Source organism: Arabidopsis lyrata (assembly GCF_000004255.2).
Source record: "Arabidopsis lyrata subsp. lyrata unplaced genomic scaffold ARALYscaffold_5, whole genome shotgun sequence".
NCBI lineage: Eukaryota > Viridiplantae > Streptophyta > Magnoliopsida > Brassicales > Brassicaceae > Arabidopsis > Arabidopsis lyrata.
Window position 1 is genome coordinate 9,397,634 of NW_003302551.1, and position 126,390 is coordinate 9,524,023.

Below are 126,390 nucleotides of genomic sequence, written 5' to 3' on the forward strand. Positions count from 1 at the left end.
CCATATGAGTTTTTTTGTATTCCATTTACGCTACTTTAGCAATCAGGATCCGGGTTGCATTTCTCTTTCTTATACTCAGTCATACACACCAATCTTGTCATATTGGACTCCAAGAACCCTACACAAGCTTATTATGGCATCCCCAAGTTTTGTAAGGGAGGACGAAGTCCCTACGAGTGTTTTTGTATTCCATCTATGCTACTTTAGCAATAAGGATCCGGGTTGCATTTCTCTTTCTTATACTCAGTCATACACACCAATCTTGTCATATTGGACTTCAAAAACCCTAAACAAGCTTATTATGCCTTCCCCAAGTTTTGTAAGGGAGGACGAAGTCCCTATGAGTGTTCTTGTATTCCATCTACGCTACTTTAGCAATCAGGATCCGGGTTGCATTTCTATTTCTTATACTCAGTCATACACACCAATCTTGTCATATTGGACTTCAAGAACCCTACACAAGCTTATTATGGCTTCCCCAAGTTTTGTAAGGGAGGACGAAGTCCCTGTGAGTTTTTTTGTATTCCATCTACGCTACTTTAGCAATCAGTATCCGGGTTGCATTTCTCTTTCTTATACTCAGTCATGTAAGAATGTGGAGATTAGGTTGCGAGAATGGGACTAAGAGTTGCGGAAATGAGTGTGAGAGATTAGAGAGGAAAAGATTTGATGATGAGAAAGAGAGAGATTATCTCTTCTTACTTAATTTTGCAAATACAAAGGTTCCCTTTAAAGGGCTATACAAAACAAATATTCTAGAAGGATATGCTACTTTTCAACCATGTACAACGGTCTTATCCAAAAGCAAACCACGTGATAAAGGGGTTCTTGCCTTCTTCCTTCCTTGAACGAGCAACGGCTATAAGAGAAGGATCGGGAGACTTCTAGAAGCTTTGAGAGGCTTTGGATAAGCCTAAGAGGCTTATGAAGATCCCAATGGGCCGAGCACAACTTCGTACGGACGGCCTCTCCTCATTTTGTACGGACGGCCTTGTACGGACAGTCTTGGCTTCATGTGTACGGATGGTCTTGTCTTTTCATCAAGCCCGGTTCTCCTTTGTGTCAAGTCTAGATAGAACACTTCCATCTTGATCCTTCTTGACCCGGAAGTCTTCTACTTCATCATTTGGTTCAATACTCCCCCTCAAGCTAACTGTGGATGTATCAAGGTTAAGCTTGGATCCAAATTCAACCACCTCATTAAAAACCTTGGTGTAGAAAACGACATGGGATAAAACTACACTCAAGGGAAAAAGAGTATGGGATATTTGGCTAAGAGGATCATGACCGAGAGAGGTCAACGAGGCCAAGTTTGTGATGAATATACTCACAAACTTTGGTGCTAGCTCCTTTGGTGAAGATGTCGGCCAATTGTTCTTCAGTTTCGGTGTAGTAAGGTAGGATTACTCCAAGTTGGACTTGTTCTCGGACCTTGTGACAATCCACCTCAATGTGCTTCGTTCTTTCATGGAACACTGAATTGGAGGTGATGTGAATGGCGGCTTGATTGTCGCAATGCATGGTGATTGGCTTTGGTGTGTCAATTTCGAAGTCTTTGAGGAGAGCTTTCAACCACATAAGTTCAGTTGTGAGCTTTCTCATGGCCCGGTACTCGGCTTCAGCACTTGAAAGGTCCCACTTCCCAATATTCTCGAGGCTGTTTTCCATCATACTTTAGGGTTCTAAGAGGTAAAATCACTTTTCCATCTTATCTTCTTTACCTAGAAAACTTTCATTCTTATTACAGAAGTCATTGTTTCCTTTCGGTAAAAAATCCTTTTTGTAAAATGTCGAACCTTTCTTCCGAATTTCGCGAGTATGAAGTTGATGACCTCGAAGCTCTCATGGGTGAAGGATCCGAACCTCAAATCCATACTGGAGATGAGTTTGATCTTCACCCTCAGAGTGAATCGACTGTCAATTCTCTCGACGATCTTCGTAGACTATGTCACATCCCTCCTGAGGTGGAGATGATAGTTCCAGAGCCCTTCGAGTCTCCTGAGTCGGGACGAGATGGTTACTGCTGCGCCTATGAAATTTATTTCAAAGGGTGCGGCTTATTCTTTCCCCTTCCCGAGATACTTCTTACTTACCTCAACCATCTGGGAATTGCCTTCTCTCAGATGTCACCCAACATGCTTCGGTATCTTTTGTGTACCTTTACTGTTGCGGCGGAGGCTGGCTATTCGTTGGGACTTTGCGAACTCTTGGAACTTTTCCAGGCTCGCGAATCCCGAACTTCTGGGTATTATGCCCTTTATCTGATCGCGGATCGGAATCTTATTGACAGCCTGCCCTTAAAGGACAACGCCTGGAGGAAGTTTTGGTTCTTCTTCCGTATAAATAACTTTTCTATTCAGAGCTCTTCTGAACTCCTTCGAGTCCACTGGTCATTGAATTTAGGTAGAAACTAGGACTTAACTGAATAAATTTCCTATGTTATTTCAAACTGCGTTTTAACATTTCCATGTTTTCTCGCAGGTCCCTAAATTCGACCAGTCCCATCCATCGATTTTCTCAACTTCTACAAGGCCGTCTTGGAGAGGCCAGTTAATTGGAATTCCTTTAATTTGGAAAGGATTCACGGTGCCGGATTTTCTGTTAGAATGGGCCTTACTAACCCCGTCGACCCTCCTCCTGCTGGGATTGATCTCTCGAGTTTGAATGCCCGAGATAGGAGAAAGATCAAAGAAGCAAACAAGAAGCTCAAAGATCAGATTTCTCTAGTTGGGAAAGACAAGAAAAATGCAACTTCCACCAGAGACGACAAGGTCTACCGGAAAACTCTCCTGGTTGACGATGGATCTCTCGAAGGTTCAAAGTCAATGGCAGTTGCTGTGAACTATGCTTCTCCCTCCATCCCAGCAGCAGACAACATGGTCGCTGCCATCGTTGAGGAGGAAGGCCTTGCAAGTGACACCTCTCTTATGAAGAAGAGGAAGGCCGAGGAACTTGGACCCCTGCCCCAGGGACGTCCCAAGAGCACAAGGAAGGGCAGAGCCGCTCCTTCGAATCTTCCAGTTCCTGAACCTGCTGAAGCTCAGGATGCAAATCCTGATTCAGGAACTGCTTTGAAGGAACCGCTGGGTTCAGGGATGTTACCCCCTAGACGCCCCCGGGGCAATACCTCTAGGGTTCGATCATCTCCGAACTCAGGACTGGTTGCCAGAGATTCGTCTCAAGCCGGTAACCTTTAACTATCATTTTGTTGTTTGAGATTAATAGATTCTTTCTTCAAAGAAAACTCAATTCTCACACAACTAACTTTATTCCAGATAAAGAGAAGATCGGGAATATGTTTAGGTGCTTCCACACCCGTGTTGGGAAGAAGCTTCCATCCTTTGATTGGTGGAAGCCTGATATCAAGAAGATGTACATCAGTCATTCATTTCATTCTTCCCAGGTTTGACTGTTTGCATCCTTAAACAGCCGATTTTGAAAGAAAACATATATATATATATATATATATATATATATATATATATATATATATATATATATATATATATATTTTTTAAAGATGAAACTTCTTTTATTAGGCAACTTTGGATGTGAATGGCATTGTGAACTTTTACGAAGAGGAGCTCGCCAAAGTTTCCAAGAAAGTTGCTGCCGCTGAAGGAGAGATTGAAAAACTGCAATCTTCCAGTCGGCTTGTGCAAGAATCTGCTGGCCTTGACTCGGCTCGCCAGGAAGAGATCGAGAGACTCGAAAGATCCGGTGAGGAGAAAAGGAGGACTTTGATTGAGACAAAGCAAAAGCTAGAGACTGCCCTTGCTGATCATAACTTCGCAAAAGGCGAGATTGAGCTACTGAGATCAGAGCTTAACAAGATTAAAGTAGCTGCTAAGGAGCTCGAACGCAAAAATGAGTCTCTTTCCGAACTGAAAGATCGCGATGTTCGCAAAATATCTCACGATGCTCGGAAGGAGGTTAAGGGAGCTGGGCAAAAGTTTCTTCTTGCTGTACAGGAATTTATCGCTGCAGACAAAGCTTGGAACAAGCTTAACTCCGAACGCAATGAAATGAAAACCAATCTCGATTTGATCAAAGAGATAGAGGACGGAAAAGTCAATTTGGCTGAAGAGAGAGAGACGGTTGGTGCTGAGCTAGCTGAGACTGTAGCTAAGCTAAATACCGCTCCTCAGCCATATTTGAATTTGCAGCAGTTTGCTTCTGAATTCGCTGATTCCCCTCCATTGACCGAACCAAACATTGGTTCGTCCTTGGACGAGATGGTGTTAACCGGTTCTCCTCGTGCTCATTTTAATGAGTTCGGAACCAATGTTGACAGAATCTCCTCGGGACGAGCTCAGAGGCTCTCTGATCAGGGGCTTGTCATCTCCTCGATTATGGGAGACGATGTTGAATCGAGGAACGAGACTCCTCACGATGCTAGCTCGCTTAACCCTGAAGTGGTTCTCGCGACTCAAGACGATGACGTTGGGGGTGCTCTTGTCTCAAGTCAAGTAAGAGAAGAAAGCGGTTCGCCTGTGAATGAATGATGGTGATTGCATTCACCTTATGTGGGGATTGTCCCTTTAATTTAAAGACATGAAATTCGCTTTGTTGGCCATGGGGCCGTTTGTTTCTTTTCCAAATTTTATGCCTGAGGGGGCTTCTATTACTGTTTTGAATAATTTGCCCAAGGGGGTTTTCGATTAAAATTTCTTTAGGAATAAATATTTAATCTTGGTGGGAACCATCGATTTTACCTGGAGGGTTTGCAAAGTCCTCCTAATCGAAGTGGTTCAGGATTATAGGAGAGATAGGCTGATCAGACCTACTTGCCTTTTTTAAAGAAAAAACATTAGAATTTTTCCTCGGTCTCTCGGTTGCGAGGTTACAGCTCGGCTTACAAGAACACTTTGCAATGCTTCAAATGTGTTCGATTAGGGAAATCTCTAGTGAGAACTGTTTGCTTTCCCTAAGAGATAAAAAGGTGTGATACCATTTATTGATTGTCTTCGAATTTCGAGTTCAAAATTAAGTTCGCCTACTAAGTGTTAAGTGATACTTGAATAACCTATATTTCGTAGGTCTTATTTGTCCATGTACACGAGAATCGAGAGGTCATAACAGTCAGATCAATAGATTGACGTTTAACTTTCTTTTTCAATAAATACTCGAGTGAGTGTCCTTACATATTTTTTCTATAAAAGGAGAGTTGGATTTTGGAAATTTTCCAATATTTTTTTTATAAAGAACTTTGTAATTCTTCTTTTTTAGATCAAAGATGACTTCTCACCAAGGCGAACCTTCTGGTCCTAACTCACCACGATTCCCTTCAAGCGAATCTCTTTTCCCGTCGGGGGATGGATTCACTCCACAAGGGGTGGCTATTCCTTGTTTTCTTCCTTCCATGTCCCGGGAGGAACAGATCGAGTGCCATGAATTCATGGAGCAGGTTTGAACCTAGTACCAATAGTTTCAAGATTTTACTTAATAGATTTGTAATGTATCTGTTATTTACAGATCACGGAAAGATACGTTTTCCTCTGCTCTGAAAGGCAACGTCTCGGAGCGAAACGCCGTATCCTTGAGGATCGGATTGCTAGAGTAGAAAGGAAGATCCGACGTTTGGAGTCGGACGTTCACAACTGGGAGAGGAGGGGATTTGATTCTATCGCCCGCATTCCCGGCTGTCTTCGAGAACACATTAGGTTCCTGAAGAAGCATTGGGATATCTACCAAAGGAGCCTCGAACCCGGCGAACGCAAAGATGGTTCGCCATCAGACAAAGTTCCTCCTGCGAACCCCCCTCCTTCTTAGTTTTTTTTTTTATATTATGTAAAAAACTATTGGGCTAGAGGCCCAAAAATATTAATTACATTCCCCTTTTTACTTTAAATTCGCCGATTAACTTATCATATTTAATGCGTTTAATCTAGGGAATATAATTAGCAATTAACTCGATTACATTTGCCATGAAAATCGTAATTTCATATTTGGGAAATCGTCAATTAATCCTCTTAAATGCAATCGAATAATTTTTCGAGTATAAAGTGGGTGTAGTCTGTCATTGAATTTCAACAACAATTCTACAAAAATGTACAAGGGAGGTAATTCATCAGAGAATCCTTCAGATTTGTTCAAAGTGATGAGCGTTGATCCTTTGAGGACGTCGGACATCGAGCTTATAAAAGCAGGAGAGTCTGGCGAACCAAAAGATTCACAAATATTGAAGAAGGGAACTAGCATTCAGGTTCCGATCGTTCTAATCGAGAGATTGTTGCCTCAAGATCGTGTTAAGGCTGAGGAGTTTATCAATAAGGTATTTTTCATCCTAGTGATTAACTTCTTTTTGTTATTGCTAAACATAGCGTTTTATTTTCTTCAGCTTATCACTCGGCATGACGAGCTCGAAGATGAGAAGAAAAAGATTAGGAAATGGATAATGGAGCTAGAGAAACGTCGCCTCGATATATCTCGCGAGCTTCATCGCCTCGAAGCCCATCCTTCCGATTGGATCGAACTAGGACTTCAGGAGTACGGAAACATGCCATGTTGCATTACGAGCATCGTTGACTTCGCTGGTCAAGGAGCGGAGTTGTTTCGTAATTCAAGACCCTTCCAGATCTGGCCTTAGCTTAGCAAGAAATATTTATTTATACATTGTTTGCAACGTATCTTTATATTCATGCTCGAATATCGAATTTATAAAAACAGGATTCCATGACTGGAATAATATTTTTATTTTTATGTTATAGCTGGACTCGTGACTAACGAGCTGCCTACGTACCCAGAATAGGATCAAGCCAAATCGTAGTTCGAATGTGTTTGCTTTAGCAATAGAACTTCTTCAAGTTGATTATGTTCCAAGGCCTTTGAACGGGATTTCCATCAAGGTCTTGTAAACGGTATACACCGTTTCGGATTTTTTCAGTGATTTGATAAGGGCCTTCCCAGTTAATACCGAGTTTTACAGCTCCTTCTTCTTTTGTATTATCGAAAACTCGCCTTACAACAAAGTCTCCTACATTTAAAGGTCTGTTTTTCAACTATGAGTTATAGTATCGAGCGGTCAACTGTTGATAATTCTAAAACCATAAACTAATGAGAATGGAGTTTCACCCGTTGCTCGCCTCGGAGTTGTTCGATAAGCCCACAACACAGGTTGCAGCTCGTCATACCATCCACCTTTTTGAGCACTCAAGCATTTTTTAAGATTCCTGAGAATGGTTTTATTGGAGGCTTCCGCTTTTCCATTTCCTTGAGGATACCTCGGCGTTGAGTAGCTAAGTTTTATTCCCCAAGCGGAAAAAAAATCATCAAAATCATTTGAAATGAATTGAGGACCATTGTCCGTTACTATTTCGTAGGGAACTCCATAGCGACAAATAATGTGTTTCCACAAGAATGTCTTTACTACGGAATCTTGTATGCTTATATAACCTTCAGCTTCAATCCATCTGGAAAAATAGTCCGTTAGAACTAATAAGTATTGGACGCCTCGTGTTGAACGATGCATCGGACCGATTATATCCATCGACCACCTCATGAAAGGGTATGGAGCGGATATATGTGATAGAATTTCAGATGGCTGGTGAATAAAAGGAGCGTGCATCTGACACTTTTTACACCGTTTGGCGTAATCAATGCAGTCTAAAATCATAGTTGGCCAGAAATATCCTAACCGTTTGATTTTGAAAGCCATTGCTCGTCCCGAAGAATAACTACCACAAAGCCCTTCGTGGACCTCGCTTGTCACTATTTCAATTTCGGGTTCGAAAATACATAAAAGATAAGGATCACTAACGCCTCGCTTGTACAATGACTCTTTAACTATATAATACTTAGCGCTGATGATTCTTAATTTGCGAGCTTGCCATTTGTTAGATGGTAATTCTCCATTAAGAATGAAATTTTTGATGGGTACCCTCCAGTCAGCCCCCCAATCATTAGCGGAAGTATTATCCTTGAGTATAAACTTCCTTGGTTCGGGTTCGAAAGGAATATCAGGATCTTCAATTGACTCCTGAACCTCTACATCACCTGTAAGTGACTGTTCGGTTCGAGACGGTTCTTTAATGGGAACCCTTTGATCCTTTAACTTTCTTTTTGACTTTCTTTTAGGAAGTTCCATTGGTGGAGTAAGTTCGTCATCTTGAGACTTTACTCGTGACCTGATGATGACAAGTGAACTATTTCCGGAACTTTGTTTTGGAGTTTCGATGTATTCGGCCGCCGAAATGTTATCGTTTTCTGTTTCTTCAACCGAAATACTTCGCGAAGAAATACATTCAACGGGGATAACTCGTTTGAGTTCAGGATCTGAAGTAGAAGCTAGGGCAGCTAAAGCGTCTGCCGAAGTGTTTTCTCCTCTAGGTATTCGAACTAATTCGAATTCTTTGAATTTTCTGGCTAATTTTTTGACAGCCGAAAGATAAGCTTCCATTCGAGGAGCCTTAGCTTCGTAATCTCCAGCGAACTGGTTTACAACTAGCTGAGAATCGTAATAAGCTATTATTTTTTCTGCTCCAATCGCAAGAGCAAACCGAAATCCTGCTAAGAGAGCTTCGTATTCTGCTTCATTGTTCGAAGCTGGAAACATTAATCGAAATGATTGCTCGATTATTTCCTTTGTCGGAGTTTCGAGCCTAATGCCGATTCCGGATCCATGTTTAGAAGAAGATCCATCTACATGTAATTTCCATGTAGAGTCTGTTTCAACAAAGATTCCATCATCTAATGGTAGTTTGGTTAGAAAATCAGCCAGAACTTGTGCTTTTGTGCTAGTTCGACTTATGTATTCTATATCGTACTCACTGAGTTCGATTGCCCATTTTGCTAACCTACCAGACTGACTTGGCCCGTGAAGAATTGAGCGAAGCGGATGGGAAGTTAGTACTTCTATAGGATGGGATTGGAAATAAGGTCTGAGTTTTCTAGCAGATATGACCACTGCTAAAGCTAATTTCTCCATCATGGTATATCTCGTTTCTGGATTAGTAAGAGATTTACTTATGTAGAAAATTGGCTTTTGCTCACCTCGGTCCTCTCGAACTAAAACCCCACTTACGGAATGGTTAGAAACTGAAATGTAGAGATAAAGTTTCTCATCTAATTCAGGTTTTGAGAGAATCGGCGGTGTTGTCAGATAAGTTTTGAGTTGACCAAATGCTGCTTCGCATTGATCATCCCACCGAAATTTTTTGTTCCCTTTCAAAATTTGATAAAAGGGGAGACATCTATCGGTAGACTTTGATATGAAACGATTTAATGCAGCAATTCTGCCTGTCAATCGTTGGACCTCCTTTATGTTTCTTGGGGAAAGCGTTAATCTGATTAGGATTAGCTTCTATCCCTCTTTCTGTGACTATGTACCCCAGGAATTCTCCAGAAGGCACGGCAAAGGAACATTTAGCTGGATTTAATTTCATTCCGAACTTGTTTAAAATTTTGAAACATTGCTCGAGATGTGTGATGTGCTCGGATTTCTTAAGAGATTTCACGAGCATATCATCAATATATACTTCCATCGTTTTGCCCAAATGTTCTGAAAACATTTTGTTAACTAAACGTTGGTATGTTGCACTGACATTTTTTAGACCAAATGGCATAACTTTGTAACAATAGATTCCTCTATCTGTTATGAAAGATGTTTTCTCTTCATCTTCGGGATTCATCATGATCTGATTATATCCAGAGAATGCATCCATAAATGTTAAGAGTTCATTTCCAGTGGTTGACTCAACGAGCCGATCGATATGTGGGAGAGGAAAGCTATCTTTCGGGCAAGCTTTGTTAATGTCGGTGAAATCGACACATACTCTCCATTTTCCGTTTTTCTTTTTGACTACCACGGGGTTTGCTAACCAGTCCGGATATCTCACTTCTCTGATGGAACCAATTTTCAAAAGCTTATCAACTTCGTCATTGACCGCTTGAGCTCGGTCTGGACCAAGTTTTCTTCTTTTTTGCTTTATTGGTTTAAAACTAGGATCGACGTTTAAATCATGGGTAAATGATACTTTTGTCGATTCCAGGCATATCTTTCACCGACCAGGCAAAAGTATGTTTATTTTCTTTTAGAAATGTTACCAACTGATCTTTGATTTCTGAATCTAAAGTAGTACCGATTGTTACTTTTCGATCTGGAAATTCGGAATCAATTTCAATTTCTGTGGTAACTTCACTTGAACTGAGACCACTTGGGTAACGCGAAGTGATTTCTTGCTTAGCGTTTATCATTAATTGCTATTTAAGCTTTAAACGATGTCCCATGAGGTAGCAAGATCGCGACGTTTCCTAATCTCCACGAATGGTTCCGATTCCTGCAGGAGTTGGAAATTTCACACACTGGTGATAAGTTGAAGGTATAGCCCTCATTTGGTAAATCCACGGAGTTCCGAGAATTATGTTGTAAGCGGCCGGACGGTCGAAAACAATAAATTCTACAATTTCAGGAACCCCTGCAGCGAGTACTGGTAGTTTTATGTTCCCCAAGGACATAGATGTGTCACTCGTGAAAGCTACTAATGGTGCCGGTGGACCGATAATGTCAGCCTTACTGATTCCCATTCTTTGCAAAGTGCTTAGAAATATGAGATCTACCGAGCTTCCAGTATCAATTTTACTTCGAAGTTCGCAACATCTAAAGTTATCACAAGAGCATCGTCATAAGGTCCTGTTAATCCTTGAGTGTCCAAATTATCGAAAGAGATAGGAGGTGTTTGTTCATTTGACTGGAAACCCACAGCGGTTTGAATTGCTGCTGATTTCTTGTGTCTTTTGATTGATCTGATCGAATCTCGGCACAATTTGGATCCTCCCATTATAACATCGATCCTTTTCTTAGGAGTGTTCGGAGTTTTGGGCCCATTGGGCTTATATTTCTTTTCAGGAGGATTGGACGCTTCGGAATCTTTTTTTTCTTTATGATAAGATTCCACAAACTCTTCGATATTGAAGTTAGCGAGCTCTCTAGCCGCCCACAGTTCGGTGAGGTGCTTTTTGAGTACGCTGCAATCTTTGGTAGAATGCCCATTTACTCTATGAATATCGCAATAGGCACTCTCATCTCTAACCCAGGTATTAGAAGAATTGTATCTTCTTTTGTTCGGGGAGGGTTTTCCTACGGCATTAGTAGCAGGATTAACTCCGAACCGTTTTTGATCTTTTGGTTCGAATTTTTTAGTTGGATTTCCAACGACCAATTTTGCTGGCCGATGCTTTTTAGCGAGGCTAAGCTTTTCTTCTTCTTCCTCCATCCAATTAGTAGCTCTGAATAAAGCATCTTGGATAGTGCTCGGACGATTGACGATGATTTCTTCCTGAAATCGGGATTCATGCCAAAGTCCGTTCCTTAAAGCAGAAAGGGCAGCAGCGTGCGATACCCCAGGAATTTTGGCTATCACTTCTTTGAATTTAGCGATATATTTGCGAAGTGGTTCGTTCTGACCTTGGGTTAAATTCCATAGATCTGCATCAGAGGTTGCCTTTTCCATAAACATGGAATACTGTTTTAGGAATGCAGCGGACAATTCTTTAAAACTATCAATAGATTGAGGCTCCAACTGAGTGAACCATAATAAAGCCGATCCAGATAGATTCTCAGAGAATAGTTTGCAATATCCGGCATCTTCCTCGTCTGGTTCTAGATCAATTCTGCCAGCAGCGATCTGAAAAGCAGTGAGGTGATTTTTAGGATCACCTTTACCATCGTAAGTTGGTAGTTTGACCTTCCGAGAATCTTTGATCCGAAGGTTCGAGATTCTCGAAGTGAAGGGTGTTCGTCGAGTTTCTTCGATTACTCGATCGATCTCAGGTGCCGAACTGGTCGCCTGATGAAACTTAGAGTTCATCTCATCAAGCTCTTGACGAACTTTGACAAAATCATCGGAAAAGATGACATCAGGTTCTTCCATAAGGAGTCCTTTGTCAATAGCAGGATTGCCTTGATTTTGGGGATTTTCATCCCCGGTTGGATTGGACCCATCTCCTACAGTTGTCTGATTGCTAGTACTAGCAGGACGGCCCGTAGGAGGAGTTTGAGTGCTCCCGAATCTGTTTTATGTGGGAGTTTGGAATAGCCTGCGCTGATACGCTGTCGTTTGTACTGAGGACAAATTATCTAACCGGCTTGAAACAACGTTCTGCGTGTTTGACAAATTTGTTTGAGTATTTTGAACACTCGTTAAAGTTTGCTCGATTGAGTTTAACCTTTCACCAAAAGTGGCATTGGCACTAGCGAGTGTACCCATCTGATTGGTCAGATCGGTGGTTGACTGAGTAAGCGAGGCAATTGCATTGCTCAAAGCTTGCTGATCAGCATAGTTTCTTGGTTTGAAAAAGAGAGATTTTGAGATTAAAGAGTTTTGCGGTAAATCCCCACAGGCGGCGCCAAAATATGGATGTAGGATTCACACGCGATTGTCTTTAAGTATTTTTGTGGAGAAAAACTCTAAAATCAACAAATGAAAATAAGGATTTGAAAACAAAAGTAACCAAGAAACTAAATAAAGCGAAAGAACTTGGCAAGAATAAAATAGTAAAAAGCCTTGCAAAATTGTAAAAGAAAGAGTATGCTGTATTATTTGATCGTAAGAGGGAAAAAATTGTTCTCTTCTCAAACACATGCGTTTGAGGTTGTTTTTATAGAGAAAACATTATCAATGCGGTCATTTACTGCTCATAATTGCATTGATCCGCATTAATCATATAGGTTACAATTTGACCGAAACGGCTTGAATTTGAACTATCTTGGGCTTCGCGTGGATCTTCCGAACTCTTTCTTGTTGACTCCGAACTCTTGCGTCTTGACGCTGCCGCGAACCTCAAATAATATTCTCCTCGCTTCGGCCTTCTTTTATGCAAACAGTATGTTGAATAAGAGCGAACTCTGTACTGGGAAAGATCGAGCTCTTTAATAAACTGAATCGAACTCCCGACAGGTCGAGCTCAATCCCGGCAACAAAACATCTAGAAATCCAAGAGGATTATTATGTAATAATGACGTGGACAGATCCAAGTGGATCCTACCGAAGATGTGTGGGATCCGACCCCAACACCCACCAGCTCCGTATTTTTGTTGCATCCCATCCAAATGCCTTGACTCGGAGCTCCTTTGAGATATTTGAGGATGCGGTTCACCATGTTCCAATGATGTAGCGTGGGAGCTTGCATGTGTTGACTCACTACATTCACGGCAAAACAAATGTCAGGCCTAGTAATGGTTAAATAAATGAGCTTACCTACAAGTCTTCGATATTGTGTGATATCTTCGAAAGGCTTGTTGTCAAGCTCCCCCTTACGATTGGCCTTGTAGTCTTCTTCCAAGGGAGTTTTAGCTGGTTTTGCTCCAAGTTTACCTACTTGACTAAGAAGATCAAGGGTGTACTTCCTTTGAGATAAGAAGAGACCTTCCTTTGATCTACAAACTTCTATCCCAAGGAAGTACTTTAGTTCAACAAGGTCTTTTATATCAAACATACTCTTAAGAAAGGTTTTAGTCTCTTGAATCCCCACCTTGTCATTCCCGGAGATGATAATATCATCTACATACACGAGAATGACTACTATACCTTCCTTGCTTGGTAGAGTGAAGAGAGTGTTGTCGGCCTCCGATTTCTTGAATCCTCTATCCAACAAGGTTATGCTAAGCTTGTGGTACCAAGCTCTCGGGGATTGCTTCAAACCATAAATGGCCTTCTTGAGTTTAAAGACCTTCCCGGGAGCATTATGATCTTCAAGTTTTGTAAGGGATGACGAAGTCTCTATAAATAAGTCAATTGAACAGAAAACAACCACTACTATAGTTTCGTAGTTGACAAAATTTTATTAAATGCAAACCTTGAAAACTAAAAAAATTTATCTATCAATGAATTTCCAAATTCGTTGCATCTTTCCACATGTCTTCAACCATAGATTTTCTCCACATATTTGTGTTTTCTCTGTCCTGCTCTTGTGTCTCAAGAGGTTCTTCTCTATCAATTTCATTGTTATTCACTGCATTACCTTCATTGTTATCTGCATTGCCTTCATTTTCCACAGGAAAGTCGCCTTCATCTGATCGACATTCTCTGCGAAGAAAGTTATGCAACGCTGCACATGCTAGGACTAATCCAGCTTGTTTCGTGTAAGAAAAAGGAGGTGCTGATTTAAAAATAGTAAATCGAAATTTAAAGATTCCAAGTATCTCTTCGATCACGTTTCTCAAAGAAGCATGGCGAAGATTGAATAAATCATTTGGAGTTTCAGGATCACGTCCTTGACCAGCAAATTCCTGTAGATGATACTTAACACCACGGAATGGAGCTAAAAAAATTGAGACGATCTGCAAATCCACAATCAACTAGATATAATTTTCCTGAAAAGTTGGATTATATATGTTACTATAAGATATATGATCTATAAAAAAATTGTAACTGTTTTACTTCTGGTACATGGAAATTGTTTGTTCTTCTAGTTAATGAATCACTTAACACTCTTGAATCAAGAGCTGAACCCTCCCATCCACTCAGAACATAGATAAACTCCGGATCAAAGTTACATACAGCTAAAACATTTTGAGATATTGTTCCTTTTCGATTACGATAACTTGCCACGTCACGTCCAACTATAGTTGCTGGTATATGTGTGCCATCTATCACTCCAACACAATTTTGTAATAAATACAAATATATAATTAGTAAAATTTTGAAGAAAGAACAAAAAAGGTCAAATTGAACAAGGGATGAAGTAATACACCTTAAAATATGGATAAAATCGTGTGCTTTCTCTTATCTTCATTGGCAATAAGCCATCAGGTTTCACCATCTGACTTGGAGCTATTATAAGTTTATAACCAAAGCTCTTAAAATCTTATTAAAGCTTGTGCTCACTGCAAACTTGGACCTTTTAAATGTGTCTTTATTGTAGCAATATCTTGCATTTTGTCCAAAGATGAGCAAGAAGATAGCAAGCATATCTTCGACAGATATGTGGTGACAGGTGTGTGTTTTTCAAACCAGTTTTGTCTCTGATCACACCCGGAAATGTTGGGGATCTTCACTTAATACATTTCGTATATATTGTTCCCCAAGTTTTGTGACTGATCACCGAATCGGACGATCAATGTAATCATCACCCATGAGACGTCGTCGTGTGTTATGAATCTGAGCTCCTACCATCATCATTACCACCATTAGAAATATGGTCGCATCAAAATCATCATCATCTATTTGGTCGATATCGATATTTGTGTCTTCTACCTCTTTATATATATTATCATCCATCAGGAACTGAACGATCAAAACGAACAACAATAATTAATCTTTGAAAAATTGAAAAAAGCTCTACCTTGAAGAATGCAGAAATTATATTAAAGTAATTGAGAGAAACTTACGAAGGAGTGATAATGGTTTTTCTTTAAAAAGTGGTCGTTGTTATCTTTCTTTGAGAAGTGAAATATTTCAAGGTATTATATAGGAGAAGTAAGTTTAACAAATACTATCCTTTAGGGATTCTATGATATATTATCGATAGAGTTTTTTTTTTTTTTTTGACGTCTAGATTTATTATTTATTGCAAATTATGAGAACTGTTACATAGACGATTCTACAACGGACAATTCCTTCTGACCCTTATTAGATCCACGACAGATGACACTTTCTTCTTCATGCTCTTGACGGATACCTTCAATGATCCATGACCTGACGACACTTCTCTCGGCGTAGAATCCTGGCGAACGGCTATAATTGTACTTCGCTGGAGATCTCCTGCACATTTGTCTCCTTTAATCTGCAAATTTATTAATAAATCGCAATATCTGGGACTCGACCCCCAGACCTCTTGGTGTAGAAGCATTAATTAACCCTTGGTCAACCAATGGGCCAAGGGGGCTTCCACTATCGATAGAGTTTATGATAAACAATAATTTAAAATTTAAATTGTTTCAGAAATCTATTTTAAAAAATCATCTATAAGAATAATATGCGGTAACAAAACTTGTAATCTTTTAAATTATACAACGAATCATATTTTATTATCTTACCACAATAACTAGATTTTAACCCACGGTACACAGCAGGATTATTTAATTTTAAAGTTAGTATAAAAATATTTTGTAAATTGTATCTTCTTATAACATATTTATTTATATTATAGTTTACAATTGTTATTAAGTAACGGTATACCACGAGTCCACGAGACAATTAATAATAAACTGAGGATTTAACCCGTATTAAAGCGCTATATAAATATTGATTCAAATTCGTCCGCCATATAAATCCTTTCCGAAATATAACCCGTTCCGTAATTTCTTACCCGTACCGTGATTTGTTTCTATTTTAAAATTTAATAATTATTTATTATATTAAAAGTTTACAAATCATATCATTCTCTAAGACATTTATATTTTAATAAACTAAAGATTTAATATGTATTAAAGCGGCATGTTAATGATATTTTAAAATTTTATAAATATTGTTATTAAGTAACATTATACCACGGGACAAGTTTTGGTTTTATACATTCTTTTCTAAATGAGACTGATTTAATATCTCTAATATTGGTGGTATTGAAAAAAAGGATTTAATCCGTATTAAAGCGGCGGATTAATGATATTTTAATCTTTTTATTATTGCTGATTCAAAAACCCGTCCCGCCAAACCCGTCTAGCCAAAAAACTCATTTATTTTATTAATGTTGATCTTATTTATTATATGATTCTGAATTATTGTCTAAATATTTTAATCGATGTAGATAGTTGAACACACATTTTCGTCAATTGATAATATATGTCCGTTTTTAAAATTTTGAATCACAATATATGCAGAAAAAAAATTGATTTTTTTTACTTTATGTATTATATGATGATTCAAAACAGTTAAAAACAAATCAAACAAAGATGATAGGAGAATCATAAATCTAAATCTTAATCAAATCTTGTAAATATCTAAATTATTAAATACGAAATATCCGGTGTATGAGTTGGGTTAAATATAACCCGACCCAACAAATTTTTTGTAAAGGATTTTTTGAAACGGGTCGGATATCCCAAATAACCCGAGAACATTTTTACCCATCTGTCACCAAAGTGTTGCAAAAATACTAGTATAGATTTTTAAAACGTCATTTTGAAAAGGTAAGTAATACTTAAAACAAATTTATTAATGAATTTTTAATATTTGAGTGGTGTCGTCATTTCTTACGAGTATATAAGATAATAAAAATAATTAAAATTAAAGCATTTGACCAATATATAGAAGAACAAGAGACATATAATAAACTCAGCTAGACAGGGCTGTGCAAAATATCCGTTAGATTCGCTTCGATCCGTTATTTGATTCGATTCGATTTGAAAAATCCAGATATACGTAACTTTTCGAAGCAAATCAAATATTAAAAATAGATATTCGTAAAAATCGGAGCAAATATCAAATACTATAATTCAAATTAGCGGATATCCGATTCGATCCGGAATACATACATATATATAGATTATTATATATATAAATTATAATTTTATTATTCTTGTAAGCGTTTTATAATTTTTAATCTCTGAATTAATTATTTGAACTACTAGTTTGAACAATTAAAGGAGAAATATATATATTTTTGATAAAATATTACTATTTTTAATAAAATTTTACTATTTTTAATAAAATTTTACAATTTTTGTATTAGATTTTTTTATTAAATTTTTTTTTGTTTAATTTTAAACAAATACTTAACGGATCGAATATCCGGCAAATAGTTTGGATTTTAACGGATATTCGAACAGCCGGATATCCGGTCACTAACGAAGCAAATACGAATCGGAAAACTTAGTATTCGGAAAAAACAAATCAAATAACAAATACCACTAAAAGCCCGGATATCCGCTCCGTGCCCACCCCTACTAGACACCACTCATAGCCATTTGACCAAAGCAAAAACACGTATAGTAAGGATCTAAAGAAAGACAACTGAAACACTTTAGGAATACTTTAATGAAATAATAGTTATTAATAAAATGTATTATTTTAAATTCAAATAACAATTATTATTGTGAAATTAAAAAACAAAACTGATAGATTAAATTAAAACAAACTACTACTGGAGCACTTATTTTAAACAATTGTCTTATTAGATGCATTGGAAATAACAAGCTAACTGTTACAGCGAATCCAACCCAAGCGTTCTTCCACAGACATGCTCACAAATACATCTTTCATTTTCAACGTGTAGATCTTGTTCACTGCATTATATATTTTTTTTGAATGTAATATTAAATTATATTTAAAAGAGAAATAACGTTTTTACAACCAAATGCATCGTAATTTTGAAGAGTTTGAAAAATATTTAAAAGAGATTAGCCGAAGGAAACTTAGAGAAACACTTGATCTTAACCCCGAGCAATGAGCCATTGTTGGTACGCCTCATCGTACCGCCTGTCGCCCACTCTCCTTATCATCGAAATCTGATTTCTTATTTGCTTGTCTATCCATGCTGTGATGAGAGCTTCCGAGTGTGGTTGTTCCCCATGCCTGCGACCATTTCTCTCTTTCCAAATCATGTAGACAGAAACTTGAAAGACATACCTAGAGAGGAAACTCTCCACACGATTTTGATGGTTTTTTGGACATGTGGACGATGAGCTGAGCCCAATCTGTTGAGTAGTTAGCTTTGAGTATGCCTTTCGCAAGCGAAGCCCAAATCTCTGAAACGTAGCCGCAAAAGAAGAATAGGTGGTCTCTGGTCTCTATGCATGACTTACAGAACACATAGAGACCCGGGGTTCCTCCTTTCCATCTAAGCATGCGATCACCCGTAGAAAGCCGATCCTGAGCCTCTAACCATACACAAAAAGAATATATACTTAGGAGTAGCATGTGCAAACCAAACACCTTTGTGCCAGGTAATTGTGGTAGAGGTTGTTCTTATATGATTCCATGTGTCCTTTGTCGAAAACTTTGGACTGAAAACATCATTCTTTGATTTCCATAGCCCAATGTCATCTTTATCGGATCGTTGCTGCCACTTATCAAACAGAGCAGCCTCTGTCTCGTTTAGAAAAGGTGAGCGATGTCTTCTTCTTTGATGGTTAGACCAAGCTTGTGCCACTGTGCTTGTTCTATTAATCCCCAAGTCGATAATTCCCCTAGCACCCGCAGTGTCGTATAAGCAACCCAAGCTTGACCAGTGATCAAACCAGAACGATGTATTCTCTCCATTTCCCACTTCAACTTTGCAAAAGTTCTTTGCCACGTCCCTGTACTTGATTATTTTTTTCCATATCCAAGACCCCATACTCGTAGAGCTTTTTAGTGACCAGAAAGACGATTTTTTCAGGAGATTTTCTTTCACCCAAGAGACCCATAAAGAGTTTCCATGTGAAACTATTCTCCATACCAACTTCAAACAGCAAACATTATTCGCTTCCTTAAGTGATCTCAGACCAAGTCCTCCTTCATGCTTCGACGTACAAACTTTTTCCCAGGAGATTTTTGCTTTGTGTGTATTCAGTTCAGCTCCTGACCATAAAAATGCAGAGCAAAGTTTCTCAACTCTGTCAATACACTCTCGTGGTAAACGAAATGCTGCCAACCAAAAATTACAGATACTCCACAAGACAGAAGATATCAAATTCAAACGACCCGCGAAAGAGAAATATCGTACTGTCCAAGATTCAATACGCTTCTTGATCGGTTCTATTAGAGGAGCATAATCTGTTGTTGTAAATCTCTTTGTGACTAGGGGAGCATTATAGTGGATATGATCTTCCAGATCCGAGATCTCCTTGATGGCATCCCAACCATTATTCTTTTTTTTTCTGAGTTTCCCTAAACTCAACATCTCTTTGATATCTTTCTTCTCTTTGTTGAATAAGATTTATGATGTTAGTGCCAACTCCAATCATTTCAGTTAGCACATTCTCTGAAGACTCACCATGATTAATTGAATCTGATGGATCTCCATTACTATTTGGTTTAGATCTTTTCCTAGTAGGCAACTTTTCTTTGGGAAAAGTTTCATTTACCTCGTTGTCATTAATCTCCATATAGTTCACATCATCTCTTGCTTGAAGATCATCATCTTCTTCAAAAGTTTCAGCATTTGAATTAATCACCACCAAGTCCAAACGTGGTGTTTCCCTTTGTTATAGCACTTTCGAAAATCAGTTGCAAATCCTCAAAATCTTCGAAAGTGCTGGTCCTCATGTGATGATGATTTGGATGCCCCTGAGAAAATATTTTACATTTATTAATTATCAATATAACTAAAAATATTTATTAAATTTTGTGAAAGTTTCAAAAGAGAGTTACCATCAAATAGGCAGCCCACACATCATCTGGAGCTGTAATTGTTTTGTGATGGGAGCCCATCCAAAACCAGAACTAAACCGAAAAAGTTGAGAACACACAGAATACTCCTTTTTCATAGACTTCATTCGACTTAAGTAATTTATAGTGTAATTCTTTTAACTAGATTATGTACCCGCGCGTTGGGCGGAATTTTAGTTTAAATTTTTTATCATTGCGAATCTTTGAATTATTTGAATTTAAAAATATTTTACTTTACTCATTTTAATTATCTTTTCATAGTTGGTAAATATTTTTTCACACTTTTTACTACAAATTTTCTTGTTATCTTCTATGATTCACTCGTCGTCTCCCAACATTTACTCTCTTTTCACCTTATATTGACTCACATATAATATACTCAACTATGAATTAGTTCTCAAGATAGATCGTATATATTGTTTTATTCATATCTTTCAATACTCATATTTTTTTATAAGTTGCATGATCTTTTTATTAAAGTGAACATTAGAAAATCACGGGAGATATTTGTCATATAGTTTCTTTGATCATGTTTGGTGCATGTAAAATTGCTTTATAAACTATAAATCTCATACATGGACTCATTCATATTCACAAACATCAGATTTCAACATCAAATTTTGTATTTTATCTTGACCGTTTGAAAAAAAAAAAAAAAAAAAAACAAATTCACATATATAATTTGACGTATATTATGATTCTATATAATATTCTTAATATTGATTTTCATAATGTAACTTACGAACTCATATAAATCATTCTAATTTTAAAATATATTTTTAATCCTTAATTTTTACTTCTAATTAAAAACTCTTCAATATACCATTACTATTCTAATTTCCAAATAGCATTCGCAAATATTTCATTACACAGTTTCTTATTCGATTGGATTATTTTATTTTTATTTGTGATATTTAGGATAGTTTTTTTTTTATATTTCAATTCACCTTAAATTTTTTTATCTATGTTAAAATTTCATAAACACTGATTAATATTTAGTTTTTCGTTTGTTACTTATTCATTTGATTTAAAAAAAACACCACTTTTTAATTTAGAAAACATTGATAGTATAGAAAATTTTATTAATGTTACTATTTATATTATATTATAATTATAAATAAGAATATGTACTCAATCCTTCTTATTTTTAATCAGTATCATGAATTGATACTTTAACATTAAAGAAAAAATTATATTTTTTAAAATTTTAATGTGTAGTTTTCAGAAATGAATTACTTTTTATTTTTAGTAAAAACCTTTAAATTTAATATATTTTAAATTCTTATTTTTCTTTATTCTACTAAATAATTGTAACTTTTATAAATGATTGTTTTATCATTAAAATATATGTTAAGTTTCTTTTTCATATCTATATATACATTTTTGGAGTACATTTAATAAAGTAGAAATTATCTGAAATAGACCATTTTTCACTATTAATTAAAATACTGGTACCCGATAAAGGAAAATTGTAGAAATGGTATAATATTTTCTAAATACCAAAACTACTCTAAATTTAGTCCATGTGATCCTTTTTTTTTTTTTTTTCATCAGTCCATGTGATCCCATCGATTATTATTGTGGGCTTTAGTCCATGTGATCCTTTTTTTTTTTTCTCATCAGTCCATGTGATCCCATCGATTATTATTGTGGGCTTTTTTGGGTAACCATTGTTTCCTTCCTTTGTATGTAGCATGAGACAAAGAGATTGAAATTGGTAGGAAGCTGCAACAATGGCAGCATCGAAGCCGTCACCAACCGATACCTGGGATTCTACTCTCCCTGGTCCTCCCAGCCGTAACAACTTCGGATCCGCCGATCTCAGTCCCTCCGGTCTCTTCGCCTTCGCCTCTGGCTCCTCCGTCTCTGTCGTCGATTCTCGTTCTCTCCAGCTCGTTTCCACTATCCCTCTCCCTCCTCCTCCGGGTGCTCTCTCTCCCTTTGTTACTTCCGTCCGTTGGATTCCTCTCCCTCTTCCCCGCGATCTACTCTCCACCGAACCCTCCGCCTCTCACCTTCTCCTCGCCGTTGCAGATCGCCACGGCCGTGTCGCTCTCGTTGACTTCCATCTTCGCTCCGTCGTCCTCTGGCTTAATCCTTCCTCCGATCCCAACCTTGGGATTCAAGACCTTTGCTGGGTTCAAGCTCGCCAGGATTCTCATGTCCTCGCCGCCATTTCTGGATCTTCCTTTCTCTCGCTCTACACGAGCTCCGGTGGACTTTTCTGGAAGTACGATGCCGGTATGGAGATTCTCTCCTGTCTCCGCCGCGATCCCTATGATTCTCGCCATTTCTGTGTGCTTGGCCTCAAAGGATTCCTATTGTCAGTTAAGGTACTTGGAGATACTGAGAACGACGTTGTGATTCAGGAGATGCTGATAAAGACAGATTTCAGTGAGCTACTGAGGTTGGAAAGAGAGGCGGCTAGTAATGGCAATTCATCATCTTCTTCGTCTTCTTCGCCTGCTTCAGCCGCATTTCCGTTGTACTTCGCTAGATTTGCCTTCTCGCCACATTGGAAGAATATACTCTTTGTGACGTTTCCTAGGGAGCTATTGGTGTTTGACCTGCAATATGAGACACCCCTCTCCACTACGCCATTACCTCGTGGTTGCGCCAAGTTTCTTGATGTCTTGCCTGATCCAAACAAGGAGTTGCTTTATTGTGCTCATGTCGATGGTAGGCTCAGCATTTGGCGTCGGAAAGAGTAAGATATCTATGTCCCTTAAGGGTTATTGATGGTTCAGAGTTTTGTGTTCCCTGTCACCTTCATTTATAGATTAGCTATTCCTTGAATCAGATTGAGTTTCTAGTTAACCAGGAGATTCCTGAAGCAAATCACCCTTTACATGTTACAAGTATCATCTTGTAAAGAATCTACACTGATTTTCAGGAAATCTGGGAAAATATGGGAAGAATCTTTTAGGTATCAGATTTTAGGGTAATGATGCAATGCTAATAGCCGTGTGCTTCGTTTAATATAGTGTCTGAGATTCATGGTATAAAAGCGTCATATGAATATGACTTTGTATCTTGTTATGTTGAATAGACTTGGATACCCCTGTTCTGGTTGCATATCTAAACTACAGCTGGTTACATATCATTGCAGAGGAGAACAGTTGCATGTCATGTGTACCATGGAAGAGTTTATGCCATCTATTGGAATGTCCATCCCGTCTCCTTCCGCTCTGGCTGTTCTCCTCAGTCATTCAGACTCCACAATGCAAACCATTACAAAACTTCACTCGGATGGAACCTCTTCTATAGATTTTGATAACCCATTTGACTTTTATGACGAAAGTCTTCTTGTTTCGAAGACAACTTTTATCTCCCTATCTGATGACGGTAAAATATGGAAGTGGGTCTTAAGTGCTGAAGGTGTTGAAGATGCTCTGAAAAATGCATCAGACTTGGACATGGGTACTGGAGGCACTGAAGCAGCACTTCCTGGAGCTATTCAGGAAAATAATTCCTCAAGTCTGGATGATGAATTAGTTGTTGCACCTACAAATCGAAGCAGAGGTCACACATCAAGTTCCTCCATGGAAAAATCAGATCTATCATTTAAGGTTGGTGGCTGGAAGATTTTTGGGTTAACTAGTTCCTTATTCACTATATGACTATTCCGCCAGAGGGTAGAAGTTTGGTGTTACCTGTTTCCTCATCATAAGGGTTGTGTTTTCCACAGTATGTGTTTATTGGTCTTTTCATTATGTTCATACTTAACAGGGCTTATACTTGTTTACGTCGCTCAATGCAGATCAGCCTGAGTGGACAGCTTCAGCTTCTCTCTTCCACAGTCTCTACACTTGCTGTACCATCTCCGTCTCTTACAGCAACCCTAGCAAGTTCGTTTTGTTCTCCCTTGTATATGTAATACTAAAAGTGTTCATAAGAAAACTCAAATGATTGATTTACGGATTGATTTTAAATGAAGGAGGGGGTAACATTCCTGCGGCAGCTGTTCCGTTAGTTGCTTTGGGAACTCAGAGTGGGACAATCGATGTTGTTGATGTATCAACGAATGCTGTTGCTGCAAGCACTTCGGTTCATACTGGTGTTGTTAGGGGCCTTCGGTGGCTTGGAAATTCAAGATTAGTTTCATTTTCTTACAGTCAGGTGTGCAAATATATTTTAATAATGGAACATGTTACGTCTCATTGCTTTCTTCTATTTTTTCGTAGTGATTTTCAATCTATATTTGGTTTAAGAAGAGTATTAGGTTTAGTTTAATTTCCAGTTGCTTATTATAAAAAATAATAAGAATTGGGAAAGTGACATTCGGCATCATGCATCGGTTTGTGGTTTCAGGTGAATGACAAAAGCAGAGGCTACATAAATAAGCTTGTTGTTACCTGCCTTAGGAGTGGGTTGAATAAACCATTTCGTGATTTACAAAAGCCAGAGCGCACTCCCATAAGAGCTCTTAGAACTTCTTCTTCCGGAAGGTTTGATTTTATGTTTTTTATCCTGCTTGAGTATTTGATGCCTATAAATAATGTAACTAAATGCTTGTGCTCTTCAAGCTATCATCTTTTCACTAATAATTTAAGCTTAAGAACATCGTCTTTCGGTATTGAAATTATGTTCCTTTCTAAGATGACAAATGTCAATTCAGATCATAGAAGATACTTGTTCACTATTTCAAAGATGAGGAACTATTGTAAAATTGGAAGTTATTACTTTGGACCCGAGCTTCTAGACACCTCTTCTGATGCTGAGAATTCGTTTTTCCTGTCCTGTTGCAGGTATCTTTTAATTCTTTTCCGTGATGCTCCTGTAGAAGTTTGGGCAATGACCAAGCATCCAGTCATGGTAAGTGATCTCAAACCCCAAAGTATCTTTACTTTTTCTACTTGAATTAGTCTCGGTGAGTGGATGACAATAACTTTTTCTGTCTCTTATGTTTACAAGCTTATAATTTGCACTTTTACATTCTGTAATTTTATCCATATGACTTTTTTTCTTTAGATGTCCCATTCTATATGTCATACTTTCTCATCCCTGTGATACTTTCTTCGTATGGCCATTTACTTTCACGTAATATTGCCTTGCCCACCTTACACTTTTTGCATGTGAAAATTGAGTAAGAAGGGAAAATTTGGCACCAAATAATGACTGGGTCATGTTAGTTCTTGAACATCATAATGCCTAATAAGATCGATTATGCATGAAATTGATAAAGCTTGTCCCTTTAAAATTTTGAGGAGACTTAAAACAACATCCTCTATGTGGCTTCTTTTCTTGGCTCCCCCCTTTTGCAAGTGCTAACAAGTCTTTATTGCCATGCCAATGTCTATTCTTGTGAACTTTCAAGATGAAAGTAATGATGGTGTGGAGAATGGGTCAAAATGAGAACTAAAAGCGTTCTTAATATAAATATATACTCCTGCATCTTGTTTAAAGATGTCGTATCTAACTTGTGGAGTGTTTAGTATCTTTTTGAGGTTATGTATTCTAATCAATTATAATATGTTTCCTATTCCTCTTAATCTTGTAGCTTAGATCATTAGCTCTTCCTTTCACGGTAGTGGAATGGACGCTTCCAGCTGTTCCGCGCCCAGGTCAAGGCGGTCCTTCCAAACAATCGCTCTCAGCATCCGAAGGAGTAACTGCTTCAGCAAACTCTTGTGAGATGTTTATGACAATTCAAACTGTGTTATCCTGAATATACCCAAGTCTTTGATGCATTTTTTTCTAAGGGGCGGTAATTGACATATCTGCAGCATCGGTGGGCTCAGATGGATCGCAAGAAGAAACTGTAGAGAGTTTTGCATTTGCACTAGTAAACGGTGCTCTTGGAGTATTTGAAGTCCAAGGACGTCGAATTCGAGATTTCAGGTAAAACTGATGGTTCCATTGACTCAATTTTTTTTCAGAAATTCTTCTTTCCGTAGTAATCAATTATAGCTGCGTTTGTATTTTTATCACAATTCTGATCATAGTTAGTGCTTCTGAATATCTCTCTGTTTCTGAGAAGGTAATATGAAATAGTGATTGCACATTATTGCTTACCTGCGGTAGAGTTCTTTTTCACTTATTCCATTCTTGTTTTTTAATTTGTTTCTATGCCACCTGTCATTAAATTCTTCTTAAAAAAATTGCGAGATAGTGAGTAGATCTTTGTTCTCCAATTTCAGAAAGTGCAGAAAATTCACTACTTGATAGTTTTTATCAGCCGCTTTTACATGAATTAGCAATCACCTTCTTGAACCTTGATTGCTGTGTAATCTTCTTCCTATATTCACTGACGTATAGATGATCCCGCCTCTATTTCTAGACCTAAATGGCCATCTACTTCATTCGTTCCCTCAGATGGATTGGTTACAGCCATGGCATATCGCTTGCCTCATGTGGTTCGTTTCTTTTCACCTTCCACTTCTGTCTCTTATTTTTATGGAGATCATATCTTGCTCTCTCTTTTCAGGTTATGGGAGATAGATCAGGAAACATAAGATGGTGGGATGTAACAACAGGACAGTCATCTGCATTTAATAGTCACAGAGATGGGATAAGGAGGATCAAGTTTTCTCCTGTTGTTGCTGGAGATCGCAGCCGAGGGCGTGTAGCTGTGCTATTTAATGACAATACATTCTCTGTATTTGATCTTGTGAGTCTTAAGAGGATTCAGTATTTCCCTTCAATTTGTGCACATGTCTTGTGTTTTCAAAGGTGGTGTACTAATATTCTGTAATGTGAAGAGAAAACAAGAACAAGACTTGTTTTATTGATACTTGTTTGAAATTGTCTGTCAACTCAAAATAACTCTTTCTGACAGCTGCTGTTGAAAATTGCTGCAGGATTCACCAGATCCGTTAGCCCAGTCACTTCTCCAGCCTCAAATTCCTGGAACCCTTGTACTGGAACTTGATTGGCTGCCTCTGAGAACTGATAAAAATGATCCACTTGTTCTATGCATTGCTGGGGCTGATAGCACCTTCCGGCTCGTTGAGGTTACTGTGTATGTGTAAAACTTTATTCGTATGCAGAGTCCCATGAATGCTTTCAGATTAGGATTAGGTTTTTTCAGCATGTTGTTTCTCCCCGTATAACTTAACTGTATAGAATAGACATGTCTAGGTTTTTTTTTCTATTTTGCTCACCAGAGGACTGTGCACCCTCCAACACAAGGCCGTGTAGATGGTGTAGTGGGGTTGACAACTAGTCGCCCTTGCCCCCAGGTTAGGACTTAGGCATCCCTAGGTTAGGGCATATAAATAGTGTTTTTCTTCTGAGGGTCCATTATTATTGATCCAAGTTTGAATTGGCTACAATCACTTACTTCTGCGATCTTTTATTTCCAATTTTTTCTGCAGAAATGAAAAGAAAGCTGGCTTTGTGCCCCAGTCTAAATCAGTAAAGGAGAGGTTTCGTCCTATGCCTATGTACTCCCCTATCCTACTTCCTGTGCCACATGCGCTGGTAACTTTCTTTGCTTAGGAGTACTTCTTGATTCTGAAGTCAATCTTGGTTTAGTTCTGAAATCATGTAATCCAGAAGATACTAATTCATTGCATTATCTATATGTCCATATAATCTCCCAAGACAGGTTCTGGGAAATGAGATTCCGATTACTCTTGACAATGTGTCTAATTAATAATACATGCAGGCACTGCGGATGATTTTACAGTTAGGAGTGAAACCATCTTGGTTTAATACGTCTAGCACAACTTTGGAGAAGAGGCCTCATTTGATCCGTGGAATGGCTTCATCCTCTAAGGATCTACGGAGCTACATGATTCAGTTACCGCCTTTAGGAGACCCTGTAGTGCCAGAAATGCTGTTGAAGATACTAGAACCTTATCGGAAAGAAGGTTGTTTTCATTTGTTTAGTATAGTATCACCACAGACTAAACTCTCTCTGTCAAGATATCTGTTCAAGTATTCTATTTTCTTACCTTCTCTAATTTCTTTCATACTAGGTTGCTTGCTGGACGATGAAAGAGCAAAACTGTACGCTAATGTGGTCAAGAAAGGTTATGCTGCAAGATTTGCTTTTGCAGCTTCTGTTTTTGGTGAAACCTCAGAAGCACTTTTCTGGTTGCAACTGCCTCAAGCCATTCGCCATCTGATGAACAAGCTGACGAGAAAGTCTCCGCAGAAAATCCCTTCCCCTACTTTAGACTCAGGAGTTGATGAAGTAGCTATGCTGAGTAAAATACCATCTACTGGTATATCGACACCTGAAGCCAGGAAGATAGATTCTATGGTCAGTTTCAAAATAATGTTTATTTTCTTTCGAAAGATCATGCATTCTAGCCATTCCCTTCTACCAGGATACAGAGACAAGATTTATTTATTTTGGAATTGGAGCTCCTTCGCATTGTAATTTTCTGCTAGCTTAATGGAGCTTTCTTGTTTGTAGTCGGTCTGGATTATAATTTTTCATTTGCTTAGTGTTTGTTGGTGAGCTTATATTCTACATTTCTCGAACAGTGTGATGGTTCACTTAGATTGATGGCTTTTGAGCGAGAAGAATTACGGACACGTGCCAATGAACGTCTTCCTTGGCATGAAAAATTACACGGAGAAGATTGCATTCAGAAACAAGTACACGAGTTAGTATTTCACCTTTAGCTTGTCTTTGTTGTTTATCCTTTCAATTTATTACTTGAAATTACAGTTTTGTTTTAGTAGGAGCTCCTGTGTGAAATGGAAATTATATATAATTTAGAAGCATCTTAATTTCTAAATCTGAGTTCCACGCGTTAGGTTTTGCGGTGACGAGTGAATTCACTCGGTAACCTTTTTGACCAGGCTGATATCAGTTGGAAATTTGGAAGCTGCTGTTAGTTTGCTGCTTTCTTCAGCTCCAGATTCTCCATACTTCTATCCAAATGCTCTACGAGCTGTTGCACTCGCTTCTGCTGTGTCTAAATCTCTTCTCGACCTTGCACTAAAGGTATCTGTCTTTGTTATATTGGATAATCTTTTGTGTCCTTCGAAAAAAATCATTCCATCACTTTTGTTCCACACGTAGGTTGTTGCAGCCAACATGGTAAGAACCGACAATTCACTCACTGGTACTCATCTTTTATGTGCCGTTGGTAGGCACCAAGAAGCTTGTTCACAGGTTAGCTTTCTTGTTTCCTTGGTCATACTACATATTGCATATTCTTCGGAACTATGCTTCCACTGAAATTATCATTTTATTAGTTATTAAGGAATGTTTTTAGCCTAGTTTAATAATCGGCAATGTTTTAGACAGAGAATATTTTAGACCTTTTTAATATGCAGCTCCAAGATTCTGGACGATGGACCGATGCTGCTACCTTGGCTGCAACACATTTAGAAGGATCGGATTATGCCAGGTCTTTTCTTTTACGGTTTCACGTCTAGATCTAATTTTTATTTCCTATAAATTGGTTACTAATCGTTGTAACTACTCCATCTCTCTATCTACTCAGGGTATTGCAAAGGTGGGCTGATCATGTTCTCCATGCGGAGCACAATGTGTGGCGGTACTGTATCATACTCACATTCAATACAGTTTAAATTAGAAAATTTGTATGTGACATAAATTCCTCGAACAATTCAGATGATGAGAAAAGAATTTCGTTGTATTAATGCAGGGCCCTTATTTTATATGTGGCTGCTGGTTCCCTGCAAGAGGCGTTTGCAGCTCTCAGAGAGGTGCAACAGCCTGATACAGTAGCCATGTTTGTACTCGCGTGTCAGGAGATTCATTCAGAAATCATAACCGAGCTATCAACCCAAGACGAGGAATCTGAATCTGCTTCTGGTGAAGGCACAGCACCGTTGCCCGATCTGCCTGGTCTTGAATCAGGGAAGGAAGAAGTGACAGCGGTTTGCGAATACTTTCAACAGTACCAGAGAAAGCTAGTGCATTTGTGCATGGACTCTCAACCCTACACCGACTGATGAGGAACTACACAACCAAACTCTTTCGTTGGCTTTGCAAATTACGCACATGAAATCATCTTTGAAGAACAACAACAAACAAGTTTTGGCATTTAAATATCACTGTATTTCATAATGTTTCTGTATGTTGTACCCTAAACCCTTCTTCTGTCTAAAATTGATTTTAAGACCAGATAATTTTCTCCTGGTTGTTGTTTGGTGATTACTTAATCGAGTTGAAATTTTTCGAATTTCGGAAATATTAGAAGAAGAAAAAATACAATACATGCATGCATTACGATATTCGACACATAATGTGAAGAGTTACAACTTACAACCAACTCATTTGATATTACAACTTACAACCAACTCATTTGATATTGTTTTGGTTAGCCTCAATGAAAGAATCTTCTACGACACCGAGCTGATCCAAGCTCTTCGTACTCAGCCTTGGTGACACACATGGACTCAAAATCCGGGCTCGAAGCCAAAAGTGAACCACCTCTCCATACACCTAGTATTGGGCTGCAAATACAGAAGGAGTTAAAGTAACAAAGAAAGAGCTGCAAAAATAAGAGTAAAAAGAGGAAAGGATTGAGTTTGTTTACTCCTCCTGAGTTGTTATCTTCACATCAACGTGATCTGGGACAAGTGGTCGCAGCTCTCCTTCTCTGCAATAATATCTCAGACCATCAACTTCTCTAATAATAAAGCAGTACTAATGAATGATTCATCATATAAATTTAGCCTTACAGTCTCTCCTTAAGTTGTGGAAATAATGTGCTTCCACCAGTTAAGATGATGCTGCGGTAAAACATCAAACATTAGACATCAAAGCTCATTCAATAACAACTGAAGATTCAAAATAAGTATCCATTTTAAACCACCTTTGATACAAAACTGGTTGCAAGTAAGAATGGCATGAGTTTATAGCTCGGACAATGCATTCTGCAAGTCCCGCCTGATTCATCCCTGTCCCGGAACAAATAAAATACAATCATCATCTTCTATCTACAACGACAATCTAACATTCATCGACACAAACCTAAATCTGCAGGCTGGAATAACGTCTCAGGTACAAGAAAACGCTCATTCGTTAAGTCAATCTCCTGCAAAAAAAAACTTTTTGTCATTGAATCGAAATCCCTACCACCACAGAGTAAACTCGAAACAAAAGAATCGAAAAAAGTTTACGTTTTTGTTCATGTCAGCCTTCCTCCTCTCCCCAACCTTATCCATTAGCACATGCTCTTTCTCTGACAAACTAAGAAACCTCTTAGCAGCTTGAGGGTCTTTAACATAACCTTTGGTATGTGTAACACCATCAGGAAGAACATAAGTAGACTTGATAAGATTGTTTCCATTTCGAGCAAGGCGGAGATCGCGAAGAAGATCAAGTGAAACAAAACAAAGCTTCTCCTTAGCATCATCAACTAAAAACGTTTCATCCATAACATTGATAGATCTATAAGACACCAATTCCTTCAAGTAATTAGTAAAAGCTTTTCCTCCTAAATCAATCCTCTTAATGGCGTGATTAAGAGTGAAATTGTGAAGAACAGGAACAGCGTGAGTGAAGGAGAAACCACAATCAACAACGAGACTACACTGAGTCTTTGAGAGGATTGAATCAGGCTGACGACTAGCTTCATAGAGATGAACAAGAGATTGAGGATGAGCTACATAGAGAGAAGAGAATCCGAAATCTTCGAAGACGAGCTCGTCGGTGGTTCGTTGAACGGAAGGGATTGAGAGTGGTGCTTCGGTGAGGAGGAGAGAGGAGGAGGAAGGAGTGATGTGGAGGAGAGAAGTGAAGAGGTGTGACCAGATTTCGCGTTGTAAGTCGGAGTTTATGAGGTAGCCACGGTCGATTGGGCGGCGTACGGCGGCGGAGGTGAGGTCGATTTCGTCGGAGAGACTGGTGAGTGGTGATGGGTGGAGGAATTTCTTGGAGGAGAGAGGTTTGTAGAGACAGTTTGGGATTACGGTGGTGGGATCACGCTCGCCGCCTTGTCCGGCTTTGATTAGACCGCCGCCGTTGTCTAGAACCACGATGTTTGACATTGGTGACGATTACTCGCCGCCGGAGAAACAACTCTGCTAAGTCTGTGTTGTTTATATCAAATCGGTTTAGCTAGAACGATTTTAAGTAAAGACAATTAGAATCACCGGTTTAGAGATTTCAAACTGAGAGGAGAATGATTTTAAATTAAGGAAATTACTATAACCGGTCCGGTTGATTTCGTTAAAAGCTACTCCCTCCGTTTTCGAATAGTTGTCGTTTTAGAGCTTTTCTTTGTTTTAAATTAGTTGTCGTTTTAAGATAATAATGTAACTTATGCCAATAACTACCCAAATTACTCTCATTTAATTAAACACAAATTATTTGTAAATAATTACTTGTCATTTTTATGAGGTTAATATAGTCATTGTATACATTTTCTTAATTTGTCTAAATACAGTTAAAACGACAACTTTTAAAAAACAGAGGGAGTATAAATATTAGGATTAGTTTTGTAGTATAGTACGATTATTATTATTTTCTCAACTCACTACTGGAGTTGAATTAGTGCTAGACAAATCCTAATGGTAGGAGTCACAAAATTAGACAAATCCTAATGGTAGGAGTCACAAAATTAGACAAATCCTAATATTTCACAAAGTTTGAGGTTGGAAAGACATCTAGGTTTGACGTGACTTCTAAACTCACTACTGGAGTTGAATTAGTGCTAGATGATGATTGTATTATTCTCCATGTGGCATGTTGAGGTATTGGAACTGCTAACCTTTGAACACTTTTAAATTAGCAGCTAGCTCAATTGGATTAAAAGGCGGAGCAACTACTCTTGGAGGTGGTGGTTGAGATATTGGTGTTGGAAAGGAACTTTCAAATATTTGAGATTGAGAATTCAACTCAGATCTATTCACCACATCAATCACACCCGCTTGAACATGATCACGTCTCTCAGGAATTAATAGCTCAACCCTGTTCGCAGAGAGAAAAGGACATTGATCCCTTAAATGAGTAATCTGATAACGGTTACTACAAAGCCTTCGAAGACGCTCATACTGAAAGCTAATCATGGCTCTCTCTCCAAACCTAAAGCGGAATCGCTGAAAAAACCTAAGGCTATCAAAATAGTCTACAAGAAGAGGTTCGATTGTGATACCATAAGACAAACTTCTGAAACAAAACAACAGTGTTAGATATATGGCACACTTTCTAAAATAAATTTAGAATCAAATTTTTAGAATGATGTTTTCTTTGATATTAACCCATATAGCAACATAAAAATATAAACATGGATATAGTGGAAAAAGATGAGAAAATGACTACTTATAAGATGATAATATAAAATAGACAATGGATATTAATCTTTAAAAAATCAAAAAATAATGTAAGATATATATCATATAGTCTCTAAAACTAAAATTTAGAACTACGCTTTTACAATGATATTAAATTTGATTTTCTTAAACGCATACAACAACAACAACAACCAATTAAAAAAATATTAAAACTGTACTATGTATTTTATGTATAAAGTAATACGGTTTGAACAACCAGATAAAAGCAATTTTTTTTTCTAAGGGAGTGAAACCTTACTTTTATATAGTATCTATCCCTACATTCCTTGAATATAAGAATCCAAAGATTCCGCAATTCCACTCTATTCTGCTTTGATCATCAATCCATCGGCTTCCGTATAGCTTTCAAGAGATTCATCAATCATGTCAAAGATCTTCGCCATTCTTCCTCTCGCTTTTTCTCTTCTCTTCCTTGTTTCACTGATTGTTCAAGCCATCGATGTCCATTACTATGATACGTGTTTCAGCCTCCGTATATCCTCGTGATGGCTTTGAATTCGAATTGAGTTCTAAAGTTCGATGCTTTTCGCTTTTGACCCATATTTGGTCTAACTTGCTTATTGGTCCACTTGACAATATGATTTAGAAAAAAAATTATTTTCAATTAAACCACAAATAAATAACACATTTAATAATATATTTTTAACTCACACTTTAATATAAAACTGAAATCATAATTACTACGTATTAACTATATTTCTTCACTCAATTTTATTCAACATATAATAAATTAAATTCATTTTTAAAATTATAACTCCCATAATTTATTTTTTTAAATTGTAACTCGCATAATTTATTTTTTAAATTGTTAACTCCCATCACTTCTCATCCTATAAATAATCATTTTCTCATTCTCTCATTCACTCACTCACTCATTCTCTCATTCTCTCATTCTCTTCCACTATATCTCAAATCTTAATTTTTTGTTTTGTTTTAGGTTTTTTTTTTTGTTGGTTGGTTGTTGTTGTTGTTGTATGCGTTTAAGAAAATCAAATTTAATATCATTGTAAAAGCGTAGTTCTAAATTTTAGTTTCAGAGACTATATGATATATATCTTATATTATTTTCAATTTTTTAAAGATTAATATCCATTGTCTATTTTATATTATCATCTTATAAGTAGTCATTTTCTCATCTTTTTCCACCATATCCATGTATCTATTTTTTATGTTGCCTTTTTTTTTTTTTTTTTTTTTACGGCAAAGAGTACTTTATTCAAATAATAGATTCTTTAAAAATCAAACGTTTTAGCCACAACGGCTTGTGAACAGAGCTAGAATAGAAACCTCCATTGAAGGAATTGAAACTTGCTAAATTATGAGCCATATAATTTCCTGAACGCTTAGTAAAAGTAAAAATTACAGAAGAAAATTTGGTAGCCCAATAATCAATATCCTGAAGAAAATTAACTAATTCACAGTGGTATGAAATCCCATTGATCATGTTGATGAGGATCGCGCAATCACCTTCAAATTGGATACTCTTAAAACCTCTAATCCAAGTTTGTTGCATCGCCATCAATAGTGCTTTCGCTTCAGCCTCTAAAGGGGTTGATGAATTCGGAAGTTTTGAAGCACCCCAAGCTTTTGGATCGCTATGGAAGTCTCGTATAATCCAACCGCCAGTACTATGTGAAGATCTTGCATCAAAACCTGCATCAAAATTACATTTGACCATCGACGGATGTGGTCTTGTCCAGGTAGGCGCCATGGAATTCTTGTTGTTTGTGTTTTTAATCGAAAATGGCTTCCTTTTCAAAGTATTAATCCATTCTTGGACCTCTGTTTGGACTTGTTGGACGATACGTGTCGGGCTGTCGTAGTATTTGTTGAAGACTAAATTATTCCGAGCTTTCCATATTTTCCAAAGAAGCCAAAATGGAACCAGTTGTTGATTGGCTGTAAGGTTTTGGTCATGATAAAGATCCATGATAAAATTAAAGTTCTCTTCCATATAAGAGGAAAAATGATGAGCCTGTAATATAGGTATATTTGATAAATGCCAGGCCATTTTTGCGAAAGAACAGCTAAAGAGGACATGGTTTATAGTTTCTTCTTCATCTTGGCAGCGATGGCAATTGAATCCGATCTGCAATCCGCGAGTAACCAGGCGTGAACATGTTGGTAGGGCACGTGATATTGATCTCCAAAGCATGTGTTTGATTTTGGGGAGTATCTTGAGTTTCCATATCTTGTTCTTCAAGTCAGTCGATCCCGGGGGAGCTGGCGGTTTTTGTCGAGTATCTGATGGGTCATGGGTGAGCAACCAGTAGCCGGAGCGGACCGTGTATTCACCATTAGGATTATAGTGCCAAATCAGTTTATCCATGGTTTCAGTTTTTGAGAGATAGATTTTTCCAAAAATATGTTGATCACTAGGATCAATTATTTGTGAAATTTTATGATTATCCCAAAAATGATGAGATCCTCTCTTTGAGATAAGAGAACTTACTGTATCGTGAGAGCTTGGAGTGATCGTCTGGATTGGCCGAGGAGGATGAGAACTAGCTATATTATCAATGCCAATACGTACAGTTTTTCCATCACCTATATTAAACCGGGTTCCTTTTTTGATAACGTCAAGTCCAGCAAGTAATGAAGACCAACCGTATGATTGATAATTTCGGGGCTTTGCATCAAGTAGAGACTCATCTTTGAAGTATCTAGCTTTCATTATGCGAGCAAATAGAGAGTTAGGGTACTGAATGATCCTCCAAGCTTGTTTTGCTAGTAAAGCGTCATTGAATTTTGCTAAGTCTTTAAAGCCTAGCCCTCCTTTTTTGGAGTATTGAAGCCTATTCCAAGCAATCCATGGTATTCCTCTTTGCTTTGCTTTCTTTTCCCACCAAAAATTCATAAGAATTGTCTCGATCTCTGAAACTACACCCGCCGGGAGTTTAAAACACGACATGGCATAGACCGGCATTGCCATTGCAACTGATTTGATCATTATTTCTTTTCCGGCTGGAGAAAGAAATTTTGCACTCCAGGTCGATGTTCTTTTCCTCACTCGATCAATGATGTATTCAAACATTTCTTTTTTCTTTCGGCCAAACTGTTCTGGGAGACCGAGATATTTGCCGCTGATGTCTCTGTATTTTACCGCTTTTAAGCACACTTTTCTCGTACATTTAGCTAAGTTTCATCTCTTTTTCATTGCATCCATAGTCCTTTTCATATCATTTTCATCACTTAGTACGATTTGCATTGCATGGCATAGCATATTGCATATTGGATGTGTTTCAGGTATTTGGAGCTTATTTGGGACTTAATGGATGCAAAGAAGAGAATTGATGATTCAGAGCCAGTCTGAAGTCCCTCAAAGATCGACTCAGATGGACGTCTTGCATTGCGATTTAGCTTCAGAAATCTTCATACAAGTTATAGAAAATTGAGTTACCTTTCCAACGGAGGTAATTTCAAGCGAATCAGAGCTTTGATGCAAGAATTATGGTGGTTTTAATGGAGACATATACAGAAAACTGGTTGGACTCGACAGGAGGTCAAGCAAGCGCTCAGAAACCACCAAGGGTTGGACTCGACCACACCAACTCGACGTGAGGTCGAGTAGGACACCATCAAGAAGCACCCTTTGAAGAATCACTCCCCCTCGACCACATGGACTCGACGACACGTCGAGTAGGACGTCAGGAAGTAGTCTGGACACGGACTCGACCACGCAGGCTCGACGTCACGTCGAGTTGGCCTCCACCGACTCTCTATTTTGTCCTGTAGCCAATTAGGGCAACCTAGTATTTCTTATAAATAGGAGTACATGCTATTGTCCAGCGGATATTCCTTTTACCCAGCAGATATTCCGCTGTTCTCTCATAAACCCTAGTTTTTGTAATCGTTTTTCCTGTTGATCCTTTGAGTTTTTGCATTTCTTTTCTTCATCAAAGTTGTAGATCTGTCTCTTATATATAACATACTTGCTTTTCAATGATTTCTGGGTTTGAAACGTTTTCTGGGTTTTTATGCATGATGTTCTTCAGTGTTCTTGAGTAGTGGATTAGGGTTCTTGAGGATGGGTTAGATTAGGTGTGGAATCCTTAGTATATTTAGGTGGTTAAGTGTAGAATTGCTTGATTTCCCTTCTGGTTTAGTAGATCTCAATACTATTTCTTCTCTGATCAATTGGAAATTGATCTCAGACATTTCCACACCCAAAAGGTGTTTGATGAAATGTCTGAACAAACTTTTCCAGAGATTTGCATACTCTAGCCCAAGAGATTGGATGTTTAGAATGCTTATTGACTCTATTAGGTTGAATCTTAATGCCTGCTAGGTTATATTTCTTCAATGAGAATTGAGTATGAAAGTGATTTAGCTTGAGAATCTCTGTCACGAGAGTGGATTGATTTGTATTCGAATATATTGTCTAGGGATAGCTTGATTGAGTTTGTTAACCACCTAGGTAGACTAAGGAGACTGCCATAATCGATTACCCCATTCCTCAGGACCCTTTATCTCTATTGATTGTTTAAATCTTGTTTCTGTTAGTCTCTGTTGCTTAGCTCGACCTGTTAGGCTTAGATCGTTTCTCTGCATTGTTAGGTTGCTAGTTTCTTTTCCAAAGCTTATGCATGATAGTTTCTGGTCTTTAGTTTACTTCTTGCTCTTGTTTACTTGCTGTTTAGTTCTCTTTTTATGCTTCTAATTCGGTATTTGCATGTTAAATTGGTTGCTTAGGATCAATAGAAACACACAAAACCGTTTCATAATTGGCTTGACTTATCTGCTTTCTGTTTCATATCTTGAATGCTTGCAGTCACACTGAGATTGGATTGATAAACCTGATATACTACAATGGCATGTGTATTAGGGATTGATACTTTTTAGATAGAGGAAATCTTATTATCAATTTGGCGCCGTTGCCAGTCTTGTGTTACATTGTTCCATTTAAGATTTCAGAAACGTTTAAGATCAAGTTCTTTCTTTACTTTGGCTACTAACTCTTCATTTCATCTGCTTGTTTTTATGCTACAGGTACCATCTCGACCTCACGTCAAGACTGCCACATCGAGTCTGACCACTCTGCATGCAAACTCGATCTAAAGGCTCCAACAACCTCATCAGCTATAAAGACAACATCAACCAGTTAGCTCGTGAGTTAAGAGAAGGTAGAGCCCCAGACAACTGTGAACCGCACAATCCAGTAGCCATGGAACCACAAGATCAAGATAATCAAGGAGTTGGTATACCACGGAACATTGGTGCTGGTGATGCACCACGCAACCATCAACAGAGACAGGGCATCGTTCCACCTCCTGTCCAGAACAACAATTTCGAGATCAAGAGTGGATTGATCTCAATGATTCAAGGTAACAAGTTTCATGGGTTGCCTCTGGAAGACCCCTTGGATCACTTGGATAATTTTGATAGGCTCTGCAGCCTCACCAAGATCAATGGTGTTAGTGAAGACAGCTTCAAGCTGCGTCTGTTTCCCTTCTCGCTGGGAGACAAAGCACACCACTGGGAGAAGACACTACCTGCTGGCTCCATCACATCTTGGGACGATTGCAAGAAGGCCTTCTTAACAAAGTTCTTCTCCAATTCAAGAACTGCACGTCTACGAAATGAAATCTCCAGTTTTACACAAAAGCAGTCTGAATCCATTTGTGAGGCCTGGGATAGATTCAAAGGCTACACTATACAGTGTCCACACCATGGTTTCAAGAAGGCTTCACTACTCAGCACACTCTACAGGGGAGTTTTGCCCAAGATCAGAATGTTGCTAGACACTGCCTCTAATGGGAATTTCTTAAATAAGGATGTTGAGGAAGGCTGGGAATTGATAGAGAACTTAGCTCTATCTGATGGTAACTATAACGAGGATTTTGATCGCTTCAACAGAGGTATTGGAGATCCGGATGCAAAGCATACTAAGGAGATGATTCATGCTCTCAACGAAAAGCTGGATAAATTACTGCTTACTCAACAGAAGCCAGTCCACTATATCACTGAAGTAGAGCACTATCAAATCCAAGAGGGGGAGAACAATCAGGCTGCAGAAGTCAGCTACATTCAGAACCAAGGTGGCTACAACCTCTACAAGCCTGCTCATCCTAATCTATCTTACCGGAGCACGAATGTTGCAAACCCTCAAGATCAGGTTTACCCTCAGCAACAACAGAACCAGTCCAAGCCATTCATACCATACAATCAAGGCTTTGTCCCAAAGCAGCAGTTTAGTGGCGGTTATCAACAATATAATCCACCACCCGGTTTTGCACAGCAACCCCAGCCAGCTCCACCTGCACAAGATCAAGACATGAAGCAAATGCTTCAACAGCTTCTACACGGCCAAGTAGCTGGTGATAAGAAGATGGCTGAGATTCAAAACAAAGTCGATTGCTCCTACAATGATCTACATGTCAAGATTGAGGCTCTAATCTCTAAGATTAAGTACATGGAGAGCCAGTTTGCCTCTACTTCTGCGCCTCAGAATCTAGGGCAACTGCCAGGGAAAGCTATTCAGCATCAAAAAGGTCATGTTAATGCTATTCACCTTCGCAGTGGTCGAGATCTGCAAACTAGACCTAGCATAGCTCCTGTCACTGAGGACAGTGAGATTCAAGAGGGGGAGGATTTCATTCAGCATGAAACTCAAGTCGATAATACCACTAAGCTCGACCAAGATGATGTACCTCGTGATCAAGTCCAGAGCCCCCAGATCAAAGAACCAATTGTTGATAAGAGTAAGAAGAAAGCTTTCATCCCACCACCCTACAAACCTAAAATACCATTCCCAGGAAGATTCAAGAGGGATATAATTGAGAAGTACAGAGCAATGTTTGCTAGGCACATCAAAGAGTTAGAAGCCAGGATGCCTCTCATTGATGCTTATAAGCTGATTTCAGATTCTCACAAGTACTTGAAGGACATGATAATGGAGAGAATTAAGGAAGTGCAAGGGATGGAAAGTCATGAGTACAGTGAAATCATCCAAACGAAGATTATTCCCAAGAAATTGGGAGATCCTGGTTCGTTTACTCTACCTTGCTCTCTAGGCACTTTAGCCTTCAGTAACTGCCTCTGCGATCTGGGTGCTTTTAAAAGTCTCATGCCTCTCTCCATGGCCAAGAGACTGGGTTTCAGCAAGTATAAACCTTGCAACATCTCCTTGATCCTGGCTGATGAGTCTATCAGATTTCCTCATGGGTTATTAGAAGATTTGCCTATTAAGATTGGAAATGCTGAAATCCCTACAGACTTCATAGTGCTAGAAATGGATGAACCAAAAGATCCTTTAATCTTAGGAAGACCCTTCTTAGCCACTGCTGGAGCAGTCATTGATGTTAAGAATGGGAAGATTGATCTTAATCTGGGAAATGATTTCACAATGAAGTTTGACATCAATGATGCCACGAGGAAGCCAACAATTGAAGGACAGACCTTCGTAGTTAAGGTAATGGATTGCCTAGCCGATGAACAGGTAGAGGAGGTTGCTGAGGAAGATCACCAAAAAACTTCTTTGACTAAGAGTGGTGAAGCAGGATATCTTCTCACTGAAACCTTGAGATGTGGTAAGTCACTAGACTCACACAAGGAAGTAGCAGGGTCAGAGGTCTTTAAAGGCTTGATTGGGTCAAAAACAGAGGTTAAGGTGGCATATGAAGCAAGCTCAACACATGCTCAACCAACTGACTCGAGTATACATTTGAGCAAGCCTTCAACTAGTCTGGAGAACTCTAGCTCGACCAAACATCGTGATAAGCTGCTAGAGTCTAGCAATTCTGCTCCAGATGGCTGGTTAGAACTCAAGGAGAGGTCCAAATGGCAGGATAAAGCCATAAGGGAGCTAACAGGCACTGTGAGAGAGCTGAAGGATCAAATCAAGAAGCTCCATGGGATAGCCAACCAAGTACCACTCCAAATCAAGGACATCCCAAATGATGAAGCGTCTACTCTGGTCAGCGCAAAGGGGAGTGAATTCACTTCAGAATGGTCTATAGCAGAAGACTATCCAGTTGATCAACAAGAAGCTTACTATGAGAAAAGGGCCATTGAGTACTCAAATGCAGATTTGTCAAGAGAGCATGCTAAGTTTGATGATTCATCCACCTGCAGGATAGAGGAGACCTCATTTGCTCTCTACAATCCACCCTAAGCTCATTCAATGTGAGAAGTCAAGCTAAAGACTTTAAACAAGCTCACTTGGGAGGAAGTCCCATGTCTACCCTTGTAAATATTAGTTATTTCCTTGTTATTTTTGATGTTTTTGCTTAAGTGTCTCAGGATAAAGCGTTTTAAGGAAGCCAAGGCGCAAAACAGAATGAGTGGACTTGACTCGACCTGCCCTCCTCGACGTGAAGTCGAGCTTGCCCCTTGGTGTCACTCCAAACCAAAACCGAAGCCCTACTCGACGTACCTGCTCGATGAGACGTCGAGTTAGCCCATGAAGCCCACCAGTACCAGGTCAGTCACCTCCTTCTTCACCCATCCATGAGGTAACAACTCCAATTCACCATTGTATATACGACATTTCATTTTGTTTCTCTGTTGGTTTGCCCTGAGTACTCTCTTCCAAATGCTTGTTACACAGAGGACTGTGTAATTTAAGTTTGGGGGAGGGCTCAGGGAGTATTTGACATTGCGTTTTGTTTTCTTATTTCAAATTTTGCATCATTGCATCTAAGGCATAGAAAAACCATAAAAATTTGAAATTTTTCGAAAATGATTTCATAAAAACAGAGTGTTCATATAGCTTGCATTGTCATTTTAGGATTGTTTTAGTATGCTTTCATTTAGGACTGCTGCATCATGCATTTGCATTGGAGATTATGATGATTATAACCTTGTAAATATGCTTATTCACTAAGTAGAACTCAGTGCCCTGGTTGTTAGTTCTCTAATGCATAATCGACTGAACTTGAAGTAAGACCGCACCATCTTTTGAATTCAACGCTTGACTTTCTTGTTTTTAGTCGAATCTCGCTTTGATCTGATGCCATTCCCTATCTATCTGAACTTGAATTTTGACTTATAATTATCATGCTGTGCATTGTGCTATCACTACAAGAAATGTGAACAACCATAGCACTTAAATATAGCGTTTTTCAATTTTCTGCTATAAATCAGGTACACACTACTTTTTTATAGCGTTTAGTGTTATAATAGGTTATAAGCGGGAATAAATTTTTAGTTGCCCGCTTGTTTTAATTTTTGTGTTGGCAAAAAGCCAAAACACTTAGAAAAAAACAAAAAACTTTCCACAACTTTCTTTATTTCTCTCTAGTGCCGAAGCTTTCTTCTCGATCGTGCCCAAGCTTTCTTTCTCTTTGCCGTCCGTCGCCGTCGTTATTCCGCCGCCGTCGTCGTTATTCCGCCGTCGTCGTTATTCCGATCCACTTTCATAGGTTTGTATCGTTCTTCAATCTACTCCCCTCTTCCATGTCTCTTCTTCAATCTTGACTCCCCTCTTCCATTTATCTCTTCTTCAATGTCGATTTAGGTTTATTTTTGGTTAATTTGGGTTTCTCATATACTAATCCTCTCCAAAACTTCTCTGACTTTTGCAGATTTTTGGGTCAGATTTGGCTAAGGTATTAATTAGGGATTTTTAATTTTTTGGTTCACGTTTTCTAATTCGACTTGTTTCCATGAGTAATTGATTTATTGTTCTTGTTATTTGCAGATTCTACAAATCCTTTGTCCAAGAAGACTTGAGCTTAATCGTAAGATTGTGAATCCTTTCTCTCCTTGTTGTTCAATTTTTGTTCGGCCATGTTTGTTAAGGAGATTGAATATGTTAGTAACTTGAATGTCTGATCAATTGAATTTTTATTGTATATAACTGGTCGAGGAGCTGTGTTGTGTTTGGTAATATGGAGAAGTCATGGGTTTGGTTACCTAGGTATGAAACTCTATCATATTCTTATACTTTTAATTTTAAAATGTGTTATTGAGTTACATTGATATTTGGACTTCATGGTTTTCTTTACAGGAATAGCATTGAGTATGTTGAAGGTGCAAATCAATTTGTGAATGCTTCATCGAAAGCTTTGGGTTATCCTTCATCGAAAGCTTTGGGATTAGTCTAAACAAGCTGGATATTCTTAACGCTAGAGACTCACATGTTCAGAAGCTTCTGGCTACACAAGCAGAAATGGCTACCAAGATTGAAGATTTGCAGAGTCAACTTCATTGTTTAGCTGGAAAAAAAGTAAGTTTCACATTTGTTTATCACAATGGTCATAATAGTTTGTAACCAATTATTTTTCCTCTTGGTAGCTATCTGGTGCTGATTTGGATGCTCAATCTAATGTATCAAACACAAACAAAGGAGGAATTAAGTGTAAGATATTGGATTGGTTTTCAAAAGATGAAGTTGTTGTCGGGGAATCAGACAACAACTCTCCAACTGAGCATAACATGGTATATATCTAAATTATTAATATTGCCATTGTTTAAACTATCAATATCAATTATATTACTAATAGGTGCATAACTCTTTAGGACTCTGATGAACAACCGATTTACAACATCTTTGCTTGGAATGGAACTGATATTGTTGCTGAGGGTATATTGATGATCAGTTGATTACACTTTTTAAATTTTGATTCGTTTGTTTCAAATCGTAGTGTTAAATTATGGATTTGATAATTGTGTTTGTAGATCAGGCTATAAACTAGAGAGAGTTTAGTGAAGTGTGACTATTACTCTTTGTTTCTTTACTTTCTTTCTAGTGTGTTGATGCATGTGAGTGAATGTCATATTTATTTGAGTGTGTGATCCTTTGAACTTATTATCAGAATAGTGATAAAGTCGTAGTAAATTGTCTTAAAACTCCAAGCTTTTTGGTTCCTTGTAAGAAAGATAATTTACTACTGAGTTATGTAATTTAAGATGTGACTCTTGATAGATCATTTAAGAAGTAAATTTGCATGTGCAGCTGCCATCAATTATGGGGAAATGGATGACATGAACGCTGTAAACATGATCTTGGTTGGTATCCCCCTTGACGAACCACACTTGAAGAATCATCTGTCTATTCTCGTAAATACAGAGAAGAATGATCTCAAAGCAGGAAGTCTTCCTGTGACCGAATCATACTATCTCATGGGCACAGTAGATCCCACCGGAGAGCTAAAGGAAGATGAAGTATGTGTCATCCTGTATGTTACTCCCCTATTCTCTTACTTTCATTTTGATTTTTACATGGAAACAAGAAACAGTGATTTGCTTTTAGTTGTTCATTTCAGGGTAATCCTGCAGAACTCACTTCGATATCATATGTCTTAGTATGTAACAATCGGGTATTCTTAAAGAGATATGTGAAGAATCACGATGAAAAGCAGCTGGTGACTGAGTTGGTGGCTATATATCGTGCATCATAGATTATAAGGCTTGTCTAGGATCTTGGTTTGTATCTTTGAATATCTGAAAAACCTCAATTTTAGGCTTTTTTAATATCAATTTGATCCGGATCGGAACCGTTTCTCTCACTCTCTCTCTATATATGCTTAAAGTTGTATTTTTGAATCTCTTTTTTTATATATTAGCGTAGAAACAACAATGCAGCCAAAGAGAAAGAGCTGAAGGGGACATGTGAATACAAATTCTATATTTGTTGTATTTTCTGTAGCAGTTAGTTTCTGAACTCCTTGGCAAAAATATATTAAACACAAAAACACATACTTAAAACATTTTAATTGGAAAAATTGAATTAATTATTTTAAGGAAGGTACTTTAGATTTCAAGTTAAAAAAAAAAAGAAATATAAATAAATATAACCAAATATCTCAAAAAGACATAAATATTTAATTATAATATTAATAATTACAAAAATAATAACAAAGTTATAATTTTAAAGAGTTTAGGGAATAGAGTTTAGGGTTTAGGGTATAGGGTTTAGGGTATGAAATGTATGGTTTAGGTTTTTTGATTATATTTGTTTGAAATAGTAATAATATTAATTATAACAAATAATAACATAAATAAATTTCATTTTTTAAAATAGTTTAGGGTTTAGGGTTTAGGGTTTAGGGTTTAGGGTTTAGTGTTTTAAATAGTAGCTAATATTAATGATATAAAGTATACTATTATAACATAAATGAATTCTATCATTTTATTAATTATAACATCACTAATGTGTTTCAACAATATGATTTACACAATAAGAAGATTAGTGTACATGTATTCTAAGGCAATCATATGTGTTACCTTCAAATTTCTAAAAACGTTGCAAAATAGTTTTTTTAAATTGCGAAAAAAATTATATAATCATGTAAATAACTCATAAACATATTAATTAGTCAATATATAATTTTTTAAAAATTATATAAATAGTAAAAACACATTTTTATGCCTATAAACAAAATAAGCCAATCATAATGTTTCACTCGGACTGCTGATGTGGCGAGATCTCAGCCTTTCAAAGGCTTTGGCGGCTGCATGTTTAAGAAAATCTCATCCGTTTATCGCCCAACAAAGGCTTTTTTTCTTTTTGGTTAAAACTTCTCCTTTTTCTTCTTTTCTTCGTATCCTTCAAGTCTTCAACTCTTACATTCTTATGAGAAAACCAAACGTTTGCTTACAGTTTCTTCACATGTGGATCACGGTTGCTACTTTTATTGATTCCGAGCTGTTAGAGTACGGTGGCTCAAGGCGGATTTCAATTGTGTATTTGGGTTTTACATGTCCGGTCATCTCCGTGATGGATATCTAGCGGCAGATCTCGCATCTGAGGGTGGTGACAACGAGAACAATTCTCCGGTTGCGTCGGTTAGGCTTTTAGGGTTAAATCCGGTGTCTTAGATTTGCCTTTGGCAGGATTAACGAAATTCATTGCCATCTCCGACTCGAATCTGAGAGAACCAAAGAAGAAGACGAAGAAGAAGAATGGTCTGTCGAAGGTACTTATAATTTCCATGGGTTCTTATAAACAAAAATTGAAAGAAAATTGTTTATTTGTTCAACTGAATCTAACAATTGTTTTTTGGTTTGATAATCTAAGAGAATCGATTTATAATTCTTTTATTTTGCTTTTCTTATTTTAGTTGAAGATGAAGATGGTAGGCGACAGATCCGGTTGAGGACTGTTCTCTTTGTAGCTGGCAAGTAACAAGCTTCATCGAACGTGAGCAGATCTCATTGTGGCGGCGAGTAGGAAGCTTCATCCGACGGGAAGATCGAACGACCGTCGCCGTGCCGTTATTTTGTCACTGTAACCACTTGTGTAAACTGAAAACCCTAATTTGTTAATGGGCTCTGGGCTTTTTGTTTGTAAAATTGTTAGTTAGGCTTATTAATGGGTTTTGTATTATATATTTGTAATCCATTTTTTATTTTTGGTCTAATTCGGTTCGAAATAACCGAGATAAAAAAAAATTCGGTTTATTTCGGAATTGATTTTAAAACCTATAACCGAGCCGAAAAAAGTGAGTACCGAACATACCCGAACCGAACAATTCGGCAGAATTTTGTAAAACAGAATAAACCAATAAACCGAATAAACCGATCCGATTAACCCGAGATAACCGAACGCCCAGGGCGAAACAAAATCATAACGATTATTACACCTTATTATAAATATTAATAATAGTTACGTCATAAACGCTATCATAGTTTAATTAACTATAGCATTCGCAAAGTCCGCTATCTAAAGTGTCCGACTTTCTATAACGGGCGATGTCAGAGCGCTTAAGGAAACGCTATGGTAGATGAATAATAGCGTTTATCGGCCGCTATTAATACCCACATTTCCTGTAGTGTATGAACTCATGGATACCTTAAAATACTTGGACTTTCTTTTACCTTTTGATCACTCTTGCTAGTCCAAGTATCTGACTCCCATCTTTGGAGCAGTTATTCCCCACCCTTAGCCTTAACCTTCTTTCAAGCCATGTATCATTTGTGTGTGAATGTGAGGCCTTATTCCGATTGAGCTTGGTAGAAAGTGTTAGGTCTGTAACGACAAGGATAGTATCTCATGTAGTTCTTGTTCACGTTATCTGGACCAGATAGGACTAGGTGGGTGCTTAATTCTGGGTTTGGGTTGTGTTTAAAAGAAAGAAAATGTTGTGTTCATCATTGAAAGAAAAGAAAAGGGAAAAGAGTTCTTAGGAGAAGTAGCTAAAGTAAGAAAAGTCTAGTAAAGGATTTGGGTGTGCAAAAGTAAAGAAAAGGGTTCTGTAAATAGCTTAAAGAGAATGGGCAAAAGCCTTGCGTTTATAAGAAGAAAGAAAAGGGAACCCTAGTTGTTAAAGAATCCTAATCCGCTAGACAGAGCAAAGTAAAAAAGCTTCTCCTAGGATAGAAAAGCAAAGAAAAGAAAGGAATGGTGTGAGTAAAAGTCTGTAAATGCTTTGAGTGCAAAAGGGTAGAGTTAAGTTCATGATTCTGGGATTAGAAATAGGACCTCCATTTGGGTTGATATTGATTACATTCTGGGTAGATGGGGTTCTATCCTTGTATGCATAACTTGATACTCACCTTTAGCATTCTATTAAAGCTCAATTATTCTTGAGAGATCTCCTGTTGCGATTTAAACCAGATCTTTAAGGGACCATCTTTGTCTCTAAACCTTTACCCTTAAGCCAAATGCGTTCTTATCCAATGCATAATATGATTCACGGTTCCTGCTTAATCAATGTTAAAGGGAATGTGCTGATTTGAATGCTTGAATTGATTAAGGCCGAGGTTAGGTTGAGATGTGAAGGAGATGGCTAATGTTTTTAAGTAGAGATCAGTCATCCTTGCACTCTAGAATTAGCAACCTGGACATTGAATTCACTTACTCTATATGCATGTTTTGGTTCTGAGTCTCCACTTTCAAACCTCTTCTCCAGCTTAGTTCTATTTGTTTGCTTGAGGGCAAGCAAGAGCTAAGTTTGGGGGAGTTGATGTCTCTGTATTTTACCGCTTTTAAGCACACTTTTCTCGTACATTTAGCTAAGTTTCATCTCTTTTTCATTGCATCCATAGTCCTTTTCATATCATTTTCATCACTTAGTACGATTTGCATTGCATGGCATAGCATATTGCATATTGGATGTGTTTTAGGTATTTGGAGCTTATTTGGGACTTAATGGATGCAAAGAAGAGAATTGATGATTCAGAGCCAGTCTGAAGTCCCTCAAAGATCGACTCAGATGGACGTCTTGCATTGCGATTTAGCTTCAGAGCTTTTCATACAAGTTATAGGAAATTGAGTTACCTTTCCAACGGAGGTAATTTCAAGCAAATCAGAGCTTTGATGCAAGAATTATGGTGGTTTTAATGGAGACATATGCAGAAAACTGGTTGGACTCGACAGGAGGTCGAGCAAGCGCTCAGAAACCACCAAGGGTTGGACTCGACCACACCAACTCGACTTGAGGTCGAGTAGGACACCATCAAGGAGCACCCTTTGAAGAATCACTCCCCCTCGACCACATGGACTCGACGACACGTCGAGTAGGACGTCAGGAAGCAGTCTGGACACGGACTCGACCACGCAGGCTCGACGTCACGTCGAGTTAGCCTCCACCGACTCTCTATTTTGTCCTGTAGCCAATTAGGGCAACCTAGTATTTCCTATAAATATGGGTACATGCTATTGTCCAGCGGATATTCCTTTTACCCAGCAGATATTCCGCTGTTCTCTCATAAACCCTAGTTTTTGTAATCGTTTTTCCTGTTGATCCTTTGAGTTTTTGCATTTCTTTTCTTCATCAAAGTTGTAGATCTGTCTCTTATCTATAACATACTTGCTTTTCAATGATTTTTGGGTTTGAAACGTTTTCTGGGTTTTTATGCATGATGTTCTTCAGTGTTCTTGAGTAGTGGATTATAGGGTTCTTGAGGATGGGTTAGATTAGGTGTGGAATCCTTAGTATATTTAGGTGGTTAAGTGTAGAATTGCTTGATTTCCCTTCTCGTTTAGTAGATCTTAATGCTATTTCTTCTCTGATAAATTGGAAATTGATCTCAGACATTTCCACACCCAAAAGGTGTTTAATGAAATGTCTGAACAAACTTTTCCAGAGATTTGCATACTCTAGCCCAAGAGATTGGATGTTTAGAATGCTTATTGACTCTATTAGGTTAAATCTTAATGCCTGCTAGGTTATATTTCTTCAATGAGAATTGAGTATGAAAGTGATTTAGCTTGAGAATCTCTGTCACGAGAGTGGATTGATTTGTATTCGAATCTATTGTATAGGGATAGCTTAATTGAGTTTGTTAACCACCTAGGTAGACTAAGGAGACTGCCATAATCGATTACCCCATTCCTCAAGACCCTTTATCTCTATTGATTGTTTAAATCTTGTTTTTGTTAGTCTCTGTTGCTTAGCTCGACCTGTTAGGCCTAGATCGTTTCTCTGCATTGTTAGGTTGCTAGTTTCTTTTCCAAAGCTTATGCATGATAGTTTCTGGTCTTTAGTTTACTTCTTGCTCTTGTTTACTTGCTGTTTAGTTCTCTTTTTATGCTTTTAAATTCTGTATTTGCATGTTAAATTGGTTGCTTAGGATCAATAGAAACACACAAAACCGTTTCATAATTGGCTTGACTTATCTGCTTTCTATTTCATATCTTGAATGCTTGCAGTCACACTGAGATTGGATTGAGAAACCTGATATACTACAATGGCATGTGTATTAGGGATTGATACTTGTTAGATAGAGGAAATCTTATTATCAGCCGCCACCTCCATGATTTTGGATCCCCAAAACGTTCTTTAATCGATTTTGTGTACTGCCATACACTTTAGTTCCAAAAGTGATCATTGATTTACTCATATTAATTTTTTGGCCAGAATAAAATTCATAGATATCAAACACATCCTTCAAAGCTTGGCAATTTCGTACGTTAGCTTGACAGAAAAAAAGAGAATCGTCTGCAAATTGTAGATGAGTAACACTTGGAACCCCCATGCCAATACGTATTCCCCAAATGTCACCGTCGTGGATTCTAGACTTGATAAGATGGCATATCGGCACATAAGATGAATAAGTAGGGTGAGAGTGGATCTCCTTGTCGGATTCCTCGTTCAGGTTTGATCAAACCACGTGGAGAGCCGTTAATAAGGACTGAGTATTGAACTGAAGTAACAGTCCCCATTATCCAACTAATCCATTGCTCACAGAATCCAAACATTCGCAACGTTGTTTCCAAAAATTCCCATTCAACTCGATCGTAAGCTTTACTTACGTCAGTTTTTACCGCCATATAAGATTGTGAAACTCTTTTTCTTGCTTTTAGAGAATGCATGATCTCATGAGCGATCATCACATTATCATTCACAAGTCTTCCCGGGATAAAGGCTGCTTGCGCATCATAAACTATGGCATCTAGATGGGTTTTAAGGCGCGCTACAAGGCATTTAGAAATGATCTTATATAGGACATTACATAACGCGATTGGTCTATAATCTGAGAGGGTTTCCGGATTAGTTATCTTAGGAATCATACAAATGTTTGTATGATTAACTAATGGTTTCATAGTTGCAGTCCTAAAATAATTTTTGACCTCTAAAATCACGTCAGCTCCTACAATGTCCCAACATGTTTTGTAGAATCTTGCAGTGAGTCCGTCAGGCCCGGGAGCCTTGTCATCACCTATTAAACACACGGTATTATATATTTTGTCATCGCTAAACTCCCGACATAGATCAGAATTCATGGATTGGGTTACTGTGGGCTTGAAGTCCGCAAAATCTATAGGCGAAACGGATCGTCCATTGCTAGCAAAAATTTCAGAGTAGAAACGTTGAGCATGTAGTCCTATATCATTGTCACCATTGTAGACAACTTCTTGGTCATCCTTAATTGTGTAGATTCTGTTTTTGGCAAACCTTGTCTTTGTACACGCGTGAAAGAAACCTGTGTTCCTATCACCTTCTATCATCCAACTGTTGCGACTTTTTTGGTGCCAGTATTTTTCCTCATCATTGTACACTTTTGCGAGGCTTCGTTGAATGTGGGGAATTTCTCTTCTCTCTGTTCTTGAAACACTTGACATTGCTAAGTTCAGTTGCGATTGTAAATGTTGAATGCGAGAATCCGCATTCAGGTTAGAGCTATGTTTTAAACGTGCCAAGTGTTGTCTGCAGGTCCTAACTTGGTCCATGATCTGATATCCATGTCTTGTTTTTCCATTTTCCCAGCCTTCTTTAACGCACCTTTTAAAGTGTGGGATGTCGACCAACCTTTTATCGAAGAAGAAAGACTTTTTCCTTGTAGTGCCAGTGTTTTCCATGGAGAGTAGAAGAGGTTTATGGTCAGAGCCTGTGAAATCTAGAAATTCAAGTTCTGCAAAAGGGAAGGAAACTGCAGCCTCTGTATTTATAAATGCTCTATCTAAGCAGCATTTCACTGTGTGAGTGTGACGTTCACCTACCCATGAAAATTTATCACCCCTTGATCTTATATCAACTAGATCACAAGTGGAGACCATGTTTTTGAAATCTCGGAAGGTCCATTCTTCCCTTGGTGGTCCGCCTATCTTCTCCGAATTGGAGAGGATCTCGTTGAAGTCGCCGATCAAAATCCATGAGTCATTACGTGTAAGTGAAATATGTTTAAGGTGATCCCAAAGATAATGGCGTTCACTTTGAGAAGGATGACCATACACGCAAGACAAATAGAAACTTATATTATTAATAGATATATGTACATCGATAAGACGTTCGTCCTTAAAGTTTTCGGACAAACGTACATTATCCTTCCACATCAAGGCCAAGCCACCACTTCGACCTTGTGGGGGCTGAGTTATTACATTAGTAAATCCTAATACACACGCTAGATTACGGACAACGTCACACTTATTAAGTGTTTCAATAAGAAATAAAACATCACACCTAGATAATTTACATAAACGGATTAAGCGAGATTGTGTTAGTGGTGCTCCTAATCCTTGGCAGTTCCAGGATGTTACTTTCATGGGGGAACATATGGGGGTACCGGGCCCCCCGCGCCTCCGGAAAGTCCTTGAGTTAGCGAAAACAAAGCAGTCGCTTCAGTCTTCTTTTCTTTTTTTGCGGAGGTGGCTCAGAAACGCCGATTCTTCCGCCGCTTCAGCTTGGTTGTATCTGGTTTCAAAACTGACCCGTTTCCTTTTGGTAAACACAAATTCATTCTCTGCATTGTCAGAAACTTCATCAAGGAGATCATCCTTTCTTTCATTCATAAGTGTCTCACGTGTAAGCTTAGCATGAAGGTACCTAAGCCTTTCAGCAGTTAACTCTGTGTCTTCAAAAACACTAAAGCTGTTTGATGAAATAGAGTCTGAAGGAGAGAAGGTGATGTTGAAATTTGCCGCTGCTTGTCTCTGTATGCCAGGAATCAAAGTGGCAGGATCAATACTGGGGAGCGAATCATCTCTATCTTCAGCCATTGCATTGTCTCCATCTTGGTGATTCTGATGATCCTCATTTGCGTTGTTCTGAAAGTCCCCATTATTCTGATCATCAAAATCTGCAGGGTCAGCATCTTCAAAGACCAGAGAACATTCCTTTGCATCATGTTTCAATGAACCACAATTGGTACAGAAGTTCCTCAGCCTCTCAAAGCGGAATTTGATGATAGTGTTCTCATCCCTATTGAATTGGATGTTTCTCTGAAACCGTAATGGATCATCTAAATTCCAGTCTAGTCTAACCCTCACAAATCCCACTTGACTCACATTCTCATCAAAAATCCACAGCAGAGACTCTACCTAATTTATTCCCAACAGCACGAGCCATAGCGTTCGTCAGATAGAGAAGAGGAATACCTTGAATCTGGACCCAGAATGGAATGATTTTCATTTCTTCCTCGGTAATGTTCGGATACCAGCGATGGATGGATAACATCCAGTCATTAAAGGACCAAGGACCACGCCTGAGAACCAAATTCATCGATTCTTCCGTCTGAAACTTGAATTGTACTTGACCATGACCTAGGATTCGGCCAACACATGAATCAGCAAATCCCCAGACTCTTGGCATTTGTCCAATGAGTGCTCGCAAGTTCTGTTTGCGTGGATTGACTGTTGTTACAATCAGAGAAAAACGGTTTACAGAGGCCGCTTGAGAGACGAAATCTGCAGGGAGAGCAATTGGGTCATCATCAATACCCAGATCGAGATCTTGAACGGATTTCCTTAAGTAATCACTCATGATTCGCACTTGAATTAGGATTTTGGAAAGGATAGAATGAGGAAAAGAGACAACTTGATGGTTTTTATAGTTTTTGGTCCATGCCGGTTTTGGTTTACAGTTAACTCCCGAAAGGAGGGGAGACAAACAACTGCCGTTGACTAAAGGCAGACAGAAACCGCCGTTAAGAACCAAATCGAAAAACGGGTGGTCTTCATCGGTCGGAAAAATTCTCCATCGGAGAAAAACGAATCGGTATGAATAAAGAGGGGTATCGCCCTCAGAGTCGCCCATCGAGAGCACCTTTTTCTTCTTATTAATGTTTTATGTTGCTATATGGGTTAATATCAAAGAAAACATCATTGTAAAAATTTGATTCTAAATTTATTTTAGAAAGTGTACCATATATATCTAACACTGTTGTTTTGTTTTAATTTTGACACCATACTAGATTATAATATTTCTTCTTTAATTTTCAGAAGAAAAATAAAAGTTTTGATGATTATAACAAAACTTTCAGGTTTATTGGTATGGAGAATTAAGAATATCAATTCTAATCATTCGCACAACAAGAAAAATAATTTTAAGAAGATCTATCTCCATTTTTCACTTTAGATGTGTGATTATTTTCTAACATATTAATGTATTTGTTTTTTAATTATGCAATATTTAATAAACAAATTATTGTAGTAAATATATCAATTAATCTTTTCTTACCTCTTTATTATCTCAAATAAATTTTTGTAATTCATTATTAATATATGTATCATTATATTTAGCTTTTTTCTGATCCATTAGATAATTATATAAAGATCATTATAATGGTTATTTTATTTAAAATTTGAGGTTTAAATGTTTTTTGAAAATTAAATTTAGTTAGAATAAAATCATTAGAATGAAACCTACCACTCATACTTAAATGGAGTGAAATATAGATTTACAAAACTAGAAATAAATAATTTTTTTTATTAAATCCTATAATTAAAGATGAAACAATCAGTATTATTTAGCACTATAATTTAAATTGATGAATGAAATTAAAAAAAAAAATAGAAGTTATCTTTGGATTTTTGTTAAAAGATCTTTAGATTGAAGTTCATAAGAAAACAAATTTAGTTTGTCACTAACAAATAATATGAATTGGAACTATTATGTGTAAATTTATATCAACAAACAAATTATGTGTGAGTTTATATCAATTTATTTTGTAAACATTAATATATAGATATGTTATACGGTACATTTATTTGTAAAAATAATATATAACATGTTTATTAATGTATACATACATAAATAAAATAATAAAGTAAAATTTACTAAAATATAAGCAAATGTAAGATATCAAAAGTTAAGAGTCTTTTAATTTTTTTTAATCATACTTCTATTGAAACAAAATTGTAAAAATATATCCCGCCGCGAAGGATAGATTTTTATCTAATTTTAATGATAAGGATAAGAGTGAAAGTGCCACGTGTGGACATGTGTCCAAACGTGAGAAGGAGGAGATTTGCCACGATCGTCACCGGCCACATCTTGGATCTAGCGCAACGCCGTCGCCGGACTTCAGATCCATCATCGCTGACTCTTTCTATAGGCTCCACCGCTGCCGATCTGCAAGATTTTGCTGCTACCGTTTTGAAATTTCCAGCCATAGACTCAAATGAATCTTTATAACTCAACTCCAAAAACTCCTCAAAGAAAGCTTCACCTTAAGACCTCCAAAGGTCCGCTTCATACTAGAAGGTGAAGTAAGTTGACAAAGATATTACTTCTTCAAAAGAAAGAGCCAAACTGACAGTAAAGCAAACATAATCTTTCAAATAGCAAACGTGATTTAAATTTGAAATCATGTAGAAAGAGAGAACAAACAAAATCCAGATCTTATACAAAGATAAGTCTGGAAAACTTCAATCTGACCATAACACCGGCTAAGCCGGAGATGAAAAACAAAATAAGATCGAAAAGAAAAAAAAAAAACTTGTCCGATTAGTAATCGGAAGACAAAAAGAAGAAACCTCTCTCTCAAAATTTGGAGAGAGTTAAGAAAGAGAAAAGCTTTTTTTAACTGAAATTTTAATTAGGCAACATGTATTATCGAGATTTCAAAAATATAAAGTCTTAGTCCTTGTTCTAAAAATCGGCCGTCTAGGCGCTGATCGGAGGGGAACTGCGGCGATTTTGTCCAAATCGGTGAGAAAAATCTGATCTCCGATTTTTCGTCCGCCTAGACCGCCTAGACGGCCGCCTAGCCCAATTTTTTTTTTTTTTTTTTAATCTTAAATTCAAAACGTCCTACTTATGTTCGTAATTTGTATAAAAATCATAAATTTGAAATTAAAATTTTGTTTTCATGTGTTTAATGCAATTTTAAAAACAATATTATATAAATTTCTTAATTATAATGGATTAATATGTTTTTAAAACATTAAATAACCCTAAAACTAATCCCCGAATAATCTCCGTATAATCTCCGATTTTTTTGCTAGGCGCTAGGTGCATCCTCACCGTCCGACTAGCGCCTAGCGATTTTTTGAACACGGGTCTTAGTTATAGGTCTAGAAAATTTAAAAGAAACACTTGTACAAATAATTAATAGATCTGAAAGTTTTAAATTATTGAAAATAAAAATTAAAAAAAAAAAACGCTACTGTTATAGTACTTACCAAAAATACCAATCGGCCCATGATCAGTTGAAATTGTTTTTGGTAAAATATGTCAAAATCCAAACATCACTAAAGCGTACTCAAAATGTATATCACATGGACACGTGTAAAGAGGACGCTTGTGGTCGTGCGCCATCATCATCAAGCGAAAGGGTTTATTTTTGTATACAAAAACTGGGCCGTCCTTAAAAGCCCAATAAATAAAGGCCCAATCATTCTCTCTAATATTTCGACCTAAACCCTTATTTAGACGCATCCTTATTCGATAAAAGATAATAACAAACTTATCTCTTTACCTTCTCTGCTTTTTCATCCAAAGGTCCAATTAGCCTCTCAAGCCCAAATCTCTCTCTTTCTGTTTATCTCTCTCTCTCTCTCCTCGCCGAAGATCGGCTAGATTCCCTCCGTCACGACCGTGTCGGACCGCAGATTTTCCTTTCGTCTTCTCTAGTTCACGACGTAGAGCTTCAATTTCTCCCTCGCAGGTATTGTTCTCGAAACCCTAACTCACGATTTAATTTCGCCTTTTTTATTGGATCTAATTGGGGATTTTTGAGTTTTGCCTCGATTGTTTGTGAAATTGTCAGCTTTTGATCTGCGCTGCGAAAATACGTTTGGTTCCTTTACTTTGTGAAATTGTTAGCTTGGATCTGTTATACGAAATTATCAGCTTAGATCTGCTAATTCTGAAATAATTCAACTCATTCGCCAATTTTACTGGGTAGAGAAAGTTCTTCAGGTCTTTGAGGAGCCAAGTTCAAAAATTTTGGTTCGACTCATGGAGGCAAAGCAGTTTTGAAAAAACTTGAATTGTTGTTTGTGTGTGTGTGTGTGATTTAAAGAAAAAAGGCCGATCTTTTTTGTTTTATAGAATTCTGTGTATTGTTTTGATACAGGTTCGTTGTGTTGAAACTTTGTAATCTGGGCTCTAGTTTTTGATTTGCAGCCCATGTTTGATCGACTCTTAGGACCTTTAAAAACTCCAGATCTGTTTTTTCTCTTTCTTCTTTTCTTAGTTGTTGGATCTACTCAATCTGTGAAATACCGATATTACCCCGACCAATTTTATTATTTACCGTGGGTCATGGCCTTTTCGAATAGGCCCAATGATTAAACTAATATTTAGTACTTGAGTCCATGTGATTGTTTTTGACTTTTTTTAGTCCCATCAATTATCATGCGGAAGTTTCATAATCGCTATTATTATTTATCTTATGGGCTTTTTGGGTAACCATCACATACTGATTCTTGTTTTCCTTTGTATGTATATGTATGTAGCAAGAAGATGGAAACAGCTTTGGAGGTGTACAATGATACTGAAACGAGGTCACCAGAAACACAACCAATCAAGCGACGCAAGAAGAAGTCGATGGTGTGGGAACATTTCACAATCGAGGCGGTGGAACCGAATTGCAGAAGGGCTTTTTGCAAAGGATGTAACCAGAGTTTTGCTTATAGCAACGGTAACAAAGTGGCTGGTACTAGCCATCTTAAGCGTCACATTGCTAAGGGGACATGTCCTGCACTTATCCATACACAAGACAATGATAACAACCAGCTGATGACTACTCCTTACACTCCCAAGAATGACACCCCGAGAAGGCGTTACCGAACCCAGACCCCTAGTCCTTTTGTTGCGTTTAATCAGGACAAGTGTCGTCAAGAGATAGCTAAGATGATCATTATGCATGACTACCCTCTTCACATGGTTCAGCATCCAGGGTTCATCTCGTTCGTGCAGAGTATTCAGCCTCACTTTGATGCTGTGAGCTTTAACAATGTTCAAGGAGACTGTGTGGCGACTTACCTTGCAGAAAAGCAGAATGTCATGAAGTCTTTAGAAGGGATTCCTGGACGCTTCTGTCTAACGCTGGACTTCTGGACGTCCAAGCTAACTCTTGGGTATGTGTTTATAACTGCTCACTTCATTGACAGCGATTGGAAGATACAAAAGAAGCTTCTCAATGTTATGATGGAATCGTATCCAGAAGCTGACGAAGCCTTGAGTCTTGTGGTTGCAAATTGTGTTTCTGAATGGGGTCTTGAGGGAAAGTTGTTTTCTGTCACCTTCAACCATCCGGCGAGTAACTCTGCAGTTGAAAACATCAGACCTCAACTCTGCATCAAGAACCCTGGAATTCTGGATGGTCAGTTGGTAATAGGGAATTGTGTTGCCCGAACATTTAGTAGCCTCGCTAAAGATGTCCTGGAGAAAGGAAAAGATGTGATCAAGAACATCAGGGACAGTGTGAAGCACGTGAAAACCTCAGAGTCCCATGAGGAGAGGTTTATTGAGCTCAAGGAACAGCTTCAAGTTCCAAGCGAGAAGGTACTTTCTCTTGATGATCAGACGCAATGGAACACAACATATAAGATGCTTGTGGCTGCTTCAGAATTAAAGGAAGTGTTCTCGTGCTTAGACACTGCTGATCCTGACTACAAGAAACCTCCTTCAGCAGAGGATTGGAGGCATGTGGAGGCACTTTGCACATTCCTGAAGCCTCTTTTCGAAGCAGCCTCCACTCTTCAATCTACTGGAAACCCATCTGCTGTTACCTTCTTCCATGAAGTGTGGAAGACACAGTCAGATCTGTCTCGGGCAATAGCTGGAGAGGATCCTTATGTCGCAGGTATTGCTAAAACCATGAAAGAGAAGGTTGACAAGTACTGGAGAGACTGTAGCTTGGTTTTGGCAATGGCGGTGGTGATGGATCCTCGGTTCAAGATGAAGCTTGTCGAGTTCAGTTTCTCCAAGATATTTGGAGAAGATGCTGGGAAGAACATCAAGACCGTGGATGATGGGATCCATGAGCTCTTCAGCGAATACATGGCGCTCCCGTCGCCCCTTAAACCGACATCTGAAGGTGGGAAAGCAGATGGACTGTCAGATTTTGATACGTACATAATGGAGACAACGGGGCAGAATCTGAAATCAGAGCTTGACCAGTACCTTGATGAAACGCTGCTTCCCAGGGTTCAGGAGTTTGATGTTCTTGACTGGTGGAAACAGAACAAACTCAAGTACCCGACATTGTCAAAGATGGCTAGAGACATCCTCTCGATCCCGGTTTCAGCTGCAGCCTTTGACTATGTCTTTGACATGGAGCCAAGGGAGATGGATGAGTATAAGACATCACTGAGGCCCGAGACAGTGGAGGCTCTGATTTGTGCGAGGGAATGGCTTCTCGAGAATGCTTCTTCTTCTGCAGCTGCGCAAATGGCAAGTGCTATCATCAAATCTGAAGCATAGGTGAGACTTTGCTTTATTATCACTAAATGTTGTATTGTTGTTGTTTTCTAGAAGTTTATATGTCGTCTTTTGTGGTTAGTCTTTAAAAGCACCGTGTGATTTGCAATTAGGAATTTGACTCTTTAAGATATCTACTGCACATTTTAAAATGCTCCTTCCTAGATGAACTTTATTGCACATATTCAACTGAACTATAAGCCTCGATGAATCCTATCTTTCAATTCCAAAACTGAAATTCTTTACTCTTAACATTTTTTACAGCGTATATGAGTAATTAATACTCTAGACAACTGTTTTAGTTCAATGAGTTTTTTTGAAATAACTCTTGAAAGAAATATAAGAACAAAAGGTATTGTAATGCAATGACTATTTTTTTTTTTTTTTGTTGTGGCTAAAACCATTAAATATAGTAATATACTATCAAGAAGGCAACCTAATGTTTAGCCTCCTTAACCAAACGGAGTGAAGTATCATGTGGATCACATCAAACGGTTGAGCCGGGCGGTTCACCACAAAATGCCTTCTAACTTTCATAACATTTTGATACATCCTTATATACTTGTCATGCGGAATCTCTTGCAAAATCTTCTTAATATCAGGGATTTTGTCGACCGGGATCTCTACCGAGAACTTGCTCCAATCAAGCACGTCGTTGAACGGAAGTGAGTAGTTGTCGGATATGACAACCGGGACGCAGCCTGAGTAGATGGCTTCGACCTCTCTAGGGCTAGCCACCTCGTAGCCACTAGGACAAAGACAAAACTTGCTATGACCAATCAATTCATGATAGTTTTGTCCCTTTGTGAGGTGGTCATACACTTGAACGTCTTTATCCTTGCCCTTCCAGTGAGTGAACAAGACTTCCCTTATGTATCCGTGAGCTCTTCCTGCAAAGAAAGCCAAGATCGTCCTGTTCTCAGGGGTTTGGCCCATGAACGGTGGCTTTAGCTTCCTTTTAGGAATGTTAATCTCTGGTATAGAGATATCGATGTTTGGTCTGAAACCTTCCGTTGTGTTGGCGTTGCATAGTCCTCTCATGAAGTCCTTGAAAAACTCTGGTTTACTATCCGCCACATCGGGAGCCTAATTAAATCACATTAAGTAGAAAACATTTAGTCGGTGGTTTGGTCGAACCGATCCAAACCGGCAAAAAAAAAAACCCGATTAAAACCTGATCCTTCAAATATTTCTACAAAACCAAAACCATATCGAACCTAACCGAATTATATCCAAACCAAAAACCGGATGATATCTTGAAATGATCTATAGAAGTTGTGTGTACGTTACCCAATCATGGCAAGAGACCATGAAATGGTCAGCGCCATTGCTTTGGTTCCAAAAAGGGTGTTTGCGAGCCACGACGTCTACATAATCGTTAAAGATCCGGTGGAGGCGGGCGCGGTTGAAATCAGCCGGCGAGGTAATGGGTTGGTAGACGTAGTGGACAATGTTGGCAACGGAGAACGGTAAGAAGAAGGCATGAGCTTCTTCCGGCCGGCTAGCCCTAAACCGGCCACTTGGTCCGCCTATCACGTTACTAAGCTCGTCAATGAACTGTCCCTCGATTCCGTAGATATCATTTACCGGTCCATCGTGAACCAGTGGCTGCTCTCCTTCTCTGTACGACCAGACTTTAAATCTTTTCATCATTTCTATATGACTTCTGTTTTGTTTTTTTTTAAATTCAACATATCATTTTTTAGTTAGTAACAACAAAAACAAGAATTTACCAAAGAAATGTTTTCGACAGAAGATAATATTCTAAGTTATATGCAGATTTTTGAATCAAATATGAATATTTATATGAAGCATTTTAAAAAATCCAATCTTCAATTTAGTATAAGTGTGAGATTTAATGCACCTAAATTAGATTATAAGCATCGATCAGAGCCAGTTAGCATGAGAATCAAAATGTCAATTTATCTCAGTTGACCGAAATTATAAGAATTTTAAATTTTCAATACTCGTTCTCTAAATATCAAAATTAGGAAAATATATATATATACCAAAGAATTTGTTACTATGTCATTGACTTAAAAGAAAAATTACGGAAAAATAAATACTGGAGGAGTTGAAAGTTCAAATAAATTTGGTATATTGGCATTAATAAGTCTGTGTTAACACAGCGTTAGACTGACATACACTCAGACTTTAAATCAGTGGAAAGTTTGGTCAAATACCCTCAAGTTAGGCAATCTTTTATGATATGTTAATTTTGGTTCATGCATAGAGGATCTTAGAATGAAAGAGAAATTAATTGGAGGAAAATTTAGAATGAAAAAGAAAGAAATACCACACAAAATAAAACTTTTTTTTTCTACAAAATACAAATATTTTGGAAAAGTTATAAAATACCACAAAATTATGTTTACAAAGGGTTTATAATATATAGTTTAGTAAGAGATAATGAATCATTTTATAATCACTGTCTAAAATTTTATGAACCCATCATAAACCATAAATTCATGGTATTTTTGAAATTTCAGGATTTTGATGATATATTCTTGAAACAACTAAACATAAATTATGTTCTATTTTAGAACTACCCGTAAATATGTATCAGATTTGGTCATTTCTAATTTCGAAATGATCAATACGTTATTAAATATATTTTTTTCCAATTGCTACTCTATATAATTGCTATAATGAATATTTAATTATTATGAGGTTGTATTTGTAGTTTCAAATAAAATTACAAAATAAAAAAAATCAATATAATTTTGAATATCTATTAAGCATATCAATTGTATTTTGTAAATCCAGAGGTTTGCTCGTTTAATACAATTTTCAAAGTTGACAAACACATGAACTTTCGTAACATTTGACAACTTTAATGCGATGGTAACCATTTTTTCCTAACATATTTCAGTTCCATTAACAAATTAATTTTCATATATCAACGTCTGCAAATCAACATATAGTTTTATTTGTTTATAGTATATGTATTTAAATTTCTCTATCAGTACTCTTCCTCACTATACATGCGTTTTTGATCCTATGATGGCATTGTAAAAGACGAACCAGGAAAAAATAAAATAAAATAAGAACAAGGGAGGGAGGTATTTTTGATCCGTTCGATTTGTTGGATCAAAATAATAATTAATTTAAGAAGGAAAAAGTAAAAGTAAACTTAACTGATGAAAGGCAAATGAGTTTCTGTAGATCTGGCCTGTGGGGATATAAGTAACTTCTTCGTTGGACGTGTAATTCTTAAACCTGACGGCTCTTCTAATTTCAGCCCTTGCTTTCCTCAACTCTTCTTCTCTTTTCTCAAGATTGCTCCTTCTCTGCCGACATTTCATTTAATTTTGTTACTATCTTATTAAATTAGAATCGTAACCTTTACTTCATTTTTACAAAACTACGACCTATGCATAGAATTATAGAATATGCATGCATGTACATGTTAAGTAGTTGACCAAAATAAAAGATTATGTACGTTTAAAAGTTGTATTTAGACTCATTACTATATAGTATATACATATACATCTTAGGCATGACCAAAAGCTAACCGTAACCGTATTTCGGATCGTAACCGTATTTCGGATCGTAACCGTATTTAACCGTAACCGTTGTAACCGTAACCGTATTTAACCGTAACCGTTTTAACCGTATATAGTGGTTAAGGTTACGGTTAAAAAAAATTTATAACCGTAATCGGTGGTTAATCAACCGTAACCGTAATAACCGTAACCGTAATAACCGTAACCGTGGTCATGCCTAATACATCTAGTACTAATGTAAGCATATAGCATATGTCTAATTTGAATAATATAACACATGTATGAATCTTCGGAATTCATGTATTGATTTGAGTAATGAAAAATGTCTATATTTCTGATGATTTCTCACCATATAGCATGTAGTTAATATATGAAAATATCAATAGTAACTAAAGAGGAAATCTATACATATGAATATCTACTTACCTTTATGGTATTCGGAGGAGAGTATAACGAGGAAGATGAGGATTGTAATGCATTTGTGTGATCAAGAAGAGAGGACATAGTAAGTGAAGAAAAGAACTGTTGAGGTGGAGATACATTATTAGGGAAAAAAGAAAAGACTAGGAAGAGAATAAGAAGAAGAAGAACCAATGGAAACGCTAACAAGCAAAATCTCTTAGAAGAACAGTTTAACATATTTTTGCTTTTGCTAAATGCTTTCTCTCGTCGCCCATTTTCATTTGGCTTCTTGAACCTTTATATGCGACTTCGAGCAGTTCATGTTTGACTTGGCGAATTTTTAAGTACCAAAATAATATTATTACACTAACAAAGCCATTTTAGTTGACGTCATATGCTTCTTCCTACCGCAAATCTTTTGTAGGTGATTACTTTAGGATGGTCGAATCCGTTTGATGGTTTTGTCGGCTAATCAGATATTTAATTGTTATGGAAATAGTGCCATAGTTATGTGTTTGTTAAGAAAACAAAATAAATTTCCGTTCATATACGTCATGTAATTACTAATCGCAACAAATTTGTGTGGAGTATATATGAAATTTTTTGAGTGACATAAAACTTCCCATTTGCGGGTATCGTCATGCATGAAAACAAAACAGCTTCCGATTTCGAGAATCTATATATAATATGTACTGATGTCACAAACTGATATCTCAAGTTTTATTAAGCATATATACACACAATCTATCACAATTAAGAAAATTGTAACGACAAAAAGTTCAACTTTATTTAAAGAGAGAATAGCTCTTTCGGGATCGAGTTCTATACTTATATTTTGCATTTGATTTGCTTGGATTTTGGGTGCTTTGCCAGGTAATTTCACAAAATTCAAAAATGAGCCATAATTATGTTAGTTCAAATTTTTCTTTAAAACACACTTAGGTTTTATGTGTTTTTTTTTTAAATGTCATGGGATATCCAATGAAATATTTTCTATATAATATCAAATTTTATGTTTAAATCATACAAGAAAAAACGTTTAATAGCACTTTTTTTTTTGCCAGTTTGGATTCTACAATTTGTAACGATCAAATGCACTTAAAAATATTAGTAACACAATGTCCACGTTGGAACAACTTATCTTTCGGGTAACTCTCAGTCGTCTCTCACATCTTATAACATGCTTTCTTGACATGACTAAATGAATATAATAATACTAATCGTCTCGTATACAAACCTTTTTCCTAGTCAACAAACTTGAATAATACTACTGATTGTCCTTTTATACTTAAAAATTGGAAATAAATTTACAGAACTCCAATCCCAAGACTCATAAAATTGAGTCGTTCAGAAAAAGCAAACTTTCTCATTGAGAAAAACAGCCCCGCACAGTTTTCACGAATTTGGAACTTCCACTAAAACAAAAAAGAGATTTCGGTTGTATTTTTTCATCTGATTTTTATTAATAACATGATGAAAAAATATTTGGTGAAAAATTCAAATCGGAAAAAGACAAAATTTCTCTAGAATGTAAAACTTGATACTACAAGATTACCAAATAACTCGACAAAATAGAATCATATATACCAAAGTGAACAAGAAATCCTTTAGTATAACATAACAAAGATGTCCACTACCAGCTATCAATGATCGAAACCTCTTCGAAAGATGATGGACTGGTTAAAAGTAACAGAATTTTATGCTAATCTTCAGTTAAACAGTTAATTTTTCCACAAATTTAGGGAGTGTTATTGGTTTGCAACTTTGAAAGAGTTTTAATGACTTTAAAAGAATATAGAAAGTAGATAAAACTAAAGATTTTAAATGATTACTAGAGAATTTTGTATAATCTCTTTGATTAGCTTTTTCATAATCTTGTAAAGTCTCCCTCATAATTTTCAAAATCTTGTAAAGTCTCCCTAAATATAATTATAAACTTTGATAGTTTCTCAAACTTTTATTATAACATATCTCCAATATATTATATAATATTCTATTGTGGTTATTATTGTTTGTCTCATCTTCTATAAAATTATCTCAACCAAAAAGCGTAGGTTTTGGTTTTGTCAAAAGTGTACTCTCCCCAAATATCCTACTACGCTTTTGTCAAAAGTTAGAGGTACGTACGTTCTCAAATTTTATCTAATTCATCTTTTAATTTGTTGTCCATATATTATTATCTTCTTTCTATTTGGGTGTTTTGATTAATTTTGTGTTTCTTTGACTGATTTAGATTCTAGTGATTATCAAAAAATTTCTTATCACTATCTATACATATATGCTTAGTTAATGGGGGATTCCCAAAAGAGTAAAGAAAAGGGTCCATACAATTTGTGGGTACCAGATGAGACACAAGTGCTAGTAGAGCTAGTTGTTGATGCAGTTCACAGAAGCTGGCGTGACAATAGCAATAACTTTAGCAAGCTAACGGTGGAGCAAAAGATTCTACCAGCTCTCAATGAAAGATTTGGATGCCAAAAAAATCACAATCAGTATCTAAGTAGATGGAAGTACTTGAGAACCCTATACCAAAATTATTTAGACCTTCAACGCTTCAATTTTGGATTTGGATGTGATCCTGAAATGAAAAGGTTTACCGCTCCGAATCAAGTGTGGGATGACTACTTAAAGGTATATTTTTATTATATATGTTTAAGCATATAACATTATTTTCCAAACATACCTTATGAGTGATATATATTTATATATTTTAAATCTACAGAAATATCCTAAACATAAACATCTACGACATGAGTCAAATGAACAATTTGAGGATCTTCAACTCATATTTGGATGTGGCTTAGCTACTAGTTGTTCCGCAATTGGAATGGGTGAAACCATTGATGCCCGAACCTTTAGAAGTGGGGGGAGTAAAAGAGTGAAAGATAACAAAATTGATGATGAAGTTTTTGAACTATCATCTCAAGAGCCAGTTGCATCACCAAAATGTGATATGCCACCCTTTTCAGACACAAATCCAAAAGGACGGGTAGAAAAACTTCGTCCAAGGAAGAGGTCTAGAACCTTAGCTACTAGCAATGTAGATAAGCTGAAAACTGATGAGGAGGATCCTATGATCATAGTTAGTAATAGGATCCTTAATGTCATACAACAAAGAGAAGCCGAGGAAAAAAGAAGAAAATCTAAGGCGGGAAGCTGAGGAAAAAGAAGCTGAAAAGAAAAAACAATGTCTGGGAAGCGATGAAGGAAATTCCTAATTTAGAGAATCATATTCGCTACAAAGCAGTTACCTAGATTCATTCGCTTGGAATAAAAAATGTCTTCATCGACATGTCGGTAGAAGAACGTTTTGGTTGGATTCAGAGCAATGTTGGCTTTTGAGTTTTAATTTTTTTTTGTTTTTTGTTTTTGATTATTGCTTTTGAGTTTTTTTTTTTTTTGCTTTTAATCTCTTGTTTGGCAAGATAATATTTTATAGTTGGTTAATGAATTTGGTTTCATTAAAGTTCTTTTGAAATTGATTTTTATTTTCATTCCCAAATATCCCTTTTGTGCGTATACGTTTGATGCATAGTGGACTAGAACATACCGTACATCTAACAAACATAAACAGGTCAAATTATTATTGTTCATATTTTTCATTTAACTGATTATATAATATTTGCAGGGACGCGTTTGTATATCATAAAGCACACAATTGTGAGAGAGGATGAATTTCAACTTGAAGATGACGAATCAGAAATTGACGTTTTGCTATTACTACTAGAAAATACGACCAGAGCTTACTTTACGAATAGATGTATTGAGCGTCCGATGCGTAAGCCTATCACAAGAATTGGCTACATTTATATCCAGAAAGCTCGTAAGGAAGATCATGAACGCTTTCGACAGGTATACCGTATGTACCCGGAACTCTTTTTGAAGTTATGTGATCTTATCACAGAACAAACATCTTTAAGAGGTACCAACCAGACTTGTCTTGAAGAAATGGTGGTTACATTTTTGTTCACCATTGGTCAAAATTCAAGATATAATTATACGATGGACACATTTAGGAGATCAAAATTTGCTGTAAGTACAAATTTTCACAAGGTTTTAAAGGCATTAAACAATATTGCACCAAGTTTGATGGCCAAACCTAGACTCACAGTTCCTAAAAAAATAAGAGAAAGAACACGCTATTATTGTAACGCCCCGACCGTCCCTACCAGTGGGCCTCACGTCGTCTCTCAGGCCCATGGGCCCCCCTTGTCCGACGGCCGGTCCGCTACGTCCGGGAGACTTTAAAGACTTGTTTACCGACCCTGTAAATCACCACATGATATTTCTCTGTGTTTTGTCCTCACTCACACAGTTCCGACAATCACTTTCCAAAAGGTCACCCATCTTGAAACTACTCCAGCCCAAGCACGCTTAACTGTGGAGTTCTCTCAGGACGGTTGACCGAAAATATAAGTGCACTTTGGTGACATAGATGGCCAAATCAATTCTTTTAAACCTCTCCGCGTGCACCACCATATTCCTCAAACTGGGGTGTTACAATTCACCCCCACTAACAGATCGCAACGTCCTCGTTGCGCACCAAGACCGTCACCCCCGACAGTGTGAGCCCTCTTGATTCCACACTCGTTTCGGTTTGGCTCTAATACCACTTGTAACGCCCCGACCTTTCCTACTAGTGGGCCCTATGTCCTCTCTCGGGCCCATGGGCCCACCCCTGTCCGACGCCCAGTCCGCTACGTCCAGTAGGCTTTAAAGATTTGTTTACCGATCCTACAAATCACCACATGATCTTTCCCTGTGTTTTGTCTTCACTCACACAGTTCCGATAATCACTTTTTAGAAGGTCACCCATCCTGAAACTACTCCAGCCCAAGCACGCTTAACTGTGGAGTTCTCTCAGGACGGTTGACCAAAAAGATAAGTGCACTTTGGTGACATAGGTGGCCAAATCAATTCTTTTAAACCTCTCCGCATGCACCGCCATATTCCTGAAACCGGGGTGTTACAATTATCCTTATTTCAAGGTATGTTTAGTACGAAATCTATTTCAAGGTACATTTCAACACAATTTAAATATCCATGATTTTTACAGGATTGCGTTGGAGCTATCGACGGCACACACATTCATGCAACTGTGCCTGCTTCTGATGCACCAAGCTATCGTAGTCGGAAAGGATATACATCATAAAATGTTCTTGTTGCTTGTAACTTTGATCTAGAATTCATATATGTCCTTAGTGGATGGGAAGGTACTGCTCACGATTCAGAAGTATTAAATGATGCTCTAACAAAAAGTACGAGCAAGCTACCTGTTCCCGAAGGTATATACATATGCATTACATAGATAATTCTTTGGTTAATATAACTAATTTAAATATTATCATATATGAATTTCAGGAAAATATTTTCTAGTTGATTGTGGATTTGTAAATCGGCGCAATTTTTTAGCTCCATACAGAGGTACAAAGTATCATCTACAAGACTTTAGAGGTCAAGGTTGTGACCCTAGTAATCAAAATGAGTTATTCAACTTGCGGCATGCATCTTTGAGAAATGTGATCGAGAGAATTTTTGGTATATTCAAATCCCGTTTTCTGATTTTTAAATCAGCACCGCCTTTTTCTTTTAAGGTACAAGTAGAACTCATATTAGCTTTTGCTGGATTACATAATTTTCTTCGTAGGGAATGTCGGTCCGATGAGTTTCTTCCTGAAGAATACAGTGAGAAAAGCGAAGAAAACAATAAGAATAACGAAGAAAACACTTACGAGGAAAATGGAGATACGGGAATTGTCCAATCTCAGCAAAGAGAATATGCTTATAATTGGAGAGATACAATAGCTGCTAATATGTGGGCAAAAGCTACAGGAACCGGGAGCCATCCATGAAGAACCTTAAGTTTTATTTTCAAATATTTTGTTGAATATACTTTTCATGTATTGGATTAATGTTTTGTTCTAAACATTGTTTGTGTGTTAGATTTTTTCAGCATATTACTAGAATTTGGAGTAAAAATTTTAATTGACGCAGATTATATGTTGCAGGTTTTTCACAAATCATGTTTTTGGGTCAGAAAGCAACACAAATAAATATATTTTTGGTCGAAAAGTGTTTATTAAAGTGTAGACACATAGGGCTTCTTCACGATGGTTAGTAAAGTGTTTGGTTCAGAGATAGGTTGGTTCATGATGAAGAAGATACAGAGAAGAGCATATAAATTCTTTGTTGTTTCCAAGTATTTTTAGAGGTCATGATGTAATAAAAGAGGAGAAGAAGAAAAGATTATATAGAAAGATTAGAGAGAGGTCGTAAACAAGTAACGTTCATGGGTCTTTGTTATCATTGGTCTTTGTTTGATGGGTAGGAAGATGATCCACGTTAATATATGTTGTTTTCTAAAAGTTGTATATACAAAGTCAAATGTAATTCACAATCTCTCTCTTTTTTTTTTATGATACTTTTCATGATTTTAGTTTGTGAAGAAAAATGTATAAAATCATAAACCAATAACACAATAGTTTAAATCATTAACAATCAAAGATACTTTTGTTTTAGTTGAATAACACAAAATTTTCAATGACTTTATTTAATTATGAATCCAACAACTCCAGATTTATGAAGATTTTAAATTAGTTTTTATAAATCCAAAACTAATAACACCAAACTTTAAGAGAGTCTTAAAAAATCTTAATTAAATAACAAAAGATTCTTCATAACATTTTAATTTTTAAGACATTAAAAGTCCTAAACAATCACAAACCAATAACACCCTCTTAGTTGCTTTAACGCATATATAGAATTTTGCGTTGTGTCTATAACTACATGAATTTCACTAAACTTTTAAAAAATTTACAGGAATAAAATAAATTTGGCTTAAACCATCGTATCCCTAAAACTGTTATTGTTTCGTTAAAAAAAACTAACAAAGATCCCACATGGAAGAACAAATGCAAACATACAAATCTATATATATATAATGGGAGAGTTGTCTCATGTTATATAATTATATTATTTATAATTATAATATAATATAAATAGTTACATTAATAAATTTTCAATATTATCAATTTTTCTAAATTAAAAAGTGGTGGGTTCTTTTAAAAATCAAATGAATACCTAAAAAAAGAATATGTTATCAGAATCTTTTAAAAAGTTTAAAAGACTTTTTCATTTAACGAAATAAAGTAAAGAACGTAATTTCTTTTAGAAAAAACAAAAACCATATATTAGTCTTATTCTATTATTATATAATTCATATTTTTTTATAAATATTTAGATCAACTTAAAGACAAACTACTCAACATTAAAATATTATAAAAATATACAAGTACATGCGTTATTTTTTTTCCACAGCTATTTACATGTGGGTGGATAGTGAAAAGCGAATTTCATTTTTGAGAGTCATAGGGTTTCAAGCGCAAATTTCATCATATTTTATCAAAAACGCAAACCATAAATAAAAAAGTGTGAATGGTAACATAAAAACGTTTTTTGATAAAGTACAGAACACCGTACCACTTTTAATGTCTCCATTCAGTGTCTAAGGGTCCGAATGGTGATAGTGTATTTGGAAGTGCAGGAAAAGCGGTTTTATAATGCGGTACGGTTCAACTGCGGGACACACGGGAAAAATGTATTTGCGTGACAAATGCGGGTTTTATAGAATAAGTGGTACAGAATAATGTTGATTTAAAAATACAGTTAATATTTAAATTTCCAATCACAAATACATTACATATATAACAATTCAAATTTTAATTAATATTTAATAATATTTTGAGTGACCAAAATAATTTATATTTACTAAAATAAAATTATTTTATTTAATAAAATTAATGCATAAATATATATATATAATGAGTGTGTGTGTGCGTGTTTTTAAGTATACAATTTTATTGAAATATGTTATCAGAATCTTTTAACAAATTTAACAGATTTTTTCATTTAACGAAATAAAGCAAAGAACATAATTTCTTTTAGAAAAAAAAAACCCATATATTATATTAGTTTTATTATATTATTCTATACTTGATAATTACTTATAAAAAGATCAACTTAAAGACAAACTACTTCAACATTAAAATATTATACAAATATATAAGTACATGCGTTTCTCTTTTGTTCACACCTATTTACATGCAGGTGAAAAGTGAAAAAACTGATATCATTTTTGAAAGTCATAAGGTTCTGTGTGCATCTTTTTATTAAAAACCAAACCATAAAAAAAAAATATGAGTGGTAATATAAAAACATTTTTTGATAAAATACAGAAAACCGTACCACTTTTATAGTCTCCAGGGCCTAAGTTCTTAGAGCATAGGCAGTGGTGCATTCGAAAGGGGAGTGTAAGTATTAAAAAAAACAGATTTAATGCAAAAGTTGTCTTAGAAACGAAACTCGCGTGTAGAATTACACTCGGGTGTGGGAGGGACATGACAATCTCTGGTTGGTGATTTTTTTTTTTATTGGAAAATTTATTTTATCTGTGGGAGAAAATATTTTGGGGATCTAGGGTTTGGCTTCTCAGTTTCTCTCTCGACACCGAACCTTCAACCGAGAGAGAGACCGCCGTTTTCTCTCCGATTTGAAGCCGATTCCGACCAAACTACCCAAAAATCGATCTCTATTCGACGATTCAAGCATTCTATGCTTTCAATTACTAAGAATCTGTTCCAAAAAACCCCAAATCCTTTCGTCTCCTCTGGGTCTCATCGCGTCCTCTGTCTCCGGCGATACACAGTAGGTAAATCGTCATCAACTTTGTGTTATAAGTAGCATTTGGTTGTTGAATCCGAAGAGCTGTTGCTTTTGTTATGATTAGTGAGGTAGTGATGAAGAAATATAGGAGACGAAATGATTTTCTTATGAGAATTTCGGGTTTGAGATGTAATGTAAACTGATATATTTCATGATATCTGTTTTAGGGTAGATTAAAGTTATATTTTATAGATTATGTGAATAGAGTATGTCGGGTTTGCAAAATTTTTGGTTCATCAAGTTTTGATTCAGTTATATTTGTCTGTTGATGAACCTTAACTTTGATTTTGCTTTCTTTCTGAGGCTGCTAGGTGAGTTAAGCAGGGAAACTTCAATCCGGAAAGCAACAACTACTACCACAACTAACTGAAAACAAAAAAGGTATGTCTCAGACTCCATTTAGTTAATGCAATAGACAACTAGTAGTTGGAGCAGCTCGTGTGAATGTTTGCAGTGGTTCTTTGTGTGTTGTATAGTACTGTCTTCATAGTTTTGATATGATTTGAGTGTTTCAGTTGTAAGGGTTAGTGTATTCTAACAAAGTTTTCCTTGATATCACTGTGTGGTTTCTGTGATTTGAGTGGTAATGGTCTTGTTTCAGTTTCTGTCATAACTGAAAAGTTAACCATTTATACTTTTAATTGAATGAATCTGGTTTGTGGTACTTGGTAGCTGAGTTGGTGTAAATTGTATTTACACCTGATTTGACTTTGGTAGTTGATAGTTACCTAAACACTTACTACTAAACCACTTCTCCTTTTAAACAATCTTCTATTTATCTCTTCTTTGCACATTATTCTTTCCAAACCAATCTGTTTTACCATCTTCCATCTCTTCTTTCATCTCTTTTCTTTAGTGATTGATATGGATTCAAATAATGGTCCATACAATCAGTCTCCCGGTTCCTATGTTAGCCTTCAAAACTTTCCTTATCATTCATTTTCTCTTGCTGTAGCTTCAGAAATCCCTTCTTTTAGTTCACAGCCATCTCCTGTGCCAAGTCACCCTGAAATCCTTTCATTTAGTTCTGAACCGGCTCATGCTCAAACTCAACCTGAAGAATCAGCACTTGACCGTAGGGCTAAAAGGCTATGGTCAAACCCAAATGACTTGGTCCTCATCAGTGGGTGGCTTAACACATCGAAGGATGTTATTGTAGGCAATGACCAAAGGTCAGGAACCTTTTGGAGGCGTATAACTGAGTACTATGCTTCAAGTGACCATGTACGCAAAGGAGCCGAGCCAAGAGACAGTGACAGTTGTAAGCAAAGGTGGGGAAAAATCAGTCGAGATGTGAGCAAGTTCTGCGGAGCATATGCTTTTGCATTGGACGCGAAAGCTAGTGGTCAAAATGATAATGACATTCTGCAGTTGGCTCACCAAACCTACTCAAAAAACAACAACAAGAAGAAGTTCACGCTTGAGCATGCCTGGACAGTTCTGAGATATGAACCTAAATGGTGTAGTTGGATTGATATGAATCCTACTAGCAAGACAACCAGCAAGACAACCAGCAACAAATGAAAGGCTGATGATGCTTCACCATCTGTTGGATCTACTATAGGTGAGGAAGAGAGTAGGCCTCCGGGTATTAAAGCAATGAAGAAATTGAGGAAGAAGGGTAAAGAGAAGGCTGCACCACCTGCAGAGGTTAACAAAATCTTGGAGGCCAAGCAGAAGACAGCTCCAACAGATGTCCCTTCTTGACACACTGATTGCCAAGAAGGAAACACTTGATGAAGAGGAAATAGCTCTTAAGAAGAAGCTAATTGCTGAAGTTTACAATTCTCTTTAGATTTCAAGTTTATTTATGCACTATTTCCTGTTTTAATGATGTATGAATCAAGATCAATTTGTGTTGTTTTAATGATGTATGAATCAATATCTATGTTTTATTAACTAAGTTTGTACCTTCTGTGTTTGCTGTTTTAAACCAAGTTCTCTATATGAATCAATTTCTTATGTCTGTCTTGTTTTAAGTAAGTATTCAGAAAACATGTCTTATATTATCACAATGTATGAAATTGACTCAGTTGATATATCCCATGTGTTCTTGGGTTTAGTCTCGGATCATATCTAACTTGTTTTCCCATGTGTTTTTGGTTTCAGGTTGAAGAAGACATGGGTTTAGTCTCGGATCATATCTAACTTGTTTTCCCTTGTGTTTTCCCGAAACCAGTCATTTTGGTGTTTTGTATCACGGGTATACTTGAGTTTTTGTATTACATAATGGCACGTTGGATTTTTGTGTCACGGTTTAACTTGTCGCAATTGAGAAAGAAGTCACGGGTTACCAAAATATCAAATATTTGACACAACACTTCATCTCCTATATATATGTATTTCTTTCCTTTGACGATCGCACAGACAAATCTCTCACAAACCCATTCCCTTATCTTCTTTATATTTCAAGTTGATTATATCCAAAAAAACAAGTATCTCGTCCTAAAATTCAAGTGTCTCCTACAAACACTCTTTTCTTTTTTTCGGTTTTTATGGCATCTTCTTCAAATAATTTTCATTATCATTATGACTCCAATAATGATGAATTTGACCAATATCTTCAAGAGCAATTCGATAATCTATGCGATACTACTGAAGAGGATATTCCGGTCGAAAGGGATAAACGTATATACATCGATAGAAATCGGGAAGAAGGGCACAAGCAGTTGATGGCCGATTATTTCTGTGATAATCCGAGGTACACGGAGACGCTATTTTGCAGACGATTTCGAATGAACAAGTCCTTGTTCTTGCGTATTGTCAATCGTCTCACTGAAGAAGTTACGTATTTTAAACCAAAAAAAAGATGCAACCTTCCGAGATGGGTTATCACCGCTACAAAAATGTACTACAGCAATTCGACTATTAGCATATGGGTGTTCGGCAGACTCAGTTGACGAGTATGTACGACTTGGTGAAACGACGGCTCGGGAATGTTTATTTCATTTTGTTGTCGGAATAGTTGACTTGTTCGGCACTGAATACCTACGACGACCCACACCAAAGGATCTTCGAAGGTTACTCTTTATTGGAGAACACCGCGGTTTTCCAGGAATGGTTGGAAGCATCGACTGTATGCATTGGAGGTGGAAGAATTGCCCAACCGCTTTGAAAGGAATGTATTCAAGAGGAACCGGAAAACCAACAATTGTTTTGGAGGCGGTAGCTTCACAAGATCTCTGGATATGGCACGCGTTTTTTGGAGCGCCAGGTACTTGTAACGATTTAAATGTTCTTGATCAATCCCCAGTATTTAATGACATTATTCACGGTCGAGCTCCTGAAGTGACCTACTATGTCAACGAAAGAGAGTATAATTTGGCTTACTATCTTACGGATGGGATTTATCCCGAGTGGGCGACATTTGTTAAATCCATCCCAGGACCACAACACCCCAAACATAGGTTGTTTGCAAAACGTCAAGAAGGTGCACGGAAAGATGTTGAACGTGCATTTGGAGTCATGCAAGCTAGATTCGCCATGATTAAAAATCCAGCTCTTTTATGGAAGAAAGGTAAATTAGCATACATTATGAGAGCATGTCTCATACTCCATAATATGATTGTCGAAAATGAACGACATTCATACACTCTCGAAGAAGAATTAGACCAAGGAGAAGAAACGGAAACCATCCCCGTTTTTAAAAGTTCAGTCAATATGCCTACCAATCTCGACGGTTTTGGTGATGGTCACACAAGAATTCGTGATCGACAAGCACATCACCAATTAAAAGAGGATTTGATTGAGCATTTATGGGGCTAAATTTGGACATCTTCCAAATGATGATTAAAGTTTTTAAATTTTGTATTAATTAAATAAAATGTTTGTGTGTTTTAAGTAATAATATGTTTGTTTTTTTTTTTATGTTTAAAATTTAAATGTTATTTTTAATTTAAAAAAAATGTTATGAATTACTTAATTATATTATTAAACTATTACTAAGAAACAGGTTCTACCAATAATCAACTCCTAACACCATGTTTCTAAACTTCAACTCTTATATTATTTTATTAATAAAATCCCACTAACACACACCCACCCACTTTTACCTGGATGCTCTTATTCCCCAAATCTTCATAACCCGCCAAAACCGAACCACCCATAAATTCTAGAAAAAAAAAAGTTTCGATTACATAAATACAAAAGTCATATAAAGGATTGGTTATTTAAGGTCCAATTAGCCGCTCAAGCCCAAATCTCTCTCTCTCTCTCCCCTCGCCGGTATCGGCTCGATTCTTCTGTCACCACCGTGTCGCACCGGCTATTGGGTCGCGCAATGTTTTCGCTAAATCTATCTCATCCTCAATCTTTGAAACCCCAACATCTCAAGCTCTTATCTTGTTACACGGATTTGTCTGCTCCTTCAATCGCTCGAAAGGTACCGACCTAAACTTGCTCCATTTTGCATTGCTTCACTTCATATCGTGAATTTGGGTATCTACTTTGTACAGTTGATCAAGGAATCAAAGCTATCAAGAGATTTCAGTCGAAAGATACAAATTGTAGACTATGCTCCATTAGTCCAAACTTTAAGCCAGAGAAGATTGCCTGATGTTGCTCATGAGATTTTTATCCAAACGAAATCAGTTAACTTGTTGCCAAATTATAGAACCCTTTGCGCTCTTACGCTTTGCTTTGCTGAAAATGGGTTTGTTCTTCGAGCACGTATGATTTGGGATGGGATTTTAAACAGTTCTTTCGTGCCCGATGTCTTTGTCGTCTCTAAGCTTATGTCTGCTTATGAGCAGGTTGGTTGTTTTGATGAAGTTGCCAAGATCACCAAGGATGTTGCTGCAAGGCATTCGAAGCTGCTTCCGGTTGTGTATTCAGTTGCTATATCGTGTTTTGGTAAGAATGGTCAGTTGGAACTGATGGAGGGTGTTATAGAGGAAATGGATTTGAAGGGAATTTCGTTAGATTCTGCTACTGCTAATGCGATTGTTAGATACTTTAGTTTTTTCGGTACTTTAGATAAGTTAGAGCAGGCTTATGGCCGGCTTAAGAAGTTTGGAATTGTGATAGAGGAAGAAGAGATAAGAGCTGTGTTGTTAGCATACTTAAAACAAAGGAAGTTTTATCGGCTACGTGAGTTTTTGTCAGATGTTGGTCTCGGTAGAAGAAATCTTGGGAATATGTTATGGAATTCTGTATTACTGTCATATGCAGCTGACTTTAAGATGAAAAGCTTGCAGAGAGAGTTTATTGGAATGCTTGATGCGGGTTTCTCTCCTGACCTTACCACCTTTAATATCCGCGCCCTCGCGTTTTCTAGAATGGCTCTTTTCTGGGATATACATCTCACTCTTGAACATATGAGACGTTTGAACATTGTTCCAGATCTTGTGACTTTCGGATGTGTGGTCGATGCATACATGGATAAACGACTAGCAAGAAATTTGGAGTTTGTATACAACCAAATGAACTTGGACGATTCTCCTGTTGTCTTAACTGATCCACTTGCATTTGAAGTACTGGGGAAAGGGGATTTCCATCTTAGCTCAGAAGCTGTTTTGGAGTTCAGTCCACGGAAAAACTGGACGTATAGAAAGCTAATTGGAGTTTATCTGAAGAAAAAGTTGCGGAGAGACCAGATTTTCTGGAATTACTAGCCACCTGCCACCTGCCACCTCTTTGCTGCAAAGAGCGTCACGCTTTGCTCATTATCACAATCCGTGTGATAAACTCTTCCGATGCTCGAAATGAAACATTGCATATATATATGTATATGTATAGATCATATATGCCTATTTACAGTGTTTTATTGTCAAATAAATATGTATATTAGATTACATACATATAAGGTGTTGTTCAAACTTGATAAGCTTAAAGCTTAAAGCCCAAGAAAGCATAAGTAAGTCGGCTTATGTTTTTAAGAAGGTTCTAGAATTGTTTAGGAGATAAGCTAAACCCAATCCTAGTATGTTTAGGATTTGTCTAATAAGATCTCTATATATAGAGGTGCCAAGTTGTGGCTAACCCTATGAGAAGTTTGTGAGATTGAGAGATTGTGTGAGACCTTTGTTTGGAGTAAGTTTCAAAGGTAATAAGAAAAGTAGTTCTTATAAACACAAAGTCTTGATCATTAGGGTTTGATTCTTAGTTCTTAATTCATGTTCGTCATGTTTACTTGGGAAACAGGTAAGACAAAGTTTTCCTCAGGCTACATCATACCGAGCATCACACATACTTGAACTCATACATGGAGACTTGTGTGGACCGATTACACCTTCCACGGCTGCACAAAACAAGTATATTTTCGTGTTAATCGATGACTACTCCAGGTACATGTGGTCACTGTTTCTTAAGGATAAAAGTGAAACGTTTGAAAAATTTTAAAAATTCAAAGCTCTAGTCGAGTAGGACACTGGAGCCAAGATAAAAACTTTTAGAACTGACATGGGTGGAGAATTTACTTCTCAAGAATTTCAAGGTTTTTGTGATGAGTCAGGTATTCGGAGACACTTAACAACTCCATACTCACCACAACAGAATGGTGTAGTAGAGAGAAGGAATAGGACTTTACTTGAGAAGACTAGGAGCATCCTAAAACATATGAGAGTGCCAAATTATCTATGGGGAGAGGCAGTGAGACATGCTACCTACCTCATTAACAGAGTTGCAACAAGAACCTTGGAAAATAAAACTCCATATATATGAAGCGTTTAAGGGAAAGAAACCAAACATCTTACATTTACGAGTATTCGGATGAATTGGTTATGCAAAATCTGAGACTCAGCACTTAAAGAAGCTTGATGAAAGGTCAAAAGCCCTAGTACACCTTGGAACAGAACCCGGATCTAAGGCTTATAGATTGTTAGATCCAGCAAGAAGAAGAATTGTGGTAAGCAGAGACGTAGTTTTTGATGAGAAAAGAAGTTGGAACTGGAGTCATTCAGGAAAAGATGAGAGTGATAATGCTCTTGGAATGTTCAGGTTCAGTCTTGAAGAATACGGAAACCATGGCTTAAGAGAAGATGTTTCAGAAACTTCAGAAAACAGAACAGAAGAAACTAGAGAAGAGAATGAATACAATGATGAAGTCTCGAGTAATGAGAATGAATCTTCAGAAAATACTTTAGAAGATATTGAAAGTCAAGAACAGGCTCCAATACAACCAACTTTAAGAAGATCTGAGAGACAGAGCAATAGACCAGGGTACCTAAGCGATTATGTATTATTGGATGAAGCTGAATATGAAATAATTCAGCATCTTTTGCTAACAATAAACGAAGAACCGTGGGATTTCAAAGAAACAAAGGAATTAGAAGTATGGAGAGATGCTTGTGACGAAGAGATCAGCTCAATAAACAAAAACAAGACTTGGAGTATAGTAGATCTTCCAAAAGGAGCAAAAGCAATTGGTCTGAAATGGGTCTTTAAGATAAAACGCAACTCTGATGGAAGCATAAACAAGTACAAGGCACGTCTTGTGGCAAAAGGTTATGTTCAAAGGTATGGAGTTGACTTTGAAGAAGTGTTTGCGCCAGTAGCACGCATTGAGACTATTAGGTTCATCCTTGCTTTAGCTTCATCAAAGGGATGGGAGGTTCATCATTTGGATGTAAAGACTGCATTTCTCAATGGAGAATTAAAAGAAGTTGTGTTTTTTGAACAGCCTGAGGGATTTGAGATTAAAGTAGTGAAACCAAAGTTTACAAGTTGCATAAGGCCCTATATGGTTTAAAACAAGCTCCGAGAGCTTGGAACAACAAACTGAACTCAATTCTTAAAGAATTGAAGTTTGTTAAATGCTCTAAAGAACCATCTCTATACCGTAAGCAGGACAAGGATCATCTTCTCGTCGTTGTTGTGTATGTAGATGATCTGTTAGTCACTGGTTTGAACTTAGATGTGATACTTGAGTTTAAAAAGGGCATGGCAACAATGTTTGAGATGAGTGATTTGGGAAAATTGACTTATTATCTGGGTATAGAAGTACATCAGCATGAAGGAGGCATTACTTTGAAACAGGTAAGGTATGCATCTAAGATACTAAGTGAAACCAGAATGGAAGGCTGTAATGCGGTTCACTCACCAATGAATGCAAACCTGAAGCTAAGTAAGGCATCAGAAGAGAAGAATATTGATGAGACAGAGTATAGGAGAAGTATTGGATGTTTGAGATATCTGCTATATACAAGGCCAGATCTCTCCTTTTGTGTTGGTCTCTTAAGTAGATATATGCATGAGCCAAAGGAATCTCATGGTGCAGCACTCAAGCAAATTCTCAGATATTTGGAAGGAACAAAAAGCTTTGGTTTGACTTTTGTTAGAGAAACTGAACCTAAACTTGAGACAAGACTCTTAGGCTACAGTGATAGTAGTCATAATGTAGATGAGGATGATGGTAGAAGTACTACAGGCCACATTTTCTATCTACATGCTTATCCTATAACGTGGTGTACGCAAAAACAGAACACAATAGCTCTGTCATCCTGGGAGGCCGAGTTCATGGCTGCAACAGAAGCTGCAAAACAGGCGATATGGTTGGAGGATCTTCTGAGTGAGGTTACAGGAGAAACATGTGAGAAGGTGTTACTCCGGATAGACAACAAATCTGCTATAGCCCTTGCTAAGAACCCCGTGTTCCATGGTAGAAGCAAACATATTCATAAATGATATCATTTCATTAGGGAATGCGTTGAGAATGACCAAGTTGAGTTAGAACATGTTTCCGGGGATGAACAAAAAGCAGACATTTTGACTAAAGCTTTGGGACGGATCAAGTTCAAGGAAATGAGGGAGCTTGTAGGTGTTCAAAATGTGAAGATTGGAGATATCAAGTTTGAAGAGGAGAGTGTTGTTCAAACTTGATAAGCTTAAAGCTTAAAGCCCAAGAAAGCATAAGTAAGTCAGCTTATGTTTTTAAGAAGGTTCTACAATTGTTTAGGAGATAAGCTAAACCTAATCCTAGTATGTTTAGGATTTGTCTAATAAGATCTCTATATATAGAGGTGCCAAGTTGTGGCTAACCCTATGAGAAGTTTGTGAGATTGAGAGATTGTGTGAGACCTTTGTTTTGAGTAAGTTTTCAAAGGTAATAAGAAAAGTGGTTCTTATAAACACAAAGTCTTGATCATTAGGGTTTGATTCTTAGTTCTTAATTCAATATATGGGCCTGTTCTTTTCTCAATCGCTGCGACAGCGACCGTACCGAAGTGAAGCGACAATGGTTGTAACAGCCAATAAAGTAAAACGACAGACAAAGACTGAAACGGAGATGCCGCTGGAATAAATGGAGGTGTCGCTGCAGTGATAGAGGAGTCGCCAAAAAATTCAGCGACTAGAAAATCAAAACACATCGTCTCCTCCGTACAATCAATGACTGAACTTTTGTAAAAAACCTGCTGTCCGTTCCTCATTTCCTTCTCTAATTTCCAGTCGCTTGATTCAATTCCAGCGATCAACAAAAGAACAGGCCCATAGTATAAATAGTGACATCCATTGTTGTATTTGAAAAATCTATAAGACTATTAAAACAAAAATTATGCATATTCAGAATTTGAAAATTTACATAAACTTTTGGCTATTTTTATGAAAACACTATATACCAAGTTTTCATGTCTTTTTTTCTTCTTTTTTTTTTCTTTCTTCTCTTTCAAGTGATGGATCTTTGATATGTAGTCGAGTTTTATATTAACATTGGTTTCTTATGTTAAGACATGTAGTCATTATAGACTCAAGATCCAAAATTAGCAGTGTTAAAAAATAATTAAAGGCAACCACAGATATGACAAAAAAAAAAAAAATCAACCGCAGATTTTTTTAGCAATATTTGAGTAAATTTCCAACAATATTTGTGCTTAATCATATATATAAAAGTAGAGTTTCACTCTTCCATGATTGGTCCACTTGACAATATAATTTTTTTAAAAAATTATTTTCAATTTTTTTTGTGTTTTTTATTTTGAATGTAGTTGTTGTTGTATGAGTTAAAAAAATTCAAATTAAATATCATTGTAAGAGTTTAATTCTAAATTTTAATTTCTACATTATTTGTTTAAAGATTCATCTCCATTTTCTATTTTATATTATCATATTATAAGTAATCATTCTCTCATCCTCTTTTACTATATTCATGTATCTTTTTTTTTATATGGGTTGAAATCAATGAAAACATCATTGTAATAATTTGATTATAATTTTTTTTCTCAATTGTTTTTGTACCTAACACCATACTAGATTACACCTATTTCTTTTTTAATTCTAATATTTTTAATTTTGAATTAACATATGTAAAATAAAAGTTTTGATGGCTATAACAAAACTTTTAGGTTTGTTGGTGATGGAAAGTTAAAAATATAAATTCTAATCATCGCACAACAAGGGAGTGAAGTTGAAAAGATCCATCTCCATTATTTACGTTGGATTGATTATTTTCTAACATATTCATGTATTTTTTAGTTATGCAATATATAATTAAATAAATTATTCTAATACATTTATCAAATAGATTTTTCGTACCTCTTTTTTATCTCGAATAAATTTTTTATAATTTATTTTTAATATATGTGTCATTATATTTATTTTTGTGATCCAATAGATAATTATATTAAGATTTTTATAATGTTTATTTTATTTAAAATTTGAGGTTTATGTTTTTTTTCAAAAACAAAACGAAATTTGTTAAAGAAATTTGGTCCTTAAGATTAAGAAATCTATATGAAATCATATGTTTAATGAAAATTATATTTAGTTAGTAGAAAATTAGAATGAAACCTATAATAAAACTATAATAAAACAAAAATTTTTTAAAAAATTATATAAACATGAAACTATTAGTATCAAATCTAGCAATAGTAATTTTAATTGATGAGTAGAATTACAAAAAAAAAACTTCTATCCTTGGGGGTTTTTTTTAAATAACTTTAGATTGAAGTTCATATATATGATTTTATAAGAAAACAAATTTAGTTTGCCACTTACAAAATAATATGAGTTTGAACTATTATGTGGGAGTTTATATCAACAAACAAACAAATTATTTGTGAGTTATATCAACAATTTATTTTGTAATATATAGCATGTATTTACTAAAGTATGAAAAAAATGCAAGATATCAAATCTTAAGAGCCGTTTAAATTTCTTCTAATTATACTTATATTGAAAAACAATTATAGAAATTATTTTTAAAATATTTTTGAAATGATAGCATTCTTATTCTCTACTATGGAGTTTTGATTATTTTCTTACGTATTCATGTATATATTTTCTAAAATTATGTGATCTTTTAATGAAATAAATTTTGTAAGAAGAAACATCTTATTCTTACGTTTGTTTTAATATAATCATAGTAAATATATTTAGTTTTGTGATCTAACATATAATTTTATGAATACCAGTATATCTATTTTTAAAAGATTGGACTTGAAATTATTATTTTTCCAACAAATTAAATTTACCAAAAAACAGTTATATAATTGGTAATCCGAATTAGTAGTAAAAAAAATAAAAACCTATCACTATAACTTAAATTATGTGAAATATGAAAAAGAGAGAAAAAGATAAAAGTTATCTTTTAGGATTATTGTTAAAAAATATAAATATATGTGATAACAATGTTTTTTTATTGAAAATATTGTATAATATGTAATTTTGTCTTATTTTTATATTTTTTAGAACTTTTTTTATTGTTTACACAAAACGTAACAATTATGCAACAATACTCGAAGCTAAAGAACCTAGTAGCATTTAATCCTTTGTTATGTTTGACGATTTTATGTAAAAATTAGATATTATGATTGTAAAAAATAGATTAAGCAACGCAATCAATATCAATCTATTATGTAAGAGTTGATGTCATTAACTACTTAAATTAACTTCAACATTCTTTCTTTTGTATTCGAAGGGTTGTGTTAGACATATTGACTCCTCAAAGTAAATTTTACAGTTTACACTGAAATAAAAGCCTAAATTTGAGATGCACTATTTTTGGAAAGCATAACTGAAATATAGGAAAAAGGACAGGGAGAGAATTAAGCGAAAGCTTAGGTGAGCCACAAAACCTGATTACTGGAAGAAAATAAAAAGTTCCGAGAATAAAGTTAGATCGTTGGTGAAGGTTTTAAATATAACACAACAATGTTTGTTTAGAGTGTCTTCTTGTTTTGTATTATTTTTTTCTCATAGGTTTCTTGTAATACACGCTTCTTCTTCTCTCTCCCTCTCTCTTATGGCCTCCTCTTGAAAGCGTCTTGCATGCTAAGAGAAGGCTTTAGAGCAAGGAGAGAAGGGAGAAGTTGATTCCTCCACCGGATATATCTCCTTTTTATATCTGCCTTTATTTATTTATTTCTAAGATCATATCTCTCTTTTAAGGAAGAAAAATGGCAACTGATATTTCGTGGGATGAAATCAAGAAAGAAAATGTGGATCTTGTAAGAGTTTTACACAATTTCATTTTTTTTCTCCAGATTTTGAACCACCGAAAATGTCTAATGTTTGAATGATTATTTTAGGAGCGGATCCCTGTGGAAGAAGTATTTGAGCAGCTGAAATGCTCAAAAGAAGGTTTGTCAAGTGATGAAGGGAAGAAAAGGCTTGAAATATTTGGGGCAAACAAGCTCGAAGAGAAATCAGAGAACAAGTTTTTGAAATTCTTGGGGTTCATGTGGAATCCTCTCTCATGGGTTATGGAGTCTGCTGCAATCATGGCTATTGTTTTAGCTAACGGGGGAGGAAAGCCTCCGGATTGGCAAGATTTTATTGGTATTATGGTGTTGCTTATCATCAACTCCACCATCAGTTTCATCGAGGAGAACAATGCTGGTAATGCCGCCGCTGCTCTCATGGCAAATCTTGCACCCAAGACTAAGGTATGCAAATTTTGCAATACATATTCAGGCATGTATTTATTTAAAAAAGAGATTTATGTAACCTATGTGTGAATGTAGGTGTTGAGAGATGGTAAATGGGGGGAGCAAGAGGCTTCAATCTTGGTTCCGGGTGATTTGATAAGCATCAAATTGGGTGACATTGTTCCTGCTGATGCTCGTCTCCTCGAAGGAGATCCTTTAAAAATTGACCAATCTGCTCTTACCGGTGAATCCCTTCCAGTCACCAAACACCCTGGAGATGAAGTATTCTCAGGCTCAACCTGCAAGCAAGGTGAGATTGAGGCTGTTGTGATTGCTACGGGTGTTCACACCTTCTTTGGCAAGGCTGCTCATCTTGTTGACAGTACCAACAATGTTGGCCATTTCCAAAAGGTACTTTAGAAATGAACAACATCTTGATACTGTGACTCTTGGTCTAGCTAGGTTCTCATAGTTGGATTTTTAAAAAAAAACATTTTCAGGTTTTGACATCAATTGGTAACTTCTGTATATGCTCAATTGGATTGGGAATGTTGATTGAAATATTGATTATGTACCCTATCCAACACCGCACATACAGAGATGGTATTGATAATCTATTGGTACTTTTGATCGGAGGAATTCCAATCGCCATGCCAACAGTTTTGTCTGTAACAATGGCTATTGGGTCACATAGACTCTCTCAACAAGGTGCCATCACCAAGAGGATGACTGCGATTGAAGAAATGGCTGGAATGGATGTTCTATGCAGTGATAAGACTGGAACTCTAACACTTAACAAACTCTCTGTCGACAAGTCTTTGATTGAAGTGTTCCCAAAGAACATGGATACAGATTCAGTTGTATTGATGGCTGCAAGAGCTTCCAGGATTGAAAACCAAGATGCCATTGATGCTTCCATTGTCGGAATGTTGGGTGATCCAAAAGAGGTACGTACTTCATATTGTGAAATTTGGATTCATTTACTTAACTTTACTACTATATATATATATTCTTATGTTGCAATTGTTTCTGATGAAATAAATAGGCAAGAACAGGAATCACAGAGGTGCATTTCTTGCCCTTTAACCCTGTAGATAAACGTACAGCCATCACATACATCGATGAAAGCGGAGACTGGCATCGAAGCAGCAAAGGAGCTCCTGAGCAGGTAAACTAATATCCTTGATTTTATTTTAAATTAACTTACTATATTTTATCTGATACCACCTTGTTTCTGTAACTTTATTATTACTAGATCATCGAACTATGCAATCTCCAAGGAGAGACTAAAAGAAAAGCACATGAAGTTATTGATGGTTTTGCTGAACGTGGGCTTCGTTCTCTTGGTGTTGCTCAACAGGTATATCATAGTTAGACTCACCACATAATGACATAAACATATTTGGTTCTATGGTGTTGAGAAAATTCCTTTTCGATTCGAATGCAGACTGTGCCTGAGAAGACTAAGGAAAGTGATGGTAGTCCATGGGAGTTCGTTGGTCTATTGCCACTCTTTGACCCGCCAAGACATGACAGTGCGGAAACTATTAGACGTGCCCTTGAGCTTGGTGTCAATGTTAAGATGATTACCGGTGACCAACTTGCCATTGGTATTGAGACTGGTCGTAGGCTTGGCATGGGAACCAACATGTACCCATCCACTTCACTCCTTGGAAATTCAAAAGATGAGTCATTAGTTGGCATCCCTATCGATGAGCTCATTGAGAAAGCTGATGGATTTGCTGGAGTTTTCCCTGGTAATGTATTCAAATCGTCAATGTTAAAATATTCTTCAGTTACATTAGTCTCACTTGGTTTATTCAATTACATTATTTTCATTTGGTTTACACAGAGCACAAGTATGAGATCGTAAAGAAGCTACAAGAAAGGAAGCACATTTGTGGGATGACTGGAGATGGTGTAAACGATGCTCCAGCTTTGAAGAAAGCGGATATTGGAATTGCAGTGGCAGATGCTACTGATGCGGCGAGAAGTGCCTCAGACATTGTTCTAACAGAACCAGGACTAAGCGTGATAGTGAGTGCCGTATTGACAAGTCGCGCTATCTTCCAGAGGATGAAGAACTACACAATCTACGCTGTTTCCATCACTATCCGTATTGTTTTGGGATTCATGCTTGTTGCTTTGATCTGGAGATTTGATTTTGCACCTTTCATGGTCTTGATTATCGCAATCCTAAATGATGGAACCATCATGACAATCTCTAAGGACAGGGTTAAACCTTCCCCGGTGCCAGATTCTTGGAAGCTCAATGAGATTTTTGCCACTGGCGTTGTTCTAGGAACCTACATGGCTCTTACCACTGTACTCTTTTTCTGGCTAGCTCATGACACAAACTTCTTCAGCGTAAGTAGTATACAATATCACATCAACAACATTTCTGTTATTATACTTATTTTCAATATTAAATTACAGAAAACATTTGGGGTGAGGTCCATACAAGGAAATGAAGAAGAGCTTATGGCAGCTTTGTATCTTCAAGTGAGCATCATAAGTCAAGCACTTATCTTTGTAACTAGATCAAGGAGTTGGTCATTTGTTGAGCGACCTGGGTTTTTGCTCCTAATAGCCTTTGTCATAGCACAATTGGTTAGTAGATTCTCTTCATACCATATTACTATTCATTTCATTTACATTTTATCATAAGCATCTAACACATGTGTCCGTTTTATGCAACAAACAAGGTGGCTACATTGATCGCTGTGTATGCAAACTGGGGATTTGCAAGAATCGTAGGTTGTGGATGGGGATGGGCTGGAGTCATATGGGTATATAGTATCATTACCTACATTCCTCTTGACATCCTCAAGTTCATCATTCGTTACGCTCTCACGGGCAAGGCTTGGGATAACATGATCAACCAGAAAGTGAGCAAATTTCGAAAGAAAAGTTTTACGGAAAATTTACCTTAAATCCATGTTAGTTGTGAGCTTCATAGATCTTTAATCTTTTGCAGACTGCGTTCACAACAAAGAAAGATTATGGAAAAGGAGAGAGGGAGGCTCAATGGGCACTAGCTCAACGTACACTCCATGGTCTACCACCCCCGGAAGCAATGTTCCACGACAATAAAAACGAGCTCTCTGAAATAGCAGAGCAGGCCAAAAGGCGCGCCGAAGTTGCTAGGTAAAAAATTTAATCTTCTTTGTCAAATTTCTTACAAAATAAAATTGGATGAACAAACCAAACTAAACAACGTATTGTTTCTTGTTTGTAGGCTAAGAGAGCTTCACACTCTAAAGGGTCACGTTGAATCTGTAGTGAAGCTCAAGGGGCTTGACATTGATACCATTCAACAACACTACACTGTTTAACCATTTCTAGGGTGACTACTATGAACGAGCTCTAATGAGTAACAAAAAAAGCTATGTATTCTCCTTATATTGTTTTTAAACTATTTGTGACAAAAAGAGAGCAAAAACGAGATATAACATATTTTTCCGTTGGAGGATATATATTAACACCTAGTTAATTACTTGCAAAAGTTTTCTCCTGCATTACATTTTGTTTTGAAGATTAGTAGGGTACAAAACATCTTAAAGCACGGGTTGTCAAATATATATTTTTAAATCGTCAACGTTAAATGTATATTAATATGCTAAAATATTTAGTAAAAAATATTATGGGATATTTTAAAAGTATAATAGCAAGTCTAAAATATTTATTAAAAGATGGTTTTCTCTGAAAAGTTTTCCAAAAAAAACTTATTTGAGACTATTTTTCAGTTTAATATAAATTTTTGACTATTTAAGATTTTTCCTTAAAGAGAATATGAATTATATTTTCTACTTAACGATGTAATCTTTTCCTTCACTACCAGCAAATAGAAATGCCTTTGGTGTAAGGATTGTCATCAAAAGATTTTTCTATTTAAACATCTTACTTATGTATAATTTTTTTTTAGACGGTTTTTAAAATAAATTAGAATAAAAAATATATAGCAAGTGGCGAAACCAGTTGAGGAGAAGAGGGTCAGTTGAACCCCATACTATTATAACTAGAAATTGACACACGCATTGTGTGAGTTTAATGTTATACTATACTATTCTAATTATTTTTTCTATATCTAAAATTTTAAAATGTGTTATTGTCATAAATAAGAAATTCATCCACGCGTTGCGTGATTTTATTTTATTATTAGAATAAGAAATCATATTTTCAAAATATTTTCCTTAAAATATAAAAATGAAAATGAATAAGTGGATAATCCAAAAAATATTTATTTTTGAATTTTTGTCTACAACAATAATATATGAAAAAATATATGAATTCAACATGTGAAAATAAGGTAGTAAATTTGTATTATTAAGAAACGAACGGAATGTTACAAGTGATAAGTAGTGGTGGCAATGTTAGCAACGAAAATTTGAAAATAATTCCTCTATGTAATACTATTATGATTTGAATAATTACACTATCTTATAAAATTTTAATATCAAATAGTAATATTTTATAAGTACAATTAATAAATATCACTAATATAAAAATATATTGAAAAATATAAATAAGAATTGTAGAATTTTATTGTTTTTGATCTTCGTCTTCTTCTATGCCAAAATTGTATACTATCTGTTTTAAATAACTATATTTTGATTGATTACATGCAAACAATACACATAGAAATAATATTTTATTGCAACAGTATTTACTTCTCTTATATTATGAAAAAAACTTCATATGGTCGGTATCTAAAACCAACATACTTCTTCGATTTCAATATTAATTTCTGTGTAATTTCAATAGTAATTTTCAATGAAATATTAATAGGTAATTTTGGATATCAATAGTTAATATCCATCGGGACATAAGATCAGAGCCGTGCCTATTTGAAAGAAATAGAAACATTCGCCTATGTCATTCAAATTTCGAAAGATTTACATAGGCAGATTTATGATTTTATGAATATTTAATGACATGTTGTTATATGTAAAGAAGATGGTTACGTTGCTTTTTTATTGACTTTTAAAGACAACTCATCATTAACTCAAAATGAATCTTCTTAAATTTTGAATATTTTGTGTTTGTATTTTCTCATGTGCTTGCTTTTTCTTTCCACTACATTAATTATTCTCTTATGTTATTTGACCAACTTCTTTTTTAATCAAAATATGTCAAATTTATTTTTGTTTATACATCTTTAAAATCTGAAAAATATATTTTCTTATATTGAATATCCCACTTTATATATCAAGTTTTAATATATATTTACCCATGACAAATAATTTATATTTGTTTGATTTGTACTCTTAACAATTGATGTAGTTGCTTATAATTCATTTTTATTTATTATAAAATATTTTAAACACTAAAAGATATATTTATATGATATATTTACTATAACATATTTAAAAATATAAACTTTTATTTCGCCTATGTTCTTAGAAACCCTTGGCACGGCTCTGCATAAGATAAAAATTTACTTTAGCAAATAGTATAAGCTACCAAAATTTGTTTATGGTAGGTGTACTTCTATTTTTAGTTTAGTAATTCTTATTGTAAATATACGTCATTACCATAACTTAAAACAACTCTAGTGATAAACTAAAACATAAATACTCTTCTAGTTATTTCTGCTAGTCATTTTCTTTTTAAGATCTTAGATGATGCTTTGGTCTTTTCACTACATATATATGTACACTAAAATAAAATTAAGATCTAAACTACTAAACTATAGTAATTAATTAGAGATCATAAGCCGATAGTCTAAAGTAAATTAGGAAAAAATAGAAATAAATGGATCTATCACTAGTAGAAAATTTTCGTATAGCCACGGTTTAGCCATGGACATTCGTGGCTAATTTCATTCCAGCCACGAATTAGTCACTTAACAATGACGTGACAATTTTCGTGGCATTTTAGTGGTTTTTCGTGGCTAATATTTGCCACGGATTTTATCTGTAACAAATTTGTGGCTAAATATAGCTACGAAATTATTCCATAGCTAAATCGTGGCTATTTGCTATGAAAAAGCCACAAAAGTTTCGTGATTATTTTATTTTTGAATTTATGTTATTATATAGCTACGAATGTGTCACTAATTTATCCGTGGCTAGGCGAAAACCTTAATCTTAAAAACAAACTCTAAATTTATAAACTCTAAACAAAAATCTAATTACCAATGTATACCCTAATTAAAATTAAGATCCAACACTTTTATAAAATTCTTAGTTTTTAAATCAAACATTTCAAATCTATACCCCAAACCCTCAAATTTAACTCCAAATCCTAAAATCTAAACTTTAATTAAAATTTTCATTATAGAAATTAAACCATAAACTCTAAAAACAAAATCTAATTAATATACCCAACAACTAAGACATTTTGTCTACCATTTATATTTAATATACCAAATACTACTGCAAATTGCAAAATTAATAAACCAAATAATAATGACTTGTTATTGGTTAGTTCATAGAGACATGGATTGCTCTTTTGCTATTCTCCACCGTTGATAAACTATATCCAACGGACACAAAGTTTCTCAATTTTTTTTCTTCTCCTTTTCTCATCTTCGTCACCTTCCACCTTCCACCTCTCATTTCAGCTTTCACAGGGGGAGACTTGGAGAGTGAGAAAGAAAGAGATTACAGGTGAGTGTGTGAATCAATGAGTAGAGCTGGTGAAGTGGGCCTCTCTCTGATTCTTTTCCTCTCCTTTTCTCATCTTCATCACCTTCCACCTTCCACCTCTTCTCCTCATCCAAGAGAGCACACCTCCTCCGCCAACCCCCATAACTACAACATAGAAGACTAAGCCACAACTACGACGTCGTTCACCACCACCACCATTGACAAAGTTCAACGGATCGGCGCCGTGACATCAGCCATGGATTTCAACACAACGACGCGTCGACGCCGTCACATCAGCCATGAGAGCTCCTAGATCTGATGTCCAGCCACCAGATCCGACGCCACGAGACCACCGAAGATGTTTGACGGAAGAAGACATCTCGTGAAACATTTTAAAATTTTTTTTTTTGTTAAAATCATTGTGTTTTATAAATAAATTAATGAGTAATTATACTGCATACCCTAAGACCACAAATGATACGATCTTGGGTGAGAAGATCCAGTCCCTTGAAGTCTCTTTGTATGGATTGTGATAGGTGAAGTGAATGATGCTCGAGTAGGTGTCTCAGATGGTCGTATCGGGTTCTGTTCGAGTGACCTACTCGAGTAGGGATCTGAGACAGTCGAGTGAAGTGAATCGGTGGAACGGATGGTGCTCGGGCGTTGGTCGAGTGATGAATCCGAGCTGGTCGAGTGGTATGGAGTGAACTCGAGTGGTCTGTTCGAGTAGTGAAGTGGTGGATCGATTGGTCGCACAGAGGATGCGGAAAGCTTCTGATATACCGTCTGAACCTTCTCTGGATATGACACACCAAAGAAAGAACAGGATTTCTCCAGGATATTACACACCTAAGAGAGATGATCTAACTTAAAAGGTTTTTGATTGAAAAGATAGATGAAATGTCTCAGAGAGATACAGAGAGTTTAAGTAGAGAAAGAAGGGGAAAAGATCAGAAGAGAAACACAAGTTACAATGTAATCTCGAAAATGAAAAGAGAATAAGTGAAGGTTTGAATTCGAAAATGAGGCCCCTCCTCTTGGTTTGGACGTGGGCTTGAGACATAAGAGGAGTTGAGCCTCGAATTCAACAGATGGGCCATGATGGAGTGACACAATTGCCTCATTAAAAACCTTGTTGAGAAAACCCATTGGGACAAAACTCAACAAGGGAAAAAGAGTACAATTGAGTCACTCTCCCATTGTTGAACTCAATTGACATAGCTCTTTCTCCAATCCAAGGTGGTTTGATAAGCTTCTTCAAGAGAACATCCGCAGCTACAAGCTCATCCTCGGGTTCATGCTGCTCCTCTGGTTCAAGCTGATTCCTTGCTTCGTGCTGCTCTACGGGTTCAAGCTCATTTCTACATTCCATGTCCTTGGTGCTTTCCAGGATCACATCATCCTCTCCCAATTGAAAAGGATTTGACCTCAAATCCGATTTTTCTGCATTTGAAAGAACCAAGTCAGAAACTTCAAAACTTGAACTCAAATTTTGCTTACCTTGGAGATCAATTGGATAATCTTGGTTTTGGATAAGTCTGAATGCTTTGAAAGGTCTATGCATCGTTGGCTTCAGCTTTGTCTTGAATATTTCATTTGGCGGTCCTTCGTTGATCAGTATGAAGCTGCTGATGTCTTGATTTTGAACTTGGTCTAAATCAGGGGGCTTAAACCGATTGTGTTCCTCTCTCCTTTCAGTACTTCTCATGTGCTCCAAGGCTGCTTTAAAACCTACATTTGGCTCTTTTGACAAAGACAAGCGAATCATATCTGTGTGATCTGGATTAAAAGCATTTTTCAGAACATAGGCACTTACCTTGGGAATGCTCCTCCGCTCAGGTAATGCATCTGGTGGGTTCTCTTTGATTTGAATAGAACATAGGAGTCTTTCTCCAACTTCAAAGATCATCTTAGTGGCTCTGGACCAAGTCATAAGACTTGTTTGTATGATCAATGCTTCATCCGGTCCAAGCTAGAGCTCCTTTTCCAAGTTGATTCTATGTGTAGTACCAAGCTCGATCGACTTGAATGGTGTGTGGTCGAGCTCATTTTCAAGTTCTTCTTTTGCTCCTTGCTCGTGCTTGATCATATCATCCCCCTCCACCTGAAAGGGATTTGACCTCATCTCCAAGTCTCCTACATCAAAAGGAAATAGTGTAGACACAAAGAACAAGATAGAACAAAAGAAATCATTAGCAAAGTAATATTTTAGAGTAGAGCATCCTTTTGCAATGGCAGTTGTTTTCCTTAGATACTTCCAGTTCCAAACTCCAAAGAGATGAGTCCTTGCTTTACTCTCTTTGCTTGCTTTCATTTTTGACCAAGGTGGATCCAAGTACTCCTTTGATCCATAACCAAATGGATTAGCAAAAGCATAACTCTTCCTAGTGTTTGAAGGGGCATCCTTAACCTGTTTTTCATGAGCTTTCACAAACACTAAAGAAAACACATCAAATGTGCGTGAAGAATCAAATAGCTCTTTATGATGATGCTTAAACACATTTTTGCAGCCTAAAACGTTTAATTCAGATTCCAAATAATTTCTACTCTTAGTAAACGACTTATGCAACATAGGTTCAGTTCTAGCTCTAATCAGCTCAGGTATGTCACTAAACTTAGAAACATTCAGAGAAGAATGTATTTCATGCCATTGCTCAATTGAAAGACTTTTTGGTTTTAAAAACGTTTCAGGTGTAAGTCTTTCAAAACTATTAAGCATCCTGCTAAGAAAAGAATCTGAAACTCTAAATTCTTTCACTTTTTCTAAACCAAAGCGTTTTTCTTCTTCAGCAGAAACCAACACAAATAAATTAGGTTCTTTTCTCACTAAACCAATTTCCTTACAGTGCTTTCTTGAGTAGTAAGAAGGAATAGGCATAAGGACTGGTTCTGGTACAAAGTCAGGCAGCTGCTCCATATCATTAGCCAATGGCAAACTCCATTGTTCTTCTCTTGTTGAATTTTCTTCTAGGATCTGTGAAAAAGAAACAATACCACTCGGCTGCACTGGTTCTAATTGGGTTAGTTTTTCACAAGCCTGTTTATTTTCAGACATAAGAGAAGATTGAATAATAGAAAAAGCAAAGTTAGCTTCCAATGACTCCCTGGGAAAGGTAAGATGCTTCACAGTTTCGTCCTTTGGTTGCATTTGAACTGATGTGTCTGGTTGAGTCTTCACATCATCTCTGATGTTGTTCTCAGCTTTTTCTTGCAGTACTTCAAGTTCTTTGCAGATTGGTAAAGGTTGAGATGATTCTGGCTCTTGAATAGCTAATTCCTCCTCAGGACAACTTGATCTCTTCTTCGTTTCTTTAGTACCAATAGGTTGGCAATTGGCTGGACTCTTCTTTTGGCTATTCGTAAAGGCATTAACTGTTTCGAGCATCTCCTCTTCCAACTCCTCAATACGCCTTTGTCTTTGTAACTTGTCCTGAAGATGCTTAGTTTGCTTGGGCTTGTTGTAAGCATTGAGAATCTCCAAGAGTTCTTCCTTAAAAGTTTCTTCAACTATGAGGTTGTTTTTAACAGTGTCCTTCTGATCCTTGGGAGCTTTCTTTTGCCTTGGCTTCACAGCTTTTTCTTCTTTCAGGTCATGACGTTGTTGTCTAGGTTGCTCAAAACGTTTCTGTTCACTGTGACCATGATAGTCATACTTTGATTCGTCTCTGGTTGACCCGCTTCTCCAATTTGGTTTCTCCTGGGGTCTCCTTGGTTTTGCCTCTTTTGGATGCGAAATCTGCTTATGCTGCTCTTTGTTTTTCCTTGGAGACCTTGACACCTGATGAAGATCATTGAAGAAAGCATTCAGTTTGGTGTCCATCAGCTCTGTCACAGCTTCCATCAAAATCTTGTTGTTTTGTTGATTCGACATGTTCCTGTAATTCAAAAAAAAAAACAACAGTATCAAATTCCTTTTAAACAGATCAAAACAGACCCTAAAACACAGAAAACATGAATCCTAGAATCTGAAAAGTTCAAACAGGTCTAAGAAGATGAAAATTTCACGTTTTCCAAATCGCACAATTAAGTACAGAATCTTATAGTTCAGAAAGCGATTAAAACGATTTAACAAGTTTCGTTATGATCCGATAAGTATTCAAGCGTGAATCGACGAACGAATTTTGACGAACAGAGGATACCAAGAGTTTAGAATAACACAACCTGATACAAAGTTGCTCTGATACCACGTGATACGATCTTGGGTGAGAAGATCCAGTCCCTTGAAGTCTCTTTGTATGGATTGTGATAGGTGAAGTGAATGATGCTCGAGTAGGTGTCTCAGATGGTCGTATCGGGTTCTGTTCGAGTGACCTACTCGAGTAGGGATCTGAGACAGTCGAGTGAAGTGAATCGGTGGAACGGATGGTGCTCGGGCGTTGGTCGAGTGATGAATCCGAGCTGGTCGAGTGGTATGGAGTGAACTCGAGTGGTCTGTTCGAGTAGTGAAGTGGTGGATCGATTGGTCGCACAGAGGATGCGGAAAGCCTCTGATATACCGTCTGAACCTTCTCTGGATATGACACACCAAAGAAAGAACAGGATTTCTCCAGGATATTACACACCTAAGAGAGATGATCTAACTTAAAAGGTTTTTGTTTGAAAAGATAGATGAAATGTCTCAGAGAGATACAGAGAGTTTAAGTAGAGAAAGAAGGGGAAAAGATCAGAAGAGAAACACAAGTTACAATGCAATCTCGAAAATGAAAAGAGAATAAGTGAAGGTTTGAATTCGAAAATGAGGCTCCTCCTCTTGGTTTGGACGTGGGCTTGAGACATAAGAGGAGTTGGGCCTCGAATTCAACAGACGGGCCATGATGGAGTGACACAATTGCCTCATTAAAAACCTTGTTGAGAAAACCCATTGGGACAAAACTCAATAAGGGAAAAAGAGTACAATTGAGTCACTCTCCCATTATTGAACTCAATTGACATAGCTCTTTCTCCAATCCAAGGTGGTTTGATAAGCTTCTTCAAGAGAACATCCGCAGCTACAAGCTCATCCTCGGGTTCATGCTGCTCCTCTGGTTCAAGCTGATTCCTTGCTTCGTGCTGCTCTACGGGTTCAAGCTCATTTCTACATTCCATGTCCTTGGTGCTTTCCAGGATCACATCAACAAAGTATTTAAGTCAAAGAAGCAGTGGCACGTTCGTAAATAATGGGTCTTTTGAAAACATGGAGAAAAGACAATAATATCCTTCAAATCAAACGCATCATTTTTTCTTATTTGTTGTAAACTGTGTCTTTCATTAATAGTATAAGGGATATATATACAAGGATAATAGCAGGATACAGAGAATAATGTAAAAACCTAATGGGCCATGGGCCGGTTATGGAGTCCATCCATATGGTTTATAACACTCCCCCTTGAAAGACATAACCGTGCCCGATACTAAACCGGGATCTCTATAATGCGCTGGAGAATGTTGCCTCATTAAAACCTTACCAGGAAAACCCAGTGGGACAAAACCATGGTGAAGGAAAAAGAGTACAACACGCATTACTCCCCCTGATTTGAGCATCACTGTAGATCCTTAAGTCCGCGCATCCCGATCTGATGAATGAGCTTCTAGAACATTGAAGTCGGCAATGATTTGGTAAATAGGTCGGCTGAATTCTCACTTGACCGGATCTGTTGAACTTTAACCTAACCGCCCTTCTGTAATTCATGAGTGAAGAAGAGCTTTGGCAAAATGTGCTTCGTCCGGTCTCTCTTAGTGTAGCCGTCCTTGAGTTGAGCAATACAGGCTGCGTTGTCTTCAAATATGATGGTCTTTGATGTAGTAATAGTTGCGCCTTAAGGAAGGCTGCCTACGTACCCTTGGAAGGGATCAAGCCACATGTAGTTCCTATTCATTGACCATGCCATAATCTGATCTTATGAATAACCTGCATCAGCAAATCAAACTAAACCAAAGCAAACTGGAACTTCCTTGGTTAGATCAGTATAGAATATACCTAAGTAAACAACGTAGGAAGAATAGACTTTAAAACTTAATCAAACCTTCCTTTAAACCTTTCCAGTGCCTTTGGGTTGATCATGAACTAAATTTAGACAGGAGACTCACGGCAAAACAAATGTTTGATCTAGTGTGTCTAGCCAAATTCATTAGAACTTCTATGGCACTGAGGTATGGCATTTCCGGACTGAATGGATCACTATCCAATCTGAGACTTCTCACCACCATTGGGCCTGGTCAATGGGCGGGCCTGGTCCTTATTAAATCTCTTTGAGTACTCTTTCAGTGTATGCCATTTGATGCACAAGGATTCCATTATTCACGTACTCAGGTTGTAATCCCAAACAGAACTTAATTATTGCCTAGGTCTTTCAATTTCAGATTCTTTCTTTAGATATACTCAACTGTTTGGTCGATTACCCAGAGGTTTAAATCATTCATATACACTGCTATGATTACAAATCCTTTGTTTGCAAACTTCTTGATAAAAATATATGGACTGATGGGATCATTTATAAACTTCTCTGATGAGATATTCGCTTAACCGGTTATACCACATACGTCCGCTTTGTTTCAGTCCATATAAGGATTTGTCCAGCCTTATGTAGTGCTGTTCTCGAGAATCTTTCTTATCTTTGAGCTCAATACCCTATGGTAATCTCATATATTATCCAGTGGACTTATATAAATATGCAGGCATTACATCCATTAGCCGCAAATCTTTCTCTTTTATATAGCCAGACTTAGCAAAAATTTAAATGTCTTAGCATCCACCACAGGGGAGTATATCTCCTCTATTTTTGGTCTTTGTGTGAATCCTTGTGCGACAAGCCGTGTCTGATATATCACGCTTTCACTATGTTTATTTCACACTATCACAAAGACTCATTTGTCCCACTGGCTTTACATTGAATGGTGTTCTTTGCATTGGACCAAACACATTCTTCTTCTTAATGATTCTTAGCTCCATGTTTTATGGTCTTATACCATTTTAATCAATCAGGTCTTTGAGTGCACTCTACTATAGACGTGGGCTCCTGATCCTCATTCATTTCAGTTGCTACCTTATGCGCAAATATATTATCATTGATGTCGACATCATTTCGGTTCCATTGTATTCTAGACATGATATAGTTTATAGAGATCTCTTTACACCTTCAGGACCTTGAGGTTTGGCGTCCCAAACCTCATTGATTGGTACCTTAAGGTTATGTCTATTAGCCGGCCATGTCTATGGTTTCTTGAACCTTCTCGGTTTCCCTTGCACCTTTATTGATTTCCGAGGGTTCTTGTCTTTGGAACCTTTTGGGTCTACCACGTTTCTTACGTGTTGTAACCTCTATAGCAACTTGATTATGTTCCTTGTGAACATCAATATGTACTGGTGCATTACAAGCTGGTATGTACGATTTTGTTACTCTCTTTGGGTCATTATAGGAATCTTGGCAACTGTTTTAGCTAGCTTTTGCAGATATATAGTCTTTTGGATCTCTGATGGAGTCAGAGGATCTGGCCATGTGAAGGATGTTTGATTCCATGTAAGTTCTTTGACCAGCTTGTTAGTCTCTCCACCCAGTGTTGGGAAAACGGATTCATTGAGATGACAATCCTTGTATCTGGCCTTTGGCTCGAGATACTTAATGATGGTGGGAGAATCATTTTTAACGTATATTCCCATCCCCTTTTGAGGTCCCATTATTTGCTCTCTGTGGTGGTGCTATGGGTAAATAGGTGACACACCCAAATGTCTTTAGATGGGACATATCTGGCTCCTGACCTGTGAGTAGTTGGGATGGTGAATATCTATGCTCACTAGAATGGCCTGATGCGTATATGCTCTTGTTGCATGTAATATTGCGTGTCCCCAAGCATCTACTGTGAGTTCAAGTATGGACATGTGCCACGAGGTATACTACTCTCCCCCTCATGGACATACTATAGCCATAAAATGCTTGGGACATAATTTACCAGCATTATCTAGACATATAGTCTTAAGTATGTGGGCTCACAGACTTATGGTCTAGGCCAGCAATCTAGGAAACACCAAGTTTCTAGTTGCTTTGACTGGTGATGGCCTTAGTATGAGTTTCACTTGTGTACATGCTACACACGTGAGGTCCTTAAGAGGTGTGCCCTTTTGATTTTAATATCAGCTTTACGCATCATGTTAGAACCAGGCCGGTCATGCCATTAGTGAATTTCTTAGTAAACCCTTTTGTTTACTGTATTAGCCTTTATCATATTGACCTTGGCATAGTAAAAGTCTATGACGCGGGAATAGTCACTAAGACCTTCTCATGGTCTTGGGTGCTCTTAGTAATATATGGGAATCTTTGTTCCCTTCACCCTTAGTTTCAATGTGGAAACCATTCAAACACATTTCTTTAAAACTCAACAAGCCCCTTTGGGCTGGGTGAATATGAAACATCTGAGGATGTGTGCCCTTGGGAATATGGGCCTGCCATGGGCCTGCCCTTAGCCTTCACTAAATTTAGCTATACCCGCAATTTAGCTAATGAACCATGTCTTTAGATATTTCGTTTATTGAATTCTCATAGTCATCTATCTCATGGTCGAAATCTTCTTCACCATCGTGATGAACTAAATGAGCTTCTAGATTCTTTTCAAACTCTCTTGATAGAGATCAACGAGATGCTTAGGTGTCCTGCACGTCTTAGTCCAATGGTTTCCCCATTCCTCATCAGTGGCAAACAAGTTTATTTGAGTGTTGTGGTTTGGGTATACCGTGGCCTCTACCTCGATTACGACCAAAGTCGGGTCGGCGGCCTTAACCATATGAATGGTTTCCTTGATCATATAAATTATAATTGCCACTTCTACCACGTCCATTCCATTTACCATGACTGTGGCCATGATACTTATCTCTTTGGACGTGGTTAGACTCTTTAGTCTCTTTAGGCTCTTTAGGCTCTTCAGCCCAATGGGCTTCTGATAATGGGGTAGGACCAGGAGGTCTCATTTCACTATTTATAACTCATTGTTTTGCTCAGCAAGTAGCAAAACAAGAGTTTAGACTCGCATATGTGGTAAAAACCTTTTTCACGATATTGTTGCTGAGGCAATATATTGTTTGTGTGAAAGGTCGAGAATGCTTTCTCTAGCAAGTCATTCTCAGTAACTTCCTCACCACGGAATCTCAGTATTGACACTATTTTAAATAGTGCTGAGTTATACTCATTCATGGATTTGAATTTCTGGAATCTGAGATTCTTCCGATCGAATCGGGCTTTTGGGTAATAGCACCGTTCTTTGGTGGTTATATTGATTTTTTTTTTTTTCAACTCTGTCCTGAGGTCCAGAGGATTCTTAATAGTGAGGTACTGATTTTGAGACTCTCATTGAGGTGATGGCGTATGTTAGTAATCGCCTTATATCTTTCTCTTCTGGTGACATTGTTTCCTTCCACAATAGATTCACCAAACCCTTTTTCCTTTAGGACAATCTCAGTGTCCAAAGCCCATTGTAAATAATTGTCACGAGAGGCATTGAGTGCCGTGTATTCATAATAGTTGATTTCTGACATCTATAGAGTTAAATGAGAACTCATGTAATCGGTTAGACCAAGTCATGCGGTATTTAAGACCGAGCCATGCTTGTCTTCAGCAAGTGTTTTCTACACAATCATGTTATATATATATGGATGAAATCAACCCTAGAAGATTGATCTAGTATGCAACAAAAAACAACCAAACAATCGGATCATACTAGATTAGGATATTATGATTTCGCGGTTAAGTTTTAGGGTTTTAGCATCCACGATTTATAGTACTAGGGTTTTTGCTAGGGTTTCGGTTTTATGTATGGAACTTTCTATTTATGGAAACTTTCCTTATATGGAAACTTTCTATTTCTCATCTAGAAAGAAATCCTAAACAAACGTGTACTTTAGGGCTTTGAAATATTTCCTTATGAAGGGGTTTCCTATTTTGGTAACTTATCTTAATTAGAGAACTGAAACAGAGACCCGAGATCTGATACGGAGGTTGGAAACAGTTATGTCTCTTAGCTGGTTCGGACCTCCTACAAAATCTCAATATATATAATCCTGATTCCTGAGAAACTCAAAATTTTGCTCATGGAAACATGGCTATTACATTAGTAAAAAAAAAAATAGGGTTTCTGTAATATACTGCATAAAACAGTTCAGAATCTATAACATATAATCCGTGCATAAATCGTACAAAAATATAGACAGGATTGATAATAAATAATCCGTGCAAAATTTGTGCAAATCTGTAGACAGAATTGACAACAGATAATCTGTGCAAAATTCGTGCAGAAATACAGACAAAATTGATAACATATAATCCGTGCAAAATTCGTGCAAAACTACAGACAGAATTGACAACAGATAATCTGTGCAAAATTCGTGCAGAAATACAGACAAAATTGATAACATATAATCCGTGCAAAACTACAGACAGAATTGACAACAGATAATCTGTGCAAAATTCGTGCAGAAATACAGACAAAATTGATAACATATAATCTGTGCAAAATTCGTGCAAAACTACAGACATAATAGATAACAGATCATCTGTGCAAAATTCGTGCCTAAATACAGACATAATTGATAACAGATAATCCGTGCAAAATTCGTGCAAAAACAAATATGAACAGAAAACTTATCTCGATAGAGTTTAGAATTTTGTTTTACAGAGACGGCTAGGGTTTTGGTTTTTGTGAGAGAGATTTAGGGTTTCGGGATTTTAAACTTTTAGGGTGAGAGGCTATCATACTGATAACGTGTTGTAAACTATGTCTTTCATTAATAGTATATATATATACAAGGATAATAGCAGGATACAGAGAATAAGGTAAAACCCTAATGGGTCATGTGCCGGTTATGGAGTCCATCCATATGGTTTATAACATTATTTGCTTTCTTCTTCCTTCTTCTTTCTTTCCCTTTCTCTTTCTTCAATTCTTTATTCATTTTCTTTTTCTTTACATTATGAAATACTCCATATGACTCTCTCTAATTTTCTTAAAATTGATTCTATCCTGAATTATGATATTTTGAATTCATTAAATTGTTTAGATTTTTCTGATCAAAATGCATACCATGAACCTCATCGAACTCTTGATACCAAGACGTCACGAATGTGTGTCGTTCGTTATTATTGAGCTTCTGTTAGAGATGATAACAGATATCAGATATCGTTATATCATGAGATATATCTATAAACCTTGATATATATTTATATAGCACGATATTTTAATATATATCATATTATATATTGAGATATCATGATATATGTTATGATATATATATTGATATATCATGACATATATTGTTATATCATGATATATAGTGAATATCATATTATATCAGGATATATAGTGATATATCAGGATATATAGTGATATATCTATAGTGATGTGTCATATGTAAACAATATTAATAGAATATTACGATGTATGATATATATTTATATATCACGATATTTTAACATATATCATATTATATATTGAGATATCATGATATATATTGATATATTATGAAATGTATTGCTATATCATGATATATAGTGAAATATCATATCATATCATGATATATAGTGATATATCAGGAAATATAGTGATATATCTATAGGCATATATCATATGTAAACAACATTATTAAATATTACGATGTAAGATATATATCCATGTATCCGATAAAAAATAAGATTTCACGATACGTAATTGCATATCAGAATATATTATCGATACATGCATTTAATAAGTGGGGGCCCACAGAATATTGCATGATATCCCTGTCCCCTACGAAATTCTCGGAGGGAAAACTTCCGCATTTATTTCAGGGGTATTTTCGTCTTGTTTTTTTTAAAACAAATATTTCTCTCTCTTGTTTTGCAAACAAAAAAACTTGTGTATGTCACACCTAAATATTTCTCAAATAATTAGCATGCAGCTAATTGACTCTAAATTAATTTTACATTTTAATTTATATATAATAATCTTTTTTGTTTCCGTTTTTTTTTTTTGTTAAAATTATATGAAAAAGTCACGAATTAGTCAGGATTACTTTCGTGGCTGTAGACTTGTAGAGCCACGAATATATAAGTGGCTATCCGTGAGAAATCAGCTACGAAATATGCGTGACTAGATCGTGGCTACATAGCTACGAAAAGCTACGAAATAAAAAAGCCACGATGCTATAGCCACGTTTTTTATTTCCTGGCCATTAGTGGCTGTTTTAGCATATAGCCACGAATTTTGTACCACAGCCACTAAAATTGTTGTGGCTATACATGTTTTTTTTACTAGTGCGATTATTCAATTTGATCCGTCTTCGTCTTCTATATATCTAATTCTTCCACCTGCTTCAGAAGGGAAGAGGTGATCGGGGCTTAACTGTCATTGTTGGCGGTGTGAGACATTGGTATTAGCTGATGAAAACATCGCTGACAAAAAAATTTATAGGTTTATTTTAGGAGTAATTCGGGTGTAATGTTGAGCACATCACAATTATTTAAGATTTGGTAATCATACATATAAAAGTAGGGTATCAATCTCTTGTGATTGGTCCACTTGGCATTTTTATTTTTAAAATAAATCAAAATTTTAAACCATTAAATCTTATAATTAAATTCTATTAAATCGTATAATTAAATCCTTATGCATTACGTTTATTTTCAGAATCACTTAAATCAAATATTTAATGTATATTTAGAGACAAATATTTATTGCATTTATATAGGGATTACGTTTGTATAAGGAAAAGTCAATGACTCCAAATAATTATAGCATTAATATAGGGTATACAAACGTAAACTCTCCTTATTGAGGTTAATGATCGTCAGCATAATGATAATTGAAATCATTCACCTCCTATATAAGACTCCATTTCTTTATTTGCAACGTACCAAAACAAAAAGCAACTCCTCTTTCTATCTTCACGTAACAATCCCACTAAACAAAATGGCCATTACTCCATTGAAAGAGCTTGAAATAGGTCGGCTATCTCTTTTTTTTTTAATGTAATATTAAATTATATTCAAAGAAAAAAATTATATTCAAAGAAAAAATAGGTCGGCAATCTGAATCTATATGTGGTCGACTCCTACGCAAATGACAAGCTAAATATTTCCATCAAAATGAGAAACATTTTAGCCTAGACTTTCTGCTACTAGACCAACAAGTACAATTTTTTAATAATTTAGAATATTTTTACATGTCTATCTAATAAAAATTTACTATTATGTTGCAGTCTACTTTAATCCAAGTAACTATACCCCAATACCGAGCTTATCGCTTCAGAGATGATCTTCATGAGGGAAAAGTTTACAATATATCAGAATTCTAAGTGGATGCTAGCTACGGAAAATACAAACTAACGGATCATCCCCATGTCATTAAATTCTTAGATGGCACCATCATTAACCCTATTGAAGAAACGAGTCCTCCAATTCCTAATGAGATGTTTAGGTTTTGACAATATAACGAATTATGGACTCTCGCCGGAACAAACCAACACTTACCTGGTAAAGTTTTGGTTACTCTATTTTTACAAGACCTATAAATACTCATTTCTCATTCTCTCATCCTCTCATCCTCTCACCCTCTTCCACTATAGTTCAAATCTTAAATATTTTTTTGTTTTGTGTTCTTGCATTAGTTTTTTTTTTTAAGATGCATCTTCATTTTCTATTTTAGATAATCATCTTATAAGTAATCATTCCCTCATCTTCTTCTACTATATTTATGTGTCTATTTTTTAATTTGTTATATGGATTAAAAATCAAGAATTTGATTCTAAATTTATTTGAGAAAGTATTATATATATCTAACATTGTATTCATTTTTGTATATTTCTAAAGCCATACTAAACTATACTTATTTATTCTTTAATTTCCATATTTTTAGTTTAAATTCACATATGTATACTAAAAGTTTTGATGGTTATAACAAAATTTTCAGATTTATTGGTGATAGAGAGTTAAATATATCAATTCCAATCATAGCACAACAAGATAATAAAATTGAAAAGATTCATTTTCATTATCTACTTTAGATGTTTGATTATTTTCTAATATATTCATTTAATTTTCTTAATTATGCAATATTTAATAAAATAAATTATTGTAATACATTTATTAAATATATATTTCTTACCTTTTTCTTATCTTGAATAAATTTTGTAATTTATTTTTAATATATGTATCATTATATTACACTTTTTGTGATGCAATAGATAATTATATAAAAATCCTTATACTGTTTTTTTATTTAAAATTTGAGGTTTAAGTATTTTTCAAATTAATTTTTTTTTTTGTTAAAAACAAATTGGTCTTTAAAATTAAAAAAAAAATACGAAATCATATGGTTCAAGAAAATTAAGCTTAGGTAGAATAGAAAATTAGAATGAAACCTAATACTCATACTTAAATATAATGAAATATTGTAATAAAATCTCAATCAATCAAATCTTAAGAGCCTTTAAAAAAAATTTCAATCATTTATATTGAAACAAATGTCATCCACATCATTTCCATGTAATAATTAAAGATGTATTGGCATCAAATATTGTATTGATTAAAAGCAGTAATATATTCTTACTTATTTTTTAAAAAACATAAATCTCATTGTATATAGATGAATACAATTCAAATTTTGTAAAAAAAAATCAAATTTGAATTTATTGTTTATTTTCTTTTAAATTTTAAATTCAAACAAAAAAATTAAGTAAAATAAATAGCACTATTTCTATTTTTATTATATTGATTCGTTGAGACAATTAAAATAAAAAATAAATAGCAAACATATAACATAGTATGCAACAAGCCGCGAGTATCGCGGCTAAATAACCTAGTTAAATATAGAAGTGAGTAATTCGGGTGTACTGTTGAAAATCTCATAAGTATTTAGAAACAAATGGTTTAAGATTCTCTCGTAACTCTCTCTAATGAGAAACTCATCTCACTCCGTCTCTTCTTTATTTTTTTCCAAAATTTTTTAATACACATGTTAAATACTCCAAATAAAAATGGTGTAAAACTTGTTTATAAAAAAGTTTTATTAAACAAATTTTTATTTTATTTTTTCTACGTTATCTTAGGGAAATATTGAACCAAAATATATAGTTTTTTTAATTCAAATTTATAAAAGAAAACAAATTGCACATATTATTCTTATGTTTTGCAAAAAAATGAGGCATTGAATCCTTGACGGTATGCACAATCACAAGAGATTTCATGTTGTTACGACAATATTTTATTTTTACCAGTTCTTCTTTAATACATAATTTTCGTGGTAGCTCGAGTTATCTTAAGAACGATACATTGAACCTTATATATGAAAAGGAGTATGAGATACAATCTCTTTAACTTATATATTATACAAACTAACAAAATTAGGCTGGACATAATGTAACACCCGTCCCGCCATATAGGCCAAGACAGCATTCATCCGATCTTGCCAAAACATTTTCTTTAAACTTCACCCACGAACAAAACATTGCACAACAACTCATGAAGAATATTCACCTGAGGATATAGGGAAAAAAGAGGTGAGTAAAGAATATTCAGTGAGGGGAATCAACTCTGCCTACTGAAACATAGAACATTTTCTTAAGCTATACAACCATCATCATAACATATAAACTTAGACACTAGCAATCACATAACATACCTTACTTACTAAACACAACAACATTCATAACATTCATCTTAACCACATAACCATACATACATCGTTAGGTTCAGTCATCCTCGTGATGACTAGAACTTTCTGAGTGGAGGGTGGCCCTCGTGGTTTAGACACTCCCATACCGGGCTCGTCAACCGTTCTTGACCAGCTGTTAACCCGTCAGTCCATCACTGTTCATCATTACTAGGGAGACCACGGCCTATAGCTCGATTCTCCCCAATCATACATACATCATACATACATAATCATCATCATACTTAGCATACTCCTACGTAAGATATCATACATAACATCACATTATCAAACATCATACATATCAAACTCAACAATCATCAAGTCATATCATCACACAATCTTATCCTATACAATCAGATCTAAGCCTACATATCATGCGGCAAGAAGCATAACAAAAGAAAACGATACTATGCTTTGCAAATACTACCCTCACCTTAGCCTATTTGAAGATGAATAACAACACTTTTTTCCTTTCTTCTTTAGATATACTTAATATCTTAACAACAACCACATGCTCTTTAGCCCCATTGTGGTTCTCCATCAACTGGGACCTGAATCCATGAGTCATTAAAACTCCTGCAAAGCTTCAGCTCAAACCGAGCTCATTTTACCAACCAATCAATAAAAACTCGTCATGATTTACTCTATACAAAACTGTCTCGGAAACACATGATTATAACAATAACTAACCGTTCAAAACAGAATCCCACCGTTGAATCCATAGCTTGTAGTATCATGAACCTCCACACAAAGTTTCATCTCGATCCAATATCACATGAATCGCCCACGTCCTTCGGAATATGCCGCAACAGAACTGATTTCTGGATTTATACTTGGCACAGATTCATCATTGGTTATGTAGTTACTTGGCCAGAAAGCAACACTCATAACTTATTGAATATAACCCCGATTCAAACTTCGTCAGTTGCTGTGGATTCATGGCAACGTGATCTTTCCAGGGACGTGTTATTGTCATCTGATTCACTCTCGTATGACGGGAATTAGTCTCACAAAACCCCATTTTGAAACTGTTATTCCTCCTTCCACTTTTTCCTTCTTCTTTCTTTTTCTTCTCTTCTCTACCTCTGATATGCTTCCACTTTGCTCTCCCACCACTATTAAGCTTTGCAGACCCATGGCATGACTCCACAGAGCCACCAGTGGTTCCCACCACTTGTATAACATCTCTATCAGATTATATATGTTGGTTTAGCAGGTTTAGTCATTGGTTTAGTCATTGGTTTAGTCATTGGTTTAGTCATTGTATAGTATAAATACTTGTACTGTAATCATGAATGGATAACGAGAAATGTTTTGATAAAATCTCTAACAAACTTTCTAAAACTCTCTCTTCTTCTTCAATCATAATATGGTATCAAGCCATCAAAACTCTAATCTCCATTGATTTTGATCCGATTTCTTCGCTTTGAGCTCACAATCGTCTTCTCCATTGCTCGATTTCAAGAAACAATGGTGACGGTAGCTCGTGCCACTCGGAAATCTACTCGATCGAAGTCAGAAACAAGTTCAGCTGTTCGGAAGTTGTCGCGATCCACCGGTGTTGTTGATTCTCCTCCGATTTCTCCTCCAGTTAACAGATCTCAAGTTTCTGGAGCTTCGCGAGTCCTCACAACATCGGAATCTGGAGATCCGAATCTGTTTCCTTTTTTTATGCATAGCGCCGATCATCTAGGTTTGAATATCATCTCTCATCGCTTAGATGAAACAAACTATGGTGATTGGAGTGTTGCGATGCTTATCTCTTTAGATGTTAAGAACAAAACTGGATTCATAGATGGAACTTTGCCTCGTCCCTTAGAATCGGATGTCAATTTTCGTCTGTGGTCTAGGTGTAATAGCATGGTGAAATCTTGGCTATTAAACTCTGTTTCTCCTCAGATTTATCGTAGTATTCTTCGTATGAATGATGCTTCGGATATATGGCGTGATCTTCATAGTCGATTCAATTTGACTAATATCCCTCGCACATATAATCTTACTCAAGAGATTCAGGACTTACGCCAAGGAACTTTGTCTTTGTCTGAGTATTATACTCGTCTCAAGACATTATGGGATCAGCTGGATAATATTGAAGCACTTGATGATCCTTGTATTTGTGGCAAAGCAATTCGTCTACAACAAAAAGCAGAAAGGGCTAAGATAGTGAAATTCTTAGCTAGATTGAATGAATCTTATGCGATTATACGCAGACAGATAATTGCCAAGAAGGTTCTCCCGAGCTTAGCAGAGGTGTATAACATTCTGGATCAAGATAACAGTCAACAAGGATTCTCAAATGTTGTTGCTCCTCCAGTTGCTTTTCAGGTCTCAGAATCTGTCATGACTACTGGCATGGATCCTACTGTTTATTATGTTCAGAATGGTCCACACAAGGGGAGGCCAATTTTCTCTTATTGTAATCGTGTTGGTCACATTGCAGAGAGGTGTTACAAGAAACATGGTTTTCCTCTGGGTTTTACTCCTAAGAGTAAGAATGGTGAAAAATTTCAGAAACCAAAACCTGTTGCTGCAAATGTTGCTATGGTTCCTGCAGAATCTATGGATACTACTCAGAGTTTGGAGAACATGATGGGTACTCTAAGCAAAGAACAACTTCAACAGTTCATTGCTATGTTCAGCTCACAGCTTCAGACTCAACCTCAGAATATTTCTGCAGTGGCTAGTACTTCTCAGTCTGACAACATTGGTATTTCTTTTTCACCTTCCACCTATTGTTTTATTGGAATCTTGACTGTTTCTCAACATACTCTTTCCTCTACAACATGGGTGATAGACTCCGAAGCCACACATCATGTTTCTCATGATAGAAATCTTTTCTTGACAATGGATACTTCTGTTATGAGTTCAGTTAATTTGCCAACAGGTTCCACTGTGAAGATCAGTGGTGTTGGTACTTTGAGACTCAACAGCAACATTCTTCTCAAGAATGTGTTGTTTATACCAGAGTTTAGATTAAATCTACTCAGTATAAGCTCTCTGACTGATGATGTTGGTTCAAAAGTGATTTTTGACAAAACTTCTTATGAAATTCAGGATCCTATCAAGGCCCGGATGCTTGGGCAAGGTAGAAGAGTTGCAAATTTATATGTGCTGGATATTGAAGATCTCCTATCTCAGTGAATGCGGTTGTGGACATCAGTATGTGGCATAGAAGACTTGGTCATGCTTCTTTACAGCGTTTGGATGTTATTTCAGAATCTTTGGGAACTACTAAACATAAGAACAAAGGATCAGATTATTGTCATGTTTGTCATTTAGCAAAACAGAGAAAGCTCTCCTTCCCTTCTCCAAATAAAGTCTGTAATGAAATCTTTGATATGTTACACATTGATATATGGGGGCCTTTCTCAGTTGAAACAGTTGAAGGCTTTAAATATTTTTTGACAATAGTGGATGATCATTCAAGAGCAAAATGGATTTATTTGCTTAGAAACAAGTATGAAGTTCTTACAGTGTTTCCTGGTTTTATTGAACAAATTGAGAATCAGTATAAGGTTAAAGTGAAAGCTGTAAGGTCTGATAATGCACCAGAACTGAGATTTGCGAGTTTGTATCAACAAAAGGGCATTGCATCGTTCCATTCTTGTCCAGAGACACCAGAACAGAATTCGGTAGTAGAGCGTAAACATCAACATATACTCAATGTTGCTCGAGCTCTCATGTTTCAATCTCAGGTACCACTTTCTTTATGGGGTGATTGTGTTCTAACAGCTGTTTTCCTCATCAATAGGACTCCATCACAGCTTCTAATGAACAAAACTCCTTATGAGATCCTCACTGGTACACCTCCTCAATATGATCAGCTCAAGACATTTGGATGTTTGTGTTACAGTTTTACTTCACCAAAACAGAGACGCAAGTTTCAGCCTAGGTCAATTCTTGGGATATCCCTCTGGTTATAAAGGTTACAAGCTTATGGACTTGGAGAGTAATACTGTTTTTATCTCCAGGAATGTTATTTTTCATGAGGAAGTGTTTCCTTTGGCTATTGATCCTAAGTCAGAGAAGTCTTTGGAGTTATTCACACCAATGGTTCCTGTGCCTTCAGGTATTCAACAATCTTCTTTCTCTTCTCTTCCATCACAAATTTCTGATCTACCACCACAAATTTCTTCACAGAGAGTTAGGAAACCACCTGCTCATCTGTCAGATTATCATTGCAATACTATGCAATCTAATCATAAATATCCTATTTCATCTACTCTTTCTAATTCTAAAATTTCTCCATCTCATATGTGTTATATCAATAACATCACAAAAATTCCTATTCCCACCACTTATGCTGAGGCACAGGACACCAAAGAATGGTGTGAGGCAGTCGATGCTGAGATTGGTGCTATGGAATCTACTAACACTTGGGAGATCACTACACTACATTACCAGCAGGCAAGAAAGCTAGCAGTAGGTTGTAAGTGGGTGTTCACATTGAAATTTTTGGCTGATGGTAGTCTTGAAAGGTATAAGGCTTGACTGATTGCAAAGGGCTATACACAGAAAGAAGGTTTGGATTATACTAATACTGATAATCAAGTTGTTGTTAAAAGTTTCAGCTTCCAAGAAATGGTTTTTAAAGCAGTTGGATGTATCTAATGCATTTTTGAATGGAGAATTGGAAGAAGAGATATTTATGAAGTTACCTGAAGGTTATGCAGCAAGAAAAGGGATTCAATTACCATCTAATGCTATTTGTAAAATGAAAAGATCCATTTATGGTCTTAAACAGGCTTCTAGGCACTGGTTCAAGAAATTTTCTGGTTCATTGCTCAGTTTGGGTTTTCAGAAGACACATGGAGATCATACTTTGTTTCTCAGAGAGTATGAAGGTGAATTTATTATAGCTTTAGTCTATGTTGATGATATTGTGATAGCTAGCACAAGTGAAGTTGCTGCAACACAATTGACTAATGACTTACAACTAAGATTCAAATTGAGAGATCTTGGTGATTTGAAGTATTTTTTGGGGCTTGAGGTTGCTAGAACGACTGCAGGGATTTCTTTATGCCAGACAAAATATGCTTTAGAGTTGTTGCAGTCTATTGGTATGCTTGGTTGCAAGCCGGTTTCAGTACCAATGATTCCTAATGTGAAAATGATGAAAGCTGATGGTGATTTGCTAGAAGATAAAGAGCAATACCGCAGAATTGTTGGCAAGTTGATGTATCTGACAATAACAAGGCAGACATCACTTTTGCAGTTAATAATCTGTGCCAATTCTCTTCTGCTCCAAGAACTACTCATCTGGCTGGTGCTTATAGAGTTCTACAGTATATCAAAGGAACAGTGGGTCAAGGTTTGTTTTACTCTGTTTCACATGATCTAAACTTGAAAGGGTTTGCAGACTCAGACTGGGCTTCCTGTTCTGATAGTCGCCGTTCAACTACTGGTTTTTCAATGTTTGTGGGGGATTCTTTGATCTCTTGGCGCTCAAAGAAGCAACATACAATATCCAGGTCCTCTGCAGAAGCTGAATACAGAGCTTTAGCTTTGGCAACTTGTGAGATAGTCTGGTTATACACTTTACTCACATCTTTAAAGACTTCTCCAACAATGCCTATTCTATTTTCAGATAGTACTGCAACTATATACATTGCCACAAACCCAGTCTTCCACGAGAGAACCAAACATATAGAGATAGATTGTCATACAGTTAGAGAAAGACTGGACAATGGCGAACTTAAGCTACTTCATGTGAGAACTGAAGATCAAGTAGCTGATATTTTGACTAAACCATTGTTTCCCCATCAATTCGAGCATCTTAAATCCAAGATGAACATTCTTAACATCTTTGAATGCTCATCTTGAGGGGGCATATCAGATTATATATGTTGGTTTAGCAGGTTTAGTCATTGGTTTAGTCATTGGTTTAGTCATTGTATAGTATAAATACTTGTACTGTAATCATGAATGGATAACGAGAAATGTTTTGATAAAATCTCTAACAAACTTTCTAAAACTCTCTCTTCTTCTTCAATCGTAATAATATCGTCCTCTCTCATCACCTTCATGTCTCTCTCTCTCTCATTCCTTCCTTTCTCTCCCTTCACTTCTCCTATGAGCTTTGACTCGATCTCATTTATTTTCTCCACTTGGATCTAGTTGCCTTCTCCTTCCATGGACTAGACATGTTTCTCCTTCACACAAGCCGTCGGCCACAACAATTACGAATCGAAACAACAACAACGTCTCAATCCCACGTCTATTACGTTAGAACGATCTAGACGACGGCACAAGAGCTATGATCTCATGTTGCTAATGCTTAGGGTTTCAGATCGTCACTTCTGCCGCTTCACGAAGACGACAATGTATATATATTGGCGCACATACATACACACGTTCAAACCTAAAGAAAAAAATTGGGTCATAAATGGGCTCCAACTCAAATGATGGAAAAAGTCCCAACATTGGGTATGGGGTGTTACACATAATCTATTATACGGGTTCTCTCTATATTTTTTGTAGTAGTTTAAGAAAAAGACGAAAAAGAAGACATGGTGAATGAAAAAGAAGAATGTAAAAAAAAAAAAGCATGAAGAAAGTAAAGAGTTATGAGAGTTTAGTTTTTTTTTTTTTTTTTTGGTGGGCTAGAGGTTTATATATATGAAACTCACCATCTAGAAGCTTCCTTTGTTGAAGAACAATTGAATTCTTCTCAAAGATGATCCTGAAACTCTAATAAAAAAATTGATTTTTTGGTCAACAGAGAAACATGAAGAGATGAAGAAAAATATAATTGAATTTGGGAGTGAGAGATATGAAAAAAAGAAATGGAAGAGAGAGAGAAACATTGAACCTGTTGAAGTAGAATAAAATAAAGTAATATGAAAGAATGACTCTAGAGGACTGAAAAATTAAGTATCTAACTATAGTTTATTTTTATTAGTTCTCTCCTTACCTGTTGTTAATTTTAAGAAAATACCCTCTATGTGTATGACAAATCTCTTAGCGAGAAAATGAAATAGATATGGACAAATTATAAACAGTTGACATTTTCTTCAACATTATTTCCAATGATTTTTCAATGTCATATCCGGTAACAATGATGATATTTATCGATATTGATGGTGAAGATGATATTTTCAGTGGGGGTAAGTATGGGGAAGATGATATTATCGGCGGTGCTAACGTATAAGTAAATTATCATGCTAAATACATATGCTATTATATAAGTTAGCGAAAATAAATAAATTATTAAAGTTTATAAATCTGTTAATATATAAGTTAGTTGATATCAATCATATAATAAATGTTTTAACACGATAAATATGAGTTTACAATATAAATTGTAAATTATCGCGATATAATATGATATACACTATTAATCTAATATAATATGATATATAGTGTTTTCGATGTCAAATAGATAATATTTACTTTGCTGCTAAATCAATACTCATTATCTCGTTATTTTTTTTGTTTGCGTGCACAAATAGTATTTTTGGCATTTTTGAGTCAGAAGTGAGAGAACCAATTAAATAAAACCATAGGCTAGATTCTTAATTTTTCAATCTTCTTGGTATATAAATTAATATGACCCAATAAAAAGATAGAGAGAGGTTTTAAATTTTTTAGAGATTCATTGTTTTATTGTTTTTTCTTTTTTTTTTAAGTTGATTTTTCTTTTTATTTATTTTATTTCCTTAAAAATGGAGTGTTTGTTTGTGTTGTTTTAAAAAAAAAATCTATCCTTTAGTGTACGTAAAATTTTGCGATCCACCGATCAAATATTTCTTGGATTGATTACTATTTCCTCCATGAAGCTTCGGCAATTCTTCTGTAATGGTTAGTAGGATCTTTTGATTTACATTTTATTACTTTCAAAATTTTAGATAAGAGGTCAAACATATATGTTGTTAATTTGAAAAATTTTGGATTCCTAGTGTATGTATCTCGAATTGATTATAATATTTCAAGAGCTTTATATATATAAAGTGAAAACCAAGGTTGTAACTCACCATTTTGCTATACAGATCTGTTTATGTTACTGCCTAATGTCACAAGAAGAAGAAGAGAGATTATATATCTATTTTGATTAATGTCACATGAACTAAACCATGATTGGGCTATAGTTGCTCTAGCTCAATTGTCAACCTTAGTTAAAGATGAAATTTTTGTCCAACTTATCATCTATTGTGTGAATTTTTAACTCTAGTATAAATATAAATTTTTTTTATTTAAACTAATGACAAAAAAAAAAAAAGAATAAGTAAAAAATCATGTGTCCCTTATTTTTTGTGCAAATTTGATAAATAGGGAGAAAGATGAAAATGCTATTTTTTGAGTGAGAGATATGAAGAAAAAGGAATGGGTGAAGTTTTGGATTTTAAAAGATTGTTTGTTTTATTGTTTTTTTCTTTTTAATTTCGTTGATTTTTTTTATCATAATTATTTATTTTTATTTTAGTTTTTTGGTAAAAAGATGAAGTGTAAGTATGTGTGTTTTTAAGTTTTATAACTTTTAACTTCAACTAGGTCGAAACCCGCGCTACGCTGCGGTATTTTTTTTAATTTGTTTTATTTAAACAATCAAAACCAAAACAATATTATTTACTATTGGAATCAATTAGTCTGTCGACCACAAGAGACATCAATCTCTCTTGAGAAAATTATTAGACAAAGTTAATTAAACACAAGTTAGAAAATTCCATGAAAATATAAAAAATCGAAAAAGATGGACCCGACTTTGTTATGGGTTTTTTAAATAAATAGGCTAAACAATTCATAAACATTGGTTAATATAATTTGGTTCGTGACTTAAAATTAGAATGTTCAAAGATAAATAGTTACAGAATGACGATCCTATGGTTTTTAGCATTTTAAGGGAATCTCATCTTTCTCTTTGTCTTTCTCTTAACTTATATTTATCATTAAATGTTCTTGGAATAGAGTAGATCAAACGTTTTAGCCGGCAGCATGAAATCACACCTTCATTCAAAACATAAACCACAAATACAAAGTTAATTCTCAACTTTTTGTTATGCTGAATTATATATTTTTATATAATAGATCACTAATAATAACCAAATTAATCAATAACATTTGCGATATTTCAGCCAAAATTTACAAACAACAAAAAGAGCATAAATCCAAAATAAGTCAAATGTCAAATGCAAACTTCACTTGGCTAAGTTGACCATTTTTCCCTTTAGGGATTTTATTTTTGAACAGAAACTAACAAAGCTTTGCGCTTTATATGCAGATGATCAAGTGAAACAAGATACATGTATAATAGGAACATAGAGATTCAAGTTTGACCAGACATCTTGAAGTAACAAGACAGGATAATAGAACAAGTGTGAGATTACAATCCTAAGAGTGTAATGTTTTTTAGTGCTGTGAATTTCTTGAATTGAAATAAAAAAAAAAAGAAACGTAAACCAATTTAGCAATCGTAAACTCTTATGAATAAACTATGAGTCTAATTAGGCATGGGCAAAATAACCGAACCGAAACCGAAGCAAAAAAAACCGAACCGAAATTTTAAAATACTCAAATGGATCCTAAATTTTAGAACTGAAAGAACCGGAACCAGAACCGAACCGAATCAAAATATTTCGGGTACCCAAAAATACCCGAAATATGAGTTTATATCTAAAAATATTAGTTATTTTTAGATCGAATAACCAAGAATATCCGAAATACCAACAAATATTTAGAAAATATATCAAAAAATACTTAAAATATACAAAAACTCGAAAATATCCAAAAATACCCAAATATATCCAAAATACCTAAAATATCTAAAAACAAAATATCTGAATGGATCCTAAACTTCAGAACCGAAAGAACCGGAACCAGAACCAGAATCGAACCAAAATTGTTTGGTTCCTATATGGATCCTAAACTCTAGAACCGAAAGAAACCGGAACTGAACCAAAACCGAACTGATACCCGAACGCCCAGGCCTAATTCTAATTGTGCTTGTGTACCACAAATAATTTTAATAGAAATAATCTAAGGTTTTTGGAGTATAATATTAACTGAAACATATTTACATATATCACAATATAAAAACAAATCTAACATTTATAAAAAGTTAAACATATACAAAAACATAAAATAATAAAAAACAATTACAAATATTAACTACACGGTACATTTTTTTGTAAAAGTAAGATATAAAAATTATTTATTAGTGTATGCATATATAAACTAATAAAATAAAAACAATTAAAATACGAGCAATTGTAAAATCATATCTGAAGAACCTCTTACATTTTTACTGTAAAACTTATATTAAAAAAAAATTAATTTACAAAAGCAACACGCGGTGTAAACTATTTGTTAAATTCACTTCATGCATATTGTTCTTTAAAAACCATTTGATATCAAACAACTTTTTTAAAAAAAAAAAGAGGGTATTTTTTTTTCATTTTTTGTAGATATTTAATTATTAAACAAATTTCATTTAATTATTAAACAAATTAGAAATTTGTTTATTATTATCAAAAATTTTTAAATCATTATGTGTATGATTGTATTAATTTGATTGGTTGTCTTTTTTAAATAATGTGTTTTTTTTTTATAAAAAACTGATGTGGCATGCTGGAAATCTGATGTGGCAAAGTAGAGAGGTGATGTGTATTAATCGAAATGTTTTTATTGGATATGATTTTAATAAGGTGTCAGCATGAGAAGAGACCAAAAGGCTGATGAATCAGGTTTGGAGAGATCCTTAGTGTTATTATTGTATTGATTGTTGGTTTTTTTTAAGTTTGTGTTTTCTAATTTTTATATCTAAAAGAATGGTAACCATTTTAGCAAAATTATAACTAAGTTTCATTGAATTTATGTTAAAAAATTTGTATGTGATATTCTTAACTATATGTTTTTGTCATTAAATTATCCTCCAAAATGGATTTCAAATATTTAATTAAGTTATAAAATTGAATCATTGAATCAAACAACATATTAAATTTTGGGTTTGATATCTTATTATAAGTGAATCTTAAAAGATATATTTTACGGTTTCAAATCCAAACATATAATAAAATTTATAATTGAATCAACATAACATTTGTACAACATTGCAAGAAAACTTACTAAAAAAATTAATTTTTTTTTTTATAAATTAATACGCGTCCTAATATAGTATTGTTATTTAGACCCGCGAGTATACGCAGTGAATCACATCAGAAGTTAGAGTAGAACCTAAATTAAACCCGATATACCATGTAACAGAGGAAACTATAAAGGTACAGAATGATACAAGTAGACGATATAAATACAACCTAGATCAAATTTTACTAGATTGACCAACATCTTAAAGCTATAGTTGACTTGCTATAATCTTAAAATCTCCGTTTCGAAAATACTCTTTCAATTTATGGATTATAGATTCTTAATCATGTTTTTGGACAGAGGGTTTTATTGAATATGTTTAGTTAAGAAATGAATATAATCTAGTTTAAAATTAGGGGTGGACCCACGAAATGGGGGTGTGTAGGTAGTGCATGCCCGTAAGAAACTAAACTGGCAAAATAACTTGGAATGCACCCAATAAATATAAAAAGCTAAAGGTTCGATTTTTCAAGGTATGTCAACCAGGTCTGGGCGTTCGAATATTTGGTCCGGTTTCTTATGTTCTCAAGTTTTAGATTCCTATAGGTACCAACAAAATTTGGTTTGGTTTCGGTTCAGATCAAGTCAGTTCCGAAATTCACGATCCATTCAAATATTTTTTTTCCAAATATCTTCGGATATTTTCGAGTATTCAGATACTTTAAGGTATTTTAGGGTTTTTTACCCGGATATTTTTTGGTAGTTTCGGGTATTTTCGGTTATTCTGTCTAAATAACAAACATTTTTGTGTATGTAATTGTGTATAAGGTATTTTCGTATATCGGAAATATTTAGGTTCATTATCCATTTGGTCTCGATTCTTTTGGTTATGGAGTTTAGGATATATTAGTGTATTTTTCAATTTTGCTTCAAATTTGGTTATGTTCTTTTCCTGATTGGTACTTCCGGTTCAGTTAAGTTGTCCAAGACTAATTGCGATTAAGTTAATTTTTGTTGTTCTTAATATAGGCAATAAAAATAAATAACACTTCTTAATATGTAGGAGATGTTTTCTTTTTCTTATTGCCTATTACATCATCACTTGAGATATTTGATTTAATACTATTATGATGATATCTAACTACCTGCATAAGATGCAATTGTGATGAAAAACTCACACAAACAATGATTCAACGGTGTAGCTCTCCTCGCAACACTTGGATCTACAGCAGACGGTTCTGCTTGTACGATATCTCCACAACACATGAGACCACAACGACTGGTTCTGTATACGGTACTCTGGATCTGATAAGTTTTGCACTATTAATCTGCAAGAAATATGCTCATAAGGAATCAAACCCAATATTTGATATAAAAGTATTAGTAAACCTTTGGTAAAATCAATGGACCAAAGGGACTTCTACAATATATAGGCGATGTCTAAACATGTGAGGTCTTAGTTGTACCAATTATAATATGTTCTATTTACATGTAACAAAACAAAACACGCCCTCCAAATTTCCCCAAACATACGACTCCATCGCTGGCAAATCTAACTCACCTCGATTTTGCCTCTCCCGTTTTCAACGAGCAGCGTCGGTTCCGTGAGAGGGCTCCTACTTTGTATCCATGTTTCATGGGCCTCCAGCGGTTAAGTAGTGAGGCAGAATGACAAGGAGACTGGCTCAGCAGCGGTTTAGTCGGGCTTTCTTTCCTCCTACTATCAACCAAATCGATGACCTTTTATCTCCTCAAGGTAAGCTTGAACATGGTTTGATGGTTTGAATCCGGGTTTTCGTGGTCTAATGGTGGCCAGAGCATTGTCTAGCGATTTACGAATTAGATCGGATCAGTATTGTAACACCCCAAACCCAACTTCTAGAGCCCATCCTATTTGTTTTGATAAAAAGAAAAGCCCATATAGCCCATTTAAGCAAATCACAAAATGGCAAGGGTTTAAACGTGTATACGTGTTTATATCTTCGCCTTCTTCACAGCCACCATCACGTCTCAATCACAAACCCTAAACTAAGTCAGCCACCGTCATCATTTTTGAGTCAGAAAGTCTCGTGCGTAAAGGAGGAGAGAGAGATCGTGACGAGTGGGTGCGTGAATTAATATAGACCTAATCTATCAATGGAGAGAAGGTGGAGGTTACAGCCATCGGAGCCAGCAGAGGTAAGGTGCAAACCTGATCATGACTCGAGAAGAAATAAAGATGAGAAGAGATTGGTATAAGGGAGAAGAAAGATAGAGAGATATGCGTGAGAAGAAGAGATAGAGCGAGACGTGGCGGAGGTGGTGGAAACCATGGCTGGATCAAGTTAGTTATTTCAATTCTGTGGCAAGCCTGTATAGTGATGGAGGAGCAACGCCGGAGCAGATCAGAAATGGAGGAGAAAAGAAAAAGAAAGAAGAAAGACGATGAAGAAGAAATTTAAGACAAATCCGAGATGGGGTCTTGTAAGGCTCGTCTCTGTCAAATCAGAGAGAATCAGTTGACGAGTAAGGTGTCTCTGGAAAGCTCACGTCGTCAAGAATCCAGAGCAGCTGACGGAGTTTAAATCGAGTTTATATTCGAGAAGTTATGCTTGTTTCTTCCAGGACAAGCAACTGCAGAAAACAGTTTCGTATTGGTTATTGCGAGCATCTTTTGGAGGTTTTAACGATGTCCGATCGAGCTGAAAACTTTGTGGAGTTGTTCATGGTATTGTGGGCTAGATAATCAACGGTGGGATTTCAGTTTTATCGGTTAGTTCTTGACTTATGAGTATGTTTCAGAGACAGTTTTGTATGAAGTAAAATGTGACGAGTTTGTGTTGCTGGGTAAATGAGCTCGGTTTGAGCTGAAATCTTGCAGGAGCTTTCATGACTCATGGAGTAAGATCTTAGTTGATGGAGAACCAAAGTAGAGCTAAAGAACATGTGGTTACACTTAAGATATTAAGTGCGTCTAAAGGAGAAAGAAGAAGAGAGATGTTTTTCATCTTTAACTAGGCTAAGGTGAGGGTGGTATTTGCGAAACGTAGATGTATTTTCTTTTGTTATGCTTCTTGAAGCATGATATGTAGGCTTTGGTTTGATTGCGTAGGATAATATTATGTGATGATATGATTTGATGGTTATTGACTAATATGTGTGATGATGATGTTTGATTATGGAATGTTATGTATGAGAATGTTAAGTATAAGGATGTATGTATGACGATGTATGTATGACTGGGGCGAATCGAGCTATGGGCCGTGGTCTCTCTAGTAATGTGGACAGTGATGGACCGACGGGTTAACAGCTGGTCAAGAACGGCTAACAAGCCCGGAATGCATGGGAGTGTCTGAGCCCGAGGGCCAGCCTCCACTCATGAGGTTCTAGTCATCACGAGGATGATTGGATTTAACGATACGTATATGTGTGTTAGTATGGATAAGATGATTGTTATGAATATGTTGTTAGAAGTTAAAGCATGTTAGGTTGATTGCTTGTATCTAAGGTATGTCATGATGATGGTTGTATAGCTTGAGAAGTGTTCTAAGTTTCACTGGGCAGAGTTTATTCCCCTCACTGAGTATTCTTTACTCACCCCTTTTTCCCCTTTTTCCTCAGGTGAGTAAGCTTCAGGAGTTGTGTGCAATGTTTTTATTCGTCTGTGAAGTTTAAAGAAAAAGTTATGGCAAGATCGGATGAATAACACGCTGTCATGGCCTGTATGGCGGGGCGGGTGTTACAAGTATTATTAGGGGTAGGCATTTTAATCGAATCGAACCAAACCAACCAAAGTCAAACCGACCCAAACCAAACCATAACTTACATTCAAACCATAACCGATAACCCAATATGTTTATTTATTTAATTAATTACTAGTATTAAATAATATTATCGATATTAATAGTTGAAAACTCTTGGTGCTAAAGTTGTTTTGGAGTGAAATCATCAATTTGTTTTAAGGTCTGTGTTACTTTAAAGATTCATTTTTTCCCCATCTATGAGCTCAAGATACAAGCTGATTAAAGTGGTTTCATAAGGTCATAGGTTACACTTCCTCTTTCTCATTGCTAAATTGGGGTTTGAGAGATGAATCTTTGCTACTTCAAGATGTATGGTCACATGTTATGTTTGTAACCTTTCTCTCTCTCTTTTTTTTTTTATAAAAAGATCCCTTAGGATTCATTATTCCTAAGAATTTACGATTGCTAAGTTGGTTTATGTTTCTTTTTTATTTCAATAACAGAAAGTCACATCAGTAGAGAACCTTACACTCTTAGGAGTGTATCCTTACACTTGCTCTGTTATATTATCCCGTCTTGTTATTTCAAGATGTATGGTCAAACCCAAATCTCTATGTTTCGCTTATGCTTGTATCTTGCTTAACTTGATCATTCGCATATAAAACGCAAAACTTTGTTAGTTCTTGCTCAAAAATAAAATCCACAGAGGAGAAAATGGTCAAATATTCTATGTTCTACCCATAGAGGTGTGTAGCCAAGTGAAATTTGCAATTGCAATATAACTTATCTTGGATCTATGTTCGTTTTGTTATTTGTAAATTTTGGTGGAAATGTTATAAATGTTATTAATTAATTATTTATTTTTAGTTATCTATTTTGTAAGAGTATATAATTCAGCATAGCAAAAAATTGAGCATTAACTCTGTATTTTTGGTTTATGTTTTGAATGAAAATGATCTCGATCCGGCTGAAATGCTTGATCTACTAAGTTTTCAAGAACACTTAATGGTAAATATTTTTTTTTTGGCCAAACACTTAACGATAAATATAAATTAAGAAAAAGAGAAGGAGAAAGCTGGGATTCCACGGCTCTCTTTGAATGCTAAGAACCGTATGATCATCATTTTGTAACTGCTTATTTTTTAATATTCTAAATTTGAAGTCATAACCCATTTATATTAACCAATGTTTATGAAATATTTAGCCTATTCGTTTTAAAAACCTATAGAAAAGCTTGGTCCATCTTTTTCGATTTCTTTGTTTTCATGGAATTTTCATAACTTGTTTTCAAGTAACTTTATCTAATAAGTTTCATCAAAGTCATGTATTCTCATATAAAAAAATCAGATATGAATTTAAATCCTGACTGTTATGATGTTTCTCAAGAGAGATTGATGACTCTTGTGGTCGAAAGACTGACTGATTCCAATTAAAAGTTAATATAACAAACTTTCTTATTCTTACATGTTCTTTATGTTATCTTATGGCCTGAATTTATGTTGATAACCTTGTTTGTATTTAGACCAAAGATGAAGTGTGTATCGCCAAGCTCTTAGACAAGTAAACATATTTGTAATGATGCTATAAACAAATCCCTTTTCTATTTTTTTTTGTTTGCAATTATACTATTTTGGTTTTGATTGTTTTAATAATAAAAAAATTTCAAAAAATACTCCGCAGTGTAGCGCGGATTTCTACGTAGTTATTATTTAAATTTACATATAACAACAATATCACAGAGTGAAAATCTAAAATATTAAGTAAACTACAAAAAGAAAGATAATTTTGTTTACTAGCTAGTTTTAAAGAAGAATAAAAACCGGTAGAAAACCACTAACAGAAAGTACGTGGGCCGGGTCCAACAAGTACAAAATCGTACAAAAAGAATAAAAGTAGAACATGGATCTACACAGTACACATCCATGATATTACATGGCACTCTGTGGCCGAATGAGGTAAGAGGTCAGAACAAGAAAATGTTAAATTGATCACGATAAAAAATTAGCATGTGTCCTACCCCATGATATGTAAGAGCGCAAAATCCAAATTGAAAAAAATATGAAAATTTTATTAATATATAACGATAAAAAGAAATGAATTACAACAAAAGTAATTAAAGACGTAATATAAATAATATAAATCACGGAGGTAAGATTTGATATCTTTTTCTTTAATTCAATAAATCGGCCGTAAGTGTTTTCGGACAATCACAATTTATGAATCCCAAAATACAACCGATCACAAACTAATAGCCGAGCACACGAGTAGTAGACTCAAGCGAACTTGATCTACGATATACTCTTGAAACTATTAAACTAAAAACTTACTTTTAAGAAGCAAGAGAGATGCGGGATTTTAGAACTGAGAATGTTTTCTGTTTGAAAGCTTGAAAAATAATGAGAGGGTAGATCTCTTTATATAGTAGATGGAGGTAGGGTTTGAGAGAATATTCTCAGAGTATTCTCCAAGTTACTTGGAGTGAACCCCAAATTACTTGGAGTAAACTCCAAGTTTTGACACGGTAGATATGACCCTATTTGCGAACATGTCTCTTAATTTGACATATATTCTGACAGTTTGTCAGTCTCTACTACAAAATTTAACATATTTAGGGTAAACTCATTTTAAACCAGTTGTCAATTAATTAGTTTTGTTTCGATTGTCACATTTTGAACATATCTGGTTTCAGTCGGCTAAACTATACCTAAGATATAGTTTTTTTTAGTGATACGATCAAGTTTTATTTGAAAATACAACCTCCAGGTGAACGAACGTTTATTGTGCCGTGCTAGTAATACGAGATCGGATCACAATGGCCAAATTCTCACATTAAAGAATTTCGAGAGCAGTTTTTATCTAGAGCTAACAAATTATTTTGGTTTTTAAAATTGGCAAGACAAATAATGGAAACAGTAATCAAGCAAATAATGGTTGAACAATGATTTGAAAGGTACTAATGGCAATTCGTCCTAGAACATGGGTCACAAAGATTGATTAATCATTTCTCAAGAGGTAAAAGAAGAATTTGAAAATTCGATAATAATCGTATAGAACCGTAAAACATATATAATTTCATAAAATCGTATTTAGTTTTTTTTTTTTTTTTAATATCTGGAAGTTTAAGTCCGAAGGCCCTACATTTCCCAGAGGCGGGACCCACACCAAGTTAAATTCATCTCCTTTGGAGAAGAGATCCCTCCAAACGGACGTCGAACCCAGTACCTCCACCTGGGAGATTTACCAGTGGACCAACACAACATTGGTAATCGTATTTAGTTTTAACTACGACACATTCATATATGAAAGGACATCAGTTATGCTTAAAATACAGTGTGGCTCTAGTTAAACCAATAGCCCTATTTACGAAATATGTAATGTGCTGAAATAATAATGTGAGCGACCTTTAATAAAAGAAATTTCTTTTGTTAACATGACAAAAATATATTTGAAATTAACACTGTCCATTGACAAGAAAAAACATTTCTCTTTGTTGCTAATATTATTCTGTGTCAAAATAAATACTAAAATGAATATATAGAAATTAAAAACGAAAAAGCAAAAGAAACAAAGGATAAATGAAGAAGAATAATAGCTAGTGGTGCCGAGGCCGATGACCCCTTGGTCCATAGTAATCTTCATGGATGTTAGGCAACGAATGATGCAATTTCTTGGAATCTTGATGAACCCTCTGCTTAACTTTGTTTACAGCTTCTAGTTGTTCACCATTGCTTGTAATAGTACTCGTCTCACAAAAACTTTGAACCACCTATATATATATATATATATATATATATATATATATATATATATATATATTTGCAATATAAACGAATGAGAATCCAATCAATCAGACTGTTTATTAGATAGATCATAGATGTTCACGAGATAAACCCTAATGGATGAACAAAAATATACAAATACCCTAGCTAAGTGTATAGCTTACTTTGATTTCATGACGGATGAGTTCTCTTACAGCTATTTCCAATCGAGAACCTGCAAAATTATGACCCTATCTATATAATTATCTTCACGCAAATCTTAATAATGTTTAAAATAGATAACTCCAAATATCCAATAAGAAAAAAGACATAAGTATAACCAAATAATGTATTTTATTACCTTGACTCGGCGATAATAGAAGAAAGATGAGCAATATAGAGATGAACAAAGCTGATCTCATTTTAATGACGTAAATATTATAACTAGAGATCGAAGATCTAGAATCTTTTTATTGTTCTCTCTTTTATTGTGAAGAAACCATGTACATAGAGAATGACATTGAGATGTATTTATAGTTCTTATCAAGTATTTAATCTCTATTTGTTAATTATTTACTATGCATATTAAACTATTTAAACAAGATTAATCACTTTTCCATATTTTTTGTTATAAGTGTTGCGAAAAGCGCAATCAATTGTCGACATTGACATTGGTTAATTTTATGAAGTGATTATTAAAATATTTTCCATTAAGAGTATTCACGTAAAGAATGACAATCATAGATATAATGCTTCTCTATCTGTCTCT

The 126,390-nt window shown here is 36.0% G+C and overlaps 10 protein-coding genes, 1 long non-coding RNA gene and 1 pseudogene across 13 annotated transcripts; 8 read left to right on the forward strand and 4 right to left on the reverse strand.

Moving 5' to 3' along the window:
- Positions 1-2,606: 2,606 nt before the first annotated feature.
- On the forward strand, positions 2,607-4,505 carry LOC110228495. Its single transcript, XM_021026140.1, has 3 exons — positions 2,607-3,186; positions 3,276-3,403; positions 3,540-4,505. Exons 1-3 carry the CDS (start codon positions 2,607-2,609, stop codon positions 4,503-4,505), a joined length of 1,674 nt encoding a protein of 557 aa, XP_020881799.1.
- Positions 4,506-13,777: 9,272 nt separating this feature from the next.
- Positions 13,778-17,009, reverse strand: LOC110228497 (putative nuclease HARBI1). The gene is given in 4 exon segments (XM_021026141.1): positions 13,778-14,266; positions 14,268-14,311; positions 14,411-14,587; positions 17,006-17,009. Coding segments are annotated over 4 exon segments (672 nt in total). The 3' UTR covers positions 13,778-13,819.
- A 1,065-nt stretch (positions 17,010-18,074) lies between these two features.
- On the reverse strand, positions 18,075-20,491 carry LOC9311642 (uncharacterized protein At2g29880). The gene is given in 7 exon segments (XM_002877202.2): positions 18,075-18,174; positions 19,676-19,737; positions 19,739-20,026; positions 20,028-20,147; positions 20,232-20,269; positions 20,272-20,383; positions 20,483-20,491. Coding segments are annotated over 7 exon segments (729 nt in total).
- A 1,439-nt stretch (positions 20,492-21,930) lies between these two features.
- On the forward strand, positions 21,931-30,333 carry LOC9313317 (WD repeat-containing protein 11). 2 transcript variants are annotated; one of them, XM_021023992.1, is made up of 20 exons: positions 21,932-22,956; positions 23,359-23,818; positions 24,010-24,097; positions 24,187-24,368; positions 24,561-24,697; positions 24,998-25,064; positions 25,750-25,879; positions 25,976-26,090; positions 26,530-26,605; positions 26,677-26,859; positions 27,050-27,210; positions 27,566-27,671; positions 27,859-28,063; positions 28,172-28,458; positions 28,686-28,807; positions 29,007-29,151; positions 29,230-29,322; positions 29,487-29,560; positions 29,657-29,710; positions 29,822-30,333. In XM_021023992.1, the coding sequence occupies exons 1-20, from the start codon at positions 21,983-21,985 to the stop codon at positions 30,129-30,131; spliced, it is 3,969 nt and encodes a 1,322-aa protein (XP_020879651.1). In that variant the 5' UTR covers positions 21,932-21,982; the 3' UTR covers positions 30,132-30,333. The 2 variants fall into 2 exon arrangements, with proteins under 2 accessions (XP_020879652.1, XP_020879651.1); XM_021023993.1 differs by lacking the exons at positions 29,230-29,322; positions 29,487-29,560; positions 29,657-29,710; positions 29,822-30,333 and having other exon boundaries at positions 21,931-22,956; positions 28,962-29,052.
- A 53-nt stretch (positions 30,334-30,386) lies between these two features.
- Positions 30,387-32,265, reverse strand: LOC9311643 (actin-related protein 6). Its single transcript, XM_021023995.1, has 6 exons — positions 31,305-32,265; positions 31,156-31,219; positions 30,998-31,082; positions 30,864-30,914; positions 30,719-30,781; positions 30,387-30,635 (listed from the first exon to the last, which is right to left on the reverse strand). Exons 1-6 carry the CDS (start codon positions 32,172-32,174, stop codon positions 30,506-30,508), a joined length of 1,263 nt encoding a protein of 420 aa, XP_020879654.1. The 5' UTR covers positions 32,175-32,265; the 3' UTR covers positions 30,387-30,505.
- Positions 32,266-45,847: 13,582 nt separating this feature from the next.
- Positions 45,848-46,831, forward strand: LOC110228678. The gene is made up of 2 exons (XR_002332148.1): positions 45,848-46,339; positions 46,484-46,831. It is a non-coding gene; the product is annotated as an uncharacterized LOC110228678 (long non-coding RNA).
- A 9,383-nt stretch (positions 46,832-56,214) lies between these two features.
- Positions 56,215-59,637, forward strand: LOC9311644 (zinc finger BED domain-containing protein DAYSLEEPER). Its single transcript, XM_002875530.2, has 2 exons — positions 56,215-56,693; positions 57,487-59,637. The coding sequence occupies exon 2, from the start codon at positions 57,494-57,496 to the stop codon at positions 59,456-59,458; it is 1,965 nt and encodes a 654-aa protein (XP_002875576.1). The 5' UTR covers positions 56,215-56,693; positions 57,487-57,493; the 3' UTR covers positions 59,459-59,637.
- A 77-nt stretch (positions 59,638-59,714) lies between these two features.
- On the reverse strand, positions 59,715-64,232 carry LOC9311645 (probable glycosyltransferase At3g42180). The gene is made up of 4 exons (XM_002877204.2): positions 63,388-64,232; positions 62,594-62,745; positions 60,746-61,121; positions 59,715-60,541 (listed from the first exon to the last, which is right to left on the reverse strand). Exons 1-4 carry the CDS (start codon positions 63,598-63,600, stop codon positions 59,879-59,881), a joined length of 1,404 nt encoding a protein of 467 aa, XP_002877250.2. The 5' UTR covers positions 63,601-64,232; the 3' UTR covers positions 59,715-59,878.
- A 1,420-nt stretch (positions 64,233-65,652) lies between these two features.
- LOC9313319 (uncharacterized protein At2g29880) lies at positions 65,653-66,523 on the forward strand. Its single transcript, XM_002875531.2, has 2 exons — positions 65,653-65,994; positions 66,086-66,523. Exons 1-2 carry the CDS (start codon positions 65,653-65,655, stop codon positions 66,521-66,523), a joined length of 780 nt encoding a protein of 259 aa, XP_002875577.1.
- A 7,267-nt stretch (positions 66,524-73,790) lies between these two features.
- On the forward strand, positions 73,791-75,717 carry LOC110228649 (annotated as a pseudogene).
- Positions 75,718-76,237: 520 nt separating this feature from the next.
- LOC9311648 (pentatricopeptide repeat-containing protein At3g42630) lies at positions 76,238-78,153 on the forward strand. Its single transcript, XM_021026589.1, has 2 exons — positions 76,238-76,465; positions 76,539-78,153. Exons 1-2 carry the CDS (start codon positions 76,364-76,366, stop codon positions 77,694-77,696), a joined length of 1,260 nt encoding a protein of 419 aa, XP_020882248.1. The 5' UTR covers positions 76,238-76,363; the 3' UTR covers positions 77,697-78,153.
- Positions 78,154-84,176: 6,023 nt separating this feature from the next.
- On the forward strand, positions 84,177-88,389 carry LOC9311649 (ATPase 8, plasma membrane-type). 2 transcript variants are annotated; one of them, XM_002875535.2, is made up of 12 exons: positions 84,178-84,464; positions 84,546-84,902; positions 84,981-85,295; positions 85,385-85,831; positions 85,930-86,052; positions 86,140-86,244; positions 86,332-86,641; positions 86,737-87,251; positions 87,321-87,494; positions 87,590-87,772; positions 87,862-88,031; positions 88,123-88,389. In XM_002875535.2, the coding sequence occupies exons 1-12, from the start codon at positions 84,414-84,416 to the stop codon at positions 88,217-88,219; spliced, it is 2,847 nt and encodes a 948-aa protein (XP_002875581.1). In that variant the 5' UTR covers positions 84,178-84,413; the 3' UTR covers positions 88,220-88,389. The 2 variants fall into 2 exon arrangements, with proteins under 2 accessions (XP_020882578.1, XP_002875581.1); XM_021026919.1 differs by having other exon boundaries at positions 84,177-84,464; positions 86,737-87,494.
- Positions 88,390-126,390: the final 38,001 nt, after the last annotated feature.

Bases quoted from the DNA above. Each gene is read 5' to 3' on its own strand.
- LOC110228495 (XM_021026140.1), top strand. From the start codon at position 2,607: ATGGGCCTTACTAACCCCGTCGACCCTCCTCCTGCTGGGATTGATCTC. The intron at 3,187-3,275 runs GTAACCTTTAAC...ACTTTATTCCAG, and splicing joins CAGAGATTCGTCTCAAGCCG to ATAAAGAGAAGATCGGGAAT. The intron at 3,404-3,539 runs GTTTGACTGTTT...TTCTTTTATTAG, and splicing joins ATTCATTTCATTCTTCCCAG to GCAACTTTGGATGTGAATGG.
- LOC9313317 (XM_021023992.1), top strand. From the start codon at position 21,983: ATGGCAGCATCGAAGCCGTCACCAACCGATACCTGGGATTCTACTCTC. The intron at 23,819-24,009 runs GTTGGTGGCTGG...CGCTCAATGCAG, and splicing joins AATCAGATCTATCATTTAAG to ATCAGCCTGAGTGGACAGCT. The intron at 24,698-24,997 runs GTTTGATTTTAT...GTCCTGTTGCAG, and splicing joins AGAACTTCTTCTTCCGGAAG to GTATCTTTTAATTCTTTTCC.
- LOC9311643 (XM_021023995.1), bottom strand. From the start codon at position 32,174: ATGTCAAACATCGTGGTTCTAGACAACGGCGGCGGTCTAATCAAAGCC. The intron at 31,083-31,155 runs GTTTGTGTCGAT...GTTCCGGGACAG, and splicing joins ATTCCAGCCTGCAGATTTAG to GGATGAATCAGGCGGGACTT. The intron at 30,636-30,718 runs GTAAACAAACTC...CTGTATTTGCAG, and splicing joins AAGATAACAACTCAGGAGGA to CCCAATACTAGGTGTATGGA.
- LOC9311644 (XM_002875530.2), top strand. From the start codon at position 57,494: ATGGAAACAGCTTTGGAGGTGTACAATGATACTGAAACGAGGTCACCA.
- LOC9311645 (XM_002877204.2), bottom strand. From the start codon at position 63,600: ATGTTAAACTGTTCTTCTAAGAGATTTTGCTTGTTAGCGTTTCCATTG. The intron at 62,746-63,387 runs GTAAGTAGATAT...AAATGTCGGCAG, and splicing joins CTCCTCCGAATACCATAAAG to AGAAGGAGCAATCTTGAGAA. The intron at 60,542-60,745 runs GTAACGTACACA...TGATTTAATTAG, and splicing joins TGGTCTCTTGCCATGATTGG to GCTCCCGATGTGGCGGATAG.
- LOC9313319 (XM_002875531.2), top strand. From the start codon at position 65,653: ATGGGGGATTCCCAAAAGAGTAAAGAAAAGGGTCCATACAATTTGTGG. The intron at 65,995-66,085 runs GTATATTTTTAT...TTAAATCTACAG, and splicing joins TGTGGGATGACTACTTAAAG to AAATATCCTAAACATAAACA.
- LOC9311648 (XM_021026589.1), top strand. From the start codon at position 76,364: ATGTTTTCGCTAAATCTATCTCATCCTCAATCTTTGAAACCCCAACAT. The intron at 76,466-76,538 runs GTACCGACCTAA...TACTTTGTACAG, and splicing joins CTCCTTCAATCGCTCGAAAG to TTGATCAAGGAATCAAAGCT.
- LOC9311649 (XM_021026919.1), top strand. From the start codon at position 84,414: ATGGCAACTGATATTTCGTGGGATGAAATCAAGAAAGAAAATGTGGAT. The intron at 84,465-84,545 runs GTAAGAGTTTTA...TGATTATTTTAG, and splicing joins AGAAAGAAAATGTGGATCTT to GAGCGGATCCCTGTGGAAGA. The intron at 86,245-86,331 runs GTATATCATAGT...ATTCGAATGCAG, and splicing joins CTCTTGGTGTTGCTCAACAG to ACTGTGCCTGAGAAGACTAA.